Source organism: Hyperoodon ampullatus (assembly GCF_949752795.1).
Source record: "Hyperoodon ampullatus genome assembly, chromosome: 2".
Lineage (NCBI taxonomy): Eukaryota > Metazoa > Chordata > Mammalia > Artiodactyla > Ziphiidae > Hyperoodon > Hyperoodon ampullatus.
The window spans coordinates 169852241-169996419 of NC_136915.1; the positions used below are offsets into that span (position 1 = coordinate 169852241).

At 39.8% G+C, this 144179-nt stretch overlaps 1 protein-coding gene across 2 annotated transcripts; it reads right to left on the bottom strand.

Annotated features, from left to right (window-relative positions):
• Positions 1 to 43582: 43582 nt before the first annotated feature.
• On the bottom strand, positions 43583 to 114401 carry PRRX1 (paired related homeobox 1). Of its 2 annotated transcripts, XM_079696510.1 has the most exons (5): positions 114032 to 114401; positions 57893 to 58068; positions 53289 to 53470; positions 49437 to 49508; positions 43742 to 43878 (listed from the first exon to the last, which is right to left on the bottom strand). In XM_079696510.1, exons 1-4 carry the CDS (start codon positions 114270 to 114272, stop codon positions 49454 to 49456), a joined length of 654 nt encoding a protein of 217 aa, XP_079552636.1. In that variant the 5' UTR covers positions 114273 to 114401; the 3' UTR covers positions 43742 to 43878; positions 49437 to 49453. The 2 variants fall into 2 exon arrangements, with proteins under 2 accessions (XP_079552637.1, XP_079552636.1); XM_079696511.1 differs by lacking the exon at positions 49437 to 49508 and having other exon boundaries at positions 43583 to 43878.
• Positions 114402 to 144179: the final 29778 nt, after the last annotated feature.

A 144179-nucleotide genomic window follows, 5' to 3' on the forward strand; every position in this document is an offset into this window, starting at 1 on the left:
TGAAGCATATATATTTAGAAGTTGAGCTCCAAAAGCCTTTAAGGAGACTCACTTTATAGCATAAAACTAATAAACTGTGGCTTTGCATCTAAAACATAGAATTTTTACTCTTAAAAGGGGAATTTGTTAAGAAATTGTTATAATAATAAGATTTTAAAGTCCATAAATTTAATGATTACAAAGTCATTGGAGATGTTCAAGAATATATTTGCTTTCTGTAGCATAGTTGGTAATAAGCCAGTTTTGAAAGTTCGTAGTATGTTTTCACAGAGAAGCATTAGAAGGAGAAAGTTAACTTGACAATTTTAATAGTAAAGTGGAGAAAGATAAAAGATTAGGTTGATGGAGTTGCAGGTCAAGGGAATATTTTCAAGTCATAAATCTATTAACATATTCATATGTGTTATAAGAGGAGAGATTAAAGGGACAGGCTGAAAAAATTATATAAGCACAATGCAAGGTGTATCTTCCTGAAGAGGTGATATGACAGAAGATCAAAAGAAAGAATAGGAAGCATATACAAAGAGAAAGTTTTAATACTTTTTTTAAACTGCATTTTTGAAAAAATACTGAAGACATGGGTTTCAAAATGGAAAATACAATAGCAGATGTTTTACAGATGCATCTTATATTCATTCAACAGATATCGATGAAGTATCTGCTATATACTGGGCAGTGTTCACCCATGAACTTATCTTCCTGGCAATGACTCTTTGAAGTAGTTATTTTGATCTTCACTTTTCAATTAGGAAACAGTCTAAAAGTGTATGATATTCGGAAGGTCACACAGTTAACCCTGGAACAGGCTGGTGTCTCACAGAAACTCTCTCCACTATACTAGCCTGCCTTTCAGAGATGAAAGACACTGCCCTGTCCTCAAGGGATTTACCATCTCCTGGGTGAGAAAGACAAGTAAAGTGGGTGATTATCACACACACAATGCTGTGAGGCTCCTACCCATCTGGGGACTATCAGAGAAGTTTTCATAAGATAGAATAATTTAAAGTACTTCTTTGAAATATTTAGGAAGCAATTTCTGATATTCAGCAAATTTCCTATTTTTAATTGCACCTGTTTTGTGAAATTCTCACAATGCCTTGGAGAAAGAGGCTGCTGGGGGGAAAACTGGTTTTAGACATTTTGTCTTCTCAGTGCAGTTCTTTCCGGAGCCACCATGTGGTATCGTTGTGCAATTAAAACAACTGCTGCTTTTAGCAGTCTGGCCTTTCCCTGGACTAGTTCTAATCGAAAGAGTATGTTTCCTGAATCTTATCTGTCAGTTCTGTAGTAAGCACTTATATTCTCCCCCTGATGTAGGACTTTTAAAATATCTATGTTCTGAAATTCCTCTAGAAGCTGAGGGAAATGGGTGGCCAAATGCATTTGTTCAGAAAAACCTGCCAGGCACATTTGCCCATGTCATTGCTTCTAGGAGGAGGGTCAATTCTATATTTGTTGGCTGCCACCTTTTATCACAGCACCACACGGAATAGCAGTGCTTGGCCCCCATTGTGAGAGACCCCCATTGCCTGTGCACAGATAACACCACTTGGACACACTGGATAGAACTAGTTCTTTGACGCTCTGCAGCTCTTCCATCACGAGAGCCACATAAAAGCACATGAAAAATTAGGTCTCACTTTATAACTCCCTAAGGGAGAACTATGGCTGGGGGAGGACAGTACAGTAGAAGGAGCACACTGAGCTTTGGAATTTGCATCAGAAGTCGTGGAATCTCTTTGGAAACCTCTGGAAAATTCCAGGTCTTGAATTTCCCATCTGTGCTTAAAAGATTATCCTTCCTACCCATCACAATCACTATCATTACTGTTTATTACGCTTCATTTGACTTTTTTTTTTTTTGCTGTTGTATCTAGACACCCTCAAGGACCAGTACTCAGACACCATCTAAGCTTGTTTTTGAAGAGACAGAAACCTCAAATCAAATAGAAAGGTGCATTTAAGGCGACGAATAATAACCCTGAATACTTTTATATTGGGAATTTTCAAAGTGCTTTCTCATACATTATGTTATTCACCCTCACAGCAGCTCTCTAAGGCAGATATTACTAACTGCAAATCAGGAAACTGAACTTCTGAGAGGTTCAGTGATTTTCCTCAAATGCCCAAATGACAGAGGCAAGGTGAAAGTCGGGCTTCTGATTCTTAATATGTTGCGTTTCCACTGTACCTCGTCTACCACGCTAAGAGGCAGAATATAACAAACAAATGCATGCTCAATTATTAGAGTTTGGGATAAAAGACAAGGACAAGGGCCTAACAAAGGGCAGGGAATTGGGGAAACAGAGGACTTCCATGACATGAGTGCAATTTTAAAAATCAAAACGTAGTACATGCTCTGAATCCTTTAGGCAGAATTTTTATAAAATAGCTTGGTAGGCGGCAGGAAAGCTGATTCTGTGGCTTAAAAAAAACTCTCTTCAGCTAATGTTTGTCATGATGTCTTTCATTTGAAAATGTGCTCTGCACATGCGGCCGCCTAATAAATGCTAGCTGCTAATGACAATGAGGACTGATGAACTGAAATCACTTTGGCACCGAACATGTCAGCTTTCACGTGAGTAGCACATGATGAAGAATGCTGCATCCCATTAACAGCTTGCTGAGCATTTGTGTCTGTAATAGTAACTTTTTGAACCCACTGTGGTGGGAGTACAAGGGCTGATAACACAAGGCCCTATATACACAATGCCAATCATTCCAATGAAAATGGAAAAATTCAGTCAATCGTCTGGGGATTTATCCATATGACACCTAACATCTGGATGACTGAATGTTTCCAGTTTTCACCAGGATGGTGCCATGTAGATGCTCAAGTCTACTCTTAGAAACCGGTAATGCTCCAAGATAAACAAACTTTTACATAGCATGGCACATTTGGGGGCCACAAGAGCATATGTCATTCATTTATTCTCTCAGTAAATGTGTTTGTAAGAGAGAGTACTGTGTGTCACTAGTTCCTCTTTTGGTACAGAGACCAAGCATGCACAAAGCACTCACAGTCCAGTGGAGGAAGATAGTGATTACAATGCAAGATAATAAAGGCCATCATAGAGGCACAAATAAAATGTCAAAGGACCACAAAGCAGAAATGAACTATCTGTGCCTAACAGAGTTTGCAGATCTTCAAAGATGAGGTGGCATATGAACAAGTTCTTATGATACTCAACAGAGTGGGTGTGGGTATTCTAGGTGAAAAAGAAAGGCAGAGTGGTATGTATAAAGACAAAGAGATACTTAAAAACACTTTTTAGGGAAAAGGAGAAATTAGGAAGTGGGTAGCACATAGGGTATATTGGCTGTACCTTCCTGAGGTTCTGTGTATTGCAGGACCAGGCTTCAGCCCTCCTCAACTACAAACCTTCCATGAAACAAGAAGACCATGAGCAAGAAGATATGCCCACCCAGAGCCCATGCCCACCCCCTATAACCCTCCTTCCCACCCCTGCCCTTTGTAGACTCCACTCTGGTTTCCTGGAATCCAGAATTCCTTGCCCAAATGGCCCCAAACCTGCTTGAGGGCCTGCACAGACTTTTTCCCAAATTCATCTTCCCAAGGCAAATCATGCTGCTGATGTGAACTCACCTACACTGAAGTGAAGACAAGAGGCAGGTATCTGGGGGGAGGTGTGGATGAGCCTAGGTATATGAGCTAGAGTCCACATGGTATGTATGAGGCCCCTCACATTGTGGGCTGGAGTGGGATACAGTAACAGAAGGGGAGTAGGCTGCAAGCCTGAGGCTAGGAGCCAGCTATTCCCACCCCACCAAGCTCAAGAGTGAAACTCCCAGGAGTCCAGGAACTCTAAATTAGAACCTAGCCTTTCAGATTGCCATAAAGATAGGATAATCAGTGCAGGATACTATGACAGGTATTATTTAACAGTTTACTACTTTGCCTTATAAATTTTAAACATCTGAATACATGGTATGTGAGCCTCCATTAATACTTTTGACCTGAGTTTTTTTAAGTTTTAGGGACAGATCTGTATTTGGGGAAACAGGTTAGAGAAGAAGCTGGAAAGAAAGATTGGGACTAGACTGTAGAGGATTTTACATGACAGTTTAGCATAGACATTTCTAAAACTAGTTATTTGAGATGATAAGTGGCTCAAATCTTTCCCTTTCACATCTTCTCCAACTGTTCCTACTTTGAGATGTCTTTCTTTTCTGAACTACTATTACAATTATCCACAACATTCAACTTAGCTCTTCATTATGGTGTAGCTAATTGATTAATGAATATCATCTTAACTCCCCAACCTGACTACAGGCTCTACTATAAGGTAACAAATATCTTACTTCTTTTTAAAATCTTCCATGGATGTCTTGCATAATTTTAGGGTGAATAACTACTTAATGATTGATTGCAAAAAGTTGTTAATGAAAAACATTATGAATGAAATTAATGAAATTTCAATGTCACATTTGAGCTATGTTCTGATGCCAATCCTTTTTTAATTCCTCTATCCCTTTGGGACTGACTATATAAATTGCAGCACGTGGTGCAAAATGAAAATGTGGGGCTTCTTGTTTAAAAATTATTCAGAGGAGACTTCTCTGGTGGCACAGTAGTTAAGAATCTGCCTGCTAATGCAGGGGGACACGGGTTCGAGCCCTGGTCTGGGAAGATCCCCCATGCCGCAGAACAACTAAGCCTGTGTGCCACAACTACCGAGCCTGTGCTCTACAGCCCACGAACCACAACTACTGAGCCCACGTGCTGCAACTACTGAGCCTGTGCCTAGGACCCGTGCTGCACAACAAGAGAAGCCACCGCAGTGAGAAGCCCGCCCACTGCAACAAAGAGTAGCCCCCGCCAGACACAACTAGAGAAAGCCCATGTGCAGCAACGAAGACCCAAAACAGCCAAAAATAAATAAATAAGTAAATAAATATTAAAAAGATAAAAATTATTAAGAATTTTAGGAGGGTGACAGCAGAGTATTAAACCAAACATGAGGCCCTTCTGAGCGTGGGGTCCTATGTGACTTCACAGGCCTGTTTCCATTTACTCATTTAAGACAAAATGCCTTTCCTTAGGCTTTGTTAGTAAAATTAGTGAAAATGGTCTGTAGAACTCTTTCTCAAATTGTGGTCCAGTGGTAGGCAATATGATTTGAAATGGTACACAGATGGACATTTGTTTACCATAATAGTTATGTACCAATGTGTTATGATATATGTAATAGTTATGCAAATGTGTTTTAGGGAAGTAAAATTAGCACATCAATCAATAATTTCATGTTTATTATTGTTTGGGACAAGACTAAGTTAAAAATGGACCAAATTAAAGAAAAATATTAAAGAAATGAGTCCGGATGGTATGCAGATGTTGTAGAAAGTATAATATAGTACTTAAATGATTGAAGTTGGAAACAGTGGAAAAACTGGTTGATTAAGGTGTCCTAATGACCTTAAATATTTGGGTAGCATTCTTGGGTCACAACGTTTTTCTCTATTTTTAAACGTTATTACAGAATACTGAGCAGAATTCCCTGTGCTCTACAGTAGGTCCCTGTTGGTTATCTATTTTAAATATAGCGGTGTGTACCTGTCAGTCTCTTGGGTCACATTTGATCTTTGATATTTTTGTTCTGGCTGATTCCTTTTTTTGTGTGTGATTTTTTTTACAACTTTATTGGAGTATAATTGCTTCACAATGGTGTATTAGTTTCTGCTTTATAACAAATTGAATCAGTTATACATATACATCTGTTCCTATATCCCTTCCCTCTTGCGTCTCCCTCCCTCCCACCCTCCCTATCCCACCCTTCCAGGCAGTCACAAAACACCGAGATGATCTCCCTGTGCTATGCGGCTGCTTCCCACTAGCTATCTACCTTATGTTTGGTAGTGTATATATGTCCATGCCTCTCTCTCGCTTTGTCACAGCTTACCCTTCCCCCTCCCCATATCCTCAAGTCCATTCTCTACTAGGTCTGTGTCTTTATTCCTGTTTTACCCCTAGGTTCTTCATGACATTTTTTTTCTTAAATCCATATATAGGTGTTAGCATACGGTATTTATCTTTCTCTTTCTGACTTACTTCACTCTGTATGACAGACTCTAGGTCTATCCACCTCATTACAAATAGCTCAGTTTCGTTTCTTTTCATGGCTGAGTAATATTCCATTGTATATATGTGCCACATGTTCTTTATCCATTCATCGGATGATGGACACTTAGGTTGTTTCCATCTCCGGGCTATTGTAAATAGAGCTGCAATGAACATTTTGGTACATGACTCTTTTTGAATTCTGGTTTTCTCAGGGTATATGCCCAGTAGTGGGATTGCTGGGTCATATGGTAGTTCTATTTGTAGTTTTTTAAGGAACCTCCATACTGTTCTCCATAGTGGCTGTACCAATTCACATTCCCACCAGTGGTGCAAGAGTGTTCCCTTTTCTCCACACCCTCTTGTGTTTTTCCCATTAGACTTTTTCTAGTATTGAAAAAGATAGAACACTGAATCTGGAGCCTTGCTGGAGGCAGTCAGCAGAAATCTCCAGGATCTCAAAATCCATCAGCCGTTCACCACACCCATTCTTGATCCTATTTTGCAGATGGAGAAGATTATTAGGAGCAGAATACTTGGAACTAGCCACAAAGCCCTTTCTACCAATTTCCCAGTCAGTCTTCCAGCCCAGTTTTGGGTCTTCCCAATTTTATAGTGGGCACGCAAATTTTGGCAAGATTATTTGAGATAATTGCCTGAATTTATCTGAAGTGCGTAAAAGGGTACAAAGTGAAATTCTTAATCTTATTTGAGCTGATCAACAACCTAGTAAAGCATTAATATTTCCATATTGCCAGTGGCTTGCCCAAGGCTGTCTAGAGGACAAGTCTCTGAAAGAAAGTTTTTAATCTAGCTCTTCTGATTCCCAAGTTCAAAACATTTTCACCACTCTTTGCTAAGGCACTGAATACTGGAATTCGGTATTCTGTTCACGAATGATGTTTCCTCCTAGGTTAACCAAGGACTAGTGCTTCAAATTTCCGACTAGTATTAATCTTAGGATTTGGGAACAAGAAATTAGAATTCCTTGGAATTCTTGAGAATTGACAAAGTCATAAGTTATTCTTAAAATAATTTCAATACTCTGTATGCTCTTTACTTCTTATTATGGATATCTAAAACATTTGTTTATAAATACGTTAATTATTAATTATGACTTTATTAATGTTCATTATTAATAAATCATAGATATTACATTTAATAGTACTAAAATAAACTACAGTCTGTAGCAAATATGCAAACACTGGAAAACACCAGAAAACATTATCGGGTGGGATTTAAATAATGTAACATTTACATCTTCTAACAAGGTTAATGGCAGTATATAAAATCACATGTCAACGTTATCAATTTAAGGACTTATTTTGTTTCTAAAACCTGTTATTTCCAGAAACACCACTTATAGCAGTTGTATAAAATATTCCATGTGATTAAACTTACTATATTTATTTTATTTACAAGAAAGACTCACTCTTAACAGCACACAGGGCCATGGTAACAGCTACAAGGAAGACTGATTAGACTGTGATCTCTCCTACGTGTTCCTGTCCTGGTACCAAAAATGCTGACCTTCAACTTCCACTCCACATGTCACAATCTCCTGAGATTCCTTTGATTCAGCAACTTCTCTATGTTGTTTATTCAGTGTAATTCTCTCAGGAGATAATATATTTCTTCCCATTTCCCAGATTGTGCTTGGGATTCAGAATTTAGAAAAGAATATAAAGGTAAAAGAAAGGCTGGAAAGAAATATCCACGTGGAAACACTACCTAGGACGCAGGGATCGGGATCATGAGCATTAGGGTGGAAGAGTTAGGTCAAATTATTTGCATTCCGAGAAAGAGAAGGGCAACAATGAAGTAAGATTTATAACAGAACTTCCTCCTTTTTGAAATAAAGAGCCTTTTAAACCTTAAATTAGGTACTGAGTGTTCTACATGGATTTAAAATCCACTATCTTCCCAGGAAGAACTATTATTTAGGAGTTAATTGCTCGTTGCTTGTTTAGTCTTTCTGTGGCTGTCAGATTATTGCTGAGTGGGGGCCTCGTAAACAAGAAGCTCCTAGCTTGTCCTCTCCAGACCAAATGGACATGTGTTTCCCATTTAAACATTTCATTGCCCCAACTAAAAACAAATCAGCTGTGCCTTTGGGATGTTAAGGGGAGAAAATTGGGATTTATTCCTGGACAAGCCTGAGAAAAACATTAACCTAATGGATGAAATATGTTTGTACTAAAGACTTCTTAAAAGTGTTGAATTGGACTTTCCCAACTTGATCTCCCCCTCCTTGAAAAGAAAGAAAAGTCCATCAGTATTATCCTAGCTTTGTCATTAAATGAGGAGTAATGGATAAACCTTGCTTTGGTTTAGGTAAGCATCAAAAGGAATAGTCACTGCCTCTAGAGATTATTCACACACCTTTGACAATGTGGTCTAGAAGTCCTTCTATCTTGGCCTTATACAGTAATAGAAACCCACTTCCTGTTTTCTAAAGCCAAATTCCTTCTTCAATTCAATTTTTCCCAAGAAGGCGCTCACTGATTTCTCAATGCTCAGTGTGGTCAGCAAGAAAATTGGTTCTGGAAAAAATATTTGACTTTCTGCATTGAAAATAATGGTCTCCTTAAGACTGCAAGCCCACTGTGGAGAAATTTTGGCTTATTCTGTGTTTTGTACCCTGATGAAGCACGGGAAATAGGAAAATAGATTATTTTCCTTGGCAAACCCGGGGCATATTTGGTTTAGAAACTGAACAATTTTTAGAGTTCAAGCTAGACAGTGCAACATGAAGCAACTCTCAAAACTGTGTGTTAAGTTCTCAAGCATAACTAGGAAAATTCATCAACACTGATGATTTTATTCTGAATCTATGTGATAGGACTGCCCAGCAAGCAAAGTATGTGAGGGTTTTTTTTCTCCTTTTTCAGTCTAACTTTGCCACAAAAGGTTTGGAAACTCAAACAAACTTGAGAGCTGGCATACTCCACAGTGTACCCAAAGAACAGCTAGCTAACCAGAAGCTGGCATCTTGCTGGCATCTTACTCATATTTGTGCCATGCCACTCAGGCATTGAAAATACGTCATAATACTATTAAAAAGTGTATTTTAATATTATCATCATATAGATACCTAATTCAAAATTGGAATGAAATGTAGAAGTCACTTTTCCATTACCCAAATTGCTAAGCCCCCATGTGGAGAGAGTACAATATATAATTCTTGATTTAGGCTTTTGATCCTAAAACCAACCTGACTGTGTCTCAGCAGAGAAAATTTTAGCATTAAGGATCAGTCTGTGGTTTTACCTAAGTTACCGTCAGGGCTTTCATATTCATAGTTTGATGTTCATCTTTGAATTTTGATTTTTTAAAGTAACACCTTAAGTTTTCCTTATCATCCTTCTGTGAGTTACAAAATGATTTACATTCACGTGAAATGGAAGCACACTATCTCATACTGGAAAATCATGTTCAGTTTGTATTTGGTACCAACAGTATTATCTTCCAACAGTAGATTGTGTTTAAATTTCAGGAAAGTTTCATGTGAATGTATAGATATATTATTCACCAAGGGAAGTACAAATATAATCAAAAATAATAATTAAGGGGCTTCCCTGGTGGTGCAGTGGTTGAGAGTCCACCTGCCGATGCAGGGGACACGGGTTCGTGCCCCGGTCCGGGAAGATCCCACATGCCGCAGAGCGGCTGGGCCCGTGAGCCATGGCCGCTGAGCCTGCGCGTCCGGAGCCTGTGCTCCACAACGGGAGAGGCCACAACAGTGAGAGGCCCGCGTACCGCGAAAAAAAATAATAATAATAATAATTAAGATCATGGTAATAGTTGTCATTGCTTGTTTGCAGACCCTAGTTCTTTATGCCTTCAGAGCAATTCTGAATACATAATATTCTCTGAAGTCACAATGGGAATTATTTTTTTGGTATGGATGCCCAATTACTTGAATTAACTAACACATACCAAAAGTTTGTTCATTGCTCTGCAGCTCAAGCCATTGATTAACAACTGTTCTTAGATTCCCCCTTCCTGCAACTTAAACTTTTCATCACACAGTCATTCAAGGAGCTTCTACTGCTGCATGATTTATTGATATCTCCAACATTTTCTTAGAGTTCTACAATCATACTATTTTTAAATCTTTTTTGAAGCATAATTTACATACAAATACATAGTTTATGACTATGGTTTGATGAGTTTTAACAAATGTGTGCCGTCATGGAGCCATCACCCCAGTCAGGGTAGAGGACTGTTCCATCCCTCAGGGAGATCCCTTGTAACCTTTGCAATCAGTCTTCCCAAACCCAGCCCTAGTCAACCCACGGAATTTCTATTCCTATAGATTTGATTTGTCTTTTCTAGAGTGTCATTTAATGGAATCATACATATATACTTTGTCTCCATCTTCTTGTACTCAACGTAATGTTTTTGGTATTCATCCATGTTGTTGCATGAATCAATAGTTTGTTTCTTCTCATCACTGAGTAGTACTTAATTTTATAAATATACCACACATACGTTTGTTTATCCATTTATTGTGAGCATTTAAGTTATTTCCATTTGGGGTTACTATGAACAAAACAGTTATAAACATTTGTGTATAGGTCTTTACATATATTTCTTTTCTCCTGGATAAATATCTAGGAGTGGAATTTTTTGGTCTTATGGTAATTATATTTTCATCTTGATAAGAAACTGACAAACTGTTCTCTAAAGTGATTATATCATTTTTCACTTCCACCAGCAATGTGTAAGATTTCCAGTTGCTCCACATCCTCACCAACAGTTGATATTGACAATCTCTTTAATTTTAGCCATTCTAAAGGGTGTGTAGTGGAAATCAGACTAAAGAAAGATGTTGCTTTAGGTAGGGGTTTTTTTCTTGAAATTAGGAGCCTACTAATCCATTATCTAATATTGAAATGAATCCATCTTGAAATTAATCCTGTGACTCAAGTGTATTAGCTATTCTGTCAAGGCCTAGGTCATTTGAAATTTTGATCAGCATAACATTTTTCTTGCCTTTATACTAGTAATTGTTTAATATATTGAGCAAAGGTGAACCCACAACAAATTTCTGAAGTGTGCTAATGAAAAAAACACAATCTTTGGATACAATTATTCAGCCAGTCAAAAATTATATCCAACAGTACTATATCATTATCTATCTCTTATTTCTATATATTTTTCTGTTGAAAAATGAGAAACTTACTCAAAAATTCTCTGGGACATTTTCAACTTTCTAGCTACCAGTCTGAGGATAAAGTCATCAGGTGAAAAGTACAGAAGCCCTGCTATAATAAGTTTCCTAATTTTTAAAAGGCTTCCAGAAATGAAGATGAACAAGCACTTTGGAATATCTCAAACTACCAGTCTACAAATCCTGCCTATTTAAAGAAGCATAAAGTACATGACTACATCCTATCCTCTTGTGGCCTTACTCTCTCTTTTTTTCTTTCTCTCAGAAAGCATTCACTCAGTAGTTTTCTGGGAAGCAAAGTCAAACAGGACTTAATAAGTCTTATTAGGGGGCTTAAACTGACAAAATATCAAACATAGACATTGCTCTAGGAAATCAAGCTGGATTCATTTTTCTAAAGGATCCTTAAGGAAGTTAGCGATGTCAGGATACACAACACATTTTCCAGGACAGATGGAAGGGCAAATTTCTACACCCTAAAATCCTGCAGTTTTGGATTATAATGTCTAAGTGAATGAGGGTAATATCACTGTTCAGGAAACCCAGCATTCTCAGTCTTATACAGGCCAGAGGAAGTCTGAGTGTAGGCTAGTCAGAATATATGCCTGAGATCATCTAACTTATCGTTATATAATATATAATATTATTACTGACAGCAGTTCAATATAGTACATTCAAGCATCTCCCTCAACCCCTGTAGGCCAACATGAGTTTAGTCCACATATGTCCCTGAACTCAGTACAGTGGGATCAGTACAAGGATCAATTGCTCTAATGTCTCCAGGAGCCCAACTAACAGGACCTTTGACTGGTTGTAGGACTTATCCCCTATACCCATATAGGTATAATGCCTGTTATCTCCCTTCCTTAAAATGTTGAAATAATCTTCCTAAGCCTACTCTTCTGGAATACTGTCTGCTGTCCATGAATTTCAAAAATGGCCTATAATGTTTTCCCCATTATATTTATTTTGCTAATGATATAGCATTTAATTAATTTACAATAAAAAGGTAGTTTATATGAGTTCTTTGATATTTAAAATCTATCTTATATTATCAATATGCATAAAGATGAAGCTTGTAAATTGTCTTGTTCAACTCTTCTATAAGTGTTGTAATTTTCAGTCTTTATCATTTACTGACAGAAGTATCTTAAAATTTCCAATTGGTATTGTGAATTTCTAAATTACTTTTTGTAACTCTGTCAATGTATGGATTATAAATTTTAAGGCTGTGTCATTAAATGTTGTTAAGTGTTATTTTACATTGTTAAAGTTCCATGTTGTTCTTTTACCATGATGTGATGATTCTCCCTATCCCTAATAGTGCTCTTGGCTTCAAAGTCTGTGTTATCTGTCATTAATATGTATGCACCAGGTTTCTTTGGCCGAGTATTCAACTGATTTATATTTTCTTCAAAATTCTATCCTTGTGTTTTGTGCATCTCTTGTCAACAGCGTATTTGCAGTATATATATATATTTTTTTAACCCCTATGTTCTTCATGACATTTTTTTTCTTAAATTCCATATATATGTGTCAGCATACAGTATTTGTCTTTCTCTTTCTGACTTACTTCACTCTGTATGACAGACTCTAGCTCCATCCACCTCATTACAAATAGCTCAATTTCGTTTCTTTTTACGGCTGTGTAATATTCCATTGTATATATGTGCCACATCTTCTTTATCCATTCATCCAAAGATGGACACCTAGGTTGCTTCCATCTCCGGGCCACTGTAAATAGGGCTGCTGTGAACATTTTGGTACATGACTCTTTTTGAATTCTGGTTTTCTCAGGGTATATGCCCAGTCGTGGGATTGCTGGGTCATATGGTAGTTCTATTTGTAGTTTTTTAAGGAACCTCCATACTGTTCTCCATAGTGGCTGTACCAATTCACATTCCCACCAGCAGTGCAAGAGTGTTCCCTTTTTGCCACACCCTCTCCAGCATTTATGGTTTCTAGATTTTTTGATGATGGCCATTCTGACTGGTGTGAGATGATATCTCATTGTAGTTTTGATTTGCATTTCTCTAATGATTAAAGATGTTGAGCATCCTTTCATGTGTTTGTTGGCAGTCTGTATATCTTCTGTGGAGAAATGTCTAGTTAGGTCTTCTGCCCATTTTTGGATTGGGTTGTTTGTTTTTTTGTTATTGAGCTGCATGAGCTGCTTATAAATTTTGGAGATTAATCCTTTGTCAGTTGCTTCATTTGCAAATATTTTCTCCCATTCTGAGGGTTGTCTTTTGGTCTTGTTTATGGTTTCCTTTGCTGTGCAAAAGCTTTTAAGTTTCATTAGGTCCCATGTGTTTATTTTTGTCTTGATTTCCATTTCTCTAGGAGGTGGGTCAAAAAGGATCTTGCTGTGATTTATGTCATAGAGTGTTCTGCCTATGTTTTCCTCTAAGAGTTTGATAGTGTCTGGCCTTACATTTAGGTCTTTAATCCATTTTGAGCTTATTTTTGTGTATGGTGTTAGGGAGTGATCTAATCTCATACTTTTACATGTCCCTGTCCGATTTTCCCAGCACCACTTATTGAAGAGACTGTCCTTTCTCCACTGTACATTCCTGCCTCCTTTATCAAAGGTAAAGTGACCATATGTCCGTGGGTTTATCTCTGGGCTTTCTATCCTGTTCCATTGATCTATCTTTCTGTTTTTGTGCCAGTACCGTACTGTCTTGATTACTGTAGCTTTGTAGTCTAGTCTGAAGCCAGGGAGTCTGATTCCTCCAGCTCCATTTTTCGTTCTCAAGACTGCTTTGGCTATTCGGGGTCTTTTGTGTTTCCATACAAATTGTGACATTTTTTGTTCTAGTTCTGTGAAAAATGCCAGTGGTAGTTTGATAGGGATTGCATTGAATCTGTAGATTGCTTTGGGTAGTAGAGTCATTTTCACAATGTTGATTCTTGCAATCCAAGAACATGGTACATCTCTCCATCTATTTGTATCATCTTTAATTTCTTTCATCACTGTCTTATAATTTTCTGCATACAGGTCTTTTATCTCCTTAGGTAGGTTTATTCCTAGATATTTTATTCTTTTTGTTGCAATGGTAAATGGGAGTGTTTCCTTGATTTCACTTTCAGATTTTTCATCTTTAGTATATAGGAATGCCAGAGATTTCTGTGCATTAATTTTGTATCCTGCTACTTTACCAAATTCATTGATTAGCTCTAGTAGTTTTCTGGTAGCATCTTTAGGATTCTCTATGTATAGTATCATGTCATCTGCAAACAGTGACAGCTTTACTTCTTCTTTTCCGATTTGGATTCCTTTTATTTCCTTTTCTTCTCTGATTGCTGTGGCTAAAACTTCCAAAACTATGTTGAATAAGAGTGGTGAGAGTGGGCAACCTTGTCTTGTTCCTGGTCTTAGTGGAAATGGTTTCAGTTTTTCACCATTGAGGACGATGCTGGCTGTGGGTTTGTCATATATGGCCTCTATTATGTTGAGGAAAGTTCCCTCTATGCCTACTTTCTGCAGGGTTTTTATCACAAATGGGTGTTGAATTTTGTCGAAAGCTTTCTCTGCATGTATTGTGATGATCATATGGTTTTTCTCCTTCAATTTGTTAATATGGTGTATCACGTTGATTGATTTGCGTATATTGAAGAATGCTTGCATTCCTGGAATAAACCCCACTTGATCATGGTGTATGATCCTTTTAATGTGCTCTTGGATTCTGTTTTCTAGTATTTTGTTGAGGATTTTTGCATCTATGTTCCTCAGTGATATTGGACTGTAGTTTTCTTTCTTTGTGACATCCTTGTCTGGTTTTGGTATCAAGGTGATGGTGGCCTCATAGAATGAGTTTGGGAGTGTTCCTCCCTCTGCTATATTTTGGAAGAGTTTGAGAAGGATAGGTGTTAGCTCTTCTCTAAATGCTTGATAGAATTCGCCTGTGAAGCCATCTGGTCCTGGGCTTTTATTTGTTGGAAGATTTTTTATCACAGTTTCAATTTCAGTGCTTGTGATTGGTCTGTTCATATTTTCTATTTCTTCCTGATTCAGTCTTGGCAGGTTGTGTATTTCTAAGAATTTGTCCATTTCTTCCAGGTTGTCCATTTTAATGGCATAGAGTTGCTTGTAGTAATCTCTCATGATCTTTTGTATTTCTGCAGTGTCTGTTGTTACTTCTCCTTTTTCATTTCTAATTCTATTGTTTTGAGTCTTCTCCCTTTTTTTCTTGATGAGTCTGGCTAATGGTTTATCAATTTTGTTTATCTTCTCAAAGAACCAGCTTTTAGTTTTATTGATCTTTGCTATCGTTTCCTTCATTTCTTCTTCATTTATTTCTGATCTGATTTTTATGATTTCTTTCCTTCTGCTAACTTTGGGATGATTTGTTCTTCTTTCTCTAATTGCTTTAGGTGCAAGGTTAGGTTGTTTATTCGAGATGTTTCCTGTTTCTTAAGGTAGGATTGTATTGCTATAATCTTCCCTCTTAGAACTGCTTTTGCTGCATCCCATAGGTTTTGGGTCGTCATGTCTCCATTGTCATTTGTTTCTAGGTATTTTTTAATTTCCTCTTTGATTTCTTCAGTGATCACTTCGTTATTTTGTTTTTTTTCCCATATGCGGGCCTCTCACTGTTGTGGCCTCTCCCGTTGCGGAGCACAGGCTCCGGACGCACAGGCTTAGTGGCCATGGCTCACGGGCCCAGCCGCTCCGCGGCACGTGGGATCCTCCCAGACCGGGACATGAACAGGTGTCCCCTGCATCGGCAGGCGGACTCTCAACCACTGCGCCACCAGGGAAGCCCCACTTCGTTATTAAGTAGTGTATTGTTTAGCCTCCATGTGTTTGTATTTTTTACAGCTCTTTTCCTGTAATTGATATGTAGTCTCATAGCGTTGTGGTCAGAAAAGATACTTGATACAATTTCAATTTTCTTAAATTTACCAAGGCTTGATTTGTGACCCAAGATATGATCTGTCCTGGAGAATGTTCCATGAGCACTTGAGAAAAATGTGTATTCTGTTGTTTTTGGATGGAATGTCCTATAAATATCAATTAAGTCCATCTTGTTTAATGTATCATTTAAAGCTTGTGTTTCCTTATTGATTTTCATTTTGGATGATCTGTCCATTGGTGAAAGTGGGGTGTTAAAGTCCCCTACTATGAGTGTATTACTGTCGATTTCTCCTTTTATGGCTGTTAGTATTTGCGTTATGTATTGAGGTGCTCCTATGTTGGGTGCATAAATATTTACAATTGTTATATCTTCTTCTTGGATCGATTCCTTGATCATTATGTAGTGTCCTTCTTTGTCTCTTCTAGTAGTCTTTTTTTTTTTTTTTTTTTTTTGCGGTACGCGGGCCTCTCACTGTTGTGGCCTCTCCCGTTGCGGAGCACAGGCTCTGGATGCGCAGGCTCAGCGGCCATGGCTCACGGGCCCAGCCGCTCCGCGGCATATGGGATCCTCCCAGACCGGGGCACAAACCCGTATCCCCTGCATCAGCAGGCGGACTCTCAACCACTGCGCCACCAGGGAGGCCCAGTAGTCTTTATTTTAAAGTCTATTTTGTCTGATATGAGAATTGCTACTCCAGCTTTCTTTTGGTTTCCATTTGCATGGAATATCTTTTTCCATCCCCTTACTTTCAGTCTGTATGTGTCCCTAGGTCTGAAGTGGGTCTCTTGTAGACAGCATATATATGGGTCTTGTTTTAGTATCCATTCAGCCAATCTGTGTGTTTTGGTGGGAGCATTTCATCCATTTACATTTAAGGTAATTATCGATATGTATGTTCCTATTCCCATTTTCTGAATTGTTTTGGGTTCGTTATTGTAGGTCTTTTCCTTCTGTTGTGTTTCTTGCCTAGAGAAGTTCCTTTAGCATTTGTTGCAAAGCTGGTTTGGTGGTGCTGAACTCTCTCAGCTTTTGCTTGTCTGTAAACGTTTTAATTTCTCCACCAAATCTGAATGAGAACCTTGCTGGGTAGAGTAATCTTGGTTGCAGCTTTTTCTCCTTCATCACTTTAAATATGTCCTGCCACTCCCTTCTGGCTTGTAGAGTTTCTGCTGAGAGATCAGCTGTTAACCTGATGGGGATTCCCTTGTGTGTTATTTGTTGTTTTTCCCTTGCTGCTTTTAATATGATTTCTTTGTGTTTAATTTTTGCCATTTTGATTAATATGTGTCTTGGCATATTTCTCCTTGGATTTATTCTGTATGGGACTCTCTGTGCCTCCTGACTTGATTAACTATTTCCTTTCCCATATTAGGGAAGTTTTCAACTATAATCTCTTCAAATATTTTCTCAGTCCCTTTCTTTTTCTCTTCTTCTTCTGGTACCCCTATAATTCGAATGTTGGTGCGTTTAATGTTGTCCCAGAGGTCTCTGAGACTGTCCTCTGGTCTTTTCATTTTTTTCTTTATTTTTCTCTGCAGCAGTTACTTCCACTATTTTATCTTCCACCTCACTTATCCGTTCTTCTGCCTCAGTTATTCTGCTATTGATCCCATCTAAAGTATTTTTCATTTCATTTATTGTGTTTTTAATCGATGCTTGATTCATCTTTAGTTCTTCTAGGTCCTTGTTAACTGTTTCTTGCATTTTGTCTATTCTATTTCTAAGATTTTGGATCTTGGAAATAGAATCTTGGATCATCTTTACTATCATTATTCTGAATTCTTTTTCAGGTAGACTGCCTATTACCTCTTCATTTGTTAGGTCTGGTGGGTTTTTATCTTGCTCCTTCTCCTGCTGTGTGTTTTTCTGTCTTCTCATTTTGCTTATGTTACTGTGTTTGGGGTCTCCTTTTTGCAGGCTGCAGGTTCGTAGTTCCCATTGTTTTTGGTGTCTGTCCCCAGTGGCTAAGGTTGGTTTAGTGGGTTGTGTAGGCTTCCTGGTGGAGGGGACTAGTGCCTATGTTCTGGTGGATGAGGCTGGATCTTGTCTTTCTGGTGGGCAGGTCCACGTCTGGTGGTGTGTTTTGGGGTGTATGCAGACTTTTTAAGATTTTAGGCAGTCTCTCTGCTAATGGGTGGGGTTGTGTTCCTGTCTTGCTAGTTGTTTGGCATAGGGTGTCCAGCACTGTAGCTTGCTGGTCGTTGAGTGAAGCTGGGTGCTGGTGTTGAGATGGAGATCTCTGGAAGATTTTCGCCGTTTGATATTATGTGGAGCTGGGAGGTCTCTTGTGGACCAGTGTCCTGAAGTTGGCTCTCCCACCTCAGAGGCACAGCACTGACTCCTGGCTCCTCAATTTGGGATGATATGTTGTCTATTCATGTATTCCACAGATGCAGGGTACATCAAGTTGATTGTGGAGCTTTAATCTGCTGCTTCTGAGGCTGCTGGGAGAGATTTCCCTTTCTCTTCTTTGTTCTCACAGCTCCCGGGTCTGAGCTTTGGATTTGGCCTCGCCTCTGCGTGTAGGTCACCGGAGGGCGTCTGTTCTTTTCTCAGACAGGACAGGGTTAAAGGAGCAGCCGCTTTGGGGACTCTGGCTCACTCAGGCTGGGCTGGAGGGAGGGGCACGGAGTGAGGGGCTAGCGTGCAGCGGCAGAGGCCGGCATGACATTGCACCAGCCCGAGGCGTGCCGTGCGTTCTCCCAGGGAAGCCGTCCCTGGATCCCGGGACCCCGGCAGTGACGGGCTGCACAGGCTCCCCGGAAAGGGGGCGTGGACAGTGACCTGCGCTTGCACACAGGCCTCTTGGCGGCGGCAGCAGCAGCCCCAGCGTCCCACGCCCGTCTCTGGGCTCCACACTTTCAACCGCGGCTCGTGCCCGTCTCTGGAGCTCCTTTAAGCAGCCCTCTTAATCCCCTCTCCTCGTGCACCAGGAAACCAAGAGGGAAGAAAAAGTCTCTTGCCTCTTCAGCAGCTCCAGAGTTTTCCCGGACTCCCTCCCGGCTAGCTGTGGCACATTAGCTCCCTTCAGGCTGAGTTCACGCCGCCAGCCCCAGTCCTCTCCCTGCACTCTGACCGAGCCTCAGCTTCCAGCGCCGCCCGCCCCAGCGGGCGAGCAGACAAGCCTCTCGGGCCGGTGAGTGCCGGTCTGCTCTGATCCTCTGTGCGGGAATCTCTCCGCTTTGCCCTACGCAGGTACATGGGGAGTTTCTTGCCTTTTGGGAGGTGTGAGGTCTTCTGCCAGCGTTCAGTAGGTGTTCTGTAGGATTTGTTCCACATGTAACTGTATTTCTGGTGTATCTGTGGGGAGGAAGGTGATCTCCGCGTCTTACTCTTCCACCATCTTCCCCGGAAGTCTCTGCAGTATATTTTGAATCCCACCTGACCATCAGCAATTTATATCGTGTTGGGGTGATATGGGGAAGGAGTTTCATTCTTTCCCTGGGAAGGCAGGGGCTGAGTTAGGTACCTAGCGATAGAGACAGCAGGGGCACTTGGGAGAAAGCCCAGACTTCATTTTACTGAAGCTTGAAGAAGGACAAATTTTTAATCATTCTTAGGCATCCACGGTGACTGCTGTTTTCCTCAGTGACACAAAAATGGTTATCTTCAGGAAAACTCTTTGAAAACTCACCTGGAGACAAGAATGGAAAGTTTGGGGGTCAGGAGGAATAGGGAGTGTTGTCCAGGATGAGACAAGTTGTTCATAGCTAACCAGCATCCAACACTCCATTCCTGACAAAAAGGGGCATTGCATAGACAAGCAGCAGTAGGGAAAGGGGATGGAAGCAAAATATTTTGGGGACTTTGTCTTCAATCAAAAATTAGCTCTGTGCACTACTACTTAGGGACTGGGCTATTTTTTGTTACAAAAGAGAAAAAAGAAATTCATCAGAACTCTCCTCACTCACTGTTCTGTAGAATTTCCAAAGGGGTGGGGAAAAGAGGCTTCTAAACTTTGAGTTTCATTTTTGTATCCAAAGGAGGTGGGGGAAGCCAACTTCAATTTTAAGAGTAGCTAGACAACAGGAGAAACGTCTTGCATATACTTCTGGGAAAAGTAGGGCAGTCACACACATTCTATACACTCCCTCCTTTCCTTTCCACTTTTTTCCTTCTCTCATTGGTTACCACACTTCTCTCATCCTTGAATTCCTTCTGCTATGTTACCACACAGAGAGTCTGGGCCTCCTAACCTACAAATCATGACTCTCTCCATTGAATCTGAGCTGTCCCTTGGAAATATGGAACAAAAAGGAAATCTACAATGTGATTCAAGTAGTATGTTAATCCTTCATGTGTGTTGCCTTGTTTAATCCCTCCACCAACCAATAGTGTAGGTATCCTTTACAAACAAAGAGAAAAGGCTCATAGGGGATAAATAACTTTCCAAGATTACACTGAAAATAAGTTAGTAGAGACTGGAAACAAGGTCCATGCTTTTCCCATTACATCATGTTATCCCCTAAAATTCCCCTCTGTAGAGTTCCCATCAATGTTTGCTATTCTGCAACAGGATTCCCATACCCCACACACATACTTCTCCACTGCCCCCATCACATACATCAAAACTATGCCCTATGCTTTCAACACCATGCAGGAGTTATAATGGCTAATAATAACTTCAAGGTATGGGTTACTTCATACAGCCCAGATAATGGGAGACTCCTGGAAACCCAAACAATAAAGGCAGAAATTTAAGTTTACAGTAAACAACCAAGGAAAATAGTTTTGATATAAATCTTTAAGGGGCATTGCCTCTTCCATGCCTAGAAGCTTGATTGGGTGAGATAAGTTCTATGTAGGATTTTTTTAAAAGTCTTCTTTAAAATGTGTTATAGCATCTTTCCTCCCTTCTTGGCTAGAACAAAGTCTAGGATTACACAAACAAACCCACCACAATCTTGCATGTCCCCCTGCTGAGGTTGTAAGATATACATGCCCATTATTTTTTCCCACATTTAACAAATTTTGAAATATAATAAGCACAGAAAAGTGCAGAAAGCAGTATGTTGAACATACTGTGCTTGCCACCCAGCTTTTGTCAAACTTTAATATTTGTCATATTTGCATCTCATATTTTTTTCAACATCTTTATTGGAGTATAATTGCCCTACAGTGGTGCATTAGCTTCTGCTGTATAACAAAGTGAATCAGCCACACCTATACACATATCTCCATATCCCCTCCCTCTTGTGTCTCCCTCTCACCCTCCCTAACCCACCCCTTTAGGTGGTCACAAAGCACAGAGCTGGGAGAACAAACAGCGTGCCTCAGGCTATTGCAACACCACACTGGCCTCTGCTGCCATAGGCTCGCTCCACATTCGGTACTCCGCCTAGCCCCCCGGCCTGAGTGAGCCAGAGCCCCCACATCAGCTGCTCCTTTAACCCCATCATGTCTGGGCAAAGAACAGAAGCCCTCAGGCAACCTACACACAGAGGCAGGGCTAAATCCAAAGCTGAACCCCAGGAGCTGTGTGAACAAGGAAGAGAAAGGGAAATTTCTCACAGCAGCCTAAGGAGCAGCAGATTGAATCTCCACAATAAACTTGATGTGCCCTGCATCAGTGGAATACCTGAACAGACAACAAATCATCCCAAAATTGAGGCAGTGGACTTTGAGAGCAATGACATATATATATTTTTTTCTTTTTTCTTTTTTGTGAGTGTGTATGTGTATGCTTCTTTGTGTGATTTTGTCTGTATAGCTTTGTTTTAACCATTTGTCCTACGGTTCTGTCTGTCCGTTTCTTTTGGTGATTTTTATTTGTTTGTTTGTTTTAGTATAGTTTTTAGCACTTGTTATCATTCATGGATTGGTTTTCTGGTTTGGTTGCTCTCTTCTTTTTTATTTTTTTAATTACTTTTTAATTTTTTTTCTTTTCAATAATTACATTTCATTATTTTATTTTAATAACTTTATTTTCCTTTCTTTCTTTCTTTCTTTCTTTCTTTCTTTCTTTTCTTCTCCTTTTCTTCTGAACCATGTGGCTGACAGGGTCTTGGTGCTCTGCCCAGGTGTCAGGGCTGTGTCTCTGAGGTGGGAGAGCTGAGTTCAAGACATTGGTTTACCAGAGACCTCAGGGCTCCACATAGTGTCAAATGGTGAAAGCATTCCTAGAGATCTCCATCTACACGCCAAGACCCAGCTCCACTCAATGACCAGCAAGCAACAGTGATGGACACCCTATGCAAAACAACTAGCAAGACAGGAACACGACCACACCCATTAGCAGAGAGGCTGCCTGAAATCATATTAAGGTCACAGACACCCCAAAACACACCACCAGACACTGTCCTGCCCACCAGAAAGAGAAGACCCAGCCTCATCCACCAGACCACAGGCACCAGTCCCCTCCACCAGGAAGTCTACACAACCCACAGAACCAACCTTAGCCACTGGGGGCAGATATAAAAAACAACAGGAACTAAGAACCTGCAGCCTGCTAAAAGGAGACCCTAAACACAGTAAGTTAAGCAAAATGAGAAGACAGAGAAACACACAGCAGATGAAGGAGCAAGGTAAAAACCCACCAGACCAAACAAATGAAGAGGAAATAGGCAGTCTACCTGGAAAAGAATTCAGAATAATGACAGTAAAGATGATCCAAAATCTTGGAAATAGAATGGAGAAAACATAAGAAACGTTTAACAAGGACCAAGAACTAAAGAGCAACCAAACAATGATGAACAACACAATAAATGAAATTAAAAATTCTCTAGAAGGAATCAATAGCACAATAACTGAGGCAGAAGAACGGATAAGTGACCTGGAATATAAAATAGTGGAAATAACTACCACAGAGCAGAATAAAGAAAAAAGAATGAAAATAATTGAGGACAGTCTCAGAGACCTCTGGGACAACATTAAAGGCACCAATATTCGAATTATAGGGGTCCCAGAAGAAGAAGAGAAAAAGAAAGGGTCTGAGAAAATATTTGAAGAGATTATACTTGAAAACTTACCTATTATGGAAAAGGAAATAATCAAGTCCAGGAAGCACAGAGATTCCCATACAGAATAAATCCAAGGAGAAACACGCCAAGACACATAGTAATCAAACTATCAAAAATTAAATACAAAGAAAAATATTAAAAGCACCAAGGAAAAAGCAAAACATAACATACAAGGGAATCCCCATAAGGTTAACAGCTAATCTTTCAGCAGAAACTCTGCAAGCCAGAAGGCAGTGGCAGGACATATTTAAAGTGATGAAAGGGAAAAACCTAAAACCAAGATTATTCTACCCAGCAAGAATCCCATTCAGATTAGATAGAGGAATTAATATCTTTACAGACAAGCAAAAGCTAAAAGAATTCAGCACCACAAAGCCAGCTTTAGAAAAAATGCTAAAGAAATGTCTTTAGGTGGGAAACACGAGAAGAAAAAGACTCACAAAACAAACCCAAAACAATTAAGAAAACGGTAATAGGAACATACATATTGATAATTACCTTAAATGTAAATGGATTAAATGCTCGAACCAAAAGACATAGACTGGCTGAATAGATCCAAAAAACAAGTCCCTTATATATGTTGTCTACAAGACCCCACTACAGACCTAGGGACACATACAGACTGAAAGTGAGGGGGTAGAAAAAGATATTCCATGCAAATGGAAATCAAAAGAAAGCTGGAGTAGCAATTCTCATATCAGACAAAATAGACTTTAAAATAAAGAATATTACAAGAGACAAACCAGGACACTACATAATGATCAAGGGATCAATCCCAACAGAAGATATAACAATTGTAAATATTTATGCACCCAACATAGGAGCACCTCAGTAAATAAAGTATATGCTAACAGCTATAAAAGGGGAAATCGACAGTAACAAAATCATAGTAGGGGACATGAAAACCCCACTTTCACCAATGGACAGATAATCCAAACAGAACATTAAGGAAACACAAGGTTAAATGACACATTAAACAAGATGACTTAATTGATATTTATAGGACATTCCATCCAAAAACAACAGAATACACATTTTTCTCAAGTGCTCCTGGAACATTCTCCAGGATAGATCATATCATGGGTTAAAAAACAAGCCTTGGTAAATTTAAGAAAACTGAAATAGTATCAAAGATTTTTTCTGACCACAATGGTAGACTAGATATCAATTGCAGGAAAATAATCTGTAAAAATATAAACACATGGAGGCTAAATAACACACTATTTAGAGGAAATCAAAGAATACCTAGAAACAAATGACAATGAAAATGCGACAACCCAAAGCCTATGGGCCGCAGCAAAAGCAGTTCTAAGAGGGAAGTTTATAGCAATACAATCCTACCTCAAGAAACAAGAAACATCTCAAATAAATAACATAATGTTACACCTAAAGCAATTACAAAAAGAAAAACAACAACAAAAATAAAAACCCAAAGTAAGCAGAGGGAAAAAAATCATAAAGATCAGAGCAGAAATAAATGAAAAAGAAATGAAGGAAACAAGAGAAAAGATCAATAAAACTAAAAGCTGGTTCTTTGAGAAGATAAACAAAACTGATAAAACATTAGCCAGACTCATGAAGAAAAAAAGGGAGAAGACTCAGATCAATAGAATTAGAAGTGAAAAAGGAGAAATAACAACTGACCCTGCAGAAATACAAAGGACCAGAGAGACTACTACAAGCAACCATATGCCAATAAAATGGAAAACCTGGAAGAAATGGACAAATTCTTAGAAAAGCACAACCTTCTGAGACTGAATCAGGAAGAAATAGAAAATAATAGACCAAAAACAGGCACTGAAATTGAATCTGTGTTTAAAAATCTTCCAAAAAACAAAAGCCCAGGACCAGCTGGCTTCACAGGCGAATTGTAACAAACATTAAGAGAAGAGTTAACACCTACCCTTCTCAAACTCTTCCAAAATATAGCAGAGGGAGGAACATTCCCAATCCCATTCTACGAGGACACCATCACCTGATGCCAAAACCAGATAAAGATGTCACAAAGAGAGAAAACTAGAGGTCAATATCACTGATGAACATAGGAGCAAAAATCCTCAACAAAATACTAGCAAACAGACTCCAACAGCACATTAAAAGCATCATACACCATGATCAAATGGGGTTTATCCCAGGAATGCAAGGATTCTTCAATATATGTAAATCAATCAATGTGATACACCATATTAACAAATTGAAGAAGAAAAACCATATGATCGTCTCAATAGATGCAGAAAAAGCTTTAGACAAAATTCAACACCCATTTATGATAAAAACTCTCCAGAAAGTGGGCATAGAGGGAACCTACCTCAACATAATAAAGGCCATATACGACAAACCCACAGCAAACATCATTCTCAATGGTGAAAAACTGAAATCATTTCCACTAAGTTCAGGAACAAGACAAGGTTGCCTACTCTCACCACTATTATTCAACATAGTTTTGGAAGTTTTAGGCATAGCAGTCGTAGAAGAAAAAGAAATAAAAGTAATCCAAATCAGAAAAGAAGAAGTAAAGCTGTCACTGTTTGCAGATGACATGATACTATACATAGAGAATCCTAAAGATGCTACCAGAAAACTACTAGAGTTAATCAGCGAATTTAGTAAAGTAGCTGGATATAAAATTAATGCACAGAAATATCTTGCATTCCTGTACACTAATGATGAAAAATCTGAAAGAGAAATTAAGCAAACACTCCCATTTACCAATGCAACAAAAAGAATAAAATACCTAGGAATAAAACTACCTAAGGAGACAAAAGACCTATATGCAGAAAGCTGTAAGACACTGATGAAAGAAATTAAAGATGATACCAACAGATGGAGAGATATACCATGTTCTTGGATTGGAAGTATAAACATTGTGAAAATGACTATACTATCCAAAGAAATCTACAGATTCAATGCAATCCCTATCAAACAACCAATGGCATTTTCACAGAAGTAGAACAAAAAATTTCACAATTTGTATAGAAACACAAAAGACCCCGAATAGCCAAAACAATCTTGAGAAAGAAAAACGGAGCTGGAGGAATCAGGATCCATGACTTCATACAATACTACAAAGCTATAGTAATCAAGACAGTATGGTACAGGCACAAAAACAGAAATATAGATCAATGGAACAGAATAGAAAACCCAGGGATAAACCCACACACATATGGTCACCTTATTTTTGACAAAGGAGTCAAAAATATACAATGGAGAAAAGACAGCCTCCTCAATAAGTGGTACTGGGAAAACTGGACAGCTAAATGTTAAAAAATGAAATTAGAACACTCCTTAACACCATACACAAAAATAAACTCAAAATGGATTAAAGACCTAAATGTAAGGCCAGACACTATAAAACTCTTAGAGGAAAACATAGGCAGAACACTCTATGACATAAATCACAGCAGCATCCTTTTTGACCCACCTCCTAGAGAAAGGGAAATAAAAACAAAGATAAACAAATGGGAACTAATGAAACTTAAAAGCTTTTGCACAGCAAAGGAAACCATAAACAAGACTAAAAGACAGCCCTCAGAATGGGAGAAAATATTTGCTGATGAAGCAACTGACAAAGGATTAATCTCTGAAATATACAAGCAGCTCATGCAGCTCAATATCAAAAAAACAAAGAGCCCAATCCAAAAATGGGCAGAAGACCTAAATAGACATTTCTCCAAAGAAGATATACAGATAGCCAACAAACACATGAAAGGTTGCTCGCCATCACTAATCATTAGAGAAATGCAAATCAAAACTACAATGAGGTACCACCACACACCAGTCACAATGGCCATCATCAAAAAATCTACAAACAATAAATTCTGGAGAGGGTGTGGAGAAAAGGGAGCCCTCTTGCATTATTGGTGGGAATGTAAATTGATACAGCCACTATGGAGAACAGTATGGAGGTTACTTAAAAACTAAAAACTACCATACGACCCAGCAATCCCACTACTGGGCATATATCCTGCAAAAACCATAATTCAAAAAGAGACATGTACCACAATGCTCATTGCAGCACTATTTACAATAGCCAGGACATGGAAGCAACCTAAGTGTCCATTGACAGATGAATGGACAAAGAAGATGTGGCACATATATACAATTATATACAAATTACTCAGCCATAAAAAGAAAAGAATTTGAATTATTTGTAGTGAGTTGGATGGACATAGAGTCTGTCATACAGAGTGAAGTCAGAAAGAGAAAAACAAATACTGTATGCTAACATATACATATGGAATCTAAAAAAAAAATGCTTATGAAGAACCTAAGGTCAGGACAGGAATAAAGTTGGAGATGTAGAGAATGGGCTTGAGGACAGTGGGAGGGGCAAGGGTAAGCTTGGACGAAGTGAGAGAGTGGCCTGGACTTACATATGCTACCAAATGTAAAATATATAGTTAGTAGGAAGCAGCCGCATAGCACAGGGAGATCAGCTCGGTGTTTTGTGACCACCTAGAGAGGCGGGATAGGGAGGGAGGGTGGGAGGGAGACACAAGAGGAAGGAGATATGGGGATATATCTTTATTCATAGCTGATTCACTTTGTTATAAAGCAAAAACTAACACACGACTGTAAAGTAATTATACTTCAATAAAGATGTTAAAAAAAAAAAAAAGCAGCCAGCTGATCTCCCTGTGCTCTGCAGCTGCTTCCCACCTGCGATCCATTCTATATTTGGTAGTGTATTTATGTGCATGCCACTCTCTCACCTCATCCCAGCCCAACCCTCTCCCTCCCTGTGTCCTCAAGTCCACTCTCCACCTGTGCATCTTTATTCCTGTCTTGCCCCTGGGTTCTTCAGAACCTTCTTTTTTTTTTCGATACTGTATACATGGGTTAGCACACAATATTTGTTTCTGTTTTTCTCACTTTACTCTGTATGACACACTCTAGGTCACCTCACTACAAATAACTCAATTTCGTTTCTTTCTATGGCTGAGTAATATTCCATTGTATATACGTGCCACATCTTCTTTACCCATTCATCTGTTGATGGACACTTAGGTTGCTTCCATGTCCTGGCTATTGTAAATAGTGCTACAGTGAGCATTGTGGTGCATGTCTCTTTTTGAATTATGGTTTTCTCAGGATATATGCCCAGTAGTGGGATTGCTGGTCATATGGTAGTTCTATTTTTAGTTTTTAAGTAACCTCCATACTGTTCTCCATAGTGGCTGTATCAATTTACATTCCCACCAACAGTGCAAGAGGGTTCCCTTTTCTACACACCCTCTCCAGCATTTATTGTTTGTAGATTTTTTGATGATGGCCATTGTGACTGGTGTGAGATGATATCCCATTGTAGTTTTGATTTGCATTTCTGTAATGATTTGTGAAGTTGAGCATCCTTTCATGTGTTTGTTGACAATCTGTATATCTTCTTTGGAGAAATGTCTATTTAGGTCTTCTGCCCAATTTTTGATTAGGTTGTTTGTTTTTTTGATATTGAGAAGCATGAGCTCCTTGTATATTTTGGAGATTAATGATTTGTTCATTGATTCATTTGCAAATATTTTCTCCCATTCTGAGGGTTGTCTTTTAGTCTTGGTTATAGTTTCTGTGCTGTGCAAAAGCTTTTAAGCTTCATTAGGTCCCATTTGTTTATTTTTGTTTTTATTTCCCTTGCTCTAGTAAGTGGGTCAAAAAAGATGTTGCTGTGATTTATGTCATAGAATGTTCTGCCTATGTTTTCCTCTAAGAGATTTTTAAAAATATCTTTATTGGACTATAATCACTTTACAATGGTGTGTTAGTTTCTGCTTTATAACAAAGTGTATCAGCTATACATATACGTATATCCCCATATCTCCTCCCCCTTGCGTCTCCCTCCCACTCTCCCTATCCCACCCCTCTAGGTGGTCACAGAGCACGGAGCTGATCTCCCTGTGCTATGTGGCTGCTTCCCAGTAGCAATCTATTTTACATTTGATAGTATATATAAGTCCATGCCACTCTCTCGCTTCGTCCAAGCTTACCCTTACCCCTCCCCATATCCTCACGTCCGTTCTCTACGTAGACGTTTTTATTCCTATCCTGCCCCTGGGTTCTTCAGAACTTTTTTTTTTTTTTCGATTCCATATATATGTGTTAGCATATGGGTTTTTTTTTCCTCTTTCTGACCTACTTCACTCTGTATGACAGATTCTAGGTCCATCCACCTGACTACAAATAACTCAATTTCGTTTCTTTTTATGACTGAGTGATATTCCATTGTATTTATGTGACCCATCTTCTTTATCCATTCACCTGTCGATGGACACTTAGGTTGCTTCCATGTCCTGGCTATTGTAAATAGAGCTGCAGTGAACATTTTGGTACATAACTCTTTTTGAATTATGGTTTTCAAAGGGTCTATGCCCAGTAGTGGGATTGCTGGGTCGTATGGTAGTTCTATTTTTAATTTTTTAAGGAACCTCCACACTGTTCTCCATAGTGGCTGTATCAATTTACATTCCCACCAACAGTGCAAGAGGGTTCCCTTTTCTCCACACCTTCTCCATCGTTTATTGTTTATAGATTTTTTGATGATGGGCATTCTGACTGGTGTGAGGTGATACCTCATTTTGTTTTGATTTGCATTTCTCTAATGATTAGTTATGTGGAGCCTCCTTTCATGTGTTTGTTGGCAATCTGTATGTCTCCTTTGGAGAAATGTTTATTTAGGTCTTCTGCCCATTTTTGGATTGGATTGTTTTTTATTTTTATATTGAGCTCCATGTGTTTGTATATTTTGGAGATTAATCCTTTGTCTTTTGTTTCATTTGCAAATATTTTCTCCCATTCTGAGGTTTGTCTTTTAGTCTTCCTTATGGTTTCCTTTGCTGTGCAAAAGCTTTTAAGCTTCATTAGGTACCATTGGTTTATTTTTGTTTTTATTTCCCTTTCTCTAGGAGGTGGGTCAAACAGTATCTTGCTGTGATTTATGTCATAGAGTATTCTGCCAAGTTTTCCTTTAAGAATTTTATAGTGTCTGGCCTTACATTTAGGTCTTTAATCCATTTTGAGTTTATTTTTGTGTATGGTGTTAGGGAGTGTTCTAATTTCATTCTTTTACATGTAGCTGTGCAGTTTTCCCAGCACCACTTACTGATGAGGCTGTCTTTTCTCCATTGTATATTCTTGCCTCCTTTGTTAAAAAATACGGTGACCATATGTGCGTGGGTTTATCCCTGTGCTTTCTTCCTTGTTCCATTGATCTATATTTCTGTTTTTGTGCCTGTACCATACTGTCTTGATTACTGTAGCTTTGTAGTATAGTCTGAAGTCAGGGAGCCTGATTCCTCCAGCTGTTTTTCTTTCTCAAGATTGCTTTGGACATTCGGGGTCTGTTGTGTTTCTATATAAATTGTTAAATTTTTGCTTCTAGTTCTGTGAAAAATGCCATTGGTAGTTTGATAGGGATTGCCTTGAATCTGTAGATTGCTTTGGGTAGTATAGTCATTTTCACAATGTTCATTCTTCCAATCCAAGAGCATGGTATATCTCTCCATCTGCTTGTATCATCTTTAATTTCTTTCATCAGTGTCTTATAGTTTACTGCATGCAGGTGTTTTGTCTCCTTAGACAGGTTTATTCCTTGGTATTTTATTCTTTTTGTTGCAACGGTACATATGAGTGTGTTCTGAATTTCTCTTTCAGATTTTTCATCATTAGTATATAGGTATGCAAGAGATTTCTGTGCATTAATTTTGTATCCTGCTACTTTACCAAATTCATTGATTAGCTCTAGTAGTTTTCTGGTGGCATCTTTAGGATTCTCTGTGTATAGTATCAAGTCATCTGCAAACAGTGACAGCTTAACTTCTTCTTTTCTGGTTTGGATTCCTTTTATTTCTTTTTCTTCTCTGATTGCTGTGGCTAAAACTTCCAAAACTATGTTGAATAATAGTGGTGAGAGTGGGCAACCTTGTCTTGTTCCTGATCTTAGTGGGAATGGTTTCAGTTTTTCACCATTGAGAATGATGTTGGCTGTGGGTTTGTCATATATGGTCTTTATCATGTTGAGGTAAGTTCCCTCTATGCCTACTTTCTCTAGGGTTTTTATCATAAATGGGTGTTGAATTTTGTCAAAACCATTTTCTGCATCTACTGAGATGATCATATGGTTTTTATCCTTCAATTTGTTAATTTGGTGTATCACATTGATTGATTTGCATATATTCAAGAATCCATGTATTCCTGGGATAAACCCCACTTGATCAGGGTGTATGCTCCTTTTAACGTGCTGTTGGATTCTGTTTGCTAGTATTTTATTGAGGATTTTTGCGTCATTGTTCATTGGTGATATTGACCTCGAGTTTTCTTTTTTTTTGTGACACCTTTTTCTGGTTTTAGTATCAGGGTGCTGGTGTCCTCGTAGAATGAAATTAGGAGTGTTCGTCCCTCTGCTATATTTTGGAAGAGTTTCAGAAGGATAGGTGTTAACTCTTCTCTAAATGTTTGATAGAATTCGCCTGCGAAGGCATCTGGTCCTGGGCTTTCGTTTGTTGGAAGACTTTTAATCACAGTTTCCATTTCAGTGCTTGTGATTTGTCTGTTTATATTTTCTATTTCTTCCTGGTTCAGTCTTGGTAGGTTGTGCTTTTCTAAGAATGTTTCCATTTCCTCCAGGTTGTCCATTTTATTGGCATATAGTTGCTTGTAGTAATCTCTCATGATCCTTTGTATTTCTGCAGTGTCAGTTGTTACTTCTCCTTTTACATTTCTAATTCTATTGATTTGAGTCTTCTCCCTTTTTTTCTTGATGAGTCTGGCTAAAGGTTTATCAATTTTGTTTATCTTCCCAAAGAACTAGCTTTTAATTTTATTGATCTTTGCTATCATTTCCTTCATTTCTTTTTCATTGATTTCTGATTTGATCTTCATGATTTCTTCCCTTCTACTAACTTTGGGGTTTTTTTTGTTCTTCCTTCCTTAATTGCTTAGGTGTAAGTTTAGGTTGTTCATTTCAGTTTTTTCTTGTTTCCTGAGGTAGGATTTTATTGCTATAAATTCCATTTTAGAATGGATTTTGCTGCGTCCCATAGGTTTTGGGTCATCATGTTTTCATTGTCATTTGTTTCTAGGTATTTTTTGATTGCCTCTTTGATTTCTTCAGTAATCTCTTGGTTATTAATAGTGTATTTTTTAGCTTCCATGTGTTTGTATTTTTTACAGATTTTTTCCTTTAATTGATATCTAGTCTTATAGCGTTGTGGTCAGAAAAGATACTTGATACTATTTCAACTTTCTTAAATTTACCAAGGCTGGATTTGTGACCCAAGATATGATCTATCCTGGAGAATGTTCCATGAGCACTTGAGAAGTAAGTGTATTCTGTTGTATTGGATGGAATATTCTATAAATATCAATTAAGTCCATCTTGTTTAATGTGTCAATTAAAGCTTATGTTTCCTTATGTATTTTCATTTTGGATGATCTGTCCATTGTTGAAAGTGGAAAGTCCCCTACTATGATTGTGTTACTGTCAATTTCCCCTTTTATGGCTGTTAGCATTTGCCTTATGTATTGAGGTGCTCCTTTTTTGGGTGCATATATATTTACAATTGTTATATCTTCTTGGATTGATCCCTTGATCATTATGTAGTGTCCTTCTTTGTTTCTTGTAATAGTCTTTGTGTTAAGGTCTATTTTGTCTGATATGAGAATTGCTGCTCCAGCTTTCTTATGATTTCCTTTTGCATGGAATATCTGTTTTCATCTCTTCACTTTCAGTCTGTATATGTCCCTAGGTCTGAAGTTGGTCTCTTGTAGACAGCACATATACGGTCTTGTTTTTGTCTACATTCAGCCAGGCTATGTGTTGTGGTTGGAGCATTTAATCTATTTACATTTAATGTAATTATCGATATGTATGTTCCTATTACCATTTTCTTAATTGTTTTGTGTTTGTTATTGTAGGTCTTTTCCTTGTCTTGTGTTTCCTGCCTAGAGAAGTTCCTTTAGCATTTGTTGTAAACCTGGTTTGGTGGTGCTGAATTCTCTTAGCTTTGGCTTGTCTAAAAATTGTAATTTCTCCATCGAATCTGAATGAGATCATTGCTGGGTAGGGTAATCTTGGTTGTAGATTTTTCCCTTTCATCACTTTAAATATGTCTTACCACTCTCTTCTGGCTTGCAGAGTTTATGCTGAAAGATCAGCTGTTAACCTTATGGGGATTCCCTTGTATGTTATTTTTCCCTTGCTGCTTTTAATGTTTTTTCTTCTTATTTTATTTTTCATAGTTTGATTAATATGTGTCTTTGTGTGTTTCTCCTTGGATATATCCTGTATGGGACCTTCTGTCCTTTCTAGACTTGAATGACTATTTCTTTTCCCATATTAAAGAAGTTTTCAAGTATAATCTCTTCAACTATTTTCTCTGTCCCTTTCTTTTTCTCTTCTTCTCCTGGAACCCCTATAATTTGAATGTTGGTGTGTTTAATGTTGTCCCAGGGGTTTCTGAGGCTGTCCTCAATTCTTTTCATTCTTTTTTCTTTATTCTGCTCTGTGGTAGTTATTTCTATTATTTTATCTTCTAGGTCACTTATCCATTCTTCTGCCTCAGTTATTCTGCTATTGCTTCCTTCTAGAGAATTTTTAATTTTGTTTATTGTGTTGTTCATCATTGTTTGTTTGCACTTTAGTTCTTCTTGGTCCTTGTTAAATGTTTCTTTTATTTTCTCCATTCTATTTCCAAGATTTGGGATTATCTTTGCTATCATTACTCTGAATTCTTTTTCAGGTAGACTACCTATTTCCTCTTCATTTGTTTTGTCTGGTGGGTTTTTCCTTGTTCCTTCATCTGCTGTGTATTTCTCTGTCTTCTCATTTTGCTTAACTTACTGTGTTTGGCGTCTCCTTTTTGCTGGGTGCTGGTTCGTAGCTCCCGTTGTTTTTGGTGTTTGCCCCCAGTGGGTAAGTTTGGTTCGGTGGGTTTTGTAGGCTTCCTGGTCGAGGGTACTGGTGCCTGTGTTCTCGTGGATGAAGCTGGATCTTGTCTTTCTGGTGGGCAAGACCACTTCTTGTGGTGTGTTTTGGGGTGTCTATGAACTTAGTATGATTTTAGGCAGCCTCTCTGCTAATGGGTGGGTTTGTGTTCCTGTCTGGCTAGTTGTTTGGCATGGGGTGTCCAGCACTGGAGCTTGCTCGTCATTGAGTGGAGCTGGGTATTAGTGTTGAGACAGAGATCTCTGGGAGAACTCTCGCCCATTGATATTATGTGGGGCTCGAGGTCTGTTGTGGATAATGTCCTGAATTTGGCTCACCTCAGAGGCTCAGGCCTGACAGCCGGACAGAGCACCAAGACCCTGTCAGCCACATGGCTGGAGAAGGTGGGCTATGATTTAGGTGTCAGCCATTGCCCTGTTGTAGCTCTGTCCCAGCTGTCTCCAAATGTCACCCAGATACATTGGGTTATTCTACCATTCCTCAGAACTTGTACATGCCAGTCTAGGATTTGTAGATGTCCTCCTGATAGTCTTCATTGAAATACCTTGCATTCATGGTGGTGAGAGATATGCTAATAGGGTTGGTTCTCTTCAGTTCAGAGACTGGGACAGTCTGAGCCTTCATGTGGCCAAGTCAGGAGCAGCAGGCCAATGGTCCCAAAGTGATAACATGTCAGATTCCAAGAAGGTTTTCTGCAGTGCCTGAGCAGTATTCCCAAGGAGCCGCTCTCCTCAGCTACAGCACTCTGACCAGGGAACTCAGTGGGACCCTCAAACGAGATTTTCTGTCGGCCCTAGAGCCTGAATGCCAACCCAGGCAAGAAGGTGAGCAGAGCGTCTCCCGGCCCCATCTCACCAGAAGAGCAGACACCTTCATATTTTTTAAGAAATGAAGTAGTTCTGATTTACTTGAAGCACCCAGTGTGCCCCTTCCAATCCTATGCCTTACCTCCTTACTCAGAAATTGCCTCTTCTGAAATAGTATTCTGAAATTGTTTTTCATTTCATCTTTTTATTTATTTATATGTATGTGTATTTTTACCACATACATCTATGTTTATAAACAATATATGATTTTAGTGTGCATTTTTAAACTTTATATAAAGTGTCATATATCCTTCTGCAACTTTTATTTTTTCTTCTCAAAGTTATGTTTCTGAGAGGTCCCCAAGTAGATACGTGTAGCCATTTCTTATTTATTCATTTTTTATTTCTGAATAATATTCCATTGTCTGAATATATCACAGTTTGTTTATTCTCTCTTTGATGGACATTTTATTTGTTTCCAATATTTTATTATTGCAAACCATGCTATAATGGACATTTCTGTTCACATCTTTCTGTGCACATGTGTGAGTTTCTCTAGCTGTCCAAGATTGCTAGCCTTATTTTACCTCTGAGTAACTGAGTGACACTAAGCAAATAAATATGTGACTCTAAGAAATAGTTTTCAGATGTCTTCAATTTGTAGATGACCTGGCTATCTTACTTTCAAGAATGCTGCCTTTTTATAACTAGAATAACATTTTGAGATATTTTCCAGGAACTCCAGAGTGTCCGGCACTAATTTATTGAAATTGATATTTAGTGTACTCATTTACTACAATATTCAATTAATTAGGTATTATCCAAAGGGCACAAGATGCTATAAACCTATATATTACAATATTCAAATGTCCAGTATGGGAGTATAAGAATGTGTGCTCATGGAAAACAGTAAGTCAGTGAGTTACAAGGATCTTGAAATCCATGTGATATTGAAGGAAGGAAGAATGGAAAGGGAGGAGAAAGGGGGAGGAGGTATTAGGTTGGGCTGAGTTGCAGTTAACAAACAGACCTTGTCATGTAATGGATTGGCAGAACACAACTTTATTTCCCCACCATATAACACTCCAGAATGTTTCCAGGTCAGCAAGAGTTGCAGTGTTGCTTCCTGAAGTCACTTTTCCAAGTCCCAGGTTGACTGTTGCTTTACCATCCTTAAACTGTAGTTCCCAATGTTGATCAGAGGCTGTCATATCAGGCAGCCAGAGGGAAGAAGAGCAAGGGATAGCATAGATGGGAGCTATAAGCCAGGACTGAAGTTGTCAAATACCACTTCTCTCATTCCGTTGTCTGAAAATTAGTCACAAGACCACACCTTACTGCAAGGGATGCTGGGGGATGAGACCTACCCATGTGCACAGAAAGAAGAGTAAATGGACTTTGTTGAAATGCTAGCTGCGTCTTCTACAAGAATGAGGAAAGGAATTGGTATGATTTTAACTGAAGTATTTGCAGCAAACATTTGTCAACATTAGTGAGAAGGAAGAGTTAATACCAATTGAGATGGAAAGGAATTTACAGTCAAAAATGTTTCTCTCTCCTTCCTTGCTCGGGACAACCTGCCTGTGTTATTTTTATCTGCCTACATTTCATTTCCTTCTCTTTCATCTGGTAACAACAGGTCCCCAATACTCAATCCATATAGATTTTTGGGAGGATGCCCCTAGCAAAAGAGAATAGAGCTTCGTATTAGTCAGAGCCCTCCCCCCACCCCATCCCCCAAAAAGCACAGATGGAGGTAATGGCTGACATGCAGGTAGTTTATTTGGAGAATGTTCCCAGGGAGCAGGATTGAAGGGCTTAGGGAATAAAAAGGAAAAAAGGGAAACCAACACAAGGATCCATTATCAAGGTGGCCACCACTGCTATGGGGACTGATGTCCAATAACTGTATGCCTGAAAATGAAAGTGGGGAGCATTTATACCTTGGTTTAGTTTATGTTCTGTCTACAAGACTCTGGAAATATGCTGGGGACTGAGTGTTTCAGTAGTGACTAGAGGTAGAAGTGAGGACAAGAGGAGCACTGGTGCTCAAGTGGTGCCTGAAAAAGGCAGACACCCCTGGTCTGGAGGCTCAGTACACTTCCACCCCCAGGGCACAATGACTGGGCCATGAGTGTGCATAAACCAAGCCAGGACATTAAAGTCGTCTCCCAGGATATTTATAACAGGAGCTGGTTTCTCAGATCTTTCTGATAAGGCTGAAGGGATCTAAGTCTGCCTCTGCCAGCAGTCACTTTCCTTACTCCATGGAGAAAATTTGCCTGCAGTGATGAGAGACAGAGGGTTCTGGTGATGTCAAGTCTCCTGGTAGCTGAGCTTCTCAGAGCTACCCTGATTCCCATGGCTCCTCTTTTCTTCCTCTGGCCTACCTCCCATCCATCTAATAAACACCCTAGTTAAATTGCCTCAAACTAATTTCAGTTGGGTTTCTGCCACTTGCAACAGAAATGTACCTAACAATATAGAAATCGGTAAGTAAAAGAGGAGTGTCATTTATTAGAGGCCCTCAAATCTAGAACTACATGACCTGAGGTATTCTGTGCAACCAAGAGGATCTCAACCCATTGCCAGATCTCCAAGACTCCCGAGGGTCAGACCATAGCAAACTCTGTGAACTGTAACAGAAATTTCCCCTTTTTAAGCAAAGTCAGGAAGTTTGAAACACAGTGGAAAGTACATGGGCTTAAGAGGAGCTAAAGCAATAACTGAAATCTCCCTTCTCAAAGCTCTCTGCTGTTCTCTCTCCCCATAGACCTGATGTAAGGTATCAAACCCCAACCCATGTAAATCACAATAAATTGGGATGTTGGTTCATAGGGCGCAGATTAGCTCTGTTCAAAACTCTCCTGTCACCCTGTCCCAAGGAAGATTTGAAAGAAGCCTTCAAGCTGAAGTCCTACAGATGCACAGAACTCTGAGTCCTATTTCTAAGAGAAAAAGAAAAGCGGGGTCAGGACGGGTTCAGATTCAAAATTTATGACTCAGAAAGCTTTCTGGCACTGATTTCTAGTTAATGGAGTCTCCAGAAATTAAATCAAAAGGCAGCCAAGCCAGGTCTCTCATCCATGGGGATGCTAGAGCCATACCCAGGCAGGAGTACAAATGAAGGTCTGCATATTTACATCCACACACTTATATTATAAATCAGGCTAACAAACTGCTAAACAGTTATGTTCCACTCTCCTCCATTAATGAATCCCTCCATAATGACAGAAAAGCCAGGTTCACATCCAGAATTCTCAGACTGTTTGCTTTGTAATTTCTTTCAGAGCATGGCAGTGTAGGGAAGGGCCAGGACCTAGCCCCCAGCCTGTGGCCTACCCACTTCCCTTCTCACCTCAGCCCCATCCCACACCAAAAGTGGACATGCGCACACAGGTGGCAACTGCAGCACACATATCCTAGGACAATCTACAAACCCCATCCCCCAAAAACAGTGGTCCCAGGAAAAGAGACCTATGGAAACCCTGAAAGCAGGTTCCAGATCATTCTGACAGGAAATTCCAAATCCCAAGTGCCTGAAGGATGGTCTACAATGAATGTTGCAGATTCCAAGTGGGCACATCCATCTGGCCCCATAGACTATTTGCACAGTCAGAGGAGTGCTAGTGAGACCCAAGGCAGGGTGTGTGGACTTTGCCAGGTCTAAGGGTATGGACATCATTCCGGTGTCTGGGATCCCAAGGGCTACTCTGGCTCCAGCAGTATTTTTCTGGGTTCAGTGGGCAACCCTAGTGTCCTTTAAGTAAAGCTCTTTGTAATTTGAACTAGTGCGATAGATTTCTGCCACCTGCCACTGAAAGGACCCTTATTAATACACTTTCAATGCCAAAAGTCTCAAGCAAGTGGTCTATAGCCACTGCTTCCATTTTTTAAAGCACTTCTTCTTACCATAACTTGCCAAAATGTACCTTCTTCTTTCAGCACTCTAGTACACTGTACTCTAGAAAATCACTAATCCAATGGCCTTTTCCCCACCCCCAGTTAGCTGGTCTGCTCTACAGCATTTGAGTATATTAAGCATTCCCTTCTTTTTGAAAACTTCTCTTTCCTTAACAAACAAGCTGACCTCTCTCCTATTTCTCAAAAAGCTCCTTGTAAATTGCTTTCAGTAACTCTCTCCCTAATTGGAGATGTTCTTCAAAGTCCTGTCTTTCTCCCTGGGCTACACTACTTCCAAAAGCCACTTATTAAAATATTTATTTGAGTCACAATGACGCTTTCTCTTCTCGAAGAACTTATTCACACTTGTACCTCAAGGTGTCTCCTCCTTAAAGATGAATCCCAAACTTCTATCATCCTTGACCTTGGTTCCAAGCCCCACTTCTTCACTTACTGGACACTTATATTTCAGTTTTTTGTTTTGTATTTTTGGCCATGCCACTAGCATGTGGAATCTTAGTTCCCTGAGTAGGGACCAAACCCATGCCCCTTGCAGTGAAAGCGTGGAGTCTTAACCACTGGACTGCCAGGGAAGTCCCTACATTTCAGTTTTCAAATGGTACAATATAATACATCTAAAACTGCAATTATCTTCTTCTGTAATTGGGTCTCTCCCATTTTTGTTGATTTTTGTCAGTTTTGTCAGTGATTCATCCCCCTAGTCCCCAGGTTTCAAATCAGGGTTGTCTTTGATTTGTCCATTCTCTTTCTCCCATCATAAAGTCCTGTTGATTCTTTCCTTGCAAGATATTTCCTCTTCATCCTTTGGTTTTTGTTCCCCTTCTCTCTGTTCTGCTTCCAGTTTCTGTTCTGTGCTAGTTTACCTTTATTCTTTTACCACAACAATCCTGCTAAAGAAGTATTTTTTGCATGGCATTTCTTTTTCCTGCTTTATAACTTTCAATGAATCTCTATGGCCTGAGGAAAAGTCCACACTCCTTTGTCTGACACATAATACCTTGCAAGATGAAGACTCAGCTTCAATCTTCAGTGTTTTCCACTACTCCACTTGAAAATAAACTCTCCATCCCATCTAGGCCCATCTTGCCCTGCTCCTGGAACAAATTCCTCATTCCCGTATCCCTGCCTTCATCCTTTCTTATGCATACCACTCCCCCTACCTGAAAGCCATCACTTTCCCTTCTCCTGCCCAAATCCTTGCTGATGAAACTCAAGTCCCAGTTCCTCCGTGAAACCCTCTCCCATTCCAGTTTGCAGTGTTTTCTTGCTTCTTCTTCTGTACTCCCATCTGCTCTATTTCTTTGACACATTAATTTATTGTCTTGAACTACTGCATAAATTTGTTCATGCTGTAGTTGCCTTTTAAATCAGATTTTAATTTGTATGAAAAAACTCGACTCCTATTTAGTTTTTCTATCACGCCTCCAATAGGTGCTTAAGAAATTTTACTGTTACTTCTTTTTTCTAAAAGAAAGGGCTGTGCTTTATATAAAACCTGTTTTGTCTAATGATATCTGTTATTGTGGATATTAAAGATGTGGATGAAAAATAGCAAAACTCTCCTAAAAGATCCACTTTACACTTATCCATTATACTAAAAAAGTCCCCTTTCTCCCACCATTTGTCTTTGTGAGAATAGATTATTTCCCTTTTTTAGAAAATATTATTACACTCTGATAAAAGTTCTCTTGTTCGTAAATCCCTCTTACCTTCACTCTTTTCTGAGTGCAATCTTAGATCTTAGCAGATGTGTTTTTGAAGGTCAAAGAGAAAAGAACCAGCAGACTCAGCATAGTAGTATCCTTCTTTCTTTTTATTGAAAAGGAATCATTTCTATTCTAGCGCAAACAATGTATATTTTACATCATAAAGCAAGATATAATTTACATATTACATTTCTTATGAGATCTTTATACCCTAAATGTCATTCCCTTTTTTATCCGGTCACTTCTTCCTGCTTGATTTAACCTGCCAAGTACCCTACAAATCAGCGCCTTGTTTGTGTGTGTGTGGGGGGACTGGGGACACAGACAGATAGTTTGTATGTATTCATCTGTTATCTGGGTATAGATGATAAGGAATAGGGATATGCCTTTGAATTTTGTGTCCCTGAGGCCCTCTGTTGACACCTGGTTTAGGAGCCGGAAGGCTACTTCTCCAAATCACATATCAAACTTCTATTTTTTAAATCAATAATGAATGAACAAAATTGAGTGCTTGTACCCTGTGTACATTTCTCCATCAGATGCTTACATAATAGATGTCTGTGGTATTGATTCACTAGCAATAAAAGCTCCTGTGGCGGACGGCATTGGTTACTCTATGATATTCCTGGACAGCACTTGCCCAGGTGTTGGGTAAAATTGCCTAATTTCATCCAGCACTGGGGTTATGGGTTCAGGCTTTTCTCTTCACCACTGGAAATGAATATCAGGATGCAAGTTTCAAATGACCTTGTTTTACATGATCCTCTATCTCTTTACTCCCTCTTCTAAGATTTCCCCCTTTTTAGCAAAATCTTTTCACCTATGATATCTCTTCCCTGCACTATATAACCCAAATCCTCTTTTAGCTGTTCTCCCCAAACTCCAAAAGTTCACCAATTTCTTGGACTGCACTCATTTCACAAAGAATGTTTTAATCTGTTAGGATACACTGTTCCTTTGAAACTTGATAATCTGCAGCAACTAGTGGGACAAAAGAATTAGTTGAAGAATACTTTAGGAAGCAAGTAATGTGTGTTGTTCAGCCAGCCTACATAAACCATTCAGTAAGAAATGTTTTAATAGTATGTTAAAAGAAGAGGGAATCAGCTGATGAAAGCAAAATGCGTAAGATGGGCTTCTTTCTTAATAAAAGAAGTTCAAAATCAACATAGGAAATACATTTTCAGATTGGTGGCTGTTTGACTGAAAAAATACCGCCATTAGCTTAATCTGATATGCCAGGGAAAATAACAAATCTGTACTGAAAGTGCATCTTAAATCCCAAACCCTTGCCTGTCACTCAGAGTTGGCATATTTGACCAAAATCAATCTAAACCTTTTCAAATTACTGATAAAAATTATTAGAAATCCAAGTTGGTCAGGATGAAAACATAAGTCAAAGATATGTCTGTTCTGTGTGTCTTAAATTATTCTTTGGTCAAATGATGTGATTTTTTGAGAGGTCTGCAAATATAAGCCTATTTCTCCTTTCCAAATACAAGGTTATAAGTATTTACAGCAAGGTAGCATTTCCTTGCTAGAAAACAAGGCTTCTGGGTACAGCAGCCTTCTATTAACATGGTATACTTTTATATTCCCTTTCCTCCCATGGCTACAAAGCGCTGGACATACAGAGAATACAGGAAAGAATGAAGAAGCAAATGATGAGAGCCTCACAACACCCCTGTGAGGTAGGTATTGTTAAACCCATTTTACAAAAAAAGGTAAACCAAGGCACAGCATGGTAACATGGTTTGGTCAAGTTTACCTGACAAATTACAAAAGCACGGGTGGAAACAAAGGGAAAGAAACAAAGAAAAGGTCAGTCCTGGCTCCCAGCCCTAGACACAAAACTTTATTTCAATATATTAGAAGATAAAAATAGCCCACAATTGACTTTTAAATTTTTAGAATTTAGATAAACCTTTAAGTAATCCACTTAAAGACGTATGTTTCAGATTTCTGTTGAGTGGAAAAAGGACAGATGACGAAACGGCTTTCCCTCTTCTAAGTGTAATTCCCGTGATAGATCAGAATGTATCAGCATTCCACCAGAGTTCAGGTGCCAAACTCAAGGACATTTTCATAGCCTCAAATAGTTTCTAATTTATTTAAAACCCTAATGTGAAAATTAGACCTGTTTTCAAATAGCCGCCCTATCAATTGCTCTGTGGCCGTAATGAGAATTTTGTGTAGAGAAAGAAAGGAAATGAGATCCCTAATAAAAAGTCTTATCACTGTAGAAATAAAGACACTGGTGATGGTGTGAAATTTGCTCTTTGTAGTGTTTGAGAAACTGCAAACTCAAGCTTGCAAGAATATTTTATATATATATAATATATAAATATATACAGTATATATATAAGTGTGCATCTGACTACCCTTAAGGCACCAAAGAGATATAGGCCATGCCTTTCACAACTTAGTCTTTGTTTTCCTAGAGAAATGTTTCTCCCTCTCTCAAGTGAAAAATATGTCTTCTATCAAATAGCCTATGACAGCAAATCATTCAAGAAAAAACAAATATCTTTAACTTAGGATGGCTGATTGATTGGATGGGGTGAGGGGTGGTAGTGATGGTAATATTATCCTCTATAGTTTAGAGCTTAAATCTAGAGCTTAGATCTAGAACTTAGAATTAGCCAGACATAGCCAATCACACTGGATCAGACAGGCCAGTGACCAGATGTTGTATACAATTGCTTTTTCTTTCCAGTAGCTGATGGAACAAGCTTACCATGACCAACAGAGATGGAGACAATGATAAAGGGAATTATGTCTGGCACAGATTCTTTAGAAAGACTTTGGCTTTTCAGAAGTTCCTAGAGCTTCTGTACAGAGAACTAGGAAGAAGGATAGTGTAAGACACTGAGGTTCAAACAGGTAGGTCAATGAGGAGACTATAGGCAATTATTCTGAATATATATACATATATGGTTTCTTTGGCTGCTGTAGATTCTTTTAAAACCCATACAATCATGGGGGTGGGTGGGCTGAACTTAACTGAAGAAGCTCAGAGTATATCAAGCAAAGCATATGAATAGAAGGAAAAACAAAATTAACACACACAGAAACAAGTGGTGGTGGTATCCCAGAGGGAGGAGGAACATTTGTTAACTAATTTTCATTTTGCTCCTCTCCTGCTTTTCTCTGCCATGGTCCCAATAGTTTAGTTCTGTTTGTTTGTTTGTTTGTTTGTTTTTATTTTTTTCCAGCAGATGTAGAAATGACAGAGCAGGATAGGTGTCTTATGGTTTTTGATTTCTTCTTAGGCCTGTTTAATTATTTTTTTCCTCAGTTGACTGTTGGCACCTGGTTCCTCTGTAAACTATATTCCTTGGCCTTCAGTCTCAGGTTGGCAATGCTGTTGGCCATGTTGATGCCCTGTGCAGGGCTATTGTTGGCACATGTGGCAGAATAAGTAGCCATGGCGCTGTAGGGACAAAGGAGAGAGCAGGGAGAATAACAGGCATTAGTTTCATAAAGCTGCAAGTCTGCCCCAGATGGGTACAAGTCTCAGGATGGGGGCAGGTAGGGGCAGGTGGGTTGGACTACATGACCTCTGAGGTCCCTTACAGCCCCAGATTCCATTAGTCTAAGGCCCTTGGAAAAGGGTGGCAGTGTTTTGAAGGGCAGGGAAAAACAGTGGAGCATGGAACAAGATGAGGGGAAAAGTATTTTCTGTGTTGGATACAGTGAGTAATGATTTATTTCTGGGGTGAGAGAAGAAAGCTGCTTATGGTGGATAACAGGTGTTTCATCAGTTGACCAGTTAAAACAGTGTTTAATCTTGTCCTGCCTACATCACCAGCTTGTGGGAGTGAGGAGGAAGAGAAGGAGGCATTTGCAAAGAAACTAAGGGGCATTTTTCATTCCTCATTCTAGGTAGCTGACATTAATCCTAACATATTTTAGATAATCACTGAATACCATATTAAATAGCGTACTTGGAGAACCAGTTAAATAATCTAAGATGACTTCTCTGCCTTTGTTGATCCACTGGTTGATAGTACCAAGCACTGCCAAATCAAGAGGTTTCCATTCCAATTGTCCTTTATTTTATAACTTACTCAAAAGTACTTGAGCAGCTTACACTGTCTTTTGGGTCAGTTATTTTGGAAATGTTTAAATCTCTTAGATAAACTAGCAAATGCTCCAGTTTCAGTATTCCTGACCTCAGAGGTAACTGTTTCTGACTGTTCTTATTACTGAGAAAAACCCTGAGTTGTTTTTCATTGTCAGAGACTGTAATTAAGACCTAGGAATACCGCTGGGCAGAAATTTGTAATTGGTGGTTTTCTATTAATTGTATCCATGAATTTCTTTTAAAGGAAAAGTAAAGGTTTCTTAGACTTGGATGCAAATTATCCATTACTTGATACTAAACAGCTATAAGGGAACTCATTTAAATTCAATGAAAATGTTCCTAGTTGTTTCTAAGATTAGCAAAATACCTTTCAACTGAGGGCTGGAATGAGATAGACTTATAAATGGAATGACATGTGCTCTTCTGGTGCCTGCATTCCTGTGCAATTTTGTCAGCCGCACAGGAGTTTGTGGTTCTGGGGATCAAGTGACAGACCAGAAAGAAAAAACTAAAGCTACTCTACAAATAGAGAGACTGTATCATTAATACTTATTTGGGACACCACATAGTCAAGATTTACAGTCAAAACTTATAGTCAAGACTCACAATAGCCTATTTCAGCTCAGTTGCTAGCAATTAACCCAGGAAAATTGGGTTAAAAAGTATAATTAGGTCTTTCCAGAAATGTAATCCTTAATTTAAGACCCTTATAACACTGGTATGTGTGTGAGTGTGAGTGTCTATGGTTGTGTCCTATGGCAGGCAGAAGACTCAGAAGGGTTCCAAAATAACCCTACACTCTTCTATTTCATTGTTGTGTGTTTCACTCTTACTCATTTCTGGGTGCATGATCTTAACTGTCTACACAAAGTTAGATTTATCTATAGCACCCTGTACTTTTCCTTTTAGGACTTATTTTAATTCCTCATACTATAAGCCCCATAGATGAGATACCACATCTGCCTTATTCACCACCGTGTCCCCAGGTAGAACTAGCACCATGTCTAGCACATATTTGGCATTCAAGAAAGTATTTAATGAATAGATAAGTAACTGACAAATATCTAGATATTGTATGATTAAACAGATTCCTGCTCAATATCAGTGATCTCTGTCATCCTGCTGTGAGTGATGATTTCTAAAAATATTTTACCAACATGCTTTTATTTTAAGGAACCAGTCCTTCCCGTTAATTTTGCTATCTTAATCGAATGTGCAAAATCAAAAGGGACATGACAAAAGCAAGACTGATGATTGCATATTCTTAATCCACCATAAATAGCTTTTAACAGTAAAAAGTGAAAAAATTTTGCTGCAGGTTAGACTTATAGAATAGACTATTACTTCTACTACTGTCTACCAAAAGACAAAGATAGAAGGAGTCCCAATTCATGTAGGTTTCAATTAGGAGTGAGATAAATAATCAGAACAACCTGTTAAAATGGGACAAGTTTTTTTCTTTGTTACAATATACCAAGAAGTCTCATTTATTTTCAAAACCCATATACATATTATCATTTAAGTTCTGTATGAATTACATGCTTCCATTCAAGACCCTACCAGAAATATATGCAAATCCATAAATCCCATACTCAAGAAATTTCTAGGATATACTGAAATCTAAGATTTCAAAGAAATAAAAGATCTAAGTAGCTAAGAAAAAGATAATTGGATTTGGGAAATGTACCTGAGTTATAGATTATGACATCAACCAAATCAGCCTTTCTCGGCCAGATTTCTGTGAGAGAATTAAGTCCTGAAGATGGTACATAGTACAATTTTAAATGCATAGGAGAGAAGCTGAGATTTTGAGTTATCTGTATTATTTAAGTACTGAGAATAAAATTAAATGGCTTCTGAAAACAGGAGGCTAAAACTTCATGAGAGAGCAGAAAGAAAAAAAAAATTCTCTGATGGCAAACTGTAGATTGTCATGGAGTATTGTGCTTTTACGCATTTGGCCCAATTTCTTGGGGGATATGTTTTCCATCCTTTGAGATTCTGGACAAGCAAAGTCCTATTTAATAGAGATTCTCTCTTTTTGTGATGATCAAAGGTGTGGCCACTTTCCTTAGCAGACAAAGGGAATTAGAACCATGGAGAATTAGTTTACTGAAGATGCTGTTACTGTTTTCTAGAAATGTCTACTGTATTTGCGATTTCAATTTTATCTATTATATAACCATTTTGCTGCAGTTACTTCATAATTTGCTAGTATCATCTGGTTTTCTAGTCTGAAGACTTAGTATGGTAATACATATCTTGGAAATACTGAGATTCTCTAACGCAGGCCAGATGTTAATAACCCAGATGAGATGAATGTTGATCCACTTCCCATCTCAAAACCAAATTAATGAAATTAGAGTTATATTTTACACAGGAGATTGGATTTTCACTGAGACATTTTTCCTTAAATAGCCACCTGTGTTTGCAGAGTTGAGAACAGCACCCTTGTCTAATTGTACTGTGGTGTTGTTCTAAGGACACCACTGTGTTAGTGAGACCATGACAATGACTTATATGTAGCTCTTAAGTTAGAGGGATGTGAGAATAAAAAAGCAGTTGATATTAATGAATGAGTTTTGCAATATCCTATACACTTGATAAGTGATAAGATTTTCACTCTATAAACGTTTAGGAAAGCTATAAACTTTCAAAAATCGGTCTAACTTATTTCAGCATCGCATAGCCATAAGAAATAGGATAAAAGAACAGAGACCATCTTAATTCACAGCCTCTAAACAAACATTTAGAGTACATAACTTTATAGGTAGAGGCTAAAGTGATATTGTGTGCACACACTAAAGAAAATGAGTATGTTTTCCCTCCAGTAGTTTGACATGAATCTAGTTTCTCAACTTAAACTAAAACTACCATTTAGGCAAATAGGGACCAGTCCTTTGACATACCAGTAATTTTCCATGTCACCAAAACTTCTAAAGCTCTGTGTTAGGAAAAGAACGAGAACCCTGAAATGTTTTCTCACAAGACAGAAACCAATGAGGTTAATAAGCTGTTTTCAACCAAATTAATGGGGCCATTCGCACCATGTAAAATGACCTCTCCTTCCTAAACAGGATTAAGCTTCCTGGGCTAAAAAGATGAGGTTGAAACTAGGTAAAATTTATTAAGCACATGATAACGCCAGAGCCTGCTTTCCAACAAGTAGAGATCCTGTCCATTGGTCTTGCCTTCTGCCTATTCCTCTAACAGGATGCAGACATGAGATGAGTACTAAGACTGGGCTTATAGGGTTTGGCCAAAGCAATATTTCTATTTAGTTTTGAAGAATGTAAAATTCTGTGTGTCTGTGACCAAGAAACGACATTGCTGTGTACAGGGCATTGAGGAATTAGAGATGAAAAAGAAATACTTGTATCCTATCTGTTGATTCAGCAAATCTGCTCTGGGACTTGCACAGAGCTGACACATTTAAGTAAGCTTGAAATTTTTCCCTCTCCTTATTTGGAGATTCCTAACAGATGGAGCCCAGCCACAGACAGCAGAATGCTAACCACCAGCAGGGTTAGAGTTCTGTTTTCACTGGGGACAAATCATTTTTGATAATTTCAACCTACCTTGAGAGGTTGTCGTGAGGGATAGTGTGTTAAAATGACTGCCAAACACCAAGGAAGTATGGAAAATACTATACATGGTATGGTTTTAAAGCCAGGAAACTTATGACCGTCTCCCCCTCTGCTTTCTAATCACCCAGAGTGTAAATCCCACAAATCACTAAACAATTGAGGAGAGCTGGGGGAACAATACTACCTGACTGACTCAGTTTTCAACTCTAACTTTGTTTTCTATTTGGCCCTTTGGGACAAATGATGACAAGCTATGGAAAATTTCACCCCAAAGGCAGATCTGTCAGCCCAAGAAGTCTATGTGTCCTCCTGAGATCCTAAGGCTTCCCAGCTTGGGATTTTTTGAAAGGCTGTAGAGCTTGAGGTTTTCATGACTCTGTGACGTGTAGAGGTTGGAGATCATCTCTTTGGTTTGTTCTTTTGTCAATGCAAGAACAGCAGGGGTATACTTGCTTCATCTAAGAAAATTCAATATGAGTTTTCCTAGGGAAATTTTAGTTTTAAAGAGAGACCCGATAAATCCTTTTGGAAGTGATCTTTTTTGTGATTTAAATAATCATTTCCAACTTCTGTTTTTAAAACTAAGAAGTTGATTTTTTTAAATGTACATTTAGCTCTTAAAGTGGACACATTTGGGCCATATTTCATTACTAAGCCTTCAGTTTGCACTGCATGTTCAGTGATGCTTCCACCATTTTAAACATTTCTTTCTAGAAATGTTTTATATATGAAGACTTGCATCTTTCTGTTGTCTCAATGATTTTTGTTTCTCTCTTTGAAATGCACATTGCTTAACCGTAGGTTCCAAACGCCCGTGTGTGATATATAATAGGGAAACTACTACTAGCTCAAGCTTAGATACAAGGTTACATAAGAGATTCACGACCCAACTGGCCTGAAGAACAGCAAGAGCCAGGACAAGAACATAGTTCTTCTGACCTCTGTCCCATCTCCTCTAAAACCTCACTATTCAAGGTATGTACCAAGTGTCAACAGCATGGGCATCACATGGGAGCATGTTAGAGGTACATTTCCCAGGTCCTGCCCCAGACTTACTGAATCTCATTCTGCATCGTACCGTGATTCACGGTGATTCATATGCCCAGTAATCTTTGCAGAGCCCTGCTCTAGGCTATCAGACTACTCCTAACTCTATGGACGTATTTTCTTACAATTTTGGTTTCCAATGGTGTTCCCCACTTGAGGACCTCACTGCTTTCATTTCTAGGACTGTTAAGCCCCACTTTCTTGAATATACTTAATTCCCATTGAAACCCTACCCCCAGCAGCCGCCCTCTTCCCCCTCTGACAAGTTACCTTTTCAGTGTCTTCCGTTAGAATCCGTTATGAAGCCCCTCGTGTAAACAACATCTTGGGAGGGACGAGGATCTATTTTTGAAAGTGTGAAAGGGAGAAATGAGCCAAATGCGTTCAGCAGATGTCAGGCAGCACCGTGACCACGATCAAATGAGGGGAGGAGGAGGAGAAGGTGGGGGGAGGGAAATTGTGGATAAGGATCGCTGGCCTCTCTTTCACTTGTCATTAGTTTTCTTTGAAGCCCAGCCCTCCCTCTGGAAATGGCACTCCAGACCAACACTGCAGAGCTAGGCCATTCTTTATCTATCTTTCATAGGAAGGGATGTCTCTGCAGAAAGGTTTCTTGACTACCTCATCTAAAACAACAGTCAAAAGTCCAGGACTTGGTAAACCACTGCTACCCGAGAGGCAGAGCAGTACAAGATAATGAGTCTTAAATGACTCTAGTGCTTGTGTGTGCTTTCATTTGCATAAGGAAACAGTTCTTAGCTAAGCAGTGAGCATGTGTGCCAAAGACAAGCTTCTTTCAACTGTCTAGGGGTAGATAAAGAAGACACCTGCCAGGACAGTAGTGTCCTGTTAAGGAATGCTTTGTTCCTTCTGGTGACTCAGTTGCCTACCTGATATCATCACCTCTAACACCCTCGAGGGAATGAAGGAGGTCATGACATGCTATAAACAGAGTGACCTATAAGTTCTCAGTTTGCCAGGGACAATCCCAGTTTATGCCTGTTGTCCTAGTGTCATTATTAATAGCACTCCCCTTTTACTTCAGAAGTGTCCCTGTTTGGATGATAAATTATACAGCCACCACTCTAGATATAAAAGACACCCAGAAAAAAGTATGTTGGCTGTTTCCCATCCCATAATTCTGACCATATGCACGCTATCTGCTTTGAGTCTTGGTTTCCTCCTGTCTTCTTCCACAGTTTTCTGTGGAAGTGAGCAAACTGTCCTCTCTGGCAAAACTGTCTGCTCCACTGTCCCTGGGTTGCATGACCAAGCTGCCTCACTCAACCCAGGGGTTACCCGCACACCCCAGAATGCGGACCTCAGTTGCAGGCATGCTTCACAGATCTGAGACAAACCCTGAATCAAACAGGCATGTTTACGTAGTTTCCTAGTCTTATACTATTTACTATTTTCAATATCGTGTAAGATTTAATTTGAATGAAAATATGGTTATGTGGCCTAATACTTTGGACAGAAACAGGGATCATGAGCCCTGGCTCTAATTCTGCTTGCTGAAGTCTTAAACTTGGGCAAGTGTTGGGTCTGTTCTTTGGAACCAGATCAAGGACAGAGCTGCCACACAGGAGCATCCAAGGATTAACCAAGAGAAATGCCTTTTAATGAATGTCACATGTGAGATAACTAATTTGACATAATAGTACCAACAGAAATAGCAAGTTAATTTTCCATAACACAAAAGGTCTATCATTTCCTTTGCTTTTCATCACTTGGTTTTCTTTTATATTTCCTTAACAAGACTTATATTTCCTACCAAGCTTCAAAATGTGAAATCATAATGTATTTTGGTTCTAAACATAGCAGAAAAATCCCTAAGAAACAAAATAGCTTTGTGCCACTTTTAGAAATTAATCAAAATATAAACACTTCAGTCAACATTGGGTCAAAAAACATTACTATTGATTAAATTACTGCTTAAACCATCATTTTTCTACTTAAATCTGGAGATTAATTTATTCTTCATACAGAATATGAACAATCAGATTCTATGAAATTTTTAATTATTTTTTACAAACTCTGTGGCTAAGAGAGAAATGATATAAAAGTATACCATGAATTGAGTAAGAAGTACTAGGTTATATGATTTTTAAGTGAAAGGAGCAGAATACAAAATAGTATTTATACTAAGTCTATACTATATGAAATAGTGAACTCTAATTGCAAAAATAAACACTAATTATCTCAAGATGGTAGAATTATGAGTGTTCTTTAAAGTGTATCTGGTATTTCTACATAATCATTCAAAGTAAAATAGAACACTTCCCCAAATAGCACACATAAATTGCATAATAATTTCAATTAGATGCCCATATACATAGTATGTATAATGCAGGCACAGGATTTGAACTTCTACTGAGGTCCAGGTAATCTAGCCATTAATTCAGGGAAGATTTCATCCCTGCTCATGCAGTGTACTGCCCTCCGCCTCTCACTGGTAAGGACCACGTGACAGCCATCTGGGTTATTACAGCTGGTATGAAAACTTCGTCACTAGGATCCAGGAAGAAAAAGGAGCTGAACTTCCTGGTTGTGACCAAATTCAAACCAGAGACCTTGAAACATCAAGCTCTCATCCACATCCATTTCCCAAGCCATTTAATGAGTCTATGAACTATCAATATTTATCTGGAAAACAAAGCAGTCTTCCACTTATTTAAAATATTAAAGAATATATGATTTCACGATGGTCTTCAAAATATGTTTTTAGTAAATCCTATGGGAGAGGAGTCTAAATTTTAAATAGGACACACAGATATGACTAATCTTTTGAAATCAGCAAAGCATACTATGTCTGAGAGCAATAGAAATTTCCAGTTTCCTATGCACAGAGTACTAAGACCAAAGCAATTCAGGCTAATTTTACAATGGGGAATTTAAAAGAAATTTTCAAATCCATTTATGGTGTTTCTTTCAAGGAACTTATTTGGAACAGAGAGAATATTTAGATGAGGTTTTTTGCTTTGATTAGAGTGATCAACTTTTGAAAGTATTTGCATTTCACTAATGTTGCATTTCACATCAGTAGCTCAGCATCAACTGGGAGATAATCTTATAATTAGTTTAAAACCTCTCTTTAAATTTTTAATTAAACTTAGCAATAAAAAGGTAAACAGAAGCATAATAAATGAATTTGTAAATACTTCCTCCTCCACTGCAATCAGCCAGAGAACACATAGCCTTGATCTGGTTTCTAAGAATACTCAGGTTTAGGTTCAAATAAAGACACTTTAGACTGATGACAATGCATTAGGCACATGTGTCTCAGCTTCCCTCTGGCATTAATCTGTATTTTCTGGACAGCATAATAAATGGAGGTTTAAAGCCTTTCCAAGCCATTGAAATAATACTCTGTTATTTGCTTCCTTAAAATTTTTCACCTTTTAAATATAAAAATTTAGTGTAAATTATACATTGTTTTTATATATTAAAAAAAAAACCACACACACAAACTAACCCCTCAAAGAACTTCAGATAAGTAGACAAGAATTAGCAATAGATTAGGAAGGCATCTTGGATCATAAGACATTCCCACCTACTAACAAAGAACTATGGCCATGAAAGTTATCTGAATGATCTTGGGTTTTTTCCCCTTCCCTCTCTCTCTCTCTCTCTGTCTCTCTCCTCCTTTTTTCCCTTCCTTACTTCTTTTCTTTTCATTCAAAATCAGTTTTATTGTGAAGTTTGCCTTTGGTCCTACACTTAGAGCCTTACATGTTAAATTCCTACTTGTGTATAATCAAACCAATCTATCAGATTTGGACATGGAGTGAAGTTTTGTTCCAGAATGATTACAAGAGGGACTCTGGGCATAGCTTAATGATCTTTTCTTTGAGATTCTTCCCCATCTTTGAAACCTTTGCAAGAGTTCCTGAGTCCAAGAGGAGATTGCTGATGGCCTGCCCCTCTCTCTTCTGCCCCAAACCCTGCTCCTGGGGCAACTAGTAATCTCCTGTGAAAATCTGGGGATGTCAGCAAGTTGAATGTCTCTGAAGAGGTTAACCCAGTAAGAAATGTCAGCCAGCTGCACAAGCAGCTTTAAACGTGACCAACCGCTGAGAAACATGTGGAAGCGGAGCAAGGGAGAGTGGGCCAGTCATTCACCTGTACGGAGAGGCCGTCCCCCAGGAGAGATAATCAGTGGGTCTTGGGGCAGGACGAGGTACGATGGGCTGCTCCACAGCAGTCACGTCTCCTGAGTAGGATTTGAGGAGGGAAGCGTTTTTATTGGCCAGCATGGCTCTCTCATTCCTGCGGAATTTGGCTCTTCGGTTCTGAAACCACACCTGGAAGATTGTCAGGAGGAGAGAAGAGCATGAGGAGGGAGAGAAAAAACAAAGAAGAGGTTCCATGAATAAAGTCCTGGTTGATTTTTATCATGCAATACCTTCCCAAGGAAGATATAGGCTAAGTATGGAATTCTTCCCAGAACAACAGAAAACATGCCATAATCCTTCCCTGGTGGGCCATGTTCCAGGGCTATTAAGGACAAAGCCTATTAGAACAGGACCATGAGGTACTTCCAATAATCAAGCCACCGGAGATGGGATCCATGACTAACCCATGTGACAGCAAAATATGGATTATAATCCTTGTTGTAATTGTAATAAAAAAAGAAAAATCTCGTTAGACTTCTGCACAGATACAATGGCATTTTAAAAGTTTTTTCAAAATTCTTCAAAAGGCAAAAACTTCAACTGCTTTCATAATACTTATTGGATATGTAAAGAAAATTCTCCATCTTCCCAAAAGTAGACCCTGCGACAGGATTTAAGAAGCAAATAGTTTATCTGGGAGGTGCAAGGTGTAACAGAGGGAGGAAGTAACAGAAGAAAAGCAACCTCTAACTGTGCTACTGAACCAGCTTCCTCTGTGGGAGCTCAGTCCTTAAGGGGCTCTAAGGACTGATGCAGGGCACACACCTCCCACTGGAGGGGTGAGAGAATTGTGGATTGGTACACTGGCTCCTGTCAGTCATTGATTATAAATGTTCCAACACTTCTGGCCTGTCTCCCGAAGTTCTAGAAAGAAACTTGTGAAACAGAAATGCAGATACTGAAAATTGGAAGTTGGCTGGAGTATATTTAATTGTAGGGTTCCAAGGAAATGGGCAGTACTGATATCATCGACTACAGCTAATGATAAACCTACCATTTATTAAGTGCTATTAGGGCTAGGAACTTATATAAGCACATTACCTACATTATTTCTAGTTATTATGACAATTCCACAATTAGGTTTTATTATTTCTATTTCAGAGTTGAGGAAACCATTTCAATGAGATTAAGTAATCTGTTAAAGTTCTCACAAGTAATAAATGGCCGAGTTTTTGAGCTTAAGAACATCTGACTCATGATACTACAACTCTTCCAGACTGCTGTGGTATTTTATTCATTCATTTACTCATTCAAGAAGTCTTTATGGCGATTGCGTTCTAGACCCTGGCCTAAATACCGGGAATGGAGAGGTGAGACTTATTCTCTGCTCATAAGCAGCTCACAATCTATTAAAAGATAGACATGTAAATTTGAAAAATTACAAGAATTTTAAGTGCAATTATGGAAACACATGACAAGGTGTGGGAGAAAGAAATCCTATGGTGTGGAGTGGGACAATTTCACAGTTCTAGTTGGTAACATTCACATAAAATACCACCTGATTGGTGCACCATGGAAGACCGGGGTGCAAATCAGTAGAGGCAGAATCTTTTCTGGCTTCACCTCTTTTGTTTCTAATGTGTCCTTCATATTGCTATTAGAGTTATCATTTTAGAGTTATCATTTTAGATGCAAATATAATTGTATTAGGGCTTCGCTTTAGCTTTATATCATCCTCTGACTCTCCATCACCCACAGATTAAAATCAAAATGTCTTACCATAGAACAAAGACTGTTCGAGAATTAGCTCATTGTGCACCAAGTCAGCCACATCCTGTATCACTTGAATCTCATGCACTGGCCCTTCATCATTTCCAATCCTACCTGGGCTTAAGACTCCCAAATATATTTGGTTATTTTCCCACCTACGTGTATTCACACTGAATGTTCTCTCTGCCTGCGATATTCTTCCCTTTGGTCCACATGCCAAAGACATGTTTTTTAAGATTTAACTTTACTATCACCTTCTTTGTGAAATGTTGTAGTGGAAAGAACATAACTTTAAAGTCTAACAGAGTTGGATAAAAACACTGGCTCCATGACTTTAAAGGTTTGTCCTTGGATAGTTATTTAATTTCTCTGATCCCTTGTCCCCCAATCAAATGAAGATAATTATACCTACTCACAGGTTGTTGTGAGACTTGGCTCAGAATGGCTGCTTAATGTTCACGTATTCTCTTTTTCCCCAGGCAGATTTAATCATTCCCTCCTCTGGTCTATCACTAATTCTTGAACATTCCTTTAGTGTAGGAATCATCTTACTCTATGATAATAGTATGATATGCACATCTGTCTTCTCTGCCCCCAGTCTGTAACATCTTTAAGGAGAGAGGCCAGTGTATTATTTATGCCCAGCAAACCAAAACCAGTTCCAAGCGAATAACAGTTGCTCGATAAATATTTGAGGGAAAAAAGTGAATTTTGCAAAGATGATAAGATATGGCTTCCATCCAAGAGGCCTTCACAGTCTAGTTGGGGAAGTTGGCCCACATACAACTCAATATAATACATGTCATGTTGCGATAAAAGCCATAAATATAAAGAAGGCCAGAGTCAGAGGGAGTGGTTCACACTGGCAAAGGGTAAGACTTCATGGAGGAAGAGTAAAGTCACGGAGGGAGAATTCTGTCCTGCTCACGTGGGAAATGTTCACAACTCTAAGACATTAGAACGTAGTAGGATGGAAAAGGTGGAAGATAAAATAGTTTCCGCATATAAGAAAGTCATTTGCTCATTGTTGTGATGGGGCCAAAATAGCTCTCAACCCAAAATTGTTCTTTCACATTTAAAAAAAAAATTTCCAGCATTGCCCTGTCCAGGTTTCCTTATTTGAAATTCAGATTGCCATGGCAAAAATGGTACTTTCAGGAATTGTGGGTTATTGGCCTAAAATTATTTATTAGGCCACTGCAGGCCAAGCCTGGGGTATAAAACATATGGGGTCTTGAAGGAGAGGAAGGGATTTAAGAGTAGAAACAGAGAACATGTTTGGAGAACTGTGGTGAGCAGCATGGGGGAAGAGGATGGGGGAAGGCAGACCTCCGAGTTCTGCTTTGGACTGCAGGATGGAGAGAGCAGAACTGAGTTTGTGCCTGTGGACCACTCTCATCTGAGCCCTGAGAGACTGCCACGCAGTAACACACGCATCCTCACGTATGCCTTCTCCTCACCTATCCTCGGGGGCACCACAGTGCCCAGGCAACTTTCCCCTTTTGTCAATGACATTTTTTTTTTCTCCTGGGGAACACTTCTAGGTGAAGTCCCTGTTTCCCATGGGGAAAACTCTTGCACACTCTCTTCAGGCTGAAGGGACCTCTAGGACCCTCTCCCTCAACGAATGTCTCTCATAGCATAGGGTACTAGATACAGTTCCTACCCTCCACACCCTTCGAGTCTAGCTCAAGTCCCCATCAAGAGGGTTATTATTTGCAGAAAGAAACCCTTTAAGCCCAGACTGAACACAGATATGCAAACAATAACTCATTCGGGAAGACGACAGATTTGGCCCACAACCCGTCTTTATCAAAAGAGCAGCCTACCACTGGCAATATGGAAAATAATAAAATCTTGACTCTCAGCAAAGATAGCAAAGCACTGCTTGAAAAAGCATTTAGCCAGAAGACTCTCTTTTATTTAAAATTCACTGTAGTGCTTAAAATCATGAACTCTGAATCTGCATTTCTGTCTTCAAATCCTAGTTCAGCCACTTCCTAGCTGTGTGACACTGGGGAAACTACTTTAACCTTTGAGTCTCAGTTTCCTCATCTGCAAGATGAATAATGTTATCCACCCCAGTGAATTGTTGCGAGGATTAGACAGATTAGTTTATGTAACTACAAACACTAGTTGGCATGTAAGGGCTCAACTAGTGTTATTATGATTATCATCATTATTATTCCTAATCACAGGTGGTATTATTTCTAGATGTCTGGCTTGTAGTTGATTGTCTCATGGCATTCATATTAGAAACACATGCTATTCTCTTTCCCCTGTCTTACATGCCCTTACCCTTCTTTACTTCATAGAAACACATCATCATCTATTTGAATGTGCTCTTAATGCAGTTCCTAAGGGCAAGGTCTTTGGTGTCTTCATTTCTGACTCCCATCCATGTCCATAATTGTGTGTATTTATAATACATTTCCTGAAGATTTGGATATTCCCAAAGTCTGGAGAGGAAAACTGAGATGGAAGACAGAGAGTTCATCTCTCTGGCCACCCAACAGCTCAAGTCGAAAGCTGGGATGTGGACGAGGGAGTGTGTGGAGTCAAATGCTCCAATGGACAATGTTTATAACACGGATCTGGAAGGGTGAGAAACACTGGGAGGAATGAGACCTCTAGCAAGGCCTTGTCTGCCCTACTGAAAGGCATTCACTTCAATTTTTAAAAATACTCTGCTGCCAAAAGAAACACAATTAGAAACTGATTCTGTTCTCATGTTGTCCATTTATAATTCTTTTTAGTATCAGCTCTGGTCTGAAACCTACAAGTTGTGTTTTTCAACAGTCTTCAGAGATGTGCCTCTAAGGAGGGGAATACTCCGGTTACCTGCACTCTGGCCTCGGTGAGGTTCACCCGGCGGGCGAGGTCTTCTCGCACAAAAGCATCCGGGTAGTGTGTCCGCTCAAAGACACGCTCCAAAGCCTGCAGCTGGCTGCTGTTGAAGGTTGTCCTGTTCCTCCGCTGCTTTCTCTTTTTCTTTTCCTCTGAGTTCAGTTGATCATCTGGAATAGAAGAAATTGATGATAAGGAGCTCAATAGTCACGTTGGAGGTCCCGGTTTACACTTCTTTACTGTGTACCTAGAGTGAGATTGTTTCCTTGGCTCACATGCTTATCAAAGTGCTATAGCCGAATGCCACTTTCAGTGTGCAAATGCAGGCACTCGTGCTATCATGTTCATACGCCAAGAGCCCGCAGTAGTTCTGATGCTTCGTTGCTGCTTCTAAATCTGGGACCAGACCTGAACTGTCAGAGGGATATTTTTTGTATGCTGAAAAAAAATTTTTTTGAAGCCTGTTTTGTCAAAGAGGGCTAAAGGAAAATTTAACACCTCTCCATATTCTCTGGAGATGGGGGAAGGAGAGTAGATTGCTTTGTACCTCATTTGTCTTAGATAATATTAGAAGGATCTCTGTTTTACCATGCATTTTCCTGGAAACAGCAAGTGGCTCCTAACTGTATTTGCTCAAGGCTCCATGCTGTTGCTGAGGCAGGCTTCAGGGGTCTCAGCCTAGATCAGAGCTAGTGCTATAACGCCATCAAAAGCTGACACCGACCTGAGACTCACCCTCTAAGAACTCAAGAACAGTCCTGAAACATCTCTGAAACAGTTTCACTCCAACTTTGAGTTCTAAGGCTTTGAGCTCTTGGGAACCTTTGGAGAATCATTTCCCCATGTTTTCACCTGTCAAGATTCCTCCTTGGTTTTCTCTGAGTGCCCCCAAAGGCTCCCTGGCAAGCTGATCATCCAGGTTGCCCATGGCAGTCAGAGAGTAGTGTGCTCCTGTCCTGCCACCCTCCTTCAGCCCAGACAGGAATGATGGACGTGTGAAGCTGAATGGAATACCAGCTGTGCTAACACCACCATCAAGCCCTCACCCTGACGCCCAAGCCACTGCAGAGCCCATGTAGCACTCAGAGATTTACAGTTCAAGCTGCTCAGGCCCAAGTCACATGCTCAGCCTGAGGAACTGAACTCACACTTCCAGTCACTTTCCCCACTCAGCTCAAAGAAAAATATGAGGAGTGAGAGTGAGGATGGAGAAAGAAGAGCATGGCCACTCGCTCCACATTCAACAGAAAGTAGCTCTCAGCCATTTTTTCCAACATGTAAAGTCTCCTGATCCTCTCTGACTATAAACACACAAAACACTCAGAAAATTACTAGCATGAATTCTAATGCCCCAAGGAGAGTGACCCACCCCCCTGAGCTATAGTAGTATTATTACAAATTGAGGGCATGTTCCAGATTTGGGTGGGGATTCAAAGTGCAGCTTAAATCTAGGAGTTCCTAGCTCAGATCTCTCAGTGCCTAACTGAGGCCTCCAAGGCTTTTTGATGAGAGACCGCTTCTTCATGAGTGCTGCTTCATCAGTGATGCCCTTGGAGCTCAGAAGAGAGACTGCTCATTCCTTCCTGATAGTTAAAGCACCTAGATATAGTAAGTGCTTGTTGAATCTGTGTCCAGGGAAAATGTGAAACTTTTCCTGTCTTTAGAAAATTGTTTCTGTAGGAAAAAAAAAAAGCCGTATGATCTCAACCACATTCCCCCAGCTAAGAAGCAGCTGACACCCATTCTCTCAGCGTTATGGTTGTGTTCAGAGTTGACCACCTCTCTAGTTTCTTCCACTGTGGTACCTCAACAAGGAGCCCTGCTTTGAAGGCACTTTTGTGACACTCTCAATAAGAAGGTCAGATCAGTGGCATCTTGAGAATGGAGCCAATTTAATTATCATGATTTCTGGGATCTATCAACGCCTGGAATATTCCATCCAACGACCCTGATTTTACCACTATTTAGCTATTAGCAAAATTAGTTTATAATAATGTCAACACTAGAGTTCAAACACCTAGGATCATACATCTTTCAGCTGTTGCCTTGCATTTGTATGCTCCTTCCTATGTGAATATTTGAAGGCATTCCTGTTGCTCCCATTCTCTTTCTACATCTTTTTACAGTTCTATGTCTTGCACTTCAGGATTCTCTCAGTCATTCAGGCCTTTTGACAGCACCACACCTGTATTTCATGCTCCTATTAAACAGAAGTCTGCAAAAAATCTTTAGCTTGCATACCAACCCTAGACTGAGACCAATTAGACCCTAGGCTATTTTAATCATAAAAAGGAAATCCCTTGTTAAGCCAATCCCATGATTTGCTTTCTTTCCTCAAAGAAAATGCTTTCTCAGGTATAACCACAAATTATAAATCTTTTATGCTGTTTGGTAAGCCCATTTCTTCTTGTACTGCCAAACTATGATGGAGAACAAGAATTTTTTATGTTTTGTTGTTAGTACTACAACCTGCTGCATAGCCTTTCAGTAGTTCTTTGAAATCTTCCACTCTTCACTCACATTCCACTGCCTGTCCACCATAAACCACCAACTCCCCTGACATGGGAGCAAGGGAAATGGAGAATTACAGTTTATGACAGAGAATAAATAGCTGTGATGACCTGAAATGATTCCAGCAAAAGTTTCCCAGCGAATGTTCTTGTTGTTTTTAACAAATGAAAACACCAGTCCAGATCATGTTGAAGGTGAGAAAAGACACACAAATAACAGGGGTCCAAGGAGTGTATCTGGCAAATGTCCTTCAGAGCACAAGTATAATAGAAAGAGACAGTGAGGGGGCAACAGAGACAGCTTGAGCGGCAGCCCTTCGGCTCGTCTGTCTTTGCTCACTAATCACCAACTATGAGCTCCCTGTTTTCCCCCAAGAACACAGAACAGGATCAGTACAATCTCATCAGCAGCATGAGAGAAAATGTGAACATCATACGGGTTTACAAATGTGGGGTATTTGAAACACCCGGGATAAGGACTGTTATCAGATTCTGAGCTCTGGTTGAATACACGGTAGAGAAAGTAGTGTATTTTTATCATTGCTGGAATATCATCTTTCTTGTAAAAACAGCTACTGTAAAGGTTGATTTTGAAGGATGCTGTCCAAGGATGCTGACAGCCAACTGGCTATCAGGAAATAGCTAATTCTTTGGAATTCTGAAATGGGTAGGATTCACCAAACTGCAGGATAACCACAGAGTACATGGATACATTTTTATCAAAATCATGTTTCAAATCCAAGGTGTTTACAGATTTTATGGATGATTATGTATGTTATGAACGATTGAGTAAATTGTAAGTATGCAGTTACTGCCATGCTTTCTAATAAAAATGATCTTATTAGCAGGTTAATTTTCACTTGGATTCATGAGTCATAAAATATTGGCACCACATGAAACCAGGGGAATTATCTAATTCAACCCTTTTATTTTACAGATGAGGTAAATGAGGCTTAGAAGAATGAAGTGATTTGCCTCAAATCACAATACAAGCTGTGACTGAGCCAGAGCTAGAAGCCAGGACTCCTTTTTTTTATAATTTAAGGTATAGTTGATTTACAATGTTGTGTTAGTTTCAGGTGTACAGCGAAGTGATTCATATATATATATATATATATATATATATATATATATATATATAAAATACATAAAAGAATATATATTTATTCTTTTTCAGATTCTTTTGCTTTATAGGTTATTACAAAATATTGAGTATAGTTCCCTGTGCTATACAGTAGGTCCTTGTTGGCTACCTATTTTATATATAGTAGTGTGGAAGCCAGGACTTCTAATTCCACTCTACTTTTAAGTGCCAATGACAATATACACCCTGTGCAGGAGAGGGGCAATGACTCACCAGAGATATAAATAAAAAACCACTACCCCAGGAAAAAGTTTTATGGGAAAGATAGGTTTATCCAAACTAGCTGTATAAAGAGGGTCTCAGGAAGAGGGTCCACGTGTATCACATGTTGTTATCCCTGCCAGAAGAGCCATTAAAAAAATGCAACCATTCTCATCTAGGACAGCAATTTTGATCCAGATGTTCTCGGATTTCACTTTTCAAAGGCCTCTGTAAGTGCTTGCTTCATCAATTAAGTGTGTGCAGGGTTACTTTAGCACAGTAGTAAACCCTCATCTTCCATCTTCTCCTCACATTCATATTAGTACTTCCCTTTCTTTCATTTTAGGACACAGTTCAAAATCTCTGTCTCGGGCTTCCCTGGTGGCGCAGTGGTTGAGAATCTGCCTGCCAATGCAGGGGACACGGGTTCGAGCCCTGGTCTGGGAAGATCCCACATGCCGCGGAGCAGCTGGCCCCGTGAGCCACAATTACTGAGCCTGCGCGTCTGGAGCCTGTGCTCCACAACAAGAGAGGACTCGATAGTGAGAGGCCCGCACACCGTGATGAGGAGTGGCCCCCACTTGCCACAACTAGAGAAAGCCCTCGCACAGAAATGAAGACCCAACACAGCTATAAATTAAAAAAAAAACAACAACTCTGTCTCCTATGACACACCTTAATCCTACTTTCTCTATAAAACTTTGCTGATAATGCCAATCCATATTGATTTCTCCATATCTAAATTCCTAAACATATTTTAGTACATAATCAAATACTTTTTAAAAATTATGGTTCATTTCTTTTTATGTAAATGTTTTGTCACCTCGCTGCACTCGAGTATTCCTATATAAAAGACATAAGGTCTTTGGATAGATTAAATGACAATAAAATTTGAAAGAGTTATAGTAATATTGTGGTATAGAAGTAGTCCCAGAAAATTAGAACCTTGGTGATTTACGTAAGGTTTTGGAGGGCTGAATAACTTCTGATTCCAATTATTATTTTTAACAGTGCATAGTAAATAATTAGGTTAACATTATCTTTTGTCCCTGGATAATTTTACCTGTGGAGGAAAAAAATCTTTTTACCATGTTGCTTTTTCAAACAGGTTCACCACCAGATTTAGAGAGATGGGAGAAAGCTGGGTGGGTCTGACTCTTCCGTAAATGAAGGAGCTGGTCCTTCTTTTTTATTCCCTACAAGAAAAGCAGATCTAAGATAAATGAATGATTTCAACAAACAGGAACACGCAGCGGGAAGAGCTGCTAAAGAAAATGGTGTTTCCTATGGAACAGGATGTTAGAATACTTATCAAGCACTTCTTTAGGAAAGAAAGCTGTAAATTCTAGGGAATTTAAGTAGAAGTTTCAAGAAGAAGTTAAAGAGAACAATAGCTCTGTCCTTGGCTCTAGCTTGAAATTCACTCTGAACTTCACTCGTGGCTGCTGAAGTTGCACTGAAGGGAGGGTGGAGAAGACAGGGAGGAATGCCATCCTCAAGCATGAGGAGAACGCAGCACACCGCGGTCCCTCCTCACTAAGGTTTGCACTCACTGTGCAGGCTCCAGTTAACTCCCAAAGGCCCTGACCCTCTCCTGCTCTGTACCTTGTGGGACACTGGAGATTCCAAAATCAGTCAGCCAACTGTAATTTAAAGGTACAGCAAAAACATATTTTAGGAATAAAATCTGAAGAAAAAAATGTGTTTCGTATGCCTGAGTCACATCAATTTGAGAAGAAATCTGATGCAAGAAGATAAAACGCCAGCTTCAGTAGCAGAAACCAACCATCACATCAAAGCTTGTCATCTGCCTTTTGGCTGAAAACATGGCAGGCAAGCGGATCTAAAGAGCAGCCTGCTGATCATTTTATGGGCACTGAAGAATGTTTTCAAAGGAACTTATATTGCACAACTACTTACTTTAATGGGATTTGTGTGGTTCAGGCCCTGTAACCTTTGGAAAATTGAAGGGAAGTATAATTGTAAAAGCCACTAAAAACTGTTTAGCTTTTATTGCAAGGCTTATGAAAAGCAGTGAAATCCAGCTATGGCATTCATTTGAGTTTCTTTGGTTACACTAAGCTCCAATTGTAATTAGGACAGCATCCTTTTAATAAGTGCTCTGATAAATGGCACATAGGTCCTCACTGGGATGAGTGTAGACTGAGTTTAGCACATCCCACTGACCAAAGCCAAGTTCAGCAGCACATCCGCATCTTCTCTGCAGCATACCTGGTATCCTCCACTGCTGAATCCCAGCAACTGTCAAGAGTGACCAGGTTTCAGCCAATACAAATGCCCAACTGTACAGTTATTACTCACCTTAGGGTCATGGCTGCCAGAACCTGAACTTTGCATCATGGTCTTTGATGAGTATATTTTTTCCTTTACTGTCAACTTGGCGTAGACATGGTTTATTTTTGGTCAAGTATGAGTCTTAAACCTTAGAAAATAGCATTAAAACACCTTAAACATTTGGGGGAATATATGTTCTTCGGAGAATAAAATGCTCTAAAATGTTTGAAATAATGTTATTTTGAATGGTTTTCACCCAAAAGATGGATCAATGGCTCTGTGTAAAGCTACAGTGGTTTCAAGCAGATACAGCTCAAAGTTGAGTTCTCTGAATATAACCAACTCTCATTTGAAATAGAAAATACTGGAGAATATGAGGTATCATAATACAGTTTGTACTGCTTTTCACTTCTTCATCTCACATATTTGCTTTCACCTCTGTAGGACCAATACATTTCCATACAGTTAAAAATATCAACACAATCCATATCATCTTATCTACTTTAACTCTCTTAAGACATTTTTCTGAAAGGATTCCTGACCAGAACCTTGAGGATATCTGATACAAAGCAAGCCTTCCGATGCAGCCCTATTATATTGGAACCCTAGCTTTCTTCTGGGACTATATTGACAATTTTCCCCATGCTATCATTTTTCCATGTGACTCTGGGTCTATTTTAGACTACAACTTCAGAGTACAAAGTTTACATGTGTATTTAATTGAAGCTCTTATCAATGCTCAGTGAATACAAATTAATAGACATAAAATATTCATATATTGGAATTATTATCATAGGAGTTCAGTTACTGCACGAAATACCTTCTCTTCGATAAAGACATAAAATTCCAGCTTCAGATATGTAACCTACTCCCAATTCTCTAAGGATGAATCACTTATTTACTCATTTTTCAATTCATTTCTGGATGTCGAAAATAGTGGAAAATGAGAATGTTTTACTCAGAGCCAACTACACTATAATCATGAGGGAGTGCAGTGGAGTAGACAGGAAAGTTCACTGGCTTGGCATTCAGAATGACCTGTGTTCTCCTATAGGCCCTGCTACTTTAGTAGCTGTGTGGCCTTGAGTAAGACACTTCACTTCTCTGAGCCTCAATTTTCAAAACAATAAAATGGAAGTAAGACTACCTACTTCCTAGGGTCACTTGAAAATATAATGAACACAGAGCAGGCAGATAGTCTGTCACAGAGCAGTTGTTTTGTAAGTGGTGGATTTTACAGCTACCACTGCTGCTGCAATTTCTCCTTGGAGGTGGATTGTCAAAACCACTGCTGTTCTTCCTTTTTTCTTCTGCTTACTGTTTGTTGGTATCTAACTCTTCACTAAGATCTCTATCACAGCATAACTGGGGAGATAGTGAGAAAAACATTCAAATACGTTGATCTGGCTTAGTTAGGTTTGATGGAGAGCATAGTTGAGATCTAGGGAGCATGAAAAATGAGTAAAAATTTTATAAATTAAAAAGAACTGAAACATGACAATAGACCCAAAATTGTACATGGAAATCAGTGCAGTTGGGGTCATTTTTCTACTGCTAGTCAATTCCTGGCTTTCTAACAAGGCAGTCAATTTTCCTTTCTCAATTAAAATTTTGAAAAGAAACTTTCAGAAAGCAGGCAGATTCTAAGACTCAAAGACAGTTAAGCAACCTGCTCCTTTAACAAGTAATCTCACTAGAAACAAGTTTAAAAAAAAATACAGGAGAAAGGAAGAAGACAACCAAGGGCTAAACCCAGGCTATGAAAATTCAATGATTTCACAGCCTGTTTGCCTCAGGTTGACTAATTCGGTTGCCACATGTCTAAAAACACAAAAGTTGGGTCATACTACTCAATATTTATTCAGTGACTTTTTTTTTTGTAAATGTCTGAGCATTTTGGTGAATTCCAAAGGGATAAAAAGAAACCAAGGAAAGCAAATTCTGGGAAAAGAGTGAGTTCTGATGGAGATTTTAAAAGCTTTCTAAACTTGTAGTATTCCAGGTGTGTGGTCCCCTTGGAAGTGCCCGGTATTTCAGTAGGATTACAAACAAAGCTCTAGAGGAGTTATAAGCTCCTGTCTTCTTTGGGTAGCATTTTCCCTTTGTAGTAAGACTTGTTGTTATTTTGTAAAAGACACAACATCAGTCTTAACATTAGCAGTGGAAATTGGTGTCTTCATGGGAGGCAACCACTATAAGTCATTTTTTTTTAATGATTCATTTTTTGGGTAATAAATTTTAATGTCCTCAAGAAAAATATGGTAAAAAAAATACGTTTTTTTAAAAAAACAAACAACCATAGCTAGCAGCAGATAGTAATGAAGGAGATGTACATGATTAATGAGTCAGCTCAGCTCTTGAAAGGACTGTAGTGGTGGAACAAGACTCTTTTACTTGGATAAAAAGACAATTATGAGGCTTGAACACTTGAGAATAGAAGCATGACTTGTCTTTCCTTATGCTTTTTCATCTCAAGTTAAAAGGACAGATGCCTATAGCAGAGAAAGTCACAGAGAACAGAGAATTAGCTTTTCATCATAATAAAGATGGAGCCAAGGATAACTCTGTTAACACTGGACAGAGTGAATGAAGAGGGCTAAAGAGGAGATTAAAGCCCCTCTCAGGTGTTACTCTGGCCTCTGACATCAAACTAATATAAAGACTAAAATATGCCAAAATGGTCAACATAAGAAGCCTCGTATCTTTAAACAATGCTTAAGTGAAAGGAAATTAAAATTCTCTTTCAAGAATTAGAAAAGCCAAAGTGTAAATGGTGGTTTAAAGCTTGACATATTCTGAGAAATGTATCACACTGTAACATCTCTGGATTTCAACTTTCTTATCTGTAAAATGGGGTTGCTTTAAGACATAAACAATACATGTTTTTTAAAAATTATAACAACTAGGTATATACACATTTCCTTCTATTTTGCTTTAAATTCTGTTATGGAGCAATTGTGGAAATTGGCAATTAGGGCGTTAGATTGGCAATCAGGAGGTTCAGATCCTAATTCAGCAGGATTGCTGACCAAATATGTGATGTTTGGCCTTAGTGTTCTTACTGGAAAAATTATAGGTTGGACTAGGCAACTAAGATCTCTTTCAAATCCAGCACTGTGGGTTTTTTGGATTGTTTTTATATTTTCGGTATCTAGCCCAATAGAAAACTTTTAATAATTGTTTGTTTAAGGCAATGACTGAACCATGTCCTTTGGTTTTTGTTGTTATGTTTTTGGTTTTGCTTTGTTTTGTTCTTGTCTTTGTTTTGGAAAACCTTTGGCTAGATGACATATTGGATGAAGACTATTCTGTAATTACTCATGCCTGGAGGAAGCTGAAGTGATTGACCCATTCCTCTATGTCCAGAGCACTCTGCAGGTATGTCTCCAAACTGAAATTAATGTGAATCTTTATTTTAAAAGAAATTAGTTCACCTATAATCGCAGTCAAGAAAAAGAGGAAACCTGAGAGGTTTCTAAGAAACAGTTATTCTAACATTTAAATTTACTTAACAGAAATGAGAATAACTGCTATTTCTATTATTACTTCTACTAGCTTTGACCACCTAACTGTGGGTTGGGTGACAGTACACTTGCTGAAAACACTGTCTGTGTCAACCACTTTAGACTAATCCCCAAACTGGTGCCACTAACAATGGTCACACTTATTCTTTTTTTTTTTTTTTTTTTTTTTTTTTTTTTTTTTTTTTTTTTTTTTTTTTGCGGTACGCAGGCCTCTCACTGTTGTGGCCTCTCCCGTTGCGGAGCACAGGCTCTGGATGCGCAGGCTCAGCGGCCATGGCTCACGGGCCCAGCCGCTCCGCGGCATATGGGATCCTCCCAGACCGGGGCACGAACCCGTATCCCCTGCATCAGCAGGCGGACTCTCAACCACTGCGCCACCAGGGAGGCCCGGTCACACTTATTCTTGACCTTCACATCCTGTCTCTATCACCTTATTCATTCATTTGAACCAATATTAAGTGTGCATCTACTACACACCAGGCAAGTAGGTGCTCTGAGAAATAGACAAATATTACATGTAGTCCACCTTCAAGGAACTTTATAATTGATTTGGGAAATGAAGCCATGAGCACTTGAAAAGTAAAGTAAAAACAGAAAAAAGAGATTCCAGTAGATGTGGTGGCCATCAGAGCCAGTAATGGGCGAGGGAGGAGGACAGAGACACCAAAGTGGGTGGCAAGTAAGAAGACACAGTCAGCACGAGCCTCCCTCTGTCACCTGTGAAGTTCAGCATCCTTTTTTCAGCTACATTATGACTTGTCATTCCATTCACCCCATTCTGGTTGTTCAGCTAATGATGGTGACAAATCATGCCTTCCACATTTGTCATTCATACTCTTCTTTGACCCCATCTGTCTTTGCCTAACCACACACACTAGGCCTTTCCCCTATCCACTGACTCTTTATATTGATGGCACCTTCTCCTCCTCCTCCAAGTCTCAGTCAACCTCCACAGTTAACCTCCTCCTGTCAGCTCGCCATAGGGACCCTCTTTGATCACCAAGCAGAAGTAGCCTTCCTATAACTATTCCCCTTCCAGAATCGGAATGAACCATCTGCTTTGTAACTTATGACAACCTGTAATTATTGCTGTTGATTGGCTCACACACTAGAATATGAGTTTCATGGGGGCAGGAACCTTTTCTGACTTGTTAACTGTAGTATCCCAGCCTCCAGCATTAGTGCCTGGCATACTTTAGGCTCTTTTCTTTGAATGACTAATGAATATGTTAACTGTGCTTGGTGAAAATGCCTATTCTGTACACCTGGTTGATTCACACTCAGCCACCAAACCTGACAGCCCTTTCAGGGATGAGTTTCTATAAAGTCTTGGCACAGAAACTTTCCTGTTCTGAAGGATTACTGCAATCTCTACAAGGCACAAAAATTCCAGGAGCATGCGTTATCCAGGTCTTTCATGCACTTTCTTTGTACATGACTTTGCATCAGTAATTATCACCCCAGTCAGAAGAGAGCCTTGAGGCAGGTGAATAAGTGTGTAGAACAGAGCCCTATACATCGCAGTTACACTCATTAAATCTTTGACTTTGGTAATGATGACACATTATGGAATTATTGAACATTTTAGTTGTGACCTGATACAGTTATTTCTGTTCCAAAAATATACATTTTTAGCTTTAGGTTGTATTCTCTTCTAGTTAGTTATTTCTATGTTTTCTGTTCCTTTTCACTGGTAAAGGAGCTTGGGCAAAAGCATGACTAATTCATTTGCCAACATACAAGAACATTACTGTCTGTCAACCACACCTAAACCTTAATTATATGGTGATTTCCTCTCCAGGGCTATGTGACTTTTAACCAGTAAGAAAGCTGATGCACTAAGGTCATATGAGAGAAAAAAGATTTTGGGCCAAGTACTCAAAAATCCATGTGGAATAATCTTATTCCACTGAATCATGTCCCCTGCTGTTGAACAGCCCTAAAGAACTCCTTGTTAGTAGGTGATTCTGTCTGCCTAGAGTGGAAACCTATGAGTAATCTATGTGTCACTGTGACTCATGTCATGGCCACCACTTCCAACTCCGCATCATCTGAAAGTTGGCAAGAAGACTTTATACTGCTCAACTCATAACAGGAAGAAGCCAGGATGGAGGAAAGACCTAATAACAAGTTTTACTGATTAAAAAGAAGGTAACTAGAAAAGGAGGATAACCAAGGGTAAGTACAAGGGCTTTCTAGTTACCACCTAAATCTTCCTCTTCTTTGACACCTGTTCCCAACGTGCATCCACTGCCAATACAGCCATTCCTCCTTCCACATCCTTGTGTCTTTTTACAGATTTTCCCTACCTTTAGATTTGTTTCCAACCTTTAAGTTATTTTCAAGAAAGGACTTTGATAGCAATACGTTGAACCAAGAGGAAGGACAAACCGGGACAAACTAGTGTTTAATTCCACTACAAAACTAGTGTTTAATTCCACTACAAACTAGTGTTTAGTTCCACTACAAAACCATTCTTCAACTTTCATTTGCTAGCTTTCTTCTTATTTCTTCTCTATGCCTCTGCAATGCTGACAAAATGGCACAGGGTTTGATGATGTGGTTAGCTTACTGGGAAGGCAGCACCTTTAAAATAAAGCATCTTAGGAATAAACTGGAAGATTTTATGAACTCAGGTGACTCACAAAAAAAACAATATGGATTAGGTGTGTAGGTGGGAGAAGAGATTTTAGAAAATAAGATTTTATAAACATAATGTTTGCCATAAATTGGTTGAAGGAAGTGTGCATATGGTAACTGATCTGGGAAAGTGAGACCATCCTAAGCTGCAGTTTTATACTTTTTTATCTAGCCAAAGAGGGAGTTACCTACAAGGAAATCAACTTCCTTCTTCCTCTTCAGTTGTATTTTGCAGACCCCTGCTGGGCTCCTTCACTTTGTTCTGTTTGGTTGTTTTCATACTAAGGTTTTCCAGTAGTGGTCATACCTCCCTTGAGAGCATAATTAAACTTCCTTCTTTACTACAGGTCTGTCAGTTTGGAAGTAAAGCTCCTTGGCTAAAGGATTATCATGATTTTCTTTCCTGGAAACTTCTAGTTTTAGCACCAGTCTCAGATCTTCCCAAAAACCAAAAGGGCACTAACTTTGTTTGCCACTAAGCCTAGGTGGTCACCGAATGACATCAGTATAATTAACTTCTTGACTTGAGAGAGTCTAGTTTTATATCAGACTTTATCTCTAATTAGTCATAGCCCCAGATCAGATTTTCATGATAGTGGTTTTATACCTTTCCCCAGCAATCCAATATTTATGTCTGTTCATAGAATTTTATTATAAAGACAGTTTTATATAATTGGTGGGGGCAGGGGTGGGGGAGGTACTCCAGTGGATTAAAAGTCAGACAGCCTGGGTTCTTGACCTGTCTGGTACTAAAAATCATGTGATTTTTTTCCCAGTCATGTAATCTTAAGCATGTAACTTTGCCAAGCTGGGTTTCCATTTCTATTGTTATCAAATGTGGCATGTTATTAGATTTTTTAATATCTTTTCCTGATTTTAAATTATAAATTCTTCTTCAAATACTTGACCAATGAATAAATCTGTGCCCTCAAAGAGGTATATAGTAAAGAATAATATATTTACTTATTAATTATCTCCAATTTTGGAATCTATGACTAACTAGATATTATATAACTCCACAGATACACATTTTTGTAGTCAAATTTGCAGTGTTCTTGATGTTTTAAATAACATTACTGATGATCTTTGTGGATATCAGGGTTATTTCAGCATTGCATAGATGCTTATTTTCTTTTAGATAAACTTTAAAGAAAATGTTCAGATTTAGCAAGTATTCAAACAGTTGAGAAGAGAGCAAAGATGAAAAACCATTTTATAAAGTTCTGGAATTTTAAAATAATCTGACATTTAGAGGTGGGGGACATTTTTTATAAAAAGTCTGTGCATGTGCGTGGGTGTGTGTGTCTGCATGAGTGTGTGTGTGACCCAGCTCAGAGAATCCTGTGTTGAACTGCAACAGTGCTATAAACATGAGAACCAGAAGCAGATCCAACTGCCCACAGTGGAAAGGACCAACCTTTGGCATTGTGAAAGATTTTACTTGTTTGGGCTTTCCGTGTAGCCCACTAAAACTGTTAACACCTATCATCATTACCTAGTCTCATGTCAGCTATATCTGGTAACTCACTTTGACATGTTAGTTTCTAGGTAGGAGCTCCCCGACAATGGCTCATGTGATATCAGTGCCAGCTGGCCTCAGCTGTAAACAAAAAAAAATCTTAAATAGATATTTCAGATGTTTAAAATCTAAATAAACCAAGGCAGAGTGTGTAAGGTTCCAAGTAAGTCAATTGCCAAGTTGTGCTGGTTGGTACAACCAAGTGCTATATCAATGGGGTCTTAAATTGCTGCATAATGCAGACATAGAGGAGGGGAAGTGGCACAAGAGGAGTAGGAGTGCATTAAAGATGAATCACTACGGATGCTCTTCCATTAAACTGTGAGTGTTTGTACATTAACACCATCCCACTAGGACCCAAGTAATACGCGAGCCTTTGGAACCATTTGCGGTATATGTTTCAAAATCCAGACCAAAGCCACTAGGTAGATTTTATGGGTCCCTCTAGAAAAGCAGTTTCTTGTCAGGGCTGGAAAAATAATGTTGCAAAGGATCCAGTAACAACAGAATTTAGGCCTGTTAGTTAGATTGCAAGTTGATGCCTCTTCCAAAAGGAGAGCATTCAGAAAACCAATTTATTTCCCAGGCTGAGAGAAAAACTCTGACATTTAGGATTAAGAAAAGTTTGGTGTATAGTCTATTATACACAGGGTGCAGATCTGTTGGGGCAAATCTGTCTACCATTTTATTTGTTTCAACAAAGACTATCATGATGGTGAGTTCCTCCAAGATCATCCCTTGTGGGAGCTCAGGACAGGAGACAGGAAGATGTATGTCACTGGCTTTCCCAAGTCTAGCTTGCTTCTCAAGGTGCCTTTAAGAATATAGTACAGCTAAGAAGGCAAGTTTGCATACAGTCCTATACAATGACTCCAGTGACCAATGGCCAATAAATCAATTACATCTTTGTACCCTACTTAACCTTTGGATATGACAAACATTTGGAGTGTGTTTTTTGTGGTCTCAAGCCAAAAGTTAACCACAGCCTAGAGATTTTTAAACCTCAGGAATAGAACTAGAAATCTATGTTCCCCACTTTATTCTCAGTGCAGTTGGAGAGAATAGAATTCCATTAGAGAGAGACAATGTAATTGTGTTCATAACTTCTGAGGGTTGAGAGGTTGCATTTTTATGATGCCTTTCTTCCAAAGATCATAAAACACCTCACATATGCTATTTCATTTATATTCCAAATGTGTTTACAGTATAAGAAAAGAGCACTTAATACAATTTTAAGGAAAAGTGTATTAATAATTTAATACAGTTTAGCAAAACTAAGTAAAGTAACATTTACTTAATTTAATGTACAAGAGAAACCAATGTTCAGTAACATTCAGAATTAAAAATGGTTAGTGTTTATTTTAGTTTTCCCAACTTCTCAAGATCCTATGAGTTATTCTCTTAACTCTAACTGCACTAAGTGCTTGATTCACACAATTTAGCACATGGTTATACACTGTTACATTGTCTTCTTTGTTTTCTAAGTATTTTAGTCTCAATAGCTACTCAAAGGGAGAGACTGGTGTGTATTGGAAATGACACTAACTCAAGACAGAGCCTTAATTCCCCAACCTGTGTCTGCCCCTCACTGTCATTCAACAAACTCGCAGCCTTACTATGCTCCAGTTTCTTTACTAACAAATGAAAAAAAATCTTAAAGGATTGCTGTGAGGTTCAAATAAGATTTTTTTTCTAAAAACTACTATGCATACAAATAAGACATTATTATTGTAAACTCTGTGAAGGCAGAGACAATATTTTGTAACTGTCTTACCTACTTTCCAGGATCTAATGTGATGTTGTGTTAATATGATTTCCCAAGTACTTAATTAATATTTCTTAATGAACAATTACTGAGTACTTACTATTTTCCAAGAATCACTGTTAAGTACTTTACATGGAATATTTTATATTTCATTACCTTAATAGGTCATGTTATTATTCTCATGTTGCAGATGAAGAAACCAAGACTGAGAGGGATTGAGCAGCCTGACCAGGGGCACATAGCTGACACTTGACTCTTAGTAGTTTGGCTACAGAGCCCAAGTTCTGAAACTGTTTACTCTGCTTGCCTTTCATAGAACCAGCATTCTTTCCTGAAAGAATGCAGAGGTTATAAAATGTCCTTCCTAAAACTATCAAAAAATGAAAGGACTTTTAAGAAGTGCATAGGAATTTGTGAGCGTATGTTGGATATAATTTTAACTCAGAATTTGAAATAAATAAATACACCAACTTCTTGATATATATGATTGGGTTGCAATCATATGATTCGTATAAGAGGTGTTTCTTTCGGAGAAACACTTCTGAGCATTTGATTTGGCAAAATGTTAAACACTGAAGTTACAGCCTACAAGATGTTTCTATTCTTCTCCTGATCAACTAGTTACAAATTCTTCCCAGAATCATGGGAGCATAAATCCGATTATGCACAAGGCCAGTGGGAACAAGATAATTGCATAGATCTAGTACCCATCCGTTACACTCAGCATCATCAATCACTGAAGTGCCACGACCTCAGCTTTCTGGAATCCCCACGTTGTTTGAAATACTCTACTATTGCCATTTATGGAAGAACCATATTATACTGTCTTTGTCTTAAGTGCTATCAAAATAGAATTTAAGTGTTTATCCTTCAGAGGGTGCTCATGTAATAGTACAATGGAAAACATGAGAAAAAACATCAAAATTCAATATCATCTGATGTGAACATAGATAAGCACTTCAATTTAAGGATCCGGTGAGCCCCACTAAGAAATTAAGTTGGGTAGTTCTCTTTTTAGTTCTTTGGTGATGGAAACTACATGTGTTAGCAGAAATGTGCCTCTGCTTTTCCCTCACACACAGGCCAACTCCGTAGGGGGAGTCTGACAAATGAGCAATTCTTGAAAAAAGCAAGCAAAGCATTTGGCCTGAGTAGAGATGGAATGATCAGTAGCCCACAAATTAAACTGAGTTCATGCCCAAGGTGTATACGAGCCTTTAAACCATGGAATTAAAATGAAGTTGCAATGATGAATCAGTTCAGGTTTCCTATCTTGTGTTTTCTTTCTATTCAATGTGACATATGTTTATTGAACACCTAGGGGCTGGTGAGTATGAAAGGTCAATGGCCTTCACCCCCACAAGGAGCTCACAGTTTAGTGAGAAAAACAGATCTTTAAACAGGTGACTTCAAAAAAAATGAGCTAAGTAAAATAACGGAGGCATACACTGCAAAGCTGTGGAACAAAGGAGGGAGCAACTGCATCTTAACAGATGAAAAAAAGAGTCACAGAAAAGGAGAAACAAATTGCACTGGATTTTCAAGGAAAAAAATTTCACTTTGACCGGGGTGGGGCATGACCGCTTGTAATGGATGGAGGAAAGTGATAGAAAGCAGTATTACTCATTCCTAATAGAGGATTTTCACTTCATTTATTCCTCATTCTAGCCCCATGAAGGAGCATGTCATTGTCCTAATTTCAGAGTTTCAGAAAAGTAGACATCTCAAGAACGCAGGGCTGGTAAGTGATATGATCTTGACTTTCCTGTGTTGCTGAAGCTGAGCACTGGGATCTTTGAGAAGAGGAGAAAGATGGGGCTGTAGGGGAAGCAGGGCCAGATGGTGGAGGGCCTCCTAAAACATGCGTTTGGACTTCATCCTTTAGTGCAGGGGAGTCAGTCATGAATTCTTCAGCAGGGGAGTGGGTGACAGGAGCAGTTTTGCCTCTCAGATAGCATCCTGCTAATTGCACAGAGTGTGGTTTTGGCTGGGCATGAGGCAAACATCGACACTTTATATATTCAAAAAGTCAGTACTCATAATGTGGCCCATCCTGCTACTTTTAATGCTCAGGATGCTTTAGGCATCTCTGATTCTTAAACTTCCACCATAATATCTCTGTCCATCACCTCTCACTATCTCTCCGGTATGTACCTGTTTTTAACTTTCGTGCTCATCTTTCTTTCAATCTATTAAGTATATGTGTATCTGAGTTACAAAAGATGCAAAGTACAAATTCAGGACATGAAGAAGTACAATTTTTTTACTGTACGGCAGAGCTTTGAAGGACTTTCCAAATGTTCCAAATGTATATCCAAAAAGTCCACGCACCCCTCCACTAGGAGCCTGCAGTAACACAACCCATCAAAGGCTCTATACTACCTGGTATTGCCTCCACCCTCCAACATTCCACCTGAGACCTACTGAACTTCCCAGGCTCCTGAGGAGTCTCACTTTAAGCAACTTGATTTATTAAAAAAAAAGAAAGAAAATTTCCAAAAATATAATATCAGATATGAAAAAATATTGACCACAGGGTATTTTTAAATTGCTAACTCTATTGGTATATTCTAAGTATAATTATATATATATGAAAACCCCAGAAGTGCATGTATTTGTACTTTGAGGCAAACTGGCATTTCTCATCGTATTTTTGTGTTGCTTTGTCCAATTCAAATCCAAGCAAGCCTGTCTCCTTCTGAGCCCACAGGAACCCTTATTTCTCTTCTCTTTGCCATTCTCCAGCCCTTTTTACCCTAACTTTTCCTTCAGTCTTGAAATGGGCAGACCCCTCAAGATCCTCATCCCCAGCCCCATTGCTCATAATTCAGTTTTCTGTGAATTGAGAAAGTTGCCTTCTTGCCATTTATCTGGAGGAGCTATGTGCACACCACGGCTCCAGAATGGAACAGAGAAAGAAGTGAGACACATTCAGAAACTCAAAGAATCCCTCTCTTTTCAAGGAACTAAACATTTAGCCCTCTGAAAGTGTTTTATACAAGAATAAAAATCAAAAGTAAAAAAAATAAAAAATAAACAAGCCTTATTAATGTGTGCCGGAGAAACAGAAAAGCTTTTTCCACAAGAAAAGTCCTTTCTGTACTGAAATTGGCAGCCAGACGGCCTGAGCATTTATCTCCTGCATAGAAAGTGCTCTGTCAGGCAAGCTGTGATTAACAATAAGCTGAAAAACACGCCCCAGACTTCCACTGTATTTTATTTGGCAGAGAGGAATTATTCCTCAGCACAAAGTATTTGCAACTGGCATCAGTTAAACAAGAAATTATAACCTTTAAAAGCCCTATTTATCATTAGCTGCAAAAGTGCAGACTTCACCATCAATTACTCTGACAAAGGACTACAGACCATCAACACTGCACACAGGATAACACCAGCCTTGGCGGCCAGTGGGCCACTCTGAAGGGAGGATTAGAACATTAAACACCAAGAGCCCCTTCCCTAGAGACCCCCCTCGACCCTTCCTCGCCCACCCTCTTCCCCTTTAAAGGCTGACTCTCCCATCTCTTGCACTCTCTCCCTTCACCAGCAAGCTTTCAGCAAAAAGACGCAATGGTTGTGAAAGGCCTTACTTAAGAATCTTTGGCCAAATCAAGTCAGCAGCAACTTTGCTCCAATTCTGCTCTGAATGAGCTCTGTTGATAAAAATGGAAATGACAAGATTGGTTTCTGAAAACTAAAGAAATAATATGGTCTTATTCCTCTCAGCTGCTTCATTTAGAGGCTAACTGGTCAGAAAAATAGTGAATTTTAATAAGCAAAAGGCCTCTACTGTGATTCTAAAACACCCTCCCAAACCCTGAATGGTGCCTATGTATTCTCGGAAGAAGCCTTTTTGCATTTCACTGAGGCATTAAACCATCTTTAAATGATTTCATTCCTTAGGAACAGAAAAACAAAGAGATGCTTTGTTTTCCAGACTTTAAAATTAGAAAAAATTTAGTCTCAAGTGCATATATGTGGTACGACATCTTTTTCAAGAAACATATGTGTATATCTTTATTTAGATTTAACTTTCCAGCGAAGTATGAGGTCATTGTCAGTATTACTATCACCTTGTTGCCAGTTAATTTAATTTAAATGGTCCTGGAGTTTCTCTCAGAGGCTTACAGATTAATATTATTATTCCCTTCAATATTTTGCTTTTATTGACTGTATTTGTCTCAGTATACAAACATCGGTATTTTATCAGAATGAAGTAAAATAACAGAATATATGTAAACCACTTATTTTTTGTTTAGTATATAGTGATCAATAAATGATGATAATGATGCTGTTGGCAATAATGCTGATAAAGATGAGGAGGAAGGGGAATATGCAGTATTAAGATTTGTGTTTATAAAGCCTTTTTAATGTTATGAAAGAACACTTGTGAACATATATATCCATATATATACGAATGTAAGTTATACATGTGTGGTATATTCTTAACTGTGTAAAACAATATTCAGCAAAAAAGACTGGAAGGAGATAAATCAAAATGTTAAGAGTATTTACCTCTGAGTGATGCAATAACAGATATTTTTCTCGTATTGTTTTTTCTATACTCTTCTTTAATTTTCTATGATGAGTTTGTCTTACATTTATTATGAGAAAAAAACAGAAAAGGTACAGGCAAGGAAAAAATCAAAACTAAAATATTAGGCTTGCAAGGCGATTGTGAATGTATATACTTTTCACATCCAATATGATAACCCTTTGACTGTTCCCATTTTTACAATAAAGTAACTGAGTCTTAAAAGAGATTAAGTGATTTGCCCAATGGAAACCGGGTAGGTACCACAGCCAAAGCTGAGACACGGTTTATTCTACTTCTAGGCCTATGTGCTTTCCCTTTCTCCTTGCTGCCTCCTGCACTGATGCGTGTGTGTGTGTGTTCGTGCACACTCAGGCACACTTGCACATTCACATTCCATATCTTTCCCAGTTAATGTGGGTTTAAGAAGCGGCTCTATTCAGGTATGAGGCTCCTAATCTCTCCAGATTAGAGCATGTTCCTTCACATTTGGTCTGCTATGTTCATAAAAACTATCACAGGGCTATCACTTGTGGGTGACCTCCTCCAAAAATCACAGGAGTTTGGATGGCTTTATTTAGCTCTATTAGCTTCAAAGAATGTACCAGGCAGATTCTCAGTCCAAAAATAATCTCCTTTTACTAGTGCTCTAAATTAACTCATGGAGGAGTGAGCCGAGCTAAATTAAAGCTTTCATACAGCGAGGCCCCAGGATTTTTACTGAGTGGTAAACGTTTTCTCTCCCTGTGAGAACTTTACTATTTCCTTCCTCTAAGAGAGGCTGTGCTTAGATGCAAAGAAAGTAGCTCAAAGCAGATCTCAGAGAATTCATTTTATTTGACAAAGACTCTTAGTTTGAGTCCCCAGTGTGGAATATTTAAGATTTTATAGGTTTTCCTAGCTTTTAAAGTAATTTGCATGTAAATAAAGAGATACTAATCTCTAGCACAAATGGCAAAATGTGTTCTTTGCCCTTTTTTAACTGGAAAATTGAATCATAAGAGCAGCTCAATATCAAAAAAAACAAACAACCCAATCCAAAGATGGGCAGAAGACCTAAACAGACATTTCTCCAAAGAAGATATACAGATTGCCAACAAACACATGAAAGAATGCTCAACATCACTAATCATTAGAGAAATGCAAATCAAAGCTACAATGAGATATCATCTCACACCAGTCAGAACGGCCATCATCAAAAAATCTAGAAACAATGCTGGAAAGGGTGTGGAGAAAAGGGAACACTCTTGCACTGCTGGTGGGAATGTAAATTGATACAGCCACTATGGAGAACAGTATGGAGGTTCCTTAAAAAACTACAAATAGAACTACCATACGACCCAGAAATCCCACTACTGGGCATAGACCCTGAGAAGACCAGAATTCAAAAAGAGTCGTGTACCAAAATGTTCACTGCAGCTCTATTTACAATAGCCAGGACATGGAAGCAACCTAAGTGTCCATCATGTACTTTATCATGAATGGATAAAGATGTGGCACATGTATACAATGGAATATTACTCAGCCATAAAAAGAAATGAAATTGAGTTATTTGTAGTGAGGTGGATGGACCTAGAGTCTGTCATACAGAGTGAAGTAAGTCAGAAAGAGAAGAAGAAATACCATGTGCCAACACATATATATGGAATCTAAGAAAAAAAAAAAAGGGTCACGAGAACCTAGGGGCAAGACAGGAATAAAGACACAGACCTACTAGAGAATGGACTTGAGTATATGGGGAGGGGGAAGGGTAAGCTGTGACAAAGTGAGAGAGCGGCATGGACATATATACACTACCAAACGTAAAATAGATAGCTAGTGGGAAGCAGCGGCATAGCACAGGGAGATCAGCTAGGTGCTTTGTGACCACCTAGAGGGGTGGGATAGGGAGGGTGGGAGGGAGGGAGACGCAAGAGGGAAGAGATATGGGAACATATGTATATGTATAACTGATTCACTTTGTTATACAGCAGAAACTAACACACCATTGTAAAGCAATTATACTCCAATAAAGATGTTAAAAAAAAAAAAAAGAGCCATGAAGTGAGGTATTTTTACTTATAAAGAACTTCAAGTGGCTTATATCTTAACCACATCCTTTCTGGACTGCCAGCTGTACTTACGCTATCTTTTCATAACCATTGGAATACTATGGCACATTCCTCTCTGAAAACTGCACACTAGGGAATAGGCAAAGTAAGACAAAAAATATGATATTGAGAGCCAAGTTTGCCTCTTTTTCTCTAATACAGAAACATCACCGCTGGCCATGACTAATAATGCATTTAGCACCCTTCCTGCTGTGGAGGGGTAACACCCACTGAGTTTCCAAACCACTCTAGAAAAGCATGCCAGGCTGGTCTTACTGTCATGTGGCCCTGTGACTTTTCATGTGTCACTCTCTCCTTTGCTCCTGCCTAGCTGGCACCTTGCATGAGTGACCCGTGCAGATGTGAGGTGTGGATGCTCTCTGTCCCTCTTTTGTGCTGGATTTTGGACACATACCACTACAGGGAGAGGAAGCTAAAAGCTCAAGCCTTTTATGTTGAAGTCTAGAGGGAAGCACGTCTATATTTTATTTCTCCACACTGAACATCTGGAAGGTCCCAGAAAAATCATCCTAAATCACTCTAAGCCTATGCTACATTACATCAACTGGGGTTCCAGATAAGGGCCCAGAGCATAGAGCAAAAAAGAGTATATCCAGGAAAAGAAGTGATAAGAGAAGACGCAGTTAGGATAGCTGGAGGGAAAGGTGTGATTTCATACCTCTTATAGATTTCTTGTTGACTGGAGGTGTGACTTTCTAACAGGAACTAACAGGAAGTGATTTTTTTTTACCTTAAATATATATGCATTTTATTAAAAAAAAAATAAAGGATCAAATAAACAAATAAATAAAAGTTTCAGGACCTTAAATACATCTAGTTTTATGTTTTCTTTTTATTATTTATCAGTAACTATTATTCTTATAATATCTAATGCCAATATGAGGCTATAAGTTCACACATAAAGACTTTAAAAATGATTCCTCTCTGAATAGAGCAAAAAAGCACATCCAGGGGCTTCCCTGGTGGCGCGGTGGTTGGGGGTCCGCCTGCTGATGCGGGGGGCGCAGGTTCGTGCCCCGGTCCGGGGGGATCCCGCGTGCCGCGGAGCGGCTGGGCCCGTGGGCCGTGGCCGCTGGGCCTGCGCGTCCGGAGCCTGTGCTCCGCGACGGGAGAGGCCACGGCAGTGGGGGGCCCGCGTACCGCAAAAAAAAAAAAAAAAAAAAAGCACATCCATAATTATTAGCCACTATTAATCAAATCACTGATTATGTGTTGCAGATTTAATATTTTAAAATAATGAACCAGCACACTTCAGTTGCTCTTTTTTTAAACACAATCCAAATCTAAAAGCTTTGCAGCAAAATTTCTTTGATGTTTGACTCTTGCCAGCATACAAATCCAAAAATGTTGGTGGCAATAGTCTCTACTTTCCTTTTTGAGTTTCTAATTTTTATTTATTTTTTAATTGAAGTATTACAATATTATGTAGTATTGAATATAATTATTACAATATTATGATAGGAAATGATTTGAACTAATAGGAAATATAATTGACTGGGAGCTGATATGTCCAAGTGAAAAGAACTCAAGCACAGCTGGCAGTATAAAGGCTTCTGATCCTGACTCTGAAGAAGAAAATATTCTCCTCTATCTAACTGTGGCTGAGAATCTCATGCATGTACATATTCCCAGCATGAAAGAATGACCTTTCCACCCAAAGACAAATATTCCTTCACTAAGTGTATGTGAACAGACACATGACACTAGCGTCAAATATATTCCAGAAAGGTTTTGCTAAAAGGTGGGAAGTGGGGGAGGACAATTGACTGAATATTTAGGTATGTAGTATTTCTATAGCATCTTGTTTTGAGTGGTTACAACGAGAAGGCAGCTTTGGAAAAGCCACTGCGGGAACATAATGGGTATTAAACAGGCGCTCCAGTTGCAGACACAGTTCTGCCACCAGCGACCTGATCCTGTGTAAATCACATCAGACTCCTCATTTTGCAAATAAGAGGTTTGGAAGGACACCCTCTCCAGCCCCTTGTAGCTCTAATTGTCCATGGGGTTAGAGTTATTGCATTTAGCCATTCTAATATCAGATATCTTGTAAATCAGGCCACCAAAGACATCCCAGGGGGTGAACTAGACTCTTCCATTGCAAGTTCTTGCAACTACATGCAGGTTCAGAGAGCCCCGGCCTCTCTCCCAATGCACTGGATTGTTAGACTCTGCCAGTTCCTAATTTACTTCATGAAGAGGCTGAATCACAAATTAGAAGAACTCATGCCTTTAGCCACCACTTACTTTCCCGCATCTATTGTTATTCTAACAACAACAAAAAATCCTTAGATGTTATCGTACTTAAAATTTTTTATCTATAGAAACACTTCAAGCACAGCTGTTATTCATTAGACTCCAGTGGCTGAAAGCATTTGGTTACTACAGGAAAAGGAAAAAAGAAAATCAGTAATGTTTTATTTACAGTCTGCTTTCATTGTGAAATAGTAGAAGTTCCTGAGTTAATAAAAAGATGTGCTTGGTACTAAAAGCCTAAATATGCTTTCTTAAAAGAGTGGTAAATACTGCGGGCACATTTCCCAGTTTTTAAGCACTATTCCAATTCTCTTATTTTCCCCATAAATATGCTCACACTTTTCAGCCCATGTGACTAGCTTTTGAATAAGAAAATGAAGTTATATAGGGAATATGCCTCTTCTAAATGGGCATATGTATAATACATGCACACAAGCATGTACATGTACAAAATTTTCATATAAATTTTATAAAGATAATTTCCACCCTACAAAGAAAACAGCTGTTCTGTGAGATAGTGCACTCCTTCGCTGTGAAAACCTTTAAACAAGCCCTGGATTTTGTTTAATCCAGGAATACCAGAGGAGGAATTCCAGATTCCAGAATAGGTTTGATTCAATCACTTATAAACTCTCTTTCAACTGTGAGTTCAGAGATTCTGTAAGTTACCGTTTTCTCCTTAATTCATTTTAGAAATTGACCCAACCTTTTTACTGTGTTTCATTTGTTGGCAGGGACTATAACAAACACAAGTGAGAAACTAAAACCTTGTGGTGCTGAAATCTGGATACATTTGCACCTGGGATTTTGGACACATTTGCACCTAGAAACCAAAGTATGTGGTAATAAAATCCTTTGTGGCAGCAACCTTCTTCCAAAAAAACTGCAAAGTGCTATATAAAACTAAAACTCTATGGTATCTATGTGTGGTGAACAATACTATTCCCGCTTGTCACAGGCAGAAAGCATGGAAATTAGGAATCAAATGTTTGAAATAAAATGGAATTATTACTCCCAACCATTTTATTTTGTAGACAAAAACTCACCTGCAATTTATACTATGTAGACTTGTTTCTTTGCTACTACTGATACATCTCACTTTCCTCCAATCAGATCAGATTTCTGATTGTCTCATCTCAAAATTTAGTCCAATTCAAGGTCTGATCTTCTCATCTTTTTAATTCAATTTCCAAGAAATTCCAAGTAATAAATGGCCCCATCAACCCCATTCCCCATCCTCCACCATACCAACTGTACTATCAAATGTCTCATTCCTAAAAGTTCTCCTTTTAAGAGTCTGGCTGAGCAAGTTCTACCTAGCAACACCAATTTTTAAATTATTTACCATGGTAATTGTTGAATTTAGTGGGGGTTAGGGGTAGGGGAAGAGGGGGATCACAGCCCAGCAAGAAAGTTAACTGTTGTTCTTTCCTGGTCCCCTTCGTAAGTAAGGCACTGCTGTCATATCAAATATCCTGTTTCCTGAAAACATGACTCTGAGATTGGTATGTGCAGGAAGTTACATCATAGCAGAATTCAGTCTCGTTGACCCTAAGTGCACCCATATTCCAGCTTTTGCCCTCCGGCCCCACCTCCTTAATCACATTTGCATGCTGTCTCCACTCTTTATAGTAATATTTAGAACTTTTCTACAGCATATTTTATTGTGCAAGTCATTTATCAATGCTATTTCATCTTTTCTCACTCTCGTTCCTTTGAGGTAGAGCCCCGTGATTAGTAATAATAACAAAACCATGCTATTTGGCTTTTCTATTGCTTCTGTCTCCTGAGAACTCTACACATATTAACAGCACACACTGTTCTCCCAAATGGCTTAGGTCACAGAAAGAGCAGGGAAGAACGCTAGGACTAGCCTAAGTGGAATAAATTGAAGGTTGGGTTGGAAATGAATCAAGATGCTGGTGTTAATATGCCCAACTAGTTAGGAAAAGTTCCAGGATCACTTAATGATGGAAAGCAATAAGGCTGTCAAAATTTGCCTGGAATATATATAGGATTAAGCAAGCTCCTCAAGTTTCCCAAGGTACCTCAAGGTCAAGGGCTTTCTGCAGAAGGTAAGGCTTTTCGATGATATACAAATTCCAAAAGCCCCAAATGCAGAAAAATGTAAGAGAGGTAGGGGTGAGTGTGTGTTGGGTGGTGGGGGGAATTAATTAGTTAAAGATTTCTTTAACTTATTTTTATGAAAGTTCTCTACTGAACCCATTTAAATCCTCAATACTTGTCACAGACTATCATTTTTTATCTTGAAAAAAATGATTCTACAACTAGGACAAATCTAATTCTTAAATAATAAGAGAATACTAGCGACCTGAAATAAAAACAGCTTTGCTTTTTCATCAGATACATGTAATGCATAACTTAATAATAATAATGTTATAATGCTCATTATAATGTAGGGTTATAATAATAATGTAAGGTTATCTTTTAACTACATTCTAGAAAGTTAGCTACATTCTAATATATAATTCAACAGTGAATCAAGGAAGAATATTCCAACAGTCTTACTAACCCCGTTTATTGGGATTTTTAAGGCTCTTCTCTTGAGTTAAACCCTTCAAATTAAGAATTTAATCAGAAATATTGAAACTATGGAAAATAACTAGATTTTTCACCCGTAAAGATTGTCAGTTATTAGGAAGAACTTCCTGATCTTGGACAATTATTAATATAAATGCATATTCTTTCCCAGAAATATAAATCCTACTCCAATTTTGGACTTCCAAGATAAAAATAACTCCTGTATCAAATAATTTGTTCCTCTCTTGTAACATCACTTTCCATTTAATATTATATTTATTTTGTGTTTAGCTAATCTAGAGCCTAGATTCTAGACCCATCCATCAACTCAAGTTTCTTGAGGGACAAAGAACTTTGTGTTCTCAGAGTGCTTAACACAGTACCATGTACCTATATTGGCGCATTAAATAGTTCTTGAATTAATGTTCCAATAAGGTAGGTTTAAGTGTTGTAATAGGCATTGCTTCCCCCAGCCCAACAGAAGGTCGAGTGGTCCCCTGAAACCTGCAGCTAGAACTCTGTCAGCCACCAGAGCACAAGGGTTAAAATATTTCCCTTTTACATTAAACCCTTGGGACTGTGCTCCTTTAGTTTATTTATTTTCAATTCTATATTTGTTACTCACACAAGAATAGGGGAGGAAAAAGAGGGAGAGGAAGGAGAAGGGGGAAGGAGGAAGGAGAGGAGGAGAAAAGGAAGGGTGGGGGAGGGAATGCAGAAGAATGGGGGGAGAAAAAGAAGAAAAGATGGGAACTGGGGAAAACAAAATAATTCAGTGTACCTGAAATAATAGCAAACACATGAGAAAGAAAAAGAAAAGGAAAGAAGGGAGGGAGGGAGAGAAGGAGGGAAGGAAAGAGGGAGGAAGGGAAGAAGAAAGAAGGAAGAAATGAATGTAATTTCTTCTAGAAGTCAGAATTCATTTGAGTGGCAACTCTATAAAAACAAGTTGGTTCTCATTACTTGGGTTAAATTTGACCTGATTAAATCCATTGGCAGTGTCTAAGACATTACTTTATATTTCATGCCTAAGTTGGCCAATAAACATTTTTTAACCCGATCTGAGTTTGCTTGCTGGCACCCAACCCATCTGCTTTATTTCATTATTCAACAAATGCTTTTTGAGGAACAATTTCCCAGGTCTGTGATGGGCATTGGAAAAATAGTGGCGAACAAAACATTTCTCTCACTTGAACGGATTACCCGACTCTCTCCACAACCATCTGAAACCCAAACTAGTGCTATTATCCATCCCCAAATTTTGTCAAGCAAGCATCTTTTTCATCACATTATCCTCTTTAAATTCTTTTTGTCTGCCCAGACAAAACCATTAGTACCTTCTCCCTGCGATCAAACCTTATCTAATGGACTATCTCTGATCAGTCTCTGCAGTCCCTGGTTCTGACCCCAATGGCAGTGCTTGCATCAAGCCAACTTACTATTCTCTCTCCAGGCTCTTACATCTTCTGAAATTTCCGACTCTCTGAATAGTTTCTAAATTTTTTTAAATTCAAACTCTTCCAAGAATCACACGTCCAGATCTTTCTGACACAAAATCCAGGTGGCCCATATTTAAACCATCCTGACCCCGTAAAAACATTTGAATGTTTAAACCCAATTTGTATTACAATTACTCTTATCACAAAAATTCTCATATATAGGAGGAGGTGGTGGGTTTTGCCAACAGTGTATTCTCTCACATTTTCAAATCCAAAAACTAGGTTACTAATGTTAACTACCAAGTTTGCTTTTGGGTATGACTATGACTAACTGCTAAGACCCAACCAGCTCTTCTTGTACATACCACACATACTTGAACTTTCTGTAGTGGCAAAATGGACTGTTATGTATAAAGGGAATTCCCTTCCCCCAATCCATTCTAAGTGATTAACATCTATTCAACTTTCATTATTCAGCCCAAAGTTCGTGTCTTCCATGTAGTTCTTCCTTAGCTATTTATTTGGCTGACAACTTCATCCTCTGTGACTCTTCTTTATCCTGTCTTGATCCTGACTCCATCCTAGAATCCATGACATGTTGCTGATTTAGGATTCGTATGTCTGCCTCTTCTAAACTATGCGGTCCTAGGGGGCAGGGCCCAGACCTTATACAACACAATATTTCTAGTGCTTATAACAGTGCGTGCAACACTGTAGGTACTCTGTAAATGTTGAATGAATGTGAGAGATGGGAGGAAGGCAGGTCTTGTATATTATGAAATACTAATCAAAAATGGCTAGCAGAAGCTACAGACCTACTGGTAGCTCCTGAATTTTCGAAGTGAAATATTGCCTGAAATCTGGTGAAAAAAGTGTTTCATACAGATGATGAATGCCAACCTAGCCTTTCTCAGCCAAAATACAGCCAAATCGTTAAAACGCCTTCCCTTTTTAAATTTATCTGTCTTGTGACATAATCCAGCCTCAGGGCCCCAAGCTCCCCACATCTCACCTCATATCGCCACCTGGTGTCCGAAAGCAAGAAAACTATCTAAGAAATGAAAAGGATTTTTTTTGAGCTGATAAATATCAGGACCTTAGAATCATATACTGAAAGTTTAAAAAAATCACATGCTTCTTGGCATAGACTTCTGGTCACAACCATAAAGATTAAGTGCACAAAACTCCCTCAAAGCACAGCCTGTTTCCACTCACATCTTCACACAAGAAAAGAATGCTGTCAATCTTTTCAGTTGCATGGACTACCTTCCCCCCACCATAGATTCCATGTTTTAAAAACTTTACCGGAAAATAAACTATCATTTGTTATTTGCATTAAGTAAACTCAAAATTGTCAGTCTAAGGTGTCGTTTAGCCTGCGATAGCCAGAAATATCATCATTCATTACGCGTTCAATCAGATCTTTAATGAGTCCCTACTGTATTTTAAGAGCTATACAATGTTCCACAGAGTGACAGTAAATTAATATCAATCCAATCAAGAAATTGTAAAGTTTTTTTCTTTGTCTGTAGAGAGTAAACATATATTTTCATTAGGTGTTTTGCAATAACTGAAAATTAGTCAAGTTTTCCTATCATTGTCCCTAAGAAGCTGGGGAATCTGAACTTGGGTACCAGTGGATAAGGAAAAAATAGATCCTGATGGATTGAGTACAGCTTCAAATCAATAATTCCTGAAAAAAAGTCTCAAATGTCTACTTTATATTCAGATTATCTTTCATCTGGTTTTAAATATGTAATTCGTTGTTAAGGCATATTAATGATAATTTTATTGTCACAGAACTAAGAACTGAAAATGCATAGCTAAAGGATAATATGAATTTTACTTGAACTAGAGTCATCACGAAATCATCAAATGAGTTTCAATAACAAAATCAGCAATTATATAGTGAAGATATAGGAGACAAAAAATACCTAGATCAGAGATTCCTAGTCAACAGTCCTCAGAACAAAGACAAAGCTTTCAAGGTTCCAATATAAAATGGGGAGGAAATAAGTACAAAGCAGCGAGTTCCTTCATACGTTAAATGCACCCATATGTTTTATTCTGAGATTATAGTCATTTTATTATTTTGGTGTTATAGTATCCTTTTCTTTATGAAACAATATCGTCAGAAAAGAGTAGGAAGTTTATATAAATGTCCTTATTTGGCTAAATAAGTAAGAATGACCAGAATTTTTTGAATAAAATTTTACAACTAAATAAATTTCTAAAGTCTAGATTATCCCAAGCATGAATCTGAAATTAATTTTGAAGGGCTAAAAGTTGGGAACCCTCAAAACACACCTGGCTTTGTGTTATCTTTAAGAGCAAAATTTAAAAATCCAATTGCTTTTTCAAATGGATTGGTTAAAAAAAAAGGCAATGTCTAAGAAAAGTAGAAAAAAACACAAATATCTCCATTTTTGCAAGTATAGCCCAATTCCACAGATATCTCTTTACACTATGTAACATTACATTTTTCTGATCCACGTTGTACTCTGAGTGCTAATGTTTCCCTTCAGTGATTTTACACCGCTTCGAGGTCCAAATTCAGCAGGCAGTCCTAGGCTTTATCTCCCAAGATCTCTAGGTTAATAGATTTAATAATAATAATAACAATAATAATTTTTAGAGAGGTACTCCACTGGATTTGGAGGTCACTCAGCAAATAAACAGATATATAGCCTAGGTGCTTTGACTTTTAAATCAGAGAGTAAGCAACATGTTGCTTCTCAAACAAAATATGCTTGATCCTTAGCTTTAAGCAAAATCTATTTCTCTCCCACCCGTTCTCTTTCTCCCTCCTTCTTTTTCCCTCTCTCTCACCACAAAGCTTTCTGGATTGAGTAGAAGTATTTGGTCACTTGCTCTCTGACCCCAGAGTCTCCTGAGACTATATATTCATTTTAAGAATGAGTCCCTTTAGTTACCTAAAGTGTCCCCGGACTAAATTGTTTCCAGATGTTTACAAATATTTCAAGGAAATATTCACACAGTTTTTATGGCTGAGTGATAAAGGACTCCACAGTGTCTGCTCAATTGTAAAATAAGGATCAAGTGCTTATTATAGAATAACTTCCATTCTGCAAGTATTTGCTACATGCCAGGCACAGCGCTAACCACGCTCAATACATTATCTCACTGGATGTTCACAATAGCCTTATATGGGAGGTTTTGTACTCCTCGTTTTGGAGAAAAGGAAGGTGGGGCTCAGAGAGTAACCACAGAACATGAAGTGAGGGAATGGGCTGCTATACTAAGTCCACATTCTTAGCCGGTGGGCCCTGCCTCTCTCTCAGAGCAAAGCTCTTCTCCTGTTGGCTTAGCACAGGATACAGAGGACAGAATTCACAGAAGTTGTGGAGCATCCCTGAACATCCAAATAAATTTCCTTTAAGAGGTGAGAGAGGAAGGTTTGTAGACCAAGAGTCCTCCTTGTTTAATATCCATGAGGACTTCCCACCCGTGCAGGGGACACGGGTTCGAGCCCTGGTCCGGGAAGATCCCACATGCCGCGGAGCAGCTAAGCCCGTGAGCCACAACTACTGAGCCCACGTGCCACAATTACTGAAGCCCGTGCACCTAGAGCCCTTGCTCCGCAACTAGAGAAGCCACCACAATGAGAAGCCCGCGCACCGCAACAGTCGCCCCCCCTCGCCGCAACAAGAGAAAGCCCGCGTGCAGCAACGAAGACCCAACGCAGCCAGAAACAATAAATAAATAAGATAAAATAATAAAATAAATAAATTTATTTTAAAATAAATAAAAATAAAAACCAGCTTTCACGTATGGAGTTTGAAATTTGCCTGTTTAGTGTTTATATTGTTCTTCACTCACAATATTCTGACCTGTAAAGAAAAAGAATCCTAAGTGGTCAAGGTGACCTTTCTGAAAGAAGCTCTTAATATCATAGAAACTATGCTTTTTGTTTAACTTTGTGTTACTCTGGAAAGAGCCTAGTATTAATTTAAAAACGCTTAAATGACTTGTATTTGGGGTGGGGATGAGGAAGTGTCCAATCAATTATTGATTGTTTTAACTAATGGAGAGAAGCAAGCCATGACCATTTACAAGGTACTCAATGAATGTTAGTTCCACTCCCCAAAACAAAAGGTAGTCCAGAAGCCTTCTGTATTTACGCTTGAAAAATATTATATAGTTTCTTTGTTTTCGTTTACCTAAGAGGTATACATTTCTAACAAGTTTTGCCTAGGTTTAGTTTCCAGATGATTTTGGGTTCTCAACGTGCAGTCTCTGGGATAATGAAATGAAGTACCTCTGGAGTGTGCAAGTTAGAGACAGCAACCATCGACATTAAAAGAATCCACCAAGTGGGAAATCCATATGCAGGCAATTAAGAGGTGACGCTGTTTGCTCTGGAAACGTCTCTCCCGGAATTGAGCGCACAAGCTGCTGCAGCTGCCTGTCTCCTACCGATGTTAAATGTCATCTATTCATGCCACCTCTTCCCCTGTTCTCATCAAATAGCTACCCTCCTAAGGCTAGAATTTGAATGAGTGTCAGAAATTGCTGACCTTGCCAAGTCACATTTTCCTTAGTCCACTCCCCAAGGCACCACAGAACTCTCAGACTTTTGACCTTGCTGAAAACCATGGGATTATTTGAATGAGTTCTCTTCCCCACTTCTCTTCTTCCCCCCTTTCCAGGGTCTCCAATAGCTCCTTTTAAAGAAACGCTGGGTTATAAAATGCAGAGCTGCCCGCTTTTGCCCTCTTAGGTTTTCTGGTCCTCTAAAAGCCAGCATTTTTTCCAAGCTGCCATTCTCCACTCACCAGACCATATTTTTAAAAAAATATCTGGAACACAAACAGCAACTTGTTTTTTGTACCCTTGACTAAAAATCTACCAGCCTTTTTTTTTTTCTTAAATGTAATGTTGTTTCAAATCATTTTTAAGTGAGTTTAATGCTGGTGAAAGGTGCCTAGATTGACAACCTGGAGGTGGAGGGTCTATATTTTTAACTATAACAGAGTGAAGCAATGTCAGCTACTGCCAAGGAAATTCACAGGCCTCACCTTTCTGCTTGCAAGCGTCCTTGTGGGACTGAACAGGTACATGTCCATTTGAGATTTGCTTGCTTAGTGTTTATATTGTTCTTAACTCACAATGTTCCAGCTTGTAAAAAAATTCTACTACACCCAAGTCCCGTTCAAATGCTGCCTTTTCCAGGAAGCCTTTCCTCATGTATCCCTGCTAGTTTGAAAAATCCACCGTCTGATTCCCTAGCAGTCTGCTACCCTTCTGTTATACTAGAGTTTTATAGTAGTGTTGATCAGACCTCAAACCACATACATCTTTTTTCTTTGAATTTTTATTAGGGTATAGTTTGTTTACAATGTTGTGTTAGTTTCCTCTCATATACATCTTTTCTTCCATGTTGTGCCCCCCTTCAAGACTCCATAAAAAAAAAAAAGACAAATCAAGCATTATCATTCCATTTTACAGATGGGTAATAGAGGCCAAGAGCGGCACACATAGGCAGGACTGAAATCTAGATGTTCTGATTTCAAATTCCAAATTCTTCTATTCTTCACCTACCAAAACAAGTATTTTTTAAACTTCCTAGTCTGGATGAAAGCACTGTAATTCCCAAATCATCTTCCCTCTTAACTGTGTCTTGCAGATTGCCTCCATAAATCCTCTGGCTTGGAATCAGCCTTCTGAGAACTGCTGAGTTGTTCCCTAGTCAGCTACTAGTCAGGACTTGAATTACCCTTTGACAAGCCTTCCCAGGTCTGAGCTGACTATGACCGGCCCTGTCAGGCTACAGGGCTTCCCCACCTCACACTGTCCTCTGTGTCCCCCTGCATCAGGAGATGTGCAGGGCTGGTTCCAGCCACCACTGGTGTAAAATGATTTATCCTGACCCAATTTCCTCTGCTCCTTTTTTCAGATCATTAATAAAGACATTAGTGGAAGCTCAGAAGAAGTGAGAAGCCTAATAAAACCTCAAATAAGCCCTGTTGCAAAGCCAATATTTCAGCCTCAGGAAAAAAATTGTCTAAATTCCCGGTGTTAAGAAATTAATAAACCGTCTCTGAATTCTAGTCTCAAAGTTAGGGGACTGTCATCTTGTTCCAAGGTTCAGTTTATATGAAGTCCAGTTTTTCTTTCCAACTACTGAACTTTTCTGTGTGGTCTGTTTAATTGATTGCATACTTGTACATTTATGCTGACTATAACACCATTTGCCAAATAACTTGAAAATCATGAGAAGTGTTAGAAGGTTTAGAATGCTGAGGAAGATGAGATAATGAGGTATTTCTTAACTCTCGTGGTACTATAAGCTGCACAATGCTTAAAGTACTGGAGGTTCAAAATATTCTTTAAAAGCAAGAGGAGATGTTGCAAACATATTTGTAGTTACCAGGGGGTAAGGGGGGAGGATAAATGGGAAGATTAGGGCTGACACATACCCGCTACTATATATAAAATAGAGAACTCATAAGGACCTGCTGTACAGCACAGGGAAGTGCTCAACACTCTGTAATGGCCTATATGGGAAAAGAATGTAAAGAAGAGTAGATATATGTATAACTGATTCACTTTGCTGTACATCTGAAACTAACACAACATTGTAAATCAACTACACTCCAATAAAAATTTTTAAAAATAAAAAATAAAGAAAAGCAAGATGTATCTGTTCAAAGTGTCTTCTTTCCAACTAGTGGTTTCTTACATATTTGAAATTCTTCCTCCAGTTTAGAATCACTTACAGGTCATAGAAAATTCCATCTGTAAAGAACTGTAAGGAAAGATCTGATCAAGCCCCTGTGAGACAAGATGTCTGCCCCAAAAAACAGGCATGTAGCACAGAAGACAGGAAGGAGTTGCAGTTGCTTTGAAAGTTTGAGCTGGCACCACCTGGCAGCCTGAGGTACCCTTGAGTGATGGGGAAAAGAGGAGGGAAGGTATGGAGGACTGGTGATCTCAGGATTGGAGGTGTTAAAATTACACTGAAGGTGAGCTATGTGAGGGCCAGTATTAGATTCATCTCACCAATTAGATGATTGGCTTTTTTTGGCAAAAGCCCACGTCATATGCATCTTTAGCATCCTCCAAAGTGCTTGACATGGTGCGGAACACAATAAATACTTGTTAGCTGGATGACCAGTGGTAGGTAAAATGTTCTGATTTGAGCTCATCTGAACTCTGCGTACTATTTCATTGTTTGGAGAAAAGACCTCACTGACTTCTGACCTTTGACTGCATTAATGCACACACAGTAAAGGGGAGGAACTCCAACCTAGGAAATACAAATAACGTCTCAAGGCTTTTCAGTTATCACGTATCTGAATTGTGGTTGTCAGTAACACCACCTTCTGATGTTTTGTTAAATTACAAAGAGGCTGCTTTTGAACTTTTAAAACAGAATCCTTCCTTTCTGGGAAAATTACAGGCAGTACCTGAATTACAGGCTCAAACTTTTCAAATCACAAACTCGAGGAAAAAATTGCCCACATTTCACACTGCACTGCACCCAACCACTCCCTCCTCTTTGTCAACTGATTCCAGGGAGCTCCCTGAGAAAAGGCTTGCAAGTTTGAGAGAAAACCTGGGTAAGGAAATACAGAAAAGATGAGGCTAAGAAAAGTAAGCACCTGGGGTCAGTCCTCCAGGCAAGGCCTCTTTTATCTACTAAGCCAGCTGGCTCCCATCAGCCTCCTAGGCCCCTATAATAAGCACAGTCTGGGTGCCTGCCACCGATGCTCAGCTTTTCATCCATACAGCTGGTTCAAAACACCATTGCCCCCGACCTGGCCTGTTGCAATAACCTCCTAATTGCTTCTCCTTTCCCCTCTAATATCTATTTTCCATATAGCAGTCAAATTGTTCTTTTAAATTCATCAATCAGATTACAAAACTCCCCAGCTTAAATCTCTCCACTGGCTTCCCACTGCCATCACACGTAGAATATAAGCCCAGCTCCTCACTGTGACCGACAAGGTCACTATCACCTGGCCCCTACCTAGGTCTATGATCTCATCTGCCAAACTCCTACCACTTTCTATCTTCCAGTCACACTGACCTTTCTGTTCCTTGGACCTGTCGGGCTTCCCTGGTGGCGCAGTAGTTGAGAGTCTGCCTGCCAATGCAGGGGACGCGGGTTCGTGCTCCGGTCCGCGAAGATCCCACATGCCGCGGAGCGGCTGGGCCCGTGAGCTATGGCCGCTGAGCCTGCGCGTCCGGAGCCTGTGCTCCGCAACGCGAGAGGTCGCAACAGTGAGAGGCCCGCGTACCGCAAAAACAAACAAACAAACAAAAAGTACATACTGGGCTTCCCTGGTGGCGCAGTGGTTGAGAGTCCGCCTGCCGATGCAGGGGACGCGGGTTCGTGCTCCGTTCCGCGAAGATCCCACATGCCGCGGAGCGGCTGGGCCCGTGAGTCATGGCCGCTGAGCCTGCGCGTCCGGAGCCTGTGCTCCGCAACGCGAGAGGTCGCAACAGTGAGAGGCCCGCGTAACGCAAAAGAAAAAAAAAAAAAAAAAAGTAAGAAAACTTTTACGCGTTTGTACATATTAAAATACTGAGTATGGGGCTTCCCTGGTGGTGCAGTGGTTGAGAGTCTGCCTGCCGATGCAGGGGACGCGGGTTCGTGCCCCGGTTCGGGAAGTTCCCACGTGCCGCGGAGCGGCTGGGCCCGTGAGCCATGGCCGCTGAGCCTGCGGGTCCGGAGTCTGTGCTCCGCAGCGGGGAGAGACCGCAACAGTGAGAGGCCCGCGTACCGCAAAAAAAAAAAAAAAAAAAAGTTTGTACCTGTCACAGAGCCTTTGCACTTGCTGTTCATTCCCACTGCCTGAGAGGCTCTTTACTCTCATCTCCTCATGGTTAGCTCCTTCTTTTCATTATATCCTTGCTCATATAATCCTGTTCGTTTCCTTTATAGGACTTAGCATCATGTGTAATTGAATCATTTATCTAGTTGTTCGTTTATGTACAGGTTTATCACCTTTCTTTCCCAGGAGAACGTAAGGTTTATGAGAAGAAACAATTTGTCTTTTTCACTGCGTCATCATCCCCAAAACCTAGAATAGTGACTGGCACACAGCAGGTACTCAAAACAGTTGTCAAATGAGAAAATGAGTGAGAGGAACAGAAAAGACAGTGGAATGGGAGTCTGTTCCACAATCACGACAGACTTAAACTTAGGCCTCCAACTTTGTTTCATCAGCAAATCTCAGAAGATGGGGCCTTGGGCTGCCCGGGGTTTATTGAGTGTTGGTCCAGATGATGAAAATTCAGTATATCATTTCCCATTAAACTACTGTTCTGTGTGTTTATCTTATCACTGGGAACTAAGAAAGAAGAGGGGTGAGCAGGATGATTGAGGCACCAAAACCTCACCTCAGTCGCATTCTTAAAGAAACAGGGCAAAGAGACCACACCATAAATGACATGAGAGCACCAGGAGAGAGGGCTGAATTCATACATTGGTGGTCGGGGGTAAGTGCTAAAGAAGGCTGCCAGAGATAAAATTCATCCAGTTCTAAATTTTTCCCAGCACTGGTCTATACCAGTAAAGAGGGAAAGACATCCCTTTCCTCCTCACTATTGAGCCCCTGAGACACTTCCTTCCAGGACACAACCCTTTGGATGCCTCCATCATCACTACTGTTCGTCTATATCATACTTTTACTAGTCTGTTGGAGGCTTCCTGGGACCCTAATCACCACTTATAACATTGCATCTGGAAAAATGAATTTCCAATTCCAAACAACCAAATCAGACTGACTCTTTCAAATAAAACCCTATTCTTTGCTATAAAAAAAATCATTTCCATAGTGGGAAAGAATAAAACCAGAAATTTGGGACCCGTCATTTTGTTTCAATATTTTAATCCAGTATTTAATCCAGTATTAGACCTGACACAATTTAAAAGATTTGTACCACTCGTGAGATAAGGTAAAGAAGATCCATATATACCTGATTTAATCTTCAATGGACTTGTAAAAACTATACTTATATGCTTTCTATTTGAGAGGATTATAGCTCAGAGGGGCTGGGTGGCATGTTCAAGGTCAGAGCCATGATCAAAATCAAGTCCTTATCTTGGGGAAAGCTCTCTGGCTCTCCTAATCCCTTCTCTAGTACTATCTTCAGCTCACCCTTTCAGTCAAGTTCACTGAGCCCTGTAATTAACCTCAACTTTGCTGCTTAACTGTCATTGAAGTATCCAGTGACACGAGGGGTTTTCTTTGCAAAACTATAATTTTCTAAAGGGCTATTTGCATTTTTTAACTTGGAAGCCCAGTGAACAGTCCAGTACCCCCAGTTACAGGAGTCCTGTGTTCCACGGACTAAACGTCACAGAAGAGCCATTCAACTCAATCATCTTCTTCCACTTTTCTAGCCACTGGAGGATAAGTGATAGGATAACAGAATACGGGTTACCAGAGGGGTCAAGACAGGTTCTGGGTTTTTTTTTTTTTTTTTTTTTTTTTTTTTTTTTGCGGTACGCGGGCCTCTCACTGTTGTGGCCTCTCCCGTTGGGGAGCACAGGCTCCCGACGCGCAGGCTCAGCGGCCATGGCTCACGGGCCCAGCCGCTCCGCGGCACGTGGGATCTTCCCAGACCGGGGCACGAACCCGCGTCCCCTGCATCGGCAGGCGGACTCTCAACCACTGCGCCACCAGGGAAGCCCCAGGTTCTGGTTTTGTCAGGATTAACTTTGAGGCTTCAGGCAAGTTGCTCTGCCCCTTCTGAGTCTCAAAACCCTATTTGTAAAGTGGGCGTGACAATATCTACCACTCAGCATTATTGTGAAAATGGAAACAGTATTAAGTAGTATAAATCACCCAGCACAGTACCTGGTCATGATGAGTGCTCAATAAATCTTAATGTCTTTCCCTTAGCTCCCTTCCTCCATTGAAAGATCCAAAGACATTAGATAAGTGGTATCATCTCTGAGCCGCAGGGCCAAACACAGAGAAATATAGAGACTAATCCAAATTCCCTTTGCTAACTCAAGAACCTTCTTTGTTATATCATTAATACATTTTACATTCTTTTGGGTTCATAGGAATAGAAACACATTTTACAGTTACATGATAGAAGTTAATATCACATAGAGGATTATGTGTCTATGGAAGCATTATGCTTGCTACTTAGAAAACTGTATTTAAACCAGGAAGCCCAGCTGTCTTTGGTAACTGTTCAGCCCAAAGAAAAACTCATTGAGAAGGTGAGTCAGCAGGGCTAACTTTCAGGACAATCACAACCAAGGCCAGCATCTGCAAGACCTGAAATATGGGATGTTATGACACTGGGTGAATTACTTCTTACGTACTTAATTATGCAACAAGATTTGCAGGAGCATAACCACATAGTTCCCCTGAGTATGCTGCCAGTATGCTCCACAAATGATTAAATATAAAATAAACAACAGCTAACTGTAAATTATGAAGTTGTAATTCCACTAAGGGGGTGCCAGTGATGTCATAAACCACTAGAGCAAAGTTTAGGTCACCAAAGGATCCCAGATGAGCTTAGAGGCCTGTAACTCAGCAGTGGTCTCTGCTGCAGATATGACTCCAGGAAAGCCTTTCCCCTTGGTTTTTGCCCCTTCTCATCTCTGCAAAGGTCCTCCTTTCTTGTTCTCTTCCTCTGAGCTTTCTAAAATCACACTAATCCTGCCTTTCTAAACGCAGTTCCTTTTTTTTTTTTTTTTTTTTTTTTTTGCGGTATACGGGCCTCTCACCGTTGTGGCCTCTCCCGTTGCGGAGCACAGGCTCCAGACGCGCAGGCTCAGCGGCCATGGCTCACGGGCCCAGCTGCTCCGCGGCATGTGGGATCTTCCCGGACCGGGGCACGAACCTGTGTCCCCTGCATCGGCAGGCGGACTCTCAACCACTGCGCCACCAGGGAAGCCCCTGCAGTTCCTTTTTAACTGAATGGTCTGTCATTTAAGAGGCTATCCACATCTCCTCCACACTCTTTGAACAGCGAGCTATGAATTAGATATACTTCAGTAGAAAAAAGCAAAGCCTGATATTTAGCAGAAAAATCCATTTAGGGCAAAAGCCCTGGAACACACCTTAAAAGGAGATATTTGAAATGTAACTTTAGTATGTGCCAAGCTAATGTATGTGCCCACTAATGGAATAAATTTGTCTCTAAACATGGCAAACTTGGAAAAGTTATGTTGAAATTTCAAAATACAACCTTCCCACAGTCAATGTCTGAAAAAAGGGTAAATTAAAACTTGGCTTTCTCAGACCATGTAGAAGATAAGTACACAAAATTGCATAAATATTAGAAAAACTGTACTTTATCAACCATCAGAAAGGAAGGACTTTGTAAAAAAAAAAAAAAGATACAAAATACTGAACTATAACTTCCGAAATGTGGCATGCTTTCGTCTGAAAACTTACTTAAAACTAAAGTGAAATTGCAAATATTAGTATCTGTGTGATAGATTGCCCCTTCTTTAACATTTTTCTTCTAGAAGAAGAGCTGAGATAACAATCACTGAAAATTTATCATAGGATTTTTACAACCCCCAATAATTGCCTCCAACTGTTTTTCTTTGCTTTATGTGAAGCATTTAAAACAGTGCCAGGCACCTAGTGAGTGCTTTATGTGTGCTCTTTTTATCTCCCACTTTGTTCATGCATTCATTTATTTAATAACTGCTTTTTATGAAGCCATCTACAACATGAAAAGCACCGTGATAAGCACTCTGAAGTTACAAAGTACCTGCCTCTCTGCCCTTGTCTTCAAAACTTTATACACCTGGTTGAAAAGATAAGATTGACACCTAGGGAGAGTTAAATAACAAAGGAACACAGAAAACACAGTGGATGTCACAAAGAAACATCATTCAATACCAATTACTATGAGAGAAAGTGGTGTACGTCAGTGTTTTCAAACTTTGCGGTATACAAAAATCATCCAGGATATTTAGAATGCACATGATTGGTGGATTCTGATTCACTGGGTGTGGGTGGGGCCTTGGAATCTGCATTTTAAGACTCTTCTTTCTGATGCATGCGGGTGAGTTAGGGATCACACTTTAAGATACACAGGATTAGATTGCAAGTGCATTAGAGAAAGAATCAGATTACCTGTTATTTCTCTTTATCCTTTTTCTCTAAATCATTAGAAATGAACTGCACATGGGAGACACGTATATAGGAGAAAGAAAGGAAGAATATAAGGACCAAAGGATAATTTTCCTGGATGAGGAAGGACTCCATGCTCCCTAAAGGAAAGTAGTAACCCAGTCATCTACACCCACAATTAGAGACTACATAACACTGCAAAGCACACAAAGCATTTTCAGCAAACACACAAACACTTTTCCATATGTCGGAACTGATATTCCCAACAAAGCTGTGCTCCTAATCTCTGACTAATACCCACTGAGCATGTTTAAGAAATGATCTGCCTCTCATCTGTCATGTGCAGAAGGTACATGGTACCCTGCTTCTCTAGACAGCTAGCACACGTCTTGCAATAAACCATCTTCAAAGTGCCTCACCCACAGTGACCCATTTTCTCCACATGCACCACAAGCATTAGCCATGCTGTTCTATTACAGAAAAATGCCAGGGAGATTTAATCGTTAATTGCTTGGCAAAATAAATAAATACATAAAGAGTCCTGGATGCTTCATGATATAGAAATGCAGTCTGTATGTCTTCCAGGTTTATCAGATTTCAAAGCCATACATATGAAAGCAGGTCACATATCAAACTGAGAACAGAATGTTTATCTTACTCAACTGGTTAGGAAATCTAAGTTGGCAAAAGAATGGCAACTTTATATATAATCACATTTAACTTAGTATTATTCATGTACAAAAAAATTAAGTAAACCCCACAGAAATCTCAGAGGAGTGGTATGACAGTGCTATGTTAGCGATATTATACTACAGAGAAAATTTAACACGATTGGTCTCTTGGAAACTTACTGGTTGTGTCAGGTCTGGGATAAGAAGTCTTGACAGCTGGTAGCCTAAGCATATGTCATATATTCTCCATTAAATTCAGTGTCTAAATTGGGGGTGGGTGTTTGTCTTCTTCAGTCACAATAAAGTCTTCAGTGATGGATGAAGCACGTGGAAATATGAAAGGTTGGTCCCATCTCAAAATTTAAAAAGATGTGCAATACTGTTTCATGCTAAAGAAGGGGAGGGTGGCCTGAAAGAGATGACCGTAGTCAGGAACATCTGAGCCAGACTCCTGGCTCTGCCAGGAACTTATGGTGTGGTCTTAGGAGGTCACTAAAAATCCTAAGGCATCAGCTCTGAACTGTAGATCAAAAACGGATATCTCCCTAGTCACTTGGTAAGTGACAAGCTGTAAGACTGTGACTTTTGGAGGATGGGAATATTCCTAATTTCAGTGACATTAAATGACCTCCAGCATGGATTGGGAAACCATATTGAATACATAACTGAGCCTGAACTTGTCAGAGAGGTTGTAGAATTGGAGAACAGGGAAAGGGCAAGCATTCAGGGTCTTTGTTTACATCATCTCATCATTCCAAACAATAAACCTGTGTGATAGATATTAATGTGTCAGGTGTTTAGATGAGAAAATCAAGAGCCAGAGACTTGTCTAAAGTCAACCAGTAAGTAAATTGCAGACCCATCATTTAACATGGATTTGTCTAAAAACAAAGTAAAATGCTTTGAACCTCCCAGTGCCCCTAAATCTAAATTAAGTATTCTTGCTTTTGAGAATTGGATACAAATGTATTGAAATGTATTCTTGTTTTTGATCTTTATTTGATAACTTAATTTAGAAAAGCCTCCATTTGATTCCTTATGGTATACTAATGTACATAAATTTAGCCCTTTATTTCTCAAATAGTTTCACAAATGCAATGTCTTTTTGGCCTGCTACATTCCCATGAGGAAGACAGGCACGGTTTATAATGAAGTTATATGCCCAGTTTATAACGAAGAATAAGAGCCAGAGGAATTAAAAGAGATTTGTGCAGCATGGCAGTATGTCATGAAGTGGCATGCTAGGGTCCCTCTTCCTAACTCAGTGTTGTTTCTCTAGATAATAATGTATCTAAGAGAATCTGGTTGACATCAAAGGTGGTGGGATACAATGAAAAAAATTAAAATGGGATCAGGAGAGATTCCTGATCAAGATTCAAGTCACTCAACAGTAGCTCACTAAAATTCTCCAAGCCACAGTTTTCTTATCTGTAAAATAAAAATAATTATGCTACCCCTACCTGCTTCTTAGAACTGCCTTTATAAAACATAATAGCACTGGCACATGTTCTTAGGGTTTGTGAAGCAGTTTCATATTTTATCTCACTTTATCATTCCTATTATTAATGTTATTAATCCTTTAAGACAAGTAAGTCATCAATTTATACAATAAGGGAAAAGAATTAAGCAAACCAGCAGCCTGAGTATATTAATTCAGTTTAAACAATTGTACTTTTAAGGCTTACCCAAGCACAGCTGGAATTTCCTGGCTGTTCAAGGTAGCCCTGAATCTTCAAACACACACACACACAAAAGAAAAATCCAAAACAGTGCAGACAACAGATATTCTCATCACCCTGAGAAAGGAGAATGTTAGGGTAAAGGAAAAAAAGATATAAATTTAAATAACACTTCATATATTCTGAGTAAAAAATGATCACGCACGGAAAAATCTCTTCTTCCCTGAGGGAAGCTAGAACAGACTCATAACAGCCAAACGTGCAGTGATATTATTTTCTTCTTCTCTTGTCAAAAGGGATTCAGCCTTTGAAATATATGTAGCGAAACTGCAGATTTCAGTTTTGTGATTAATGAACCAAATTACGTTTTATTTCTTAAATGTGTTAAGGATTCATCCTGTGTTCTTCCCTCGAACTTGAGGATTAGAGCAGCTGAACAGCACATCTGGTTATAGGCAAAGAGCTCTCTGGGTGGTTCTCCTTCTTTCCTCCTTTAAAACTAGGCAATGTGGGAAACTGCAGAAACTTTTATTGGGGAAGAGTGATTTTTAATCCTCAAAAATGATGATTACTCTCCCTGTTCCCTCTTTTTCATGAGAAAGAGAAAGATTAATTATTTAGCTATATCTAATTCATAATTTTAAAATTTGGTTCTGCATGATGTTATATCATTTGTTAATACTTTCCCTAAAGAAAATATTTGCATTAATCAGGCAAATGTTTCAACATCATTTTGCCTGGGAACGATTTTTACATAGACTTCATAATAACAATTTATATTTTCTCTGCAATTATCACTTTAAATAAGGGCTAGGGGACTGCAGACTTTCATATCTGGATAAATGCATTGTCTTTGATTTTTCTAAGTGCTTCTTCTTCTGCCAAAAAACACTACCGTGTCCTGGAATATGTTGCTATCCAACCTGATCATCATTCTACAGGGTACAGAGAAATATATATCATTTTCCTCCTTTTTTTCCTACAAAAGCATGTATGAGTCTTAAAATATTTAATAAAAGAAAATTCAAGATCCAGGGATCTACAATAATAGAAAATTTTCAGTCCCTTAAGATATTTTCTTCCCAACTTGCTTTGTGGCACTTTTCTTACTAAATCATGTAAAAATGATTTTTTTTGAGCAGTAGCTCTCCAACTGTGGTCTTGGAATGTCCTTTAGGTATTATGCAGGCTTTTCCAATTTCAAAAGGAGACATGTGCTCATGTCTAGGGAAGGTTCCCAGCTAGAACAAGCAGAAAAGAAAAAGAAACTGTTTACTCTGAAGGTCTTTACTGCTGGAAAAGTACCCACTGGAACTTGAGAACGCTGGGAAATAGCTGTGATGTCACAGCTCTCATCATTCTTGGAGAACTTTTGTTTGTTGTTTGTGTGTGTGTTTAACTTTTCTGATGAGAGCAAGTGGGTTCAATGTGTGTGTGTTTTCTTAATTTGGGGGAAACACAGTCTTTGAAAAATTAAGAAAAATCAGCCATCAAGAATGTTGTACATGGGCTTCCCTGGTGGCGCAGCGGTTAAGAATCTGCCTACCAATGCAGGGGACACAGGTACGAACCCTGGTCCAGGAAGATCCCAAACGCTGTGGAGCAACTAAGCCCGTGTGCCACAACTACTGAGCTTGCGCTCTAGAGCCCGCGAGCCACAACTACTGAGCCCGTGGGTCACAACTACTGAAGCCCACGCTCCGCAACAAGAGAAGCCACCGCAATGAAAAGCCTGCACACCGCAAGGAAGAGTAGCCCCCACTCGCCTCAACTAGAGAAAGCCCGCGTGCAGCAAAGAAGACCCAACGCAGCCAAAAATAAAAATAAAGTAAATAAATTTATATTTTAAAAAAAGTATTAATACAAACATTGTGTAAAAAATAAAAAAGAAATACTTTAACATCTGTTACCTGTATCTACCTCAGGGTGGTGAAATTTAGTTGACTTTCCCACTTAAACTTTTTAATGCAAAATAATACAGTTTCTAAAATAAGCATGTATTGCACTTTGGTATTACTCATATTTTAAAAATTACTTGCATTAGAGATTGCATAAACAGAAGAACCATACAATACCACCCTAAAATTATCTATTTGATTTATTTGCTTACTACAACTGTGGAATAAACCCCGCCCAAAAAAGTCTCTAATCTTAAGAAAATTCTCAAGGTAAATTAACAATTTAAAATATTTAGAAAAGAATTAAGCAATACTTGTAGAGGAACTGATTATTTCTACAGTAAGCATTGAGAAAAGGGATTTACTTGGTCTAAAAGAAGCAGACAAAGAAGATGTCACAAGGAGGTGATGGAAGCAAAACCTTGAAAGGTAGCATGGGTGGGTTTGCAAAAAAGAGGCATGAAGCAAGGACATTTCAGATCAGAATCAAAGAAGCAGAAAAGAGACTAGAGCACATGTACTAGCCTAACTGGCATACTAGGGAAAAGTAGGGGAATGGTTCGAATCAGCATTTGTGTGTGAATGAGCAGGTTGCTGGGGCAGAGGTAAAAATATAGATTGTAAAGAGTGATTTTAAAAAAAGAACGGGACAAAAATTTGGTCTTGAGATAGAAAAGAATGAAAAGCAAATGTGAATTCTAAAGAAGAGGAGGGCCATGATTTTTTTAAAAATATATTTGTAAAAAATGCACTAGCATTCACTCATTCATGCAACCAATATTTTTTGAAGATCTATTATATCCACTCTGCCATCATGTACACATAGAGGAGGACAAGCGTGGATGCAGACAGACCCATTTAGTTAGGAGGCTGGCTTAGCAGCGCGGGTGAGATATCGTAAAGATTTAAAAAGGAGATGAGTTCAAGTGATTTTAGAAGGTAAAATTGTTGGGATTTGGAGTTGGATTGGACAGAAGCATAAAGGAAGGAGTCAAGGATGAGTCTGAAGTTTCTGAGTGTTGCACCCGCATTTTTTTTGTTTGTTTGCTTTGTTTTTTTTGCGGTACGCGGGCCTCTCACCGCCGTGGCCTCTCCCGCTGCGGAGCACAGGCTCCGGACGCGCAGGCCCAGCGGCCATGGCTCACGGGCCCAGCCGCTCCGTGGCATGTGGGATCCTCCCGGACCGGGACACAAACCCGTGTCCCCTGTATCGGCAGGCGGACTCTCAACCACTGCGCCACCGGGGAAGCCCATCACCCACATGTTTTGATACAGGAAAATAGAAAAAGTTATGAGAGGATCAGACTGGGAAAAGGAGCTCATTAGTGCCGTGTTTAGGTTGTTTTTGAGGTTGAAGCATTTTGTGCTGTTCAAATGGAAATGTCCAATAGGTGGATGCATATATAGATCTGCAGCTCCAAGGGGGGGTCCTTGAAGCTATATCCTGGGAGTCATTAGTATATAGATGGTTACTAAAATGGTGAGCCTAGAGGAGATCTCCAAGGCAAAGGGTTTAGAGTGGGAAGAGGAGGCGAGGGGACCTAGTACTTATGCTAGGTTAGAAAGGGGATCCACTAAACTTAGGGAGCTCATTCTATCACTTAATAAGCATTTACTGAGCACAGACAACAGTTCAGCACCTGTCCCAGTGGTATGTGACTGCTGTAATCCAGACCAGTATTTAGGGAAGTAGCACTGGTAGAAAATGGAAAGAAAAGTCACAATGTACATAATTATTTAGTGTCACCTCCCAGTTTGGATTAATGGTGATGTATGTCAGTATCCAGGTATAAAGATTTAGATTCAATGCCTGTTTCCACTAGAACTTTCAACTTCATATATTTATGAGTTACTTGAAAGAGAAGCAGAATAGTAACCAGTTTCCCAAACCTCAATCCCCAAGAAGTCTCTAACTGGCTATTATAAAATGAATCATCAGAGAGGACAAATACATGAAAATACCTAGTACATTACATATTTTGCTCAAAAGCCCTCTCCTTTTCTGAGGATTCTAGAACAGCATTAAAGAGGCTTCTGTGGCCTCTAGCATCAGTTTTCTCCACAGCACACAGATCTTGGACAGACAGTTGGGGCACAGGGAATGAATGCAAAGAAGAAAAGGATGGTGGACAAGCTCAGGAGGCCGGGACACTGACTCCCTATCACTCAACAGACCCAAGCCAATTTACCAAGACCTTTGCAGACTACCATGAATTTCTGTGGATAAATACAACGGAAACTTGAGAAAACCTGTTCTCTGTATATATCTGAAGTCTGGCTAGGCCTTTCACTTTGCCCATAGTCAAGCTGATTGAACTTAGCATATCCTGGCTCAAAAATTGATTGAGTTGAGCCCCTTGGCCTTTAAGTTGTATATCTCAATCGTCTTTGAATAGATTTGACCTCCGCCTGTATATTCAGAGTCCTGGAAGAATACCCATCTGTTTTTATGCTTATTTATAACTACACCACCTTCCAGCACTGTGAGGTCCTTTAAAATATAATGACATACTGATGATGAGAAACTAAGTGAAAGGGGTGAATGTTCTTACTCTCAGACAAACGTTTGTGGGAAAGCAATTTCCGTTCCAGTTCTGGCCTCATGCTTCCGTTTCTAGTGAACACCCAAGCTCAAGATTATCTTGGAAGGTATGTATAAACTACCATCGAAGCTAAGAAGACAACATATTCATTCTGTCCGTTTGTTGTTCCCAGCATTGCCTTATCCTGTTGACCCTCCAATGTCAGGGTGAGAAACAGACCAAGAGAGAAGTAGAAGATGCCAAGCTGTACCAGGGTGTATCCTCATCTGTCCTGTAAGTCTCTTGAAACTTGCCCAAAAAGGGAGCATCACTGGAGGCCAGGAGTCAGATTCAGGGGTTGGAAATGGTTGTGAGTGCCCAAGTTGCAGGCACACACAAAAGACGGGGGGGGCAGCTATTATTCTTCCTTTGAGGGGAAGAGGCTTTCCCTAACCCTAGGGCCTAACTCTAAGGTGGCCAATGTTCTGCCCTATCCAAGGACTTCAGGTACCATAAGGGTTTCTGGGGCAGTTTTGCAGCATCTCACTACTACTGCCAGCTCTCCGTCTCTCAGAACTGCCCCTCTTTCTTTAAATACTTGGAGTTCATCTACAGAAATGTCTCACCCACCTCCACAAGGACGAACCTTCTCCTTCCCACTGGAACCCAGGCATCAGCCCTAGCACCCACCTATCCAGGGTCATCTAGTCCCACTCTTCTCCTGTCCCTTCCTGCTAACCCTGGAATACTGACCACCCTCATTTCAAAGTAGAGGAAAACCCAAAGCCTACCAGCTGTTTCCATGTTTCCGTTAAAACGCATGTGTAGCATATATTTACGCAGTCCCCGCAGTGACTTCACGCTATTGATATTTCCCATCTTTTGCTACTTGTGTAGAGGGGTCTTCCAGCACGTCCCTCTCTCCTGCGGGAGTCCAAGGGTTTTTGAAGGCCGGGGTTAAGTTCCAGCCCCGACCTGGAAGGAAGGCGCCCCCTTTCGGCGAGAGAGAGCAAGGAGAGGCGCGTCTGGCAAGGCTCGCGAGTGCGTTCCACCTCGCCGAGCGCTGCGCCCCAGCGCCCCTGGAACTGGGAGGAAAAGGGCGGAGGTGGGGTGGTGGTTTTCGCATCTTCGTCCCGGCCGGCAGAGATGGAGAACATTAAAATCTAAGATACTATGTCTTTATTTTACAAGTTAAAATTCTTCACTGAATTACTGAATTAATTCTCCCTCGCCCAATCTACTCCCTCCCCCACGTCTGCCGCCCCTCTTCCCCCAAACAGATGAGCGTGGAAGAGAGCCTGTGGTTCTGGCCGGGTGCGACCGCCATTCCTGCAACAGAGTTTCGGTATAGTCTCTCCTCATCCGGCAGTTAAGAGCATTTCCAATCGCTTGCAAATAACTCCTTGAAAGTAGACAAAATAGGAACCAGAGGACCTGTCCTTGTTCTGTCTCATAACTCGGGCCTTGGGGATTCAAATTAATACACATTTTTCAAATGCATTCCTCATTTGGAGCTGAGTCTGGGGAAATCAATAATGGCAAAAATGAGGACCAAAGTTCTTAGGAATTAGAGCTCCCTTATTACGTGGTGCAGCAAAGCGACTAGGCTATCCAGTGCCCGAGAACTGCATTCTGGTCCTAACTCAGACCTATATAAATCCCTGTATTTGAGGACTCCGGGAACAGCAGAATCCTTGATTCTAGTTGTACTCAGACTCTTCTGAGAAGTCACTTGTGTTTATCATAGATTTGTTCTGACGTGTTTTCTTTATTTTCTTTCATAAACTTTCCCTAACCCACCACCATTGTGCCTTTGTGTCCCTCCCCTCCCCTAAAGTGGCTTGCCCCTGTAATCGGCTTCCCAGATAGTTTTTCACCAAGAAAAGTGCTTCCAGGACAAGTGAAATGTAGTGAGTTTTCTTTTCTGTCTTAAACCTAAAATTGATAGGCCATAATTCTCTGTACGACTACTTCCTTGAGGCTGCCTCACTAAATTAGACAGATGACAATGCCAAGAATCTACTAATATTCAGACCACGGTGGAGACTCCTTGCTCAAAAACTTACGTTTGTTTGGAAAACAAACCCACTGACTCTGAAACACCGATGACTGTTCCTCCTCAGACGTCTCAGCAAAGTTTCTCCGCATTTAATGATTTAATCACAAGCAGCATTTAGAGAAAAAGCGTTCGTGGAAGTTTGTTGATATTATTATTACTTTTTGAAATGGTTGGTTTTTAACTGAGTGTTGTGAGCCTGCTCACCAAACTATTTGATTTTACAAGAATCCAAATTCTTGTGGATAAATAATAATGCTGTTGACATATGCATCTTCTTTGAATTGTTGAAAAGGGAGTTAAAGTGTACCAAAACTATGAGAGTGGCACTCGCCCCGCATCAAATTAAAACCCAGAATTCGACAAGGAGCATCCAATCGGATTACAATGGCGCGCAATCACAGGTAGTTCTGTAAATGTTTGGACAAGAAGTGGCAACAGGGAGTTGGCCCCTTATCCACCCTCAGGGGGACAAAAAAAAAAAAAAAGGAAGCCTTATATCCTTTCTACAAATACACTCCCCCGATTCCTAAAAATTGTACTTCTTATGGCTTTTGCTGACTCCATCTCTCCTAAAGGGTAAAAAATAAATACATATTCTCAGAGCACTTGAAAGTCCGCACCGCCAGGAGCGAGAGGCACGCGGGGTTCGCCGCGCACGCACAGGCGCGCACGGATTTGCAACTTCCTCGTACCCGCGTCCCTGGCGCCCCCGCGAAGGAGAGGGGTTCCCCAGGAGGCGGGAGGTCTGCTTTGACTGTCGGCCCTGCTGAAGGAGGGAGCAGGTAAACAGGATATGGGAGAGGAACTGTAAAAGAAACACATCTTTTAAAAGAAAATTCCAATGGGTCTAGGGATCCTCATCGTTGAAAATCTATAGATGTTATTTAAAACTGAAAAACGTTCCCGGAGGTGTCTGCTGACCAGAGCGGCGTTCAAAATTCGGATCCGAGCTGATCTGAGCCGGTGGAATAGGAAGATCTCCTTGGTTCTGAAATTGCTGGGGTTTTTTCGCAGGGGGCTGGAGGGGGGTGACATCTTGTTGGTTTGGAGATGATTTATTTACTCGTGTTGTAAAATCTAAAATGACGCCCCTGGGAAGACGAAGGAACTGCAGGGACCCGAGTGACCTACTGCTCCCCGCCTGACGCCCCTATGCTCTGACCTGAGCTTGCCCGGGGAAGGTTAAGGTCGCCGAGCAAAAATGCAGGTTTGCGCGACGCCCAAGGTGCGGGAAAGGCGCTCCGGAGTCTTGCGCAGGGCCTCCTCAGCGAAGTGAACAGTGGAGCCCATGACTCACTGTCTTCTAGACCTGGGGGATCTGGAGCCCCAGGGAGTATTGGCAGCCGGGGCCTCGGACTTTAGAGGCTCCCCTCCCCGAAGCTTCAAACTCCAAGCTCCCTTCGCTCCAAAGCGGGAGGGAGTCACTAGGCGGTCAATTTCTCCGAAACGGTAAGAGGAGGCCACTCAGCCCCTTGCTTCTGCAAGTAAGGTAAACAGGATTCACAACCTCTTTTCTGGACTTGACATTCAACCTTGGGGACTCAGTGACCTCCCTTGATCCTGGATTTCACTACCTCCTCTAAAGAGAAAAAAATTCCAGGCTACGCTTAAAACGGTATATTTCGTTCGCTCCCTCCCCTGAATCGAGATAATTGAGGCCCAAATTCAGAGTGGCGGCACCGGCTCCAGGGCCCCAGGGTGGTGCCGCATAAGAAAATTTCTTGGCGCTGTAGGTGTTGCAAATATTGGGACTCCAGTGGAATTGATGTTCCGATGTGAATTCCAAGCAGGGAGCGCCCTGGAGAACGGTCCCGCTCTCCCGGGCGTTTCTCTGGCCTAGAAGAGTCGGCCCCCGGGAATGTGGCAGGCGCATTGGGCGGGTGATTCCTTCGCGCCGCGTTTACACCTCTCCCTTTGTGACAAATCGATTTCCCCGCGCCGCTGTTCTGCATTTGCATCCCGCCGGGGCCCGCGGTCCAGCTGCGCCCGGTGCACACTTAGAACAGTCTTGTGAATGTGTGCTTGTGTGCACGCGTGTCTAATTGACTTTCCGTCTACCTTTTTATGACTACATGTGTTTCCAACAAAAGGTCTTATTAGGACAATCTGGTTTCACTAATTTAGAGGTTGGGAACGTGGAAGGCAGGCACTTTTTTTTTTTTTTTTTAAGGAGTTTGCAGAAGTTCAGTTTAAGAAATGACAGCGGGATGCACCGTCCTCCTAGAAGCAGGTCTGCCTAGTTTTATGACCTGTTTCTCTTTCCTCTCCCTGACTACCCCTGTTCAACCACCACCCCCTTCGCACTCACACGCCCCCATCAGCCACTGGGTTTCTAACCGTGTTAAAGAACCGTTTCTTTAAACACTTAAGATATGTGAACGGAGACGTTTGAGAAATTTACTAGGCTGGGAATATCAGTAAAAGGAGAAAGAAATCCTTCAACAGAGAGGAAAGTGGAGTGAATAAAAAAGCGGGGGGGACAGAACTGTGGTGTGGAGTGCAGGAGATCAGCGGGAAGCCTTCACTTTGGACAGCACGTGGCTCCTCTTTGCTAAGATGGGTCCAGTTTGTAATTCCGAAAAATTTGCAGTATTAATGATCTAATATTGCAAGTGTAAGCAGAGTCTGTTTTACTTATTTCAGCTGAACAGAAAATTTAGGAAGGACCTGTTTCTATACAGCTCTAAGAGGAGAAGGTGTCTTTTAAATGTTCCTCATCTCTCCAAAGGAGATTATGATTTCTCACTCTGGAGTAGACTGCTGCTAAAAGCGCCTGACTCTTGGTGCCCTCCTCTGTCCCTTGCAGCTGGCAGCCTAGCTCTAACCCCCTGCCTGGAGATTCCTCTCTTCTCTGATTCACAGTCTGACCCTCACTGTCCACAGTAGACTGGAGGCCCAGCAGGGCTCCACTGGTCCTGACTTCTAGGTAGCTCATAACAGGCTCCTTGGCATCTCCTGGTTGGGGCCCAAGACTAAGGACAAGGGCCCTCCTGGACACTTGCTATCACTAAACTTACCAAACCCCCTTATTCTCATCCCAGAGATGGGGAAGGAGGTTGAGGAAACATTGCTTCTAAAAGCAACTACTGTTTGTTAGGATAGACCCTGGTCATCTCCACAAAGCAAGGCCTGTGGCGTGTGTGTGTGTGTGTGTGTGTGTGTGTGGCGGGGGGAGGTGTTTGGGTGTGTGTGTTTCCTCGGCTACTTTCTCAGCCCCAGGTGTCTGTCCATCAGCTCATTCCCATCACCTTGCTCTGCATTCTGTGACCTCCTTCTGGAACTGTTTGTCTACCATTCTTCCTCAAACACCCTCTCCCCCAGAATCTGTTTCCTTTCTGGGGTCACTCCCCACTAGGCCTCCTCACTATTAGAAACTCTGTGATGTGCTCAAGTATCAAGCAGGCAGGTTCCCACAGGTGTCATCCCTTTCCCTCAGGACAAATGGTCCCCAGCTCCGCCGGCTGCCCTTTGCCTGTTCCCAACCATCCCGCGGTTGTCACGTGCTCAACGCAGCCTTAGCTGCGCCAGGCCTGGGTCTTGAAAGACCCATCCCTGGGCTGCCTCCCCACCACTGTGGCCTCGACTCAGCTTGGGGGTGCTTCCCAGCTGGCTTCCTCAGCCCAGTCTTGCTCTGTACCCACTAGAAGGCCACCATGAACTCGAACTCCCCTCTCTTTGTGCCCACTTAAAGTCAAACGACAGGAACCGTCAGCATCTCTCCAGCCCTGGCCTGCGTGGGCCCTGGGCTTGCTGCGGCCACTGACCCTGGGCCCGCTTTACACAGCCCTCCGCTTGCTTTTGGGGCAAAGCAACCCTGGCTGGTCTCCCTTGCCACACCCTGATTTTCTATACATCAGTTTCTTCACAATGTTGTTTTCTGTTGTGGCTCCAGCCTTCAGTTCTCCGAATAGTGATACACGTTGTGATTAATAATTTGCCATGGCAAAAAAAAAAACAAAAAACGGCAGAATATGCAGAATTAGTGAAGCTGGGTAATAGGCACACGGAAATTCGTAATACTATTCGCCCTACTCTTTGTATGTTTAAATATTCCCTAGTAAAGTGTTTTAAAATAATATTATTTCGCAGTGCATTTTCTTGAGCTACAAGCGCCTACGCCTTCGGTGGTTGACTCATGCCGCCTGGCTGTGCTGGGCCTGAGCAGCTCCCCAGAAAGCACCAGTAACCTCAACAAGGAGGCCTCTGCGCCTAGCCATTATCGGGGACTTGGGGACACGGGGTCTTCACTCCTCAGAGTTGCCCAGTTTTTCCCTAGTGTCAGGCCAGGTCAGACTCCCCATCACCCTCTGCCTCTGCGTGTAGTAGGGTGGATCGGCCCCAGTTTGCTTTTGGCTAAAAAACTCTAAGGGGAGCCCAGGCCTGGACCAAGGATGCAGGGCGAGCAGCAGGCGGCCTGTGGTAGAGATGGGCTCTCCCTGCGGCCTGTTTCAGCTTGGCCCTCCCACCACTTTGCACAGGCCTTGCTTCCAGCTGTTTCTAAGTCCCGTTTGCTTTGCTATCTGTTTCCTGAAAATCTGACCTTGGCACTGTTTTTTGAAAAGCACAGAATTCCAGTGGACCCCCTGGTTCCACAGGCTCCAGGTTCCAAGACGAAATAGCAGTCAGCAAATAATGGCATGGAAAGGGATCAGCCTCATTTAAAAACTTCCAGCCAAGTTCTGACTCTAGCAACCTTGTGTAGGAAATATCCAGCCCCATGTCACCTGGGATGAGCCAGGTGACAGGTCTGTTATAGACTCCAGGACGTATGGATACACTTGGAGTCACGTTTTTTGAGGTACAGCTAATAACGCGAGGTGAGATTTCCTTGGGGGCGCGATACCAATCAGGTAGGTTGCGGAAGGGAGACTATACATGGACTTTTCTGGAAATTTTGGGGCCAGTAGGGAGAGCTCCTTCAATGCGACGCAGTGCTCCGCGCTTCCCCAGCGCATCTCTCCCGTGCGGGCTCATGCGGGGCGGCAGCTCGGGTTTCACCCCTAAAGGACACTACCTTTGCTTCGCCTGAGTCTTCCCGTGTCATTCAGGCCTTTCATTCTACTGGGGGTCTCAAACCCTTATGCAGGTGTCCGCAACAGCCGGGGACAGAGAGTGGCTCCAGGGACGGAGAGCGGATCCGGCTTTCTAGCCGGGCGCTCCGGCGCCGCCTCTCCGGCACACCCGGCCTTCGGAGCCCGCGCGCGGTGCGCAGCCAGAGCAGCGCGTGTCTAGCTCGATTTACGAGGTGCCCTCCGCCACCTCTGTCCCGTCTGCCCTCCAACCCGCTTACGCCACCCGGAAGAAGCCCTCCGGACTCGACTGAGCATCTTTAACCCAATGCCTTCCCAAACAGGGCGGGCTCCCCGAATTTGCACCGCTCTGGGACCCTTTTCCAGCCCAGCCCGGTCGCCCCGCAAGCGGGAAGATCTGGCAGCCGCACTCGTTCGCGACGGAGAGGCAGCGCAGGAGGCTTCGGCGCGAGTCTGCGGCGGGCAGGGTCCCTGACCCCAACCGCAGGGCCTCCCTCCAGCGTCCGCCCTGGCTCCGTCCTCCGCGGAGCCCTCCTTTTCTCATCCTTTTCCCTCTGTCCGTGACCGGCCATTCCTCCGGCCACTGCCACCAACCTCTCCTGGTTCCTGACTTTCTCCCCCTGGCCGCAGGCGGGCTTCAGCCGCCCAGCCCGGACCCCCGCCCTCGACCCGGGACACCCCCCCCCCGCGGGCATGCGCCCCTCACTCACTGTCCTGTTGCGGGGTGTCGCTGCCGCTGGTGAGTCCCGGCGACTCCAGTAGGCTCCGGCCGGCCTCGCCCACGCTCTCGTCCGCCTGCGCCGCCACCATGTCCCCGGCTTCCTCCAGGTCTAGCAGGTGACTGACGGAGAAGTTCTTTTTCGCCTGCAGGGTGTCGAGGTTGCCCGGGCTGTCCAAGCGGCCGCCCAGCGCCGGTTGCCGCTCCAGAACGTGCCCGTAGCTGGAGGTCATGGTCTCCCCCTCCGATCCCACCCACCCCCCTCTTCCCGCTCGAATCAACACCAAACGCTGTGGGCGCGAGGGGGGAGAGGAGAAGAGTGGGGAAGAGAGGGGGGGAGTGGAGAGAGAGAGAGAGAGAGAGAGAGAGAGAGAGAGAGAGAGAGAGAGAAGGAGGGGAAGAACAAAAAAAAAGTGGAAAGAGGGCGGGGGACCCCCTTGTGTAGAGCAGAGCGTTCTGCACCAGCAGCCTTCGACAGCCTCGGTTGCTTTCCTGAGGCCAAGTCCGGCGGGGTCCAAAGAGATAATCCACACCAAAAAATAAAATTAAAAGTCACCCTACGTTCAAGTCAGGAGAAAAAAATCCCTTCCAGCTCTCCAAAAGCGTCCACGCGCACACACTAAAAATAATAATAAGGGGGAGAGAGGAAAGGGGAGGCCAGCAGGGCGGGGGAGTTAGGCAAACAGAAGAACAGAGAAGAAGGGGTGGGAGAGAAGAATCAAAGTGGGGTTTTTTTTTTAAGGTTAAAAAAGTTATTCCCAGGCAAGAGTTCAAGCACCAACAGAAGAAGGCTTGTTCCAGCTTTAAAACATCTTCAAGAAAACGTGTTCCCCCTCTCTGCACTCCTGTGGATTCTCAGGAGTGACTAAAGTTTCAGGAGGAGAGGGTGATGTCTTGCAGATGTATTGGAGAGCAGGATTCTCACTTTACTTTTCGTAAGGAAAAAAAAAAAAGAAAAAAAAAAGGGCTCCAAGAGTCCGAAGGAGGGTGGTGGTGGGTTTCCCCGTTCCCTTCTCCCTCTCCCCCTCTTCTTGCTGAGCTCCTTTTTCCTTCTCAGTTGGATCAAGAAGCTCTCTGGCACTTCAAAAGGCACAAACTGGCATGCAGAGGAGGCTTTGTAGGGAATACAAGAAAATTGGAGACCCCTGGGAGGGCAGATCTCGACTTAATAGGAGCCTGTAATTACGTGGCAAAGCCTTTGTGTGGTGCCTGACGTTTTACAGACCCCTTTTCTCCATCACAATCTCCTTCTTCCTCCTTTCCCTCGGACCAAAAAAACAGTCTGATTAAGAAAACCCCCTTTGCCAACTTCTGAGCAAGAGAGAAGGAGAGAGGGAGGGAGCGAGAGAGGGAGAGAGGGAGGAGGGGGGAGAAAAGGGAGGGAGAAGAAAGCGAGAGAGCCCCTTCAGATTTTTTAAGTAAAGGTCTAATTATCATTCCCCTGCAATAGTATCACGGGGAGAAAAGACAAACTGAAACCCATAGTCACTTCAAACGGGCTGATTATTTTGCTTCGGCATTAACTCCTCCAGATTTGTTTAAGATCCTGTTGGAAAATCTCATTTGCATGTTTTGATAACAGCTGCGGGGAAACTTGTTGGAAAATATCCACAACTATCTCAATCAAATTTTCTTCTCCCTCTGACTTTTTTTTTTTTTTTTTTTTTTTTTTTACGTTTCCTGCTGTTCTAACAATTTTTGGGTGGGGGGGCTGGAAGAGCGTCTGAGAACAAGGGAGACAGCCAGCATATTAAGGCTACATTTGGCCCTGTAGAGGCAGCCTATTAAATAATGTAATAAAATGACAGGAGTGATCATAATGGAAGGCTCTCCCACGCTTCCTCCGTGGACTGAAGGCAGGTTGGGGGAGATCTAGAAGGCACTGAACCGATTCGAGTCTTTCCGCGCCGCTAGGAATCCCGGGGCCAGGCAGTAGGAAATTTACATATTTATTTAGCTGGAAGAAAGGACTCTAGGAGTTTGTCATAATTGCTCCCCTTCCCCCACACTGGCCAATTTCGTAACCTCTTTGGTGCGGCCAAGGTCGCTTCCCCAGGCTACGACGCTAAGCCGAGAGGGTCGCGCTGCCCAGATGCGGAGGAAGCAGGGGCACTCCTAGAGCCAGCTGCGGGCGGAGGCTCCAGCGGAGGTTCAGGGTACAGTCCGGCTGCCCTGGGGGTGGAGGAGGGAGGAAGGACGGAGAGGGGTGGACGAACCCCCATCTAAGTCTACGGATAATGCTTTGTCGTTCTAACGCTGAGCCCTAACTTGACGGAGGACAGAGAGGTGCTGAGCGATTTTTTCATGACCTGTTGGAATTTGGTACAGCTTTAATAGTCTCATTAGAAATGAGTTACTCTATGACTAGTAAGTAAAATATTAAGGGTTTATTTGTGGCGTTTTATGTTCGTTAAACACACACACACATACACACATATTCCCTCACTCCCTTGATTACTAAACTTTAAAAAAATTATTATTCTCTTTTTTTCCCTTTTTCTCCTATAGCCCAGAGGCTCGACTGGGGAGAAAGAAGGGTCCGAGTGTGTGTAAATGGTTTCTGGGCTCCAAACGGCCACAGTTAGCCCAGAACTTCCAGCCCTGATCTAGGAAAAGAACATTTGATGCCATCAAAGGGCTGCAGATTGAAACCAGATGTGCTCGCCTCGGTTCTTTCCATGCATTTAATTAAGGAGCCGGGATGGAGGAGACTTTTTCATCATTAGCCCACCCACTCCCTCCCTCCTCTTCCATCCCTTCGCCCTCCCCCGCCGCCCGCTCGCACCCGGACCGGGAGCCCCAGAGCCCAGCCAGCGCCGCGTGGTGCGCAGAGCCCGTCGCTCCGTCTCCCCAGTGGTCGGGGCTCGAAGCAGTAAACATCTGTCCGCGTCTGGGCTGGGGCGAGCCGCGCGGCAGGGCTAGCGGGATGCCGGTGGGAGACGGCCGAGCTCCCAGGTGGGCCCGCCGGAGTGGGAGCGTTGGAGGCGGGTGCCTTGCGCGGAGATTTCCAAAACCTTTGGTTGCGCGCGCCTAAGCCGAGCGCACATGTGTCAGTGCCACCGGCTGGAATGGACGTGACTTAATCGCATAGAGAGGTTTTCACCCGGCGTCCCGCTGCATGAGCTTAGGCGAAAGGGCTCAGGGGCCGGCCGTTTCTCCCTTCTCTCCACGCCCCGCGAGGCACGGCTGGGTTTGTCCCCGCAGCCGAGTCAGCCTCTTCGAATCTTCCCAGAACTGGAGCAGGCCCTAGCCTTTCCCTCCTTCTCCACCCTCGTTACACAGTTGTGTTGTAATGTTTCTTTTCGTCCTGGATACCAACCGAACTGCCTTTTGTGACAAAGGTCTGGATAAGGGACTAGGGGCTTCTGACACCCCCAGGACTTGCCGCTTCCCCTGAAGACCCATTGATCTCAGTCATATGAGGGGAGATCGCCCTTCGGAGGAAGTTGCCTTGTCCAGAGTGTGCCGTCAGCCTGGTTGGTGACCGAGAGGTAGCGACAGGGGAGATACGGGCAGTTGGAAACAATCAGACGTCTCCACTTGTGTTCCGCTGTGTTTTCCAAGGGGATCGGGCGCTCCCTTTACATGAGCCACTTGTCATACTCATAATAATATCAACCAATTATACCAATACCAACTAAGATGCTAACGGTTTCAACAAAAACACCGGGCACATTTGCTTAGCATTTGTCGACCAAAATACATATACATATATATATGTGTGTATATGTACACATCTATACATCTATAAATTTCTATGCACAATATTTTCCCAAAATGTCTTCCGGAGTGAGAGCTCAAATACCAGCAGACTGTGCGGGGATGGCCCAGCTGCCACAGCGTAGCCCTCGGTGCTGCGCTAGTGTCCTGAGGCCCGGGAGTCCCCCTCCAGGAATTGGGGTGGCATTTGAGGACTACGTGGTGGGAGAAGGGCTGACAGAGTGTCCTCCAAGCCCAGAAGAAGTTGGAACTAGGGGGCAGACTCCCGGGGCGTCCAAGGGAAGGGAGATGCCAGCTTGAGACAGGGTCTGGAGACAGGCGGCAGGGACCCTCTGGCAGTCCCGGCATGCTTATTTTGGAATCCTGCGGGAAAGGCTCCCGGGACTCTTCACCGCTCCAGAAGGCCATTCCTTCCCAGGGTATCCGTACGCCTCAACTGCAGGGACCAAGTCCCTGAGTTCTCACCGCAGGGAGCTGGGGCGGCGGGGTGAGTTGGGAGGACGCTCTGGGAGGGTCCCCAAGAAAGCAAATCCTCGAGGCATAGACCCTGCAGAATTGATATTTTTTTTCTTATTTAGGTCTTTGTGGGGTTTTTTACTTTTTATTTTTTTCTATTAACAATTGCTAGTGGATTGGATCCACACCCTTATGTTTACACAAAACATTTGTAATTTGTTGAGATTCTGGACTGTAATTAAAAACCAGCCGGATAACCCTACAGGGAGATTCATGAGCAAGGAGCGCATTCACCCGGTAAACGGTGAAAGGCGTCGGTTTGTGCTGCCAGCTGGCCAGGCGGGGGAAGGCTGGCACGGAACCCTCGGAGCCAGCGCAGACGCTGTACCTCGGGCACACAGAGGCGGGCCACAGAGCTCCTTCTCAGAGTGCCAAGGGTCTCTACGCCTGGCCTCTCCCTGCGTCCAGGCGCCAGGCCCTGCTCGCCAGAGGGGTGGAGGGAGGGGGAAATTGGTGGATCAAAGTTCTCTCGGCTCAGGTTGCAGGAACCAGGAGGGCCAAGCACCTTTAGAATTAGAGAATGACCATCTGGCAGAAAGATGTCAGGGGAGGAGAAGCTGTGGCTGGGAGCACATGCTCATCTCCCAGGCAAGCGGCAGGCCTGGCCTGGGAACTTAGAAGTCCTCAGAGAATGCTGTGGCCTGTTTAGTTACCTAATCACTACTTTGTTTTCACCATGTGACTTCCTTTTGGGAAAAGTTAGAAGGAGAGCATTTCTAACTCAAAATCTCTAAATATGTGTAGATCTTTCCCTGGCTTTTGCTTTGACTTCCATCCATCAATCAATGATTATTAAAATGTGAAGCCCTGGATCATGTAATTAACCAGGACCCTCTTCTTCATGATCCCTCCAGGATCTGAGAGTGGCTTTCCAACCCTTCCTTCTGCCCTATCCTTTTTAAAAATAACTCCTGTTTCTAGATTCCTCCCCAAGTAAGTGGGAGCAAAGCTCGGACTAGTAAGGAAACTTGCCAAGAGATCAGACCAAAGTAGGAAGGAGGTTTGGTTCCCAGTTATGTGCCCTTGTGTGGTCCTATTCATAGTTAGGTTTGGTATTGATTATTGTCCAGGATTTCCCTGGCACTGGAAGCTAGCAGAACTCTGCCTCATCTGGCTAGCAGAATGCCCCCCACCCACCCTAAGCAGTTTCTCCTCTGAGGTGGAAGCCAGGAGTTGTACTCTCTGACATGTTAATAAGCTGACATGATAATCACGTGCGACAGGTCATAGGTTCCATGACATGTAAACAAGACAATACCACCCTCATGCAAATAACATGCTATAGGGGTGGAAATGCTTTCCTGCTCATGGTTGACATCCTAGTATATATTCATTAGCAATAAAAAAGGGGAAAAGAGTAAAATGCAAGACAGAGTCTTCAGGGTTCTCATATTTTAGTGTTTCCGAGGAGATTTTATGCCAGACTTGAAAAAAACTCTCCTTGGCCCTCCCCATTCTGGTTCTTCTTAACATAAGTGGCATCTCAGGAACATTTCTCCTATGCATGGGTGAATGCACACTACCCACGCCCACCTCCATCCAATAGCCCTATTGGATTATTTTGGGATTTTGCAGTAATCAAAGGAAGTAGGACTAAAAACACATTTCCAGGTAGCAAGCTGGTAATAGGTTCATTTTGTTGCAGTTTGAGAGGGCTAACATATTCATGTAGGACATAGTGCAGTTTCACTGGAGCTATCTCCTCCTCAGACCACTGGACACTGACTTTGCACGTACCACTGAAGACACCGGGGACCTGCACATTGGCAAATGCAATGAGTACTCTCAGACTTTCCTTTGCCAAATGCCTTCGCTCTAATGACAGTTTTGAGGACTCTCTTTTTGAAATTTCTTCTCCTGGTTCTCTATTTCAATGACCACTTCTTCTTGGCCTTCGTAGAGTGCTCCTTTTTGTCAGCTTACTCCTTAAATATTGATATTATCCAGAGTTCTGTCCCTCATCCTCACTGTCCTTTCCAGTAAACAGGTCATTACTAAAAGATCTCATATACTTTCATGGGTCAACTACCACTTGTTCATCAATGAGTCTAATATCTAAATCTTAAGCTTTACCACCTACTCGCTGTCACCTTGGGCAAACTGGGCAAGTTACTTACCTCCCTATGCCTCAGTTTACTCATCTTTCCAATGAGATAAACCATGCTCCTACCACATATATTCATGAGAACTAAATGAGAATGCATGCAAGCCATTAACACAGTGCTTATGGTATAGTAAACCCTGAAAAAAAATAGCTATTTTCTTGATGGACATGCACTTCATTAAGGAACCTTAAACTCAGCATGTCCAAAACTGAACTCAACCTAATCTTCCCATGCTCTGCCTTTTTCCCCAGTAGGAAACCTAGGAGTTGCCCCAAATTCCTCCCTCTTTGACATGACCTCCAGCTTATTCAGGTAACCACTAAATTCTGCCTGTGTTATCTAACTAGCATCAATCCTGTCACTAAGTCAATAAGTGCTTGTCGAATTGCAACTGAAGATTAAGTAACACTGGAACAAATGAATAGGCAACACTACGTGGGAGTGTGTAGCTATAATATTACAGTGTGTTCACATTATATTAACATAATAACAATTAGTAGTCAGGATGACTTGCTAAATGCCCTCAGAGGAAATATGAATGTGCAGACGCCATACCTTCTCTGTCCTGAGGAACTCAAGCCTTACTCACCAGGCAGATTCAGATGAACAACAAATGGCTGTTGGGAGGATTAAGAAAGAAAAAACCAAAAACATAAAAATTGCCTTATCATAATCATCATTTAACAAATGTAAATTCCCTTCTTCTGCTCTGTTAATTCCCTTGTTCAGATGGCCCTCATTACAGGTTCCTTTGAGTTCCATGGAAATATAGGATGCTAAATTCTTGCTGTTTTCCTATTTTAGAAAAATCCTGGGCAAATGCATGTGACTGAGAAGCATAAAACTGGGAATGGTTCTAGGCAAACAACAGCACACAGCGCTGCCAGGGAAACCATTGCTGACCCTTCAATACTGTGCTGGAAATGCTCAAGCCTGGTGGATTTTTTTTTTTTTTTTTTTAACCACACTCTGATAATTAGAGAACCTGCATGCTCATTGGATTCTTGGCCCTATGTAAGACACCAGAGCTGAGATCCCAGGCTGGCTTATTGCCTCTGCAAGTTCCTAAACGTTGGGGCGCTACAGCTCTGTTTCTAAGCCAAGCAAAAGTGGGGTGGAATCTTACAGGATAGATACAAAACGCCTTGGGCCTGGGTAAATTTGGCCAATTTAAAACTTATGAGGCTCTTCAGCTGACTTTAGTGCTTACCCAGTGGGCATGACACTTAGGATTACCTTTTTGGACTTGCTGCTCTCATAAATCTGGAGCCAAGCACAACCCATTCTCCACCTGCTTTCCTCTCCTGAGTCCTTCCATAAATCCCTAATTTTCTAAACAGGTCTCTCACTTCTTGTCCCCCAGTTCTCCACTTTTCCTATAGTACTAGCTCATAGGTCAACAACCAAGCTGGTTGCACCTTCTATTGTCTATTTACACTTGTTTGGTTAGGTATATTATTGGTTGGTTAGATAAAAATTTTTTATCTATCATGTTAAACACATACAGATCTGCCTTACTTCAAGTTTTGCTCCACAGTAAATAGTGGTAACAAATTTCAGTGACATTTTTTTCTTGCCTGCCTCAAAAGGATGCTGTGAGTTAATGTGTATGTATAGTACCAGTTGCAGTGATTATTACCTCCAGTTGTCACATTTTCCTGCCATTCTTTTCTTGCTTTTCATCACTACAGATAAGAAGGAAGTATTTACATAATGGAAGTTAGAAAACTGATTTTTTTAAGTCTAAAATAATGTAGTGTTTCAACACTTTGCAGATCATGAACCTAATACTTCAACACTTTGTTAAGTCACCATTTACCTCTTTTATACAAATACAGCTTTGCTTTTCATAAACCTGGTGTCCAGCTCTGCATTTAAAACACCAGAACCACTTCTCACCAAAATACATGATTTAAAAAAAAACCCAAAACTTCCTTTTGCCACTCACCTCTTATCTTTTCCTCTTTTTGTAATTTTTCTTTTGAGCATCTTCTGCTCCTTTAGGTCAGAAGTCTGAATTATTTCCTTCAAACTCTGAAGGGTAAGATTTAGTGATCTCTCTAATTTTCATTACTGTTGGGTGTCTTGCTTTCCTTATGAAAATTATGATACAGGATTTCAGATATCCAATTTTATGTTATTTTGGACCAAATGGCATAAAGCAGGAGTCTACCATTAACCTATAACCATTACCAGATAGTCTATTATATTCCATGTTGAGTTTAGTATGATGGAAAGAGTAGAAGCTTTAAAAACCTTGGAAGTATATTTCTTGATTCTGCCTCTTAAAAACTTTGAGCAAGTTATGCAGTCCCTTTGACTCTCAATATCTGAGTCTCAGCATCTAAGGTACTGCTGAAAAAAAAATGTTGCATAACATAGTAAGGATCTAACAGAGTGCTTGGCAAATAGTAAATACTCAATAAAAGTTCAAAATTTCCACTTTTGTTTATTATATAGTAGCTTGTAGCAGAACAACAATGCTCCCTCTAAGAGCAACTGGAAAATCTGAAATATTTATATCCGCCTCACCCCAAATATCAAAGAGCTTCCAAGACAATCAGGACTTGAAAATCGTGTTCCAGAGAAGAATGCTTTTGGAAGTAAATCAAACTTTCTCTATTCCTCCTTAATTGTTGGGTGGTCTGCCACTTTCTGCCACATTTTGGACTGGAACAAGAAACTTAAAAAAGAAAAGAAAAGAAAAGAAAAAAGAAGTACCTGCTAAGAAACAGATAATCCAGCAGAGCTTTATGCATTTGTATGGCCATGGAGAAAGACAAATTAGAGTTTGGGGTGGCTGAGATTTCATAGAAAAGTGAGGCTGAGACAAATAAGAGCAGTAATACCATTTTTCCCTCAAGGCGTTTGCTAATTAAGCTGCACAAGGCAAAAGGCTCAGTATAACATAATGTGAGTAAAAAGCAGATCAGCAATTTTGGCAAGCCAAAAGGGCCAGGAAGACCAAAATTGAAGTTTATGACATATCAAGGAGGAGAATCCACAAGAACACTTCAGGCCCTCTGTTAGGAAACATAGAAAGCTACATCCCTAAGAATGCAAGAAACTTAGATGAAGACTGAACCTTACCAAAGACTGATTTCAGTCCTAGATTAAATTGAGCTGATTTGCCTCTCTCTTGCCTTCTAAAATAGGTTGAATCCTCTCTGGAGGAATATAACACCCAGAGTCACTATAATTTTTGTATAAAATGTCCAGCATTTGAGTTAAAAAAAAAAAAAAACAGACATATTAAGAAACAAGACCAAGAGAAACAATGCGCAACAGAATAGGTGTCCCAGGTATTGGATGTAGCAGACATGGACTTAAAAATAACAATAATCAATATAATATTCCACTACTGAAACTATAAGAATCAAGTGGAATTTATAGAACTAAAAAATGCAACAGGTGAACTCAAAAATTCAGTAGATGAGTTTAACTGGATATTTGCCACAGCTTAAGAGAGAAATAGCTGAGAAATAAATCAGAAGAAAATATCCAGACTGAAGTATGGAGGAGAAAAATAATGAGAAGTAGAGAGAATTCTGGGGAAATGGAGGAGTAGAAAGCACCAAGAAACTGTCTCTCCACCTTGACAACAATTTTGCTGGCAGAATCTGTCTAATATAATTAATTTAAAACTCTGGAGTATATTGAAGGCTTGCAAGTTTCAGGGGATGGTTTGGACAGTAAATTGAGGTTAATTTCAGTCAATTTTAGCTCTTAGCACAGTAGCAACTACTACTCATACCTTAGCCTCAGCCCCGTGGCAGGCAGCTGTGCACACATTGCTGGAGCAGCTACACACAACTTGTGGAAGCCAGGGTAGGCAAAAAGGACCCTACTCTCCAAATATCAGGAATCAGTGCTCTAATTGCTGATCACTGATTCTGATCTCAGAAGTGCAAAAAAGGAGGATGGTAATTGTTGTAACATTTCCCCCATTGTTCAAGCTCCTCCCCTCAAGCTAAAGTGGTTCTAAGGGAATTAAATGGCCAGTGCCCTTTCTCCCCACTTCATTTTTTCTTTTTTCCCTTTTGGGAGACAGACACTAAAGCCTAAGACATTCAAAAGCAAGTGCACATACAGGGAAAATTAGAAAGTGACCATGCATGGGAAAGGTGAAGGCTCAGAAAAGACCTGAGGAGATTTTAAATTTACACCTCAGGCTGATCCTTGGAACAGAGATTGCCCCAAATAAATAAATAAATAAATAAATAACCAAACAAACAAACAAAGAAGCACATACATATATACAATAATGAAAACCAGCAAACCCTAGGGAAAAGGGAGAATCTGATTTCCAGAGTTTTCACCTTATTAGATTCAAACATCAAATTTTCAACAAAAAGTCATAAGGCAAACAAAGAAACAAGAAAGTATGGCCTATTCAAAGTAAAAGATAAATAATCAGAAAGTGTTCCTTTAAAATACCTGATGGAAGATTACCTGGGTAAAGAAATTAAAATAGCTGTCTTAAATATGCTCCAGAAAATGATGTATAAACAAAATGAAAATACCAATAAAGAGATAGAAAACATAAAAAGAAACCAAAAAAAAAAATCCTGGAGCTGAAAAGTATAATAACTGAAATGAAAAATTTACTAGAAGGATTCAATGGCATATTTGAGCAGGCAGAAGAAAGAATCAGCAGACTTGAAGATAGGACAATGGAAATACCCAAATGTGAGGAATAGAAAGAAAAAAGAATGAAGAAAACTGAACAGAGCCTAAGTGACACTACCAAGCAGACCATTTATTCAGTGTTAGAGTTCCAGAAAGAGAAGAGAAAGAAAATAGGCACAGAGGATATTTGAAGAAATAATGGCAAGGAGCTTCCCAAATCTGATGAAAGACATCAATATAAACATCCAAGAAATTCAACAAACTCCAAGTAAGATGAACTTAAAGAGATCCACACTGAGGCACATTATAATCAAACTTTTGAAAGCTAAAGATAAACAGAGAATATTGAAAACAACAAGAAGAGATTTATCACATACAAGGGATACTCAATAAGATGATCAGAAGATTTTCTCATAAGAAACTTTGGGGGCCAGAAGACAATATATTCAAAGTACTCAAAGGAAAAATGAACTATCAACCAAGAATCCTATATCCAGCAAAACTGTCCTTCATAGTGAGGGATACATTAAGACATTTCCAGATAAATAAAAATTGAGAAATGTCTTTACCACTGGAACTTCCCTGTGAGAAATGCTCAAAGGAAAAGTGAAATGAAAGGAAATTAGACAATAAATTGAAGCCATGTGAAGAAAAAAAGATCTTGATAAAGTTAAATACATGGTGATTTTAAAAGGTAGTATTATAACAATGGTTTGTAACTCCACTCTCTATTCCACATGATTTAAGAGACTAATATATTTTAAATTATTGTCTAATAGTTAGTATTATTGTAACTTTGGTTTGTAAATCTACATGTTGCCTTACCCATAATTTAAGAGATGAATGCATTTGAAAGAATTATTAGTTTAGGTTTTGGAGCACACAATATGGAAGATGTAATTTCGTGACATCAGCAACTGGAACAGATTGTGACAGAGCTGTAAACAGCAGAGTTTTTGTATGTTATCAAATTTAAGCTGGTATAAATTCAAATTAAGGTGTTGTAACTTTAGGATGTTAAATATAATCCCCATAGTCACCACAGAGAAAATAACTATAGAATATATACAAAAGGAAATGAGAAAGAAATTTAAATGTTTCACTACAAAATATCAACTAAACACAAAAGAAAACAGTAATGCAGGAAATGAGGAACAAAAAAGCTGTAAGGAATACAGAAAACAAATAGCAAAGTGACAGAAGTAAGCCCCTCCTTATCAGCAACTACTTTAAATGTAAACATACTAAACACTCTAATAAAAAGACAGAGATTGACAGAAAGGATAAAACCACATGATCCAACTATATGCCATCTATAAGAGACTCACTTTCCAAAGACACAAATAGCTTGAAAGTGCAAGGAAGGAAAAAGACAGTCCATGCAAATAGTAACAAAAAGACAGCAAGGGTAGCTGTACTAATATCAGAAAAAATAGATTTTAAATCAAAATAAGTTAAAAGAGACAAAGAAGAACACTATATATTAATGAAAGTTTCAGTGCACCAAGAATATGTAAATATTATAAACATTTGCATACCTAATTACAGACGTGCAAAATATATGAAGCAAAAACTGATGGAATTGAAGGGAGAAACAGACAGGTCTACAATAATAGGAGGAGACTTCAATGCTCCACTCTCAATAATAGATACAACAACCAGAGAGAAGATAAGAAAGGAAATAGAGGACTTACCACAATAAACCAACAAGATCTGACAGACATACAGAACACTCTACTTAACTATATCAGCATATGCATTCTCCTCAAGTGCACCTAGGGCATTTTTCAGGTTAGTTTCAATCAATTTAAAAAGAAAATATTATTTAAATTATATTCTCTCACTACTACAGGATGAAATCAACAGCAGAAGTAAGACTTGAAAATTCACAAATTTGTGGAAATTAAACAACACACTCTTTGAATCACAAACAGTGGATCAAAGACAAAACCACAAGGGAAATTAGAAAATAGAGATGAATGAAAGTGAAAACACAACATACCAAAAGCCAGACAAAGATACTATGAGAAGAGAAAACTACAGACAAATATATCTTATGAACGTGAATAAACAATTCTCAATAAAATACTAGCAAATCAAATTCAGCAGCATATCAAAAGGACTGTACATGAGGACCAAGTGGGATTTATTCCTGGAATGAAAGGATGGTTCAACATATGAACATGTACCCAAAGAAATATTTTTAAAAAGTATAACAGTACTATTTATGACAGATTCAAAGAGCAAATAACCCAAATACTCAACAACAATATCATGGATAAATAAATTGTTATATTTATAGAATTAAATACTTCATGCAACAATATGGATGGGTCTCATAAATATAATGTTAATGGAAAAATGCCAGACACAAAGAGCACATTTCGTTTGTTCCATACATTTTTTAAAAAGTTGGTTCCCTCCATTTCCATGGCACAAGCTGAAGACATATCATATTATGTTTCTTACAGAAACCATAATTCAAGCAGGGAATTGGAGGCCCGTTTCTTGCCACTCATTTACCATTTGTCTTCCACAGAGAATTTCTGTAAGAATAAGTAGCAGCATGAGAAAAAAATGCTTAAAATATCACTTGGTCTAAGAAGCATCAAATATTTTCACAAATTGCCTTGTGATATTTAGCAGAATCTTAACTATGCTTTTAGGTGTTCAATTAAATGATATACCAGGTATATAGCACTGAAAACAGATGTCTGAAGTATATAAGGACATGACAATTCTCTCCTAGCTCTACAGGTGTTCATGATGATCTCAACTTCATAACCTCAGAACTGTAATAATAGTAATAACTGCTACTATTTCATGAGAATTTACTATGTGCCAAACACTGTGCAAAGTGTTTTGTACCCATTATCTCATTTAATCTTTACAATAACCCTGGAAGGTAGGTTTTACTATCTCCTTTTACAGATAAGGAAACCAAAATTAAGTAATTTTCCCAGGACATTCACCCAGACATGATTAGTATCTGGTTCTCTCTGACAGTCAGGCATGTGCTCTTAACTACCTTGCTAAATGGTGTGTTGTGCTGGTGTGCATCAGTGACACAAAGAAATGCCAGTTCAATGGTCTGAAACTGTAAATGTAAGGTTTAGTATAAATTTAGTTCCAAGACTCCCTCTGTTTCCCTACCTTTAGCCTTCAATTTACCCTCTTGAGTCACCCTACACTACAGTGGCAACTGAAAAACTAGAAATATCATGAGGAAGAAGAGAATGTCTTTACCTGTCCCTTTGCCTGTCTCACCAAAGTGTCCATATTCCCAAATAAGATACCACTGAATGTTTGGGGCCCTGTCTTTGCTTTTTTTTTTCTGGGGATGGAGTTAAGAGAGAAGTTGTATTGTAGCATTCAGGCTTACTATTTTTCTTGGTAGAACAATGGAAAAGAAAGAATTATGAAGTGTATGCTTAGATATCCTATAAATCAAAGGATAGTCATACTTAGATTTTTTCTCTACATTCACACCCACCCATTTTTGAAAGGTGCCATGTTTTTGTTTGCAATGAAAGATTCCTTTGCCATGTCACATCAGGATGCATATTGTCATCAGCATGCTCTTCAGCTGCCAGGAACCAGATTCCTATTCTTAGACCATAGAGAATACTTGTTATTATGACTCTGCCCTTGGATTGTGTTGGCGAAATATGTTCTTTCTGGAGATAACAGCTTCAATTGAAAAATGAATCTTGTACTTGTACAGGTTGAAGAAGAATTTCAGCTACTGCACCCTGCTGCAGCAAGAAGACTAATAAAAACCTTGAACCTATTACTCATGTATGAGATAAAGGGAGCTTTATTGAAGATCAAATAAAAAGTATAAATAGTGAGTCAGACAGCACATGAAGTGAAGATTCCAACATTCTTTTTTTGCTTATGTTGCTTTTAATGGCATTTGGGATTAAAGGTCAAATAGAATTCAACACAGTAACCCTTGTAAGGCTTGATTTTCTATATTTGAAGATTCATCTCTTCATCCGGAACTTCACTTCTCAAAAAGATGTCTGTCTTCATTGCACTGTTCATGTCTGTTTACCTCAAATCCTAACCAGGAAAATGGGTACTTGTAAAACAATCCCCCAGGCCTTTCTGCACTAGATACTCATTCATTCACTAATTCACTCACTTAACATGTGCTGAGTGCCTACTAACCCTGAAGATTTAAAAAGACCAAACAACAAAACAGGTCTTCCCACAATACACTCACTATCTAAGAGGGGAGATAAACAGATATTAAGAAAATGTTTTGTGTGGCAGAGTTGATGATTGAACACTGTATTTTTCAAACTGAAAAAAGTAATTTCTTTAATTTCTAAAATTGATCTATTCCCCTAGTCCTTCATCCAGTAGGACCAAAAGAAAAACTTAAATTCAATAAGTAACGGTATCTCAGACTCTTGGGGATTCAATAGTTTCTCAAAGACAATTCGTTATCCTTGAGGATGTTAATGCTCAATCTTTCAGCTTGTTTTCCATTCCCCTGGCTTTCTTCTAGGTTAGCATCTAAGAATGTTAGGAAGGGGTTTCAAGTCTCAAAGAGGCTGGAAAGAGAGAGTCTAAGATCCACAAATAAGATCTATGGCCCTGTGTTGATTTCTAGGTCCTGTATGACAAAGCTTCTGGTTGGAATTTATTCCTGGCCTCCCTTTCACAGGTATTATAGATGAAGGTGTGCTTTTGTTTCTCATAGCTGGTTAGGCCCCAGTGGTCCACCCTGGCTCATTAAGCTCCAGTTTGACACTAGCATTGCACAACCCTCTCAGTTTTAGCTCACTGTTCAGCTTCCTAGGATTAGGATCCTTTTGGTTAAGTCCTCTCATCACTTGTCACAGCAATACCATATAAGCCCAATGGCTCAACTGCTTTCCTTACCTCCCCTCCCCTTGCATGCAAATTTCTGGATCTTTTTCATACACTAAAGGAGATGATGGAGTATTTGGAGGGCTAGCTCAAGTCATAAGCAAACGAAGCCTTTCCATTGTTTTTTGTTTTTGTGTGTGTGGTTTGTTTGTTCTTTATTTTTGTTTTTGTTTTGGCAAAAGACAGCACCCTGTGAGATTATCTCTTTCAAGAGTTGCAAATAGGAAGAGGGGGAAAGTCTCTTGGAGTTGGTGGGAAATGGAGGGGGGATACTTTGTGGGGGAGAATGACTGAGGAACTGAACCTTCTCCCATGTCTTTTAAACTTTTCTTCCCACAACCTTTTAGGCTAGAAGAAGTAGAATTTGCTCACTTTCCTATATGGAAAGGATGTATGTCTTCTGAATTCTCTCTACCCATGGGAATTTGATGTTCAGGTCAGCCTGTCCTGCTTCTTGATGTTTTAAAAAGAGTAGAAAAAAATTAGAGATTTATTTTCTCTTTCCACAATGCTTGGCTTCTAAGAATATTGTCATAAAAAAATGACTCAAAAGTCCCATTTTGGTAGTCAGTAGTTGAATATCCACTACTCTTTTATTTTCCATTTCTATTTGCCATTTCCAGCAGATGGATATTTCCAGATAGATAGAAAGTTAATGGAAATAGGGGGGAAAAGGTTTATATTTTAATGTTTATTATATATTGTGTGTATTTATTTTCTTATGACATTTAAAATAGATTATATATTTGTAGTTTTATAACATATTATATACTATTACATAATATTTTAAAATACATTATCCCTATTTTAGATGCATAAGCTACAATGGAAACACCAAGAAGGAACACACAACTGTAGACATGTTAGGGTAAAAGAACGAAAAAGATAATTAAATTGATATAATTGGCTTTCTTTTGGAAAACTGAAGCAAGAGATACAATCAAGTTTCTTGTTATTATTACTTCTCAGGATTTTCACTGATAGAACATAGGTTTTCCAAGGATATGTCTAAAATGCACAGTCTATTCCAATAAGCCATTCAGACTGAAGGAAAACCAGATGGGGAACTATAATACAATTTATTAATTAAAGAAGAACCTTTAGAGGCTGTAGGACAATGTTGCTTTATCATCCTTAAAATCAATACAAATTAAATAGTATTACTAACATTGAATACTTTGGAATATATTTGGAAGTGCACACAAATATATGCACACATACACAGGCCTAGAGAAGCATATTTCAGGTAGTGCTTGGTGATCCATTCAGTCATTGATCTCCTGTACATTTCACCCTATGCCCAGCTGACACTGTTCTCCCTTTTCCCAAGTGGGAAGAAACTCAACTATAGTATGCTGAAAGAAGTTTGACTAATAAAGTTTAATGGTAGAACATTGTTGAATGAATAGAGTCAGGTTACAATTCTTAATTCTCTTTGATGCTAGTGATAAAACTTTGAGTACCCAAAATATACTTGCTGAAACTTACAGACACTGAAGGCAGACACAATGTTGCCTGATATTATATCTTTTGAATTTAATTGCCTCTGTATCTCAGGCAGGAGTGAACTAACTTGTTAATGAGTGTACAGGATTCTGTTAACAGAAGACATAAATCTTAGACAGTCAGAGATTGGCTTCTGTGATTGATTAAACAAAGAAGAGTTGAACTGATTGTGGTTATCACAATCAAGTGCCGATTATTACTGTAGTTTATGACAAAAAGAATGCCACAGAAAAGCAGAAATAAAACAGGTCTTTTATGACAATAAGATAATAAAGTTAGAAATTACCTTTTGAAAAGTATGAAAATAAACTACAACTAATAGAAAATTAAAAATTTTAATTTGTAAAAATATATAACCTAGGCAAAATTAAAACTACAAAATATTTAGAAAATTATATAGACTTCTGGTAACAAGGCAGGCTGAGTAGGCAAACTCGATACCAGGGAAAAAGAATACTTGGAGTCAGATAGGAGGCCCTAAAGAAGTCTCATGAAAAGTAACATCCATTGAGTTTTCCTCTGGTTTTTTGATCTTCCCTTTGCCTTAAATTTCCTGAATTTCACTACTATTTGAGTAAATGTGGGCTTGATTTATAAGCACCTTCTATTTTCCTTCCTTAACTTCACTTCCAGCAATCCTTCTTCCATTGATTGGACCCCTGTAGCAATTTCCTAACTGGCTACTTTATGGACAATACCTGTCTAAACTGCCAAGAAAGTAGATTTCTCAAAATGCAAATATGATTGTATTTGTCTCTTTCAACATTATCCAGTGGTTCTGTATTGCCTACAAGAGCAAGATTAAACATCTTAATATAGTGATGGCATGCACTTCCTTCCATTAACTAGATTAACCTTACCTCCCACCCTTCTCTTCACATATCAGGACCTATGCCATTTACTTGTCTCTAATGGTCATCACACTTACTTTGCTTACGATTAGCTTTAGTTCATTCTTCGATGTCACTTTAAAAGTCACCTCTCACAAGAGCACTTCCTAGACTTTAAAGAATATTTCTATTCCTCCTCATGTCCCTTTCTCTATATCTATCTTAGCTCTCACTTTTTTTCTTTATAAACACTTAAAATTTGTAATTATATATTTATTTACATCGTACTTGAAAAATCTGCCTCCATCACTATAAACTGGTCTTCATGCAGGCATAGACTGAACACATCTCGTTCACTATTCTAAGGAACTTTAACGAATGAGTATATGAATGAACCCTTATTCCAAATGGAGCGAGCTTCAGCAACCTGAATGTATCAAGCTATTTCAACTTCTGCCTTCACATTTTCAGTTTCCTCTGTCTAGAGCATTTGTCATTCTCTGAAAAGTCTGGGGAGTATACCGCCATATTTCATGACTCAGCTCAAGCATTATAGAAAGCCTGGTAGAGTTGACCACTCTTATCTTTGGACCCTGCTGAACCATCGTTCACCTTATCATAAAATTGATCACATTCTATTACTTTTATTAGTTCACATATCTACTTCCCTCTACTGGAATGTAAGCTCCCACTGGGATTTGTCCTTATCTCTATTCTGCCAGGGTTTAGCACACTTCCTTTCATTAACTGGATTAACTTTACCTCCTACCCTTCTCTTCACCTATGACATTTCCTTGTCTATAATGGTCATCACACCTACTTTGCTTAAGATTAGCTTTTGCTCTTCCTTTAGCTGTCAGTTTCAAAGTCACCTCAGCAATTAATCAGAGCTGGTTGGATGAATGAATGAATGAGTGAGCTTTTCTGAAATGCTTCATAGCACTTGTGATTGATATCTTTATATTATGCCAAATGATTCTTCTTAAAAATTATCACAAGATTATTTACTTTATAGTAGGAAGAAAAAGTAAGAGCTTTCCAAAGGGAACTTTGAAGGACATTCCATCTGTCTATAATCAACGGGATTTTAAAAAATAACATCTTTGACCAATACCACCGATAACTACTACAGGAAATAATAGTCAAAAATAAGGGTTAAATTCACTGACATCACCAACCTCAGCCAAGCACCTTACTGTATTGCAACTTCATGGCCCTTTGAAAATGTTTAAATTGGGCATGGTCTGGAATTCACAAATTTTTGGTTTGTGAAATGTAAAAAATAAAATATATATTTTTAAACACTGCACTGACTTAATCTCGGATCACTACCTCTCAATTGGAGTCACTCTTGGCCTTGATGGGACCAAGCTTGGGAAACTGGTTTTATCTCAGTAGGACTGGTCACTTTCCTCTTCTGATTTGGGATCATCATAGTGCTTTCTACCTCCAGGCCCACAGTAGTGATGTTACTTCCTCAGCTTTAAACTTACACAGTTATGCATGGACAGACTCTGGTGCACAAATGAGAATAAAACAGCCATCACTGCAGCTGCAGAGTTGCTTTTATAATGAATTACTGCCTCCTTACTGGAACCAGGAGAGACCTGCTGTGTTTGTCACTTTTTAGTTATTAGGCAATGTCTGCAAGCAGTCAAGATTTCTACTCCATACTTATGCTCTTCTGGAGCAGAAAGCAAGTGCTATAACAGCTGTGTGTGTATTTGTTTTCTTTGGGGCAGATAGAAGACAAAGAAACCACAAAACAGTCTAAATTACAGCTCTTCCTTCCCTTATGTAAGGATTACAGGAGCAGGTGCAAAGTGTTTGTTTCTTCTGAGCATATAAGGTTTCTAAGCTTTCGTATTAATAATTTATAAGCAGTTTATCATTACTGTTTTATGTACAGTTTGAGTGCTGTCTTAGCTACGCTATAGAGCTACTTTAAAAGACACACCTGATGGGTATTGTGGCCCTGTAACCTGATTCGTATCAATCTCATTATTCTTACTCTGAAGATCTGTGTCTGAGGATCCACAAAGTGAACAGTCACAGCTACATGGTATGGGCGAGATCTATGATGAACTGAAACCCTCATTCTAAATGCCCCAAATTCCAAGGATCCAAGAGGGTCAAACAGAAAATATTTGATGGTTTAGGGATATTTCTCACTCTATTCTACTCTTGATTGTTCACTAAGTTGAAGAACAAACTGTCTCAGAAAGATCCACATCTTGAAGCACCGAAAGACTAAGACCGGCCTTTTTCCTGATCTTTAGACAATCCAAGCTTGTATCCACCTTAAGGGCCATGTGGAATTTCTTAGTCATAGATTATCATTCCATTTCTAACTTTCATAGATATTGCCAAATTGTGAAACACTGAATTTCAGAACAAGTTTCTCACACAGGATTCCATGTAAGGATATGGGTGATGTGGTGAACAATATCTTTAACAACATTGGCTAGTAAATACAACAGTGAATTATGTGTTTTGAAAGAGACTGATAATTATTACTCATATATAGCATAAAGAAAAATGTTCTTGAAGCCCAAGGTGTGGCTATGTTTACTTCTCCTGATAGGGAGCCTAAGGAATATTGTTTTGCTGCTGTGTTTTATGCGGTGGGACATCCTGCATTTGGTTTCTGTGCCGGGAGCCAAAGAACAATGATCGGAAGCAGCATTCCAAGGTGATGTCAGATGAGGATCAGTGTATTAGTTTGCTAGGGCTGCCATAATAAAGTACCACAAATTGGGTGGCTTAAACAACAGAAATTTGTCCTCTCACAGTTCTAGAGGCTAGAAGTCTGAACTCAAGGTGTCATCATGATTGATTCCTTTTAAGGGCTGTGAGGAAGGATCTGTTCCAGGGCTTTCTCTTTGGCTTAGAGATGGCCATCTTCTCCCTGTGTCTCTTCACATCATCTTTCTGTATGTTTCTGTCTCTGCATCCAGATCTCCCTTTTTTTATAGGGATACAAGTCATATTGAACACCAGTCATTTTTACTTGATTACCTCTGTTAAGACTCTATCGCCAAATAAGGTCATAGTCTGAGGTACTGGGGGATAGGACTCCAACATATCTTTGGTGGGGAGGGGAAGCAGAGAAATAAAATTAACCCATAACAATCAGGATGGTCTGAGGTTGGGTTATCAACAGATGAGCAATCCAAGATCCAAAGACAAGGGAGACTGGAGATTTAAGAGAACCAATTTGTGAGGGAGTTCAAAGAGTCCAGGATGATAGAAAAAACTTAGAATAATTACTAAGCTGAAGTGCCAATGATTGCAGCAAATTTTTATGTGATGCCCATAGCAGCTGTAATGTTTGGGACAAGAGAATTTGAAGGGGCAGGAACATTGTACAGTAAGAGGACTACAGTAGTAATGAGGTGTCACAAGGCTAAGTTGTGATGCAATTAATAATTAGGAGCTCATAAAACTGCTAAATATTAGCATTTTTGACCCTTCTGAGTTTCTTATTTGTTGTAATTTTGTTGTTTTATCTTGTTCCTTTTGAGTTCCTGTAGTTTCATACTGAGTCATTTAGATTGGGTTTAATCCAAAGTGGTCTTTATAGCAATAAAGTCTAGTTTGCCTAAGTCTTCTGTGTTCCATATTTATTAATTTTCCAGAAGATGAATCCTATTAAAAGAGAATTGGAGAAACCTTCTGAAATCATTTGAATGTAGGTATGTACCCTCTGTTTTAAAGAAGAGCATAGGGATCTAATAAAAATGTGAATATGTCTACAAATTCAGGTTGGAAAGAAATGTTTTCCCCATTGTAAATTTTAAAAAAAGCTTTTAAATTTAATTTTTATTTCATATTGGAGTATAGTTGATTTACAATGTTGTGTTAGTTTCAGGTGTACAGCAAAGTGATTCAGTTTTACATATACATATCTATTCTTTTTAAGATTCTTTTCCCATATAGATTATTATAGAGTATTGAGTTCCCTGTGCTATACAGTAGATCCTTATTGATTATCTATTTTATATACAGTAGTATGTATATGTTAATTCCAACCTCCTAATTTATCACCCCCCCATCTTTCTGCTTTGGTAACCATAAGTTTCTTTTCTAAGTCTGTGAGTCTGTTTCTTTTTGTAAATAAGTTCATTTGTATCATTTTTTAGATTCCACATGTAAGTGATATCATTAGATATTTGTCTTTGTCTGATTTACATCACTTAGTATGATAATCTCTAGGTCCATCCATTTTGCTGCAACTGGCATTATTTTATTCTTTTTAATGTCTGAGTAATATTCCATTGTATATATGTACCACATCTTCTTTATCCATTCCTTTGTCGATGAACATTTAAGTTGCTTCCATGTCTTGGCTATTGCAAATAGCACTGCAATGAACATTGGGGTGCATGTATCTTTTTGAGTTATGGCTTTCTCCACATATGTGCCCAGGAGCGGGATTGCTGGATTATATGGTAGCTCTATTTTTAGTTTTTTTAAGGAAACTCCATACTTTTATCCATAGTAGCTATGCCAATTACATTCCTACCAACAATGTAGGAGGGTTCTCTTTTCTCCACACCTTCTCCAGCATTTATTGTTTGTAGGCTTTTTGATGATAGCCATTCTGACTGGTGTGAGGTGATACCTCACTGTAGTTTTGATTTGCATTTCTCTAATAATTAGTGATGTTGAGCATCTTTTCATGTGCCTCTTGGCCATCTGTATGTCTTCTTTGGAGAAATGTCTATTTAGATCTTCTGCCCATTGTTTGATTGGGTTGTTTGTTTTTTGATATTGAGCTGCATGAGCTGTTTGTATATTTTGGAGATTACTCCCTTGTTGGTCACATTGTTCACAAATATTTTCCCCCATTCTGTTGGTTGTCTTTTTGTTGTTTATAGTTTCCTTTGCTGTGCAAAAGTTTTTAAGTTTAATTAGGTCCCATTTGTTTATTTTTGTTTTCATTACTCTAGGAGGTGGATCCAAAAAAGTATTGCTGTAATTTATGTCAAAGAGTGTTCTGCCTATGTTTTTCTCTAACAATTTTATAGTATCTGGGCTTACATTGAGGTCTTTAATCCATTTTGAGTTTATTTTTGTGTATGGTGTTAGAGAATGTTCTAATTTCATTCTCTTACATGTGGCTGTCCATTTTTCCCAGCACCATTTATTGAAGAGACTGTCTTTTCTCCACTGTATATTCTTGCCTACTTTGTCATAGATTAATTGGCCATATGTGTATGGGTTTATTTCTGGGCTTTCTATCCTGTTTCATTGATCTATAAGTCTGTCTTTGTGTCAGTACCATACTGCTTTGATTACTATAGCTTTATAGTATAATCTGAAGTCAGGGAGCCTTACTCCCCCAGCTCCTTTTTTTCTTTTTTTTTTTCCCTCAAGATTGCTTTGGCTATTCAGGGTCTTTTGTAATTCCATACAAATTTTAAGATTTCTTTTTGTTCTACATCTGCAAAAAATGCCATTGGTAATTTGATAGGGATTGCATTGAATCTGTAGATTACCTTGGGTAGTAAAGTCACTTTGACAATATTGATTCTTCCAGTCCATGAACATGGTATATCCTTCCTTCTGTTTGTGTCATCTTCTATTTCTTTCATCAGCATCTTATAGTTTTTGGAGTACAGGTCTTTTGCCTCCCAGGTTTATTCCTAGGTATTTCATTCTTTCTGATGCAATGGTAAATGGGATTGTTTCCTTAATTTCTCTCTCTGATCTTTCATGGTTAGTGTATAGAAATGCAACATATTTCTGTGTATTAATTTTGTATCCTGTAACTTTACTGAACTCACTGATGAAGTCTAGTTGTTTTCTGGTACCATCTTTAGGATTTTCTATGTATAGTATTATTTCATCTGCAAACAGTGACAGTTTTACTTCTTCTTTTCCAATTTGGATTCCTTTTATTTCTTTTTCTCCTCTGATTGCCATGGCTAGGACTTCCAAAACTCTGTTGAATAATAATGTAAAGAGTGGACATCCTTGTCTTGTTCCTGATCTTAGAGGATATGCTTTCAGCTTTTCACCATTGACTATAATGTTAGCTGTGGGTTTGTCATATATGACTCTTATGTTGAGGTACGTTCCCTCTCTATCCACTTTCTGGAGAGTTTTTAATCATAAATGGGTTTTCCCAATCATAAATTAATATAATTAATATTTTAAGCCTTCAACCCATACGGCAGAAAACATAAGCATTAGGCTTTCCTGGACTTCTCCATCCTGGGTTATGTCACAGTTTGTAGATTTTACATAGGGTGAAGATATTGGGTAGGGGGCATGTGGTCTTCAGTCTTTCTGCCACATTGATAACCATTTAAATGTCTGCTGCCTGCATGACCCTTTCAATACCAGTAGATTAATGCCATACATATTTGGAGCATGGAACCCTTTCTTAGTGAGATTACCTGTGCTTCTATCTTCCTGAGCACCACTCAACCATTTCTTCTTGGAAGTATCAGTGTATTCCCTATAGTTCTACTGAGAAGCAGTAGACATTAAAAAAAATTGATATCTCTAAGGAAACCCAAAGACAACAGAGAAGACAACTGTAAGTCGACCATAGGAAATTTTAGCCTCTGACATCTACAGCTACAGCAAACAGTAAACACAGCCTAACTCCTAGTATGATAAACATAAAACCTCACAAAAAAGGCCTACTTTCCTCAGTTTCTTTTACCCAGTACACCATTTCTAGCTTTCAATAAAAAGTTATAAGGCATACTAAAAGACAAAAAGTACAGTTTGAAGAGACAGAGCAATCATCAGAACCAGAGTCATGTATGACATGAATGTTGGAATTATTAGGCTGATACTTTAAAACAACTATGATTAATGTGCTAAGAGCCCTAAAGAAAAAGGTGGGTGACTGCAAGAACAGATGGGTGGTGTAATCAGGGAGGTGGAAATTCTAGGAAAGAATCAAAAGGGCATACCAGAAATCAAAAACACTGTAGCAGGAATGAAAGATGCCTCTGATGGGCTCCTCAATAGACTGGACACAACTGAAGAAAGAATCAGAGAGCTTGAAGAAACATTAATGGAAACTTCTAAACTGAAATGCAAAGAGAAAAAGGAATGAAAAGAATAGAATGATACCAAACAGAATACTCAAGAACTTTGGGACAGTTACAAAAGGTGTAATATGCATACAATGAGACTATCAGAAAGAAAATAAAGAGAAAGGAACAGATGAAATATTTGAAGCAATAATGACTGGGAATTGTCTAAAATTAGTGATAGACACCAAACACAGATCCAGAAAGCTCACAAAATACCAAGTAGGATAAAATAAAAAATCTACACATAGGTACATAATATTGAAATGGCAGACAATCAAAGACAAAGAGAAAAATCTTGAAAGAAACCAGAGTTTAAACACCTTACCTACAGAACAGCAAGGATAGAAATTGCATCAGACTTATTTTCAGAAGCCATGTAAGCAAAAGAGTAGAGTGAAATACTTAATGTGTTGAAAGAAAAATCCACCAAAATAGAATTCTTTATTCAGTGAAATTATCCTTCAAAAATGAAAGACAAATAAAGATTTTCTCAGACAAACAAAAATTGAGGGAAATTGTTGTCAGGACACCTGCACTGCAAGAAATATTAAAGAAATTCTTCAGAAAGGAGGAAAATGATGCAGGTCAGAAACTTGTATCTACATAAAGAAAGGAAGAGTGTTAGAGAAGAAATATATGAAGTTAAAATAGATCACAAGCTATGAGATTCTTCAAAGGATGAGCTTACATACTTAAATCACTAAATATGCAGAATTGGAGTTTTTCTCAGTAGAGAGTCATGAATAATAATGGTGGGGTTTTTCCTTTATTCAAAATATTATTCCCCTATCAATAATATAGGCCACTACCACTGGCATTTTTCACAGAACTAGAACAAAAAATTTCACAATTTGTGTGGAAACACAAAAGACCCCGAATAGCCAAAGCAATCTTGAGAACGAAAAATGGAGCTGGAGGAATCAGGCTCCCTGACTTCAGACTAGACTACAAAGCTACAGTAATCAAGACAGTATGGTACTGGCACAAAAACAGAAAGATAGATCAATGGAACAGGATAGAAAGCCCAGAGAGAAACCCATGCACATATGGTCACCTTATCTTTGATAAAGGAGGCAGGAATGTACAGTGGAGAAAGGACAGTCTCTTCAATAAGTGGTGCTGGGAAAACTGGACAGGGACATGTAAAAGTATGAGATTAGATCACTCCCTAACACCATACACAAAAATAAGCTCAAAATGGATTAAAGACCTAAATGTAAGGCCAGACACTATCAAACTCTTAGAGGAAAACATAGGCAGAACACTCTATGACATAAATCACAGCAAGATCCTTTTTGACCCACCTCCTAGAGAAATCAAAATAAAGACAAAAATAAACACATGGGACCTAATGAAACTTAAAAGCTTTTGCACAGCAAAGGAAACCATAAACAAGACCAAAAGACAACCCTCAGAATGGGAGAAAATATTTGCAAATGAAGCAACTGACAAAGCATTAATCTCCAAAATTTATAAGCAGCACATGCAGCTCAATAACAAAAAAACAAACAACCCAATCCAAAAATGGGCAGAAGACCTAACTAGACATTTCTCCACAGAAGATATACAGACTGCCAACAAACACATGAAAGGATGCTCAACATCTTTAATCATTAGAGAAATGCAAATCAAAACTACAATGAGATATCATCTCACACCAGTCAGAATGGCCATCATCAAAAAATCTAGAAACCATAAATGCTGGAGAGGGTGTGGAAAAAAGGGAACACTCTTGCACTGCTGGTGGGAATGTGAATTGGTACAGCCACTATGGAGAACGGTATGGAGGTTCCTTAAAAAACTACAAATAGAACTACCATATGACCCAGCAATTCCACTACTGGGCATATACCCTGAGAAAACCATAATTCAAAAATAGTCATGTACCAAAATGTTCATAGCAGCCCTATTTACAATAGCCTGGAGATGGAAACAACCTTCCATCATCGGATGAATGGGTAAAGAAGATGTGGCACATATATACAATGGAATATTACTCAGCCATAAAAAGAAACGAAATTGAGCTATTTGTAATGAGGTGGATGGACCTAGAGTCTGTCATACAGAGTGAAGTAAGTCAGAAAGAGAAAGACAAATACTGTATGCTGACACATATATATGGAATTTAAGAAAAAAAAATGTCATGAAGAACCTAGGAGTAAGACAGGAATAAAGACACAGACCTACTAGAGAATGGACTTGAGGCTATGGGGAGGGGGAAGGGTAAGCTGTGACAAAGTGAAAGAGCGGCATGGACATATATACACTACCAAACGTAAGGTAGATAGCTAGCGGGAAGCAGCCGCATAGCACAGGGAGATCAGCTCGGTGCTTTGTGACCGCCTGGAGGGGTGGGATAGGGAGGGTGGGAGGGAGACGCAAAAGGGAGGGGATATGGGAACATATGTATATGTATAACTGATTAAATTTGTTATAAAGCAAAAAAAAAAATAAAGATAAAAAAATAATAATATAGGCCATTCCAGGTAATTCATATATCTGTTCAATAAATAATTGTTGGATATGTACTAAATGCCAGACCCTGGTACGAGGAAAAAGGAAAAAAAGATAAAATGAAATATTTCTGCCCCAAAGAAGTATACAGTTTACTGAAGATTGAGAAATACTACTTAAAATTTAATAATACAGTAAGATAATAGCTGCAAGTGGCATATACACAAAGTTAAGTGGTACTTCCAGGGAAGCACCTGACTTTATCAAGATATGTCTGGCAAGGTTCATCAGAGGACACAGCATTAAAGCTGAGACTTAAATGGTAAGAGAAGTTTGAAAAGGATGACACCAGTGTGTGCAATGTTATAAAGAAGCATGTAATGTATAGAGAATGCAAAGTGATTTGATATTACTAGAATTTAGAGTGAGAAGAGTGGGAAGTGAGTATAGAGCAGTGGGCAGGGTCAAATAGTAAAGGTCTTACATGCGTGGCAAAAATGTTGTTTTGTGCTGTGACATACTTTTGTTTTCCTATAAGCAATGCAAGTTCATTGAAGAATACTGAGTTCTAATAAAAAAATACTAAGTAACATACATTGACTGTCACCATATCCCAGGCTCCATTCTAAATGTTATTATTATTCATTATATTAATTCATTTAAGCCCCACAACAATCCTCTGTAAGGTACAGCATGGTTAAGTTACTTGACCTAGGTCGTGCAGCTCAGTGGCAGAGCTGGGCAGGAGTATAACATAATAGCACTTGTGTTTAGAATTATCCCTCTGATAGACATGTAGAAGATGAAGAGGATGGAGATAAACTAGGGCAATGGTCATGGAGATGGGGAGGAAGGGCAAATATTCAGAAAGTAGAACTGACAAAATTGGGTACGCTAGAGCAAGGAGAAGAGAAAGATTTAGGATGACTCTGAGGTTCTTGGACTAGAAAAATAAAAGGAGATGACGACTCCATTCTGAAAATAGGGAATATTGGGAGGAAAGCAGTTTTGAAATTACTTCATTCATTCTATTCATTTATTCATCTCTTCAGTTGTATATTATGGTGTGAGAATGGTATAGAACTTTAATTAGAAAGACTTGTGCTAGAATTAGCTTTCCAAAGTTCAGCGGTTGTGCAAAGAACACCTGGATTCATTCATTCATTCTAAAAGTATTGAGAACACTATGGTGAAAAGACGAAACCCTTGATCTCATGGAGCTTACATAGTGGTAGGAGGGTAGAGTGCATGAAACAGATAATAAAGAAGCAGTGATATTGCTTTGATTCTGGACATGGACAAGATGATTTAGGACACTGATATATGCCTGAAGAAAACAAATCAGGTTGATAAAGATTTAGCATTTGTTAGGAAATTTAATGCTAGACCAAAGGATCTACTATCATGAGAACATGATACATGAGTTATACAAATCCAAAAAATCTGCATCAGGAGGAAAAGAGCTGAGATGACCAAGGCTGAGTGCTTGGCAAGAGTTTAAGGGAGCACAGAATATCAAAACCTCTAAGTTTAAATGTCATACAAAAGATCAGATTTGGGGCCAATGAAAGGAAATGGAGTCAAGCGTCAGAAGCCAGTTGTATCTGGAACTGAACAAGAATGGGGTTGATAGGAAAGGAAAGTGAAGTTACTGTAAAATTTCTTTTGGGTCATTAACTGTGTATGGTGAATGGAGCTGTCAGAGAATAGAGATGGGGCATGACATTAAATACAGCAATACATAAATAGTTGTAGAAAGAAGCATAATATAAATTATTTGCAAGGCATATAATTGTCAAAGAATTAGTATCTATAACATATTAAGTGGCTGGGCCCGTGAGCCATGGCCGCTGAGCCTGCGCGTCCGGAGCCTGTGCTCCGCAACGGGAGAGGCCACAACAGTGAGAGGCCCGCGTACCGCAAAAAAAAAAAAAAAAAAGTACAATAAAAATGAAAATCAATGAAGTGAACTGTTATTAAATAGTATTCTCCCCCAACTTACACACACAAGTAGACCAATTTTAGTGATTATAATGATTAAACTATACACACACACACACACACACATATATATATATACATCAACTTGAATAAATGTTGAAAACAATGTGGAAGGTGAAAACAGTAGAAAAGAATGTGAACAACATTATACCATTTGGGTAAAAATTTTAAATGTGCAAAATTATGCTGCATAATGGGTTTTGATATAACCACATATAATGCAGTATGAAAACAACAAACACAAATACACACCAGTTTCCAATTACTGGTGCAGACAGAGGAGAGGAAATTAAATGCAGGGGTGAGGGTGGAGGGTGGCGTTCTGTTGTGAACTTCAAATGTACCTGCTATGTCTCCTTGTAAAAAAAATAGATCTGGAGCAAATGTGACAAGAGAGTAAGGTTTGAAAAATGTAGCTGGTGATAATATACCATTTCGTA

Coding starts and splice junctions, on each gene's coding strand:
- PRRX1 (XM_079696511.1), bottom strand. CDS start 114,272: ATGACCTCCAGCTACGGGCACGTTCTGGAGCGGCAACCGGCGCTGGGC. Junction 58,069..114,031: donor CGACACCCCGCAACAGGACA/GTGAGTGAGGGG, acceptor CTTCTATTCCAG/ATGATCAACTGAACTCAGAG. Junction 43,879..53,288: donor GGGACGGCCTCTCCGTACAG/GTGAATGACTGG, acceptor TTGTCCCTACAG/CGCCATGGCTACTTATTCTG.